Source organism: Leiobunum rupestre, chromosome 9 (assembly GCF_980474605.1).
Source record: "Leiobunum rupestre chromosome 9, qqLeiRupe1.1.hap1, whole genome shotgun sequence".
NCBI classification, from domain to species: Eukaryota; Metazoa; Arthropoda; class Arachnida; order Opiliones; family Sclerosomatidae; genus Leiobunum; species Leiobunum rupestre.
Window position 1 is genome coordinate 17,698,037 of NC_143392.1, and position 144,179 is coordinate 17,842,215.

The window sequence follows — 144,179 nt, forward strand, 5'->3', positions numbered from 1 at the left end:
ATTTAAAATTAAAGTCGAACTGAATGTCGGTTGAAATTACAAATAGCTAATAGAGTTTGGGTTAAATTTGACGATGATAAATCCGGGAAAGAAACTCGAAATAGGAGCAGTATCATTATGGTCCGTTCAAAAGTAGATTCATCTTGGACTCCCATTGAAAAGATTTCGAGATCGTTCACTCGTAAACATGGTCAAAAACATGTCTCTGTATCGAGAAGACAATTTCCATTAAAAATATCAGAAGCCATAACTGTTCATAAGAGTCAAGGTGACACTTATTCCGCGATCATAGTTCACACTGATCAGAGACGTGCTATGCCTAGGTGTCAATTGCACGTCGCGTACAGCAGAGCTAGAACTGCCAACGGCCTCTATATTTTTGGTGATTTTAAGGCTCCAGTTCCGCCAAAACATGATGACACAGTCGAGGTAGAAATGGTTAGATTAAGAGGGGAATCTACTTTAGAACTGCCATTTCTCAGACAACGTCCACTAATCTGCTTTCAGAATGTACAATCTTTGAATGCCCATTTAATAGATGTTCAATCTGACCATTTTTTAATGAGCTCGGCTATACTTTGTTTCGCCGAGACTTGGACTAAATCTAGTGACGAGCCGAAATTGGTTGGGTTTCGACAATTAAGTTAAATTTGTTTACCCAATACATCTCCTAGAATCGCTTATGGGTCGACAATTTTTGGAACCGATGAAGTGATTAATTGTAACTCCCACGAATTGGTTAGATATGGTCTGCATCCTAATGGAAGTGTTAATCGTAGAGCGCGATTTGAAAGAATATGGCTTGAATGTACCTTGGGAAGTGCGAAATTAAATTTAATTTCTATTTACAAGTCACCCGTGGCTAGCCTGACTGTTGTTTTTACAGATTTTAACCCGCTTTTCGACGAGAAATATGACAATTCATTGCCAACGGTTGTGGTCGGCGATTTCAATCTAGATTTCCTTAAAAGCAAAACGGCTTTAACTAAATTCTTTTCCTCGTATGGCATGGAACTTATGCCAAATTTAAAAGGGAGGTTTTCGAGCGACCATGGTACACAAATAGACTTGGCATTTGGGAATGCAGCGTTTCGTGCCAAATATACTGCTGACTACAAAGAGTCGTACTTTTCGTATCATAAGTCAATTTGCATATTTCGTAATATGTTAGCTCTGGCGGAATATCATAGGCATGATCTGGTATGAAGAGATTCTGAATAAGCCTTTTCAGTTTAAATAGAGACAGATAGAGTGGCCAAATCAAGAAGCTTATAAACTACTGCATTTTCGTCTGCTAAGCAGAAACTTTGTATTTTATAATGGAAAATCGTCTGCTTATCAGATCAATTCCAGCGGTTTTTTAGTTTCTCGCGTTTACCGCTACGTGGCACTATGAAAACTGAAAAGGCTAACTGGAGGGGCTACTCGACAATGTTTCCTTTTAAGCCTGGAGAGTCACCACACTTTCAGGTGTATGGCTTTGGCCGTTATTAAGCCTGGAGAGTTACCCCACTTTCAGTGGTGTATGGCTTTGGCCATTATTAAGCCTGGAGAGTCACTCCACTATCAGTGGCGTATGGATTTGGCCATTATTAAGCCTGGAGAGTCACCCCACTATCAGTGGCGTATGGCTTTGCCCATTATTAAGCCTGGAGAGTCACCCCACTATCAGTGGCGTATGACTTTGGTTATTATTAAGCCTGGAAAATCTACTTGCATTTGACATAACTGTTTTGTTTTACACATAAAAACCCTTTTAGGCGTCTAAAAGGGGTTTTACACATCAAAAACGGCGAAGATTATATATAAACTATTACTTTCGAGAGAAAAATATTTAAGAAAATTCTTCGATTGATGGTGCCACTAAGAAGTTCTAGTGTCACTTTTGGTTGCCTTAGCCACTAATTTTACTATTGCTAAAAATAATTTAACCCCCTAATAGAGCTTACTATCAATCTAACAAGGAGACTACCCGAGTTGGTTATCACCGATTTTGTTGAAACTCGGGGGTTAGGTAGGCCTTATGGTAGTATGAAAATTGCCAAAGGGAAAAGTTGCAATGGGCTTTAGTTTTCCCATGGCAACCGAAAATGTTTTTGATCTCTCAAAACCAAAAAACTCCATTTAAAAAAGCATGGGATTTTCTCGGTTTCACAGGGTACTTAATTACTTGAAAAATTTGAATAAATTAAATTTTCAAAACTTACCCAAAAAGATGAATTTGACCTATTTTGGGTAAAATTGATCAATTATTTTGGCTAAAATTGATCAATTTTGCTTAAATTTTAACAAAATTTGGGTAACCGAGAAAATCCCATGCTTTTTTAAATGGAGAGATCAAAAACATTTTCGGTTGCCATAGGAAAACTAAAGCCCATTGCAACTTTCCCCTTTGGCAATTTTCATTCTACCATAAGGTCTAAATAACCCCCGAGTTTCAACAAAATCGGTGATAACCACCTCGGGTAGTCTCCTTGTAAGTATAATCTTAAATCTGTTTTCTATTCAGTGATTAAAGACGGATGCACACGTAGACTTCACGTTCGAAATTTCCGCGAGCAAATCGCGTCGCTTCACGTGATGTTAATGATAATGTGCCCAACATCACGCGTAGCGACGCGATTTGCTCGCGAAACACATAAGGTTTGCGAACGATTTCGTCCGCCACTTTTCGCCCACGCGACCAAGCGCCATGGCTTCCATTCCATTGAAATCACGTGAAGCCACGCCTTAGCATTGCCAAAGGCAGGGACTTCAAAGATTGCGCGTAATCCCATTAGTACAGTCAAAGGTACGGCTCTGTACACCGATTACGCGGAGTGATCAGCCCCTCGTTATGTCCAGACGCGATAACGATTAAAAGTAATTGAAATGATACTTATCCAAATCTTTATAGGTTTCTATTGATATTTTTCAGGCAAGGGCAAATAATAATTGAAATGAATTGAAACTCCCATATCTTAAATAAATTTGAAAGGGACAAAAATAAATGAAAGATTGTGAATGATTTTGTCGCTTCTATATTTAAAAATAGAATGATATTTTATAGAAATTTCGGAGGGGAAAAATTGATAATATAGTATAGCTGCTGCCATCTATGTAAAAAGATACGAAAAAGATAGATAGAATGGTTTTTGTGCATCTCTGCTCTCTCTCTCAGTTTCTCTAAAAACTTTATTTGTAAAATAAAAACGGACTGTTGTTGAAAAACGAACGGATCTGGGGCCACTCAAATAAAACACCAGTTCGTGGCTAGAAGCCGCTGGATGACATTTTCAGATGAGTCACTGAAGCTATAATATTGCGTTGACTTCTAACACAAGGGTCATTCCATGACAAAACGACCTAGTTTTTTTTAATTTTAACACCCGACCCCTTTCGATTTCGCCAAAATTTTGTATACAAGGTTTTTTGGGCCTAGGAAAACGATTTTGACAGTTTCATAACGATCGGTTCAGCCGTTTACGAGATACAGCATACGCGTTTTTTCAAAAGTTCGCCTTGACCCCCTAAATGTTTTCTAGTATATCTTATGACATAATTATCGCAAAATCACATGTAATACCTCATTTTAAAGACAATGCGCACCCTAATATGAATATTTAATCAGAGTTGTCATTTGACGTAAATGTCATTAAAATCTGGGCCTTTAAATAATTTGACCTTTGACCTTGCCCAGACACCTCAGTCGTAGGTCAACGATTTTAGCATTTTTAAAATTCCCACTATCGAATACATAATAATCACTCAAAATCTCAAAGTAATATTTGTAGTTTTCGAGATATTAATTTTTGAAATTTACCCCACCACACACAAAATGAAATACCAAAACCATTTATTTTTATAGTTTACACACCAATTAATTTTTTATTTACACAAAACAGCTTAAACTTCTTTATACATGGAAAAGGCTTTGGTAATTTTATTTTTATCGTGTTCTTTGATTTGATAGCCTTTCGAATTTGGTAAACCTACAAGAATTTCAATTGCACATAGAACATTTTCACTTGACACCCAACTGCTATCGATCCTTCTGGGCCATGTGTATTTGTCCGAAATACCAGGGGGACGCAAAAAGTTTACAAAGAAGTCTCCAAACTCTTCTGATACTTCCTCAATTAATCCAACGTAAAGTTGGCCTTTGTAGACGCTGGCTACCAAATTTCCCACTTTAAAGTTTTCAGCCTCTTGATTTCGAGTATCTGACAATTCTAAAGTCGAAACCTTAACTGTGGTTAGCGAATCGTCATTAGATAACGGAGAAACCATGATTTCATTTAACGATTTCGGAACGAATTTATGAAACCCTCGAGTTCCTTTTACTGTTATGGCTTTAGAAAACCTTTCTTTTAAAAGTTCCTTTTGTCGCTCAATTTCTTCGTTTTTAACATAGATGAACTTGATATTTTCGAAGTTTGATAGGCAGAAATTAAACATATCTGTTGGAGTCAAAATCTGTCCAGTCACTGGTCGCTGAAGACTGACTCTTGCTGTTTTACGCTTCACTGTTCCGCCAATTCCGTCACAAGGTCCCTTGCCATGAGATGTGGCAAAAAAATGCCATTCAGCGTCCAAACCAAAATCTTGTTTGTGGCAACAGAGATTAGAAAAGTTGTATTTGTTTTTATACTGTCCAGCACATCCATCCGTAAAATAAATTAGCTTTCTAACATTAGGAACATGTGTTTTTATATTTGGAATTAGATAAGTTAAAAAACTGTGAACAGTATTGGTTGTATGTGTTCTGGTATCACTGATAATACAAAAATTTAAGTGGTTAAGTTCTCCGTTTTCGACTACCCTGAAGTAGATTACGAAGGGATGCACTGTCGCTTGAGAATTGTCCCAATGGAACCCTTGTGCTTCGTCTTGAATTACGAAGGAATAGTTCTCCGCAAAATCACCGAGAACAATTACGTCACCAGGTTTTAGAGTTTTTTTGAGGTTTTTACGATAATTAGATTGCGACTTAGATGTGTAATGATGACGCGTTAGTTCAAGTAGTTTAATGGCCAAAGAGTCGAAAAAGTTTTCAACACTCTCGCTCAAGGTCATGAGCTTTGTGCTGTCAGTTGTCACCCATTGCATGAACTTTATATTTTCAAAATCTTCTAAAAGGTTCGTTAAATATTCAATTTCAAGTAGACCATTTTTCCCAGGACAGTCCTTGCACACCCTCATCATACAATTCCTGTTTTGAGTGTCACACACGGTGAGCGCCATGAAATCGATATCACATTTTAAAGGACAAGGAGACGGTAGAGCTGATATCATTAGCTTGACATTTTGGTGATAGGTGCAGACACACACTGAATGTGTACCTGACGAACCTGCTAATACACACCAAGGTGGTCGTAGATAACAAAATGACGAAAATCCTAACGTCAAATCATGCTCTTCCTTGAATTTGTTATAGAGCTCTCTCAGGTTCAGCAGTACAAGCCTCTTTTGATGATGTTCTTTTTGACCTGTCTCGTGGTTTCTAACTGACACAAACTCCTTTTGTCCAGGTGTCATACGACTGTTATCGTCATTTTCGTAAAATTCAACGACCTTTGATTTAACGTCTTCGGTCAATATTAATCCCTTCGATTGTTTCTCTGGTAGCGAAAGAATTCCTTGACTAGATTTAAGATTCCTGCTTCGTTTGACCATGTATTCTGGTGCTCCAAATTCCTCCATTGTGCGTTGTATTCCAAATGGTGACAAGGTCAGGATCTGAAGCTTTTCGCCGTATGATGTCTTGGAGTTATTGAATTTCTCTCTCAGTTCGTTCAAAATATTCTCATATAATCGATGTTCTTCGAGCTTTCTAAAAACATCGTCCGTAACCATATTATCGTCTGTTTCATCAAGAGAAATTTCCATTGACTCTTCTAATTTGCGTTTCAATGAATTGTTCACAGCGTTTAACTTAGTCCTGCTTAGAATTGTTTTTTGGCGAGATGACAAACCTTCTGTACAAAAGTTAAAAAATATATGTATTTATATATGTATACATATATAAATTCTTTCAAATTGAATATATTTCTTACTTCTTTTAACAGGAGATTCTCCCAAGTTTATTAGAGTTTCGTTAACTGCCACTAAAGCTATAGCTTTGTCGTCTTGCGTCGCATCTCCCGATGAACAAGGTTGACTAAATGAAAAAGAATCGCTTTCTTGTGATTCTTGTGCAGTGTGAACTTCTGAAACGTCCAACTGTATTTGGAGTTCATCCTTTACTTTTTTTCCAGCAGACATAAAACACTGGATGCACAACTTATTTCCAGCGATAACTTCAATTCCTCGTAACTTTAATTTTTTGAACAAATCCAATGAAATAGTTTTTAGTCCACTCTTTCTTTCAGCGTCGTGAGTCCCAAAAGGATTCATACACTTCTTTTGACTCGTTGAATACCTTTTCATAAAAAGTTCTTCATGGTGACGACATATGTTTCTTATTTTGGACATAGGTATAGCTGTTCGGCTGCTAAGAACTAATTTGTCATCCTCGGACAGATGGTTGTTGATACCAACTGTTTTCGAAAGTGTTTGCAAATGACATTTACTACTGTCTCTCCAAAACGAACAATTTCGATCCATTTCAGGGCTTTGTTCGAGAATATACAGTTAAATAAATTCTATTTCGCTACTCAATTATCGCTGTTAATATATTTAACTACTCAATTATAACTATTATATATTAAAAAGATATTAAAACATTTTTACGTTATTAAAAACGTAATCGATATGACTAAGAGCAATATTGGGTTTTCTTGAGATATCTAGCACATTTCCATTTTAGGGTGCAGTAAGATACGCTACAATAATATTGAACGCCAGACTATACTAAGGACAAGCAATTTAGTGATGTCTTCTGTCTACAGATAACATGCAAAACTAAAAATAATATGTAAATAACTCAACTTAATTTAAGAATTAGTGTATTTGATATTCTAAACTCAAAATTACCAAAATAATAATATTTTTAATTTATTTAGTAGGTCAACTAGTTTCGTGTATAAAATAGCATTTTCATTAATTTGAGGGGTAAATTTCAAAAATTAATATCTCGAAAACTACAAATATTACTTTGAGATTTTGAGTGATTATTATGTATTCGATAGTGGGAATTTTAAAAATGCTAAAATCGTTGACCTACGACTGAGGTGTCTGGGCAAGGTCAAAGGTCAAATTATTTAAAGGCCCAGATTTTAATGACATTTACGTCAAATGACAACTCTGATTAAATATTCATATTAGGGTGCGCATTGTCTTTAAAATGAGGTATTACATGTGATTTTGCGATAATTATGTCTTAAGATATAGTAGAAAACATTTAGGGGGTCAAGGCGTACTTTTGAAAAAACGCGTATGCTGTATCTCGTAAACGGCTGAACCGATCGTTATGAAACTGTCAAAATCGTTTTCCTAGGCCCAAAAAACCCTGTATACAAAATTTGGGCAAAATCGAAAGGGGTCGGGTGTTCTGTGGCAGGCGTTTTGTCATGGAATGACCCACAAGCAAAGAAATAATAGTTAACGAATAATAGTAAATTTGTAATTAATCCTTGAATTGTTTATTTGAAAATCAGTCTCCAGGAGAGCATAGGTCAACAGCGTGAGATCAGTGTTGCCAATGTTTGAAAGTTGAAATTCCCATTGCTGTGTAGTAAACTTCCCACAAATTCCATCACCCCTATTTAGCCCTGCCCCCAACGAAAACTGTAAAATTGTAATAGAACTCTATTATCACATGGGAAAAAGGGGGAAGTGGGTACCACGGTAATTATAACATGAGAAAAAAGAGGAGGAATGGTAATTATCACATGGGAAAATGGGGAGTACCACGGTAATTATAACATGGGGAAAAAGGGGAGGTAGGGCCTTACTGGGGTGGTTCTACTTTGGGGAAAAGGGTACCATGGAAATTATCGCATGGGAAAAGGGGGAGGGGGCATTACGGGGGGAGGTCGACTATGGGGTTAAGGGTACCATGGAAATTATCGCATGGGAAAAAAGGGAGTGGGTCTTACTGCGGTGGTTCGACTATGGGGAAAAGGGTGCCACGGAAATTATCGCATGGGTAAAAGGGGTAGGGTGCCTTACTGCGGTGGTTTGACTACGGGGTAAAGGGTGGCACGGTAATTATCCCATGGGAAAAAGGGGTTAAGGGGCGTACTGGGGTGGAGTGCCTCGAAACACACAACTAGCTGAGGGCCCGCCTGTAAGGCGGGCTTCTCGGCTAGTCTACATAATAAAACTCTAAGACCCTTTCGTCCAATTTTTTTTCCGCGACTCTAACGTGGCATCGCCGAAGGTACACGGAGGTACACACCGAAGGTATACCTAGCGCTTCGCCTTAATACTAGGTCATTGAGTATATTTTTGTCATTGAATTTTTTTTTTTGAATTTCGGATCGGATTTCGCACTGGCTCGAATTTCGCACTGTAAATCGGGACTTCAGGACGAGCGTATTTTTATTTGTTCGTCATGAGAGTAAATCAGCCATTGGATACAGGGGGTTTCAAGGAGTACAGAGGGGTTTGGGACGCCTGCGAATTTGAGTTATTTTTTCGGGGTAAAGGGTACCACGGAAATTCTCGCATGGTAAAAGGGGAGGGGAGTACCACGGTAACTATCACATGGGAAAGGGGGGGGGGGTGCCACGGTAATTATAACATGGGGAAAAGGGTGGAGGGGATATATATATATATATCAGATTTTATTTTTATAGATATAAATATATTGAATAAGATTATAATAATAAAAACAGGTATTAATTGAACAGCTTGTTTTCCAAAACCATATGAACCTTTTTTAACTAATTCACATTGATATATTTATGGGCCTTTACCCAAAATTGCCCGAATTTCACCAAAAATAAAAATAATATCTTCATTTGAGTTAGATATTGTCATAACAAAATGTTTAATTTTTTCAAATATTCCCCAGTAAGGCGTATCGGTTTTGGACAAGTGACCCCGGGAAGTTTGGAAGAGCCAGGTAAGGTTGAGTTTTTGAGCCAGGCGCCACCCTCGAAGGAGGAAGGGGTGCCGGCCTTCTAGGATCTCCAAGGGCGGTAATTCATCGCGAAGCAGCAATGGGTAGAACGCCGGAGTGTCAGCCGCTCCACAAGAGGCGAGATGGGGAAGATCGATGTGACCCCGGCGAATGCACAATGGGAAAAAGGCCGCCTCCGCTTCCATTAGTATGACCACCATCGACCGTGGGACCCCTAGAATAACTCGTAGCGCGGCATTCTTACCGAGTAAAGTGCCAGTCGCCGAAGCATACAGAGGGTTCGTATAGTCCAGCCTGGACCAGATGAGTTGATTCAATGTGGGGCTTCCATGAGAGTTTCACATCAAAGATAGCCCCCTTGGTTAACGATAAGTGGACACCCGAGTCAGAGGAGTATGTCCGAGGGTTAGCGAGAAATCGGCCGGAATGCGCTGATCACGAGCGAAAACCATGTATTAACACTTCAGCGATTGGAAGTTGAAGGCCCATGTGACGCCATAATTCGAAATTTGGTGGAGAGCTAACTGCATGGAACCGTAGAGGCACCCCAAGGCAGGGCCACAAATGTCGTCCACATTTTCATCCCCTCCCTCCATGACAGAGAGATTTAACCTCGTCGAGGGCATGAGTCCTGACCCTAGGGCATTGTAGAGCGCCAGCAACGCCGTACGGGGTCGAGTTTTTAATTATGAAATTAGAAACATGTACAAACCCGGGGCCAGTGAGAACATCGTAAGAGTTCCCCCTCGGATAAAAGGGCGTTGTACCTAGCGGGAAGACGCTTCAAAATCTTGGGAGGTGTCGATTTTAATTGTGTTACGCCCTTTGTTCGACGTAATATATATTTTCTCATTGGAGTTTAAACTTTACTATGTTAACAAAACCGACTGAAAAATCTTGCTAACAAAAGTTTTAATAATTTTAATGAATTACAGAAACTCAACTGGAGTAGAAATACAAATTATTGTTTAATTAATTAATTAATTACCCATTTTCACGGTGTCCGATTCGCTTCTGGTCTTTGTTCTCTCAAACGAGACGGTCTCGAACTTTCGTTCCGGGCAATATAATGTTTACTTGTGGGGTAGAGTTCATTTTATATAAAAATAGGGGTGTTCCTTATTCTAATTAAAACAGCTGATTCTCTAGTTTTATAGAGTTAAGTTTACAATGTTATTTAGATTTTTGCATATAAATGATTTTAGTTTATTGTGTATTATTCAAGGGCGTGCCAATCGCGGGCGACTTGCCCCGCTTCTATTTAACAGGGCAGACTTTGGGCAGAGGTGTAGTTCACTCAGGATTCTTATTTTCCAACCTGACAGGCCAACTAAATATGCGACACTATTTTGGTTAGTTTTCTTTCGGACGCAGCCTATTTAACAAGGTATGTGCTTATAATATTGATTTTCCCCCGCTCTCGTAAAAACTGTGGCAAGCCCCTGGACTATTATTCTAAGTTACACTTTAAATGGAACCCTCAAATATTCAACAAATTGAAAGGTTTTGTTTTAAATTGTTAGGTTTAAGTCTTCGTAACCGCATTCAAAATTGAGTTCTGAAAGCAATCTAACACTAAAGACATAGATAAGGACAGGCTATATTATAAGAGTCGGTGATATGAGCAATCGTTCAAATGAGCAGTCAGTCAAATGAGTAGTCAGCCAAACAAGCAGTCGGCCAAACAAGCAGTCGGCCAAACGAGCAGTTGGTCAAATGAGCAGTCGGCCAAATGAGCAGTCGGCCAAATGAGTAGTTGGACAAATACCATAGGCTGAAATCCTACATTCCCGGCCATTCACGCGGGAATCCCGCGGTAAATGGTAAAAAACCGATTTCATGCAGCTCTCTATTTCATAAGCCACTTTTAGGGCGCCACGCCACGGCAATCGCCGTAGGATTCATTGCCTCCCGTATATTTTAACGCATTGTATATAATGTCACTGGAACTTTACGATTTAAATATGAAAAAGCGGCAAGAATTTGCGTGCATGTCTCTATAGACTTTCTAAAAAAATACTAGAGCCTTTTGGCCACGACTTGATATTACCCCGACGTACTTTAAATATTGTGCCCAATAGTTCGGTTTTCTGGGAAACGCCATGCTTTTTAGTGACTTTAGTGACCTGTATCTTATGAACAAATAAAATAAACGGTCGAGAAAAACCAAAGACTATATCTACGCTTCGCTTACTAGACAGGCGTGTTCCTAGGAAAAACCTGTTAACACCTCTGTAGCACTGTAAAAGCTAGGGTAATAATTTGACCGGGGCCGCGGTTAAAGGCGCCACTAGTAACACAAATCAAGCTAGGGGAAAATTTTAACCAACGTCGAGATGGAGCTACAATCGGTACGCAAGTTGAGTCATAGAACACGCCTGTCTAGTAAGCGAAGAGTATATAAAGTCTTTGAGAAAAACCGCTCGAATTATTTTTGTGGGAAATATGGGGGTGACAATTTAAAAATTTACCCAGAGTGGTTGGGCTAAAGGGATACAAAACAAACAGAAGCGATTTCACCACGTTTAGATATGCAGTTACGAAAACCCATGCCAACACGTCTTGGGATACGTCTTAATTCGTGGGGAACAAATAAAAAGATGAAATGAATATAACAGAAAAACCACGTGTTTCGTAAGTTTGTTTCTACAATTTGTTGTCTTCTTAGGAACCACATTCGACCTTGACAAGAGTGTCCGCGTTCATTGAGACACTCTGGTTGTTATCCCCAATTGGCCGATGTCCCAACTCTTCTAATTTGACGACTGACGGAACACCCACGAGCTCCAGGAAGTCATAAAGGGGCTCTTCTTTGATGGCGCTGATATCAACTGAGATACTTTCAGGGCAAGGGACCACTTCCCTCTTAACCGGTAGGGTCACGGTTGGGTCCGCCTCAGGGTCGGGAATTTCAGGTTGTACGACGTGGACGGAGTCGGCTTTTTCGGTGCAAGATTGAATTTGTTCATTTGTCGGGCGTCGTAACTGCACCGAGCAAGGAATAATTCCGCATTGGCGACAAAGGCTCTCAATCAGCCGTGGTCGTGACGAAGTTGGGGGTCGTGGATCTGGTTCGCTGGTCGAAGCGCCACTTCGGTTTGCAGGAAGACCATGAATTCGAAGGTGAGCATGGAGGGTTCCTTTCGTGGCGAGGTTTTGGTCGCAAATTGGGCACTTGTGTAGCCTTGCCGTCTGAGCGTGACGCGCTTTTTCATGGTGAATTAAATGTATAGAAAATCTGGCCTGGTATCCGCGCTTTGGACATCCAGATGGTTTCTCTCTCGAGTGAATTCTTTTGTGAACATTCATAGAGGTTTTATGTGCAGATGTGTAATTACACTGGTCACATTGAAAAGGTTTCTCGCCAGTATGAGTTCTTTTGTGTATAGCCAATCTGGTTTTGTATGCAGACGTGAAATTACATTGGTCACATTGAAAGGGTTTTGGGCCCGTGTGTGTTCTTTTGTGGGCATTCAAATTTATTTTTTGTGCAAATGCGTAACTACACTGGTCACATCGAAAAGGTTTTTCGCCCGTGTGTGTTCTTTTGTGGGCATTCAAATTTATTTTTTGTGCAAATGCGTAACTACACTGGTCACATCGAAAAGGTTTCTCGCCCGTGTGAGTTCTTTTGTGGATAGCTAAACGTATTTTTTGTGCTGATGCGTAATTCCACTGGTCACATTGAAAGGGCTTTTCACCCGTGTGTGTTCTTTTGTGGTCAACCAAATGTATTTTTCGTGCAGACGAGTAAATACACTGGTCACATTGAAAAGGTTTCTCGCCCGTGTGTGTTCTTTTGTGGATAGTCAAACTGGTTTTACGTGCAGACGCGAAATTACATTGGTCACATTGAAAGGGTTTTTCGCCCGTGTGTGTTCTTTTGTGGACATTCAAAGTGGGTTTTTGTGCCGATGCGTAATTACACTGGTCACATCGAAAAGGTTTCTCGCCCGTGTGAGTTCTTTTGTGGATAGCTAAATGTATTTTTTGTGCTGATGCGTAATTACACTGGTCACATTGAAAGGGCTTTTCACCCGTGTGTGTTCTTTTGTGGGCATTCAATAGGTATATTCGGGCAGACGCGTAATTACACTGGTCACATTGAAAAGGTTTCTCGCCGGTGTGAGTGCTTTTGTGGATAGCCAAATTTTTTTTGTGCAGACGCGTAATTACATTGGTCACATTGAAAGGGCTTTTCACCCGTGTGTGTTCTTTTGTGGACATTCAAATCGGTTTTTCGTGCAGACGCGTAATTACACTGGTCACATTGAAAAGATTTTTCGCCCGTGTGAGTTCTTTTGTGGTTAGCTAAATCGTTTTTTTTTGCAGCCGCGTAATTACACTGATCACATTGAAAAGGTTTTTCGCCCGTGGGTCATTCCATGACAAAACGCCTGCCACAGAACACCCGACCCCTTTCGATTTTGCCCAAATTTTGTATAGAGGGTTTTTTGGGCCTAGGAAAACGATTTTGACAGTTTCATAACGATCGGTTCAGCCGTTTACGAGATACAGCATACGCGTTTTTTCAAAAGTACGCCTTGACCTTCTAAATGTTTTCTACTATATCTTAAGACATAATTATCGCAAAATCACATGTAATACCTCATTTTAAAGACAATGCGCACCCTAATATGAATATTTAATCAGAGTTGTCATTTGACGTAAATGGCATTAAAATCTGGGCCTTTAAATAATTTGACCTTTGACCTTGCCCAGACACCTCAGTCGTAGGTCAACGATTTTAGCATTTTTAAAATTCCCACTATCGAATACATAATAATCACTCAAAATCTCAAAGTAATATTTGTAGTTTTCGAGATATTAATTTTTAAATTTACCCCTCAAATTAATGAAAATGCTATTTTATACACGAAACTAGTTGACCTACTAAATAAATTAAAAATATTATTATTTTGGTAATTTTGAGTTTAGAATATCAAATACACTAATTCTTAAATTAAGTTGAGTTATTTACATATTATTTTTAGTTTTGCATGTTATCTGTAGACAGAAGACATCACTAAATTGCTTGTCCTTAGTATAGTCTGGCGTTCAATATTATTGTAGCGTATCTTACTGCACCCTAAAATGGAAATGTGCTAGATATCTCAAGAAAACCCAATATTGCTCTTAGTCATATCGATTACGTTTTTAATAACGTAAAAATGTTTTAATATCTTTTTAATATATAATAGTTATAATTGAGTAGTTAAATATATTAACAGCGATAATTGAGTAGCGAAATGGAATTTATTTAACTGTATATTCTCGAACAAAGCCCTGAAATGGATCGAAATTGTTCGTTTTGGAGAGACAGTAGTAAATGTCATTTGCAAACACTTTCGAAAACAGTTGGTATCAACAACCATCTGTCCGAGGATGACAAATTAGTTCTTAGCAGCCGAACAGCTATACCTATGTCCAAAATAAGAAACATATGTCGTCACCATGAAGAACTTTTTATGAAAAGGTATTCAACGAGTCAAAAGAAGTGTATGAATCCTTTTGGGACTCACGACGCTGAAAGAAAGAGTGGACTAAAAACTATTTCATTGGATTTGTTCAAAAAATTAAAGTTACGAGGAATTGAAGTTATCGCTGGAAATAAGTTGTGCATCCAGTGTTTTATGTCTGCTGGAAAAAAAGTAAAGGATGAACTCCAAATACAGTTGGACGTTTCAGAAGTTCACACTGCACAAGAATCACAAGAAAGCGATTCTTTTTCATTTAGTCAACCTTGTTCATCGGGAGATGCGACGCAAGACGACAAAGCTATAGCTTTAGTGGCAGTTAACGAAACTCTAATAAACTTGGGAGAATCTCCTGTTAAAAGAAGTAAGAAATATATTCAATTTGAAAGAATTTATATATGTATACATATATAAATACATATATTTTTTAACTTTTGTACAGAAGGTTTGTCATCTCGCCAAAAAACAATTCTAAGCAGGACTAAGTTAAACGCTGTGAACAATTCATTGAAACGCAAATTAGAAGAGTCAATGGAAATTTCTCTTGATGAAACAGACGATAATATGGTTACGGACGATGTTTTTAGAAAGCTCGAAGAACATCGATTATATGAGAATATTTTGAACGAACTGAGAGAGAAATTCAATAACTCCAAGACATCATACGGCGAAAAGCTTCAGATCCTGACCTTGTCACCATTTGGAATACAACGCACAATGGAGGAATTTGGAGCACCAGAATACATGGTCAAACGAAGCAGGAATCTTAAATCTAGTCAAGGAATTCTTTCGCTACCAGAGAAACAATCGAAGGGATTAATATTGACCGAAGACGTTAAATCAAAGGTCGTTGAATTTTACGAAAATGACGATAACAGTCGTATGACACCTGGACAAAAGGAGTTTGTGTCAGTTAGAAACCACGAGACAGGTCAAAAAGAACATCATCAAAAGAGGCTTGTACTGCTGAACCTGAGAGAGCTCTATAACAAATTCAAGAAAGAGCATGATTTGACGTTAGGATTTTCGTCATTTTGTTATCTGCGACCACCTTGGTGTGTATTAGCAGGTTCGTCAGGTACACATTCAGTGTGTGTCTGCACCTATCACCAAAATGTCAAGCTAATGATATCAGCTCTACCGTCTCCTTGTCCTTTAAAATGTGATATCGATTTCATGGCGCTCACCGTGTGTGACACTCAAAACAGGAATTGTATGATGAGGGTGTGCAAGGACTGTCCTGGGAAAAATGTTCTACTTGAAAATGAATATTTAACGAACCTTTTAGAAGATTTTGAAAATATAAAGTTCATGCAATGGGTGACAACTGACAGCACAAAGCTCATGACCTTGAGCGAGAGTGTTGAAAACTTTTTCGACTCTTTGGCCATTAAACTACTTGAACTAACGCGTCATCATTACACATCTAAGTCGCAATCTAATTATCTTAAAAACCTCAAAAAAACTCTAAAACCTGGTGACGTAATTGTTCTCGGTGATTTTGCGGAGAACTATTCCTTCGTAATTCAAGACGAAGCACAAGGGTTCCATTGGGACAATTCTCAAGCGACAGTGCATCCCTTCGTAATCTACTTCAGGGTAGTCGAAAACGGAGAACTTAACCACTTAAATTTTTGTATTATCAGTGATACCAGAACACATACAACCAATACTGTTCACAGTTTTTTAACTTATCTAATTCCAAATATAAAAACACATGTTCCTAATGTTAGAAAGCTAATTTATTTTACGGATGGATGTGCTGGACAGTATAAAAACAAATACAACTTTTCTAATCTCTGTTGCCACAAACAAGATTTTGGTTTGGACGCTGAATGGCATTTTTTTGCCACATCTCATGGCAAGGGACCTTGTGACGGAATTGGCGGAACAGTGAAGCGTAAAACAGCAAGAGTCAGTCTTCAGCGACCAGTGACTGGACAGATTTTGACTCCAACAGATATGTTTAATTTCTGCCTATCAAACTTCGAAAATATCAAGTTCATCTATGTTAAAAACGAAGAAATTGAGCGACAAAAGGAACTTTTAAAAGAAAGGTTTTCTAAAGCCATAACAGTAAAAGGAACTCGAGGGTTTCATAAATTCGTTCCGAAATCGTTAAATGAAATCATGGTTTCTCCGTTATCTAATGACGATTCGCTAACCACAGTTAAGGTTTCGACTTTAGAATTGTCAGATACTCGAAATCAAGAGGCTGAAAACTTTAAAGTGGGAAATTTGGTAGCCAGCGTCTACAAAGGCCAACTTTACGTTGGATTAATTGAGGAAGTATCAGAAGAGTTTGGAGACTTCTTTGTAAACTTTTTGCGTCCCCCTGGTATTTCGGACAAATGCACATGGCCCAGAAGGATCGATAGCAGTTGGGTGTCAAGTGAAAATGTTCTATGTGCAATTGAAATTCTTGTAGGTTTACCAAATTCGAAAGGCTATCAAATCAAAGAACACGATAAAAATAAAATTACCAAAGCCTTTTCCATGTATAAAGAAGTTTAAGCTGTTTTGTGTAAATAAAAAATTAATTGGTGTGTAAACTATAAAAATAAATGGTTTTGGTATTTCATTTTGTGTGTGGTGGGGTAAATTTCAAAAATTAATATCTCGAAAACTACAAATATTACTTTGAGATTTTGAGTGATTATTATGTATTCGATAGTGGGAATTTTAAAAATGCTAAAATCGTTGACCTACGACTGAGGTGTCTGGGCAAGGTCAAAGGTCAAATTATTTAAAGGCCCAGATTTTAATGACATTTACGTCAAATGACAACTCTGATTAAATATTCATATTAGGGTGCGCATTGTCTTTAAAATGAGGTATTACATGTGATTTTGCGATAATGATGTCATAAGATATACTAGAAAACATTTAGGGGGTCAAGGCGAACTTTTGAAAAAACGCGTATGCTGTATCTCGTAAACGGCTGAACCGATCGTTATGAAACTGTCAAAATCGTTTTCCTAGGCCCCCAAAAACCTTGTATACAAAATTTTGGCGAAATCGAAAGGGGTCGGGTGTTAAAATTAAAAAAAACTTGGTCGTTTTGTCATGGAATGACCCCCGTGTGAGTTCTTTTGTGGATAGCCAAACTGGTTTTTTGTGCAGACGCGAAATTACACTGGTCACATTGAAAGGGTTTCTCGCCCGTGTGAGTTCTTTTATGGTAAATCAACCTTTTGGTTCGTGGCATAGTCGCACTCAGTGCACTTGTGTTTCTTCCCTTCTCGGCTTCTCATTTTGCCAGTTTGACACTTAGAGTTCTGCGCGATGTCTCTTTTAGAGTGAGGAATCTGTCTCGCTGCTACCACTGGCAGGATTTGTGGGAAAACAAGATTCCAAGATTACCAACAACGAAATGGATTCGGCGGTCACCCCTTCTGAAAGAGATGAATGAAATTGAATATTGTTGACTGACACCAGAGGAACCAGGGACATTTGAGGGCAAATAATGGAAACAAAATAGGCAAAATGAAGGAAACATATTTAAATAATTCACCTTTCTCGTTCAATTTCAAATTGAGAAAGGCACCAGTTGTTACATTTTGATAACTTTGAAAGCATTTTAGAATGGTTAAATGTGTGCCTGGGCATCGTGCTTTGTGTATTTTTTGGTTGAATTATCACTGTACGAAGAATTGTGTGAATAATAGGAAAGATATTTAAACTGGGCCTTGGTTAGGAAATTTTTTAAATAAGATTTTATAACGAAACGTTTGGATATATCATTTAATTTTTACGTTAATAAAATTATTATCCTACAAATTTATACTTAACGTTAATAAACCCGTTATTTAATTATCTATGTTATTTTAAGCATATCATATTATATTTTATGGCATAGTTGTAATTATTTTGGTAATAAATGCGTTAATATTATCTGTATCTTGCTATTTGACGCTACTACTATTGATAGTATGGTAGCGCTAGCGCTATCTATTTTTATATACGTCATTTACTGAGTAAATTTAAGAAAACAACGATAGTCGAAACTAGTCGGGCTTAAACTTTTAATAATAAAAATATTTTTGTGCACTTTTAACTATCGTTGTTTTCTTAAATTTACTCAGTATTTTTGCACAAGTAACTAAATTTTATTTACGTCGTTTAGTTTAGTCTTTATTTTTTTTAGTTTGTTGTGTAGTCCTACTTCATTCTTAAAGTTTCGTTACTCTAATAAACGTTCAAAATTTGCTAGAATTTAGTTTTTAAAAACGTTTTATCAACCGCATTTTAACACGTTCCTTAGCTGGACATGATCAACGAGTCGATAACGTTTAATCATTAACTATTTATCAACCGTTTTTGTCAAGGAGAACTAAAATGGTTTCAAAAGTTACGTTCAAATGACGTTATTGAGATACACATTTATAATTGGTTAGAATTTAGTTTAGAGGAACTTTTATCAACCGTTTTTAGCACGTTCCTTAGCCGGACAACGAGTCCAAAACGTTTAATTATCAACTATTCATCAACCGTTTTTCAACAGTTTGTCAACGAAATTTTGCTATCTGGGTAGCATGGGTCATAGTTTTTTTTATTTTTTCATCGTTCTGTGGAGATGCTAACGCCATCTACCTACGATATAATACCAAAGACTAAAAAAAGATCAAGAAAGGCGACAATAAATAGTTATTTTATGTGGTCGATCTCGAGTCGAGCATTCATTAAACCCAAGGTTGGTAAAATACTGCGTGAAACCTTCAGCATATGAAAGTACAAGGATAGTCACACTTTTGTTAATTATGTCACTTTTGTAAAAACCAATTTCGGCGAAATGACGGCGGTAAAATATTTGATCTTGGCCCTCGGGTACCAAGTATAATAGCAGCATCTTAAGCAACCTTGGGTGCTCGGGTACTCTGTTCCACGCAAAATTGCGAATCAGAAATAATATGTCGAAACACAAGCATTTTCGTCGTTGGGTAATAGGTGCGTTGGGTAATGGGTACCCGGTTGTAGATAGGGCTGAAGTGCAGAAAAGACGTTTTTAAGGAATATAAATTTAAGGGTAATCGTGTCGAACTGCGCGCAAATATTAAAATAAGTAATACCGTTGTGTCGCCGAAGGGTATCAAAATAGGTTACTTGTAATCATTATTTGGCCCATGGCTTATGTAAATTGTAAATAAAGAAAATGGTTCCTCACTCCTCACAGTCCTCAACGGGTTAGGCCGCTGCCTGGCCAAGGCTTAGTTTTAAATATTCAAACATAATAATAGTCATACGCATCCTCATAATAGAACCAAACTTTGGAGGATCAACTGTCATTTGATGTAAACAAAGAAAGGATAGATGGCGCTGCAAATTCTGCCCATCTCCGCTTTCATACATGTGGGGGGGGGGGGGGGGGTGTATTTTCCCGGGCAAAAACAGGACTTGCCTGAACGCGGTAATCTTCCCTCTATTTCTTTTCTATCTCTATGCTCGAGACTAATAGAACAGGGTTTCCACTCGACGGTCGAAATTTTCCCCTATTTTAGATGGGAAAATTCTATTACGACAGTCCACGCATGATTTTCACCGAAATATCTTTCCATAGGGGGTATTATCATGACGTTATTAGAGAGGTTAAGAAAACGCTGAAAAAGGTTAAGGTTAATTATTATTACCATAAGTGGTATTACTCAAAGTACCCAACTTCGAACGGGTTCTATGGGGGGTCTAGATTATCTTTGATGGGGGCCATACCTGTCCGTGTGCCAAACTCTCTCTCTCTAAAATAGTACTATCTATACCTGCTACCATATGTAACATAATTACTCATAAGTATGCCACTAGCTCTATTTCTCCACTAACGGTTTGTTTCACAGATATTGCGCCATCCGTACCCTACGTAATATTTTAAGTTAGAAGAGACCACCTATGGACTGTGAGAAGGATGATAAAATACGCCAGATTTCGCGCACGGTACTGATTAGTTCCAAATAGAACGAAACCGGTCTACCGTTGGAATTTCTGGCTATTTTATTTAGTTTTTATGTAGTTTATTACTCGAAGATCTATTTGATCCGAGATTCGCTCGAAGACCTATCGGTACGAGTTATTAGTAAGTTTTTTAATTTCTTCATTTTGTTTAGGATTTAGATATATTATCCCTTTTTCGCGTATTTTATCATCCTACGTAATATTTGACGTCATATTTGATGTAATATTTGACGTCATCGAATCTCAAATGCCGATTATGCCGTCGTATAATTAGCTCTACGTCTGATAAACCGACGGCCATTATTTTAGTAAACAAACCGGTTTGAACAGCCAAGTCTTAGGAGCTAAAATGTACGTGTCAAAATCTCTTAATGTAATTAATTTGCAAATTAATGAAGTTCTCGGAGACTCACGTTCTAAAATAAATTTGCATTGTCAAATAAAAGAAGCAGGTTTATTGGAAAAAAATAGTTGAAATTCAGGTTTAGCTTTTCTGACGCATCTACAAGGTTGGAATCTTTGCAGATTATTTTGAGCCTAGGCCTAACTCTTCTAGACTTGATTTGGGTTTTAATAACGCTGGTGGAATATGCTTCGACGACTTGTTCCATTTTCGGAAAGCGATCACTTGTTGGTCATTTTCCCCAACCTTTTATTTTTCTAAATTACTCATAATTTAACTTCATCCGCACAAACCGAGCGAGTTTATAAATTCATGATAAATTTCAATAAAGCTACATTGGGCAGACTAAAATTCCGACGCAAAAAATTCCTTCTCAATTTAGAGGTTTTCCATTGGCTTAAATAAATATGTTACTAGCCAATAGCGTGACTCCCAAAATTGCTAGGATTAATAAAAAGGTTAAAATCTAACGTAGTCCACCTTTTTACTGGTTCGTGGTGAAACAAACCGTTAGTGAAGATTTTTGAATGGAATAAAGGTACAGTGGCATACTTATGAGAAATTATGTTACATATGCTGCTACTAAAATTAATTCTAACCATTGCCGTGGTAGGCTTACGCTTTAGTGCTTGGTTACTAGAAAACCGAAGGGGAAGAAAACAAGTCGGCCCAGGCCGTAATATTAGTTCCACATCAGTGTATTCGAATGGGCAAAGCCATACACCCTTAGTAGACACAGGTAGGCAAACTAATACAAAGCTTTTGAGGCTTTGTGATTTCTTATCGTTGGATATATATAAATTGCCACCCTAAGTGAAAGGGTGGATGCCGCCCACCATCAGGAGACCCGGGTGGGCAAACTAATATAAAAACTGTTGAGCCCATGTGATTTCCTATAGTTAGATATACTATTTACCATCCTATGTTAAAGAGAGGCCACCGCCCACCCTCAGGATACATGGGTGGGCAAACCAATTCATAAGCTGTTGAGGTCATTTATTGACTTAACTTGCAAGGTAATTTGACAAAAAGCTATATTTTAAATTTCGATCTATTTGTGGTAGAGCTATAAACGGGTAGTGTTTACGTGAACTTGTAAGTTAATATACCTAAGTTTTGCGAATGGTATACGGCAAAGATTATCGTAATAAAAATTTACCTTCATAGATATAAAACTACATATGCCCGAATGCCCCTAGTTTTTGGATGAGTATGGGAGTCCAATAATTAATAATGGCGGTACGTAAGTGTGTGAAGGGAAATAGAGTCTTCAATGCTTTAACTATTTAAGCGTACGCGTGTTCTTAATAATATAATACCTTCTCCCGATACTGACTTCAATTTATAATTGTTTCTCTATGGTTCTATTGCTTTTATTACCCAAAAGGAAGTTCGTCAGTGTGGATTGAACTCGTAGTTTGTCTTGAACCTTTTGTTTGGTGTAACGAGTGATGAAGTTTTTTAATGTCTCTTGTTGATTTATTTAAATAAGAAAATAAGTATCTCATTGTGGGGCTTTTAGAGCATTTATAAGTACATATGGCGAAGAGGGCATTTAAAATTTTCGAGCTCGTTTATTCGAGTACTCACTTTCGAGCGAGGCATCTTAAGCGATTGTGCCCACCTACCACTGCTCACCACCCGAACATTTAAAATTTTCGAGCTCGTTTATTCGAGTACTCACTTTCGAGCGAGGCATCTTAAGCCAGTGTGCCCACCACCCACCACCTACCACCCGACGCGAAGTTTGAGGTTCACTTGACCTTAAATTCCGAAAATATACGTTAAATAAGGCGCAAAAACGGACGAGAATTTCGACAACTTAACTAGCCAACTCCCCCCGCGCCGCTAAAACTGACGAGAATACAGTAGAAGTTCCAAACGTAATTTGAGAAGATGCCAGTGGTCGAGAGCGTAATGGCATCATTATTCTGAGTTTTTGACTGTGAGTTCGAATCCCGGTTTCGCCAAAACTGCAAATTATTTTCGCAGCGCCATCTGCCGTGTCGTTGCTTTCCACACCAAACAAACAAACAAACAAACACACAACACTTAACGACAATCCGTCCATAGCAATAGTCCCACTTCGATATATATATATATATCTCGATGTGGAACTAACAAGTTGGCAAGCCAAAATATACCTCTCCTCGGAAGAATTGTCCCTAGTGGTATTAATTTAAAGATATATCTCCGCAATTTAGAGTTATTTGTTAAAAATATTAACCCATTTCTATCCCGCCCGGTATAAAATTTTAATTATAATTAAAATAATTGAGACGAAACGACCAATTTTAATTTATTCAGAATATCATAAGTTAAGTAGTTACAACAGTAAGTTAGACGTACTATAACAATGCACAATTGAATTAAACCCTTTTACAGAACAAGTTTATCAGTTAAATATAATACGAAGCAAATTTTAATGAAAGAAATATCTACAGAGGCTTTTTGGAATTACTCTCTTACGAAATACTTGCCGCATCTTTAACGCTCATTTTATTTCAACACTCGCCCTTGATGAAGATACCGTAGATATCTGGTAGTGGACGACTCGTTCACTTCCTGTTGACGTTGTGACGCATACCACATGAAAAAGACCAATGCCGTCCAATTTCCAATATCATATAATGACTCGCACACCCAAGAAATCATTGACTGCGTTAGAAATCGTAGATATCCAAATATCCACACCAAATGTATTTACAAGAAGCAAAAACCTTACCATCAACAAAGCACAGAGAGCCACTTGACGAACCGCCAGCTCTTAAAGCAATTTACGTTAAATTATCTCCTTTGAATTAACAGAACTATATATAGGTCGTTAAAAAAGTGGACCACCCACAGGGTCTACCCTTTAACCCTCTAATCTCGGCTGACTGCGCTAAAACAAGATTTAACCTTTAAAAAATACCAGATTAGACCTTCATAAATTCATTAATAAAAAAGACTTTATTACCTATTATGCTTACGATGCCTGTCTTAATTTCAGTGAATCTAAGCAGCTATCGGTGGTTCTGTGGTAGAGCGCTCGACTGCCAAGCCGAATGGTCTGGGTTCGAAACCTGGGTGGCGCATTTATTTTTAATCAATAGAGAAACGCTAAAGTAGAATTTCTTCGATGCAATAATTTCAATTTCAATTCTATTTCAATTAAACCAAAATTTCGTACTCTATTAAATACGCTTCCGATAAAGCTGAAGGTCTAATTTTCAATAAGGCGTAACAAGTGTCGGTGGTTCTGTGGTAGAACGTCCGCCTGTCAATCAGGAGGTCTCAGGTTCAAATCCCGCCCGATGCGATCGCAAATTGATACTAAGACGAATACCGTGTACAACTGGTGGAAACCCTGCCATTGGACGTTGAGAGGTAGCATTACACTCAGCACTCGGTCCGTCCCAAAGTCATTAAGAAGAAGTTGGAGAGAAAACGCCCACATAAACACAACAGACTCAACATGCACATCCATCAGAACACAAACACAACAAATTCAACACTCACAACCTACGCATAAACATTACAAAAACCGTAATACACCAAACCGTCACGACGGTGAGCGAAAAAACACCATCCAAACCAAACCGCAAATGCATCCGTTAACGCTCACCGTCACACGGTGGTTTTGCCAACCCTTTGAGAAACTGCGTACGCAGTGATTACACTTTGCACCGAAAATGCGAACGCGTTCGCAGTCCTGACAGACAGACACACCCACAGACCCACCCACAGACAGACACGGTCGTTGTATAACCCCTCCTAGGGGACTTTGTCCCCTCGGAGAGGTAAAAACCAAAAACAACGAAACTGAAACGTTGTCATTGCTACCTGGGTACTTAGTTCCTCCGTTCCTCACTAAGAGGCGTTATTTGTTGGTCTTAACTTCTTTCCCTACCCAAGGCATACTTTCCATTCTCCCAACTTGTATTCGCTTGTGTGAAATAGGTCCAATTGACACACTTGGAATGAAGTAGGACGACACGACAAACTAAAGAAAATAAAGACTAAACTAAACAACTTGTATAAACATAGATGGCGCTAGCGCTAGCATACTATCCATAGTAGTAGCGTTAAATAGCAATAACAGATAAAATTAACGGATCTATTTCTAAAATAATTACAATTATACAATAAAATTTAATATGATATGCTTAAAATAACATAGATAATTAATTAAAGAGTTTGCTATCGTTAAGTATAAATTTGTAGGATAATAATTTTATTAACGTAAAAATTAAATGATACATTCAAATTTCGGTGAAATGACATTGGTAAATATTTTAATGGGTACTATTTCTTTGCTCAAATTGAGATAATGATTAAATTTACGTTGAAAGGTAAATTATAAATACCCCCATTTAAAACTATTATTGTTTGATATTAATAGAAAATCCGTATAAACAGTTAAAAGGTTTATAAAATCTTACTTAAATAATTTCCTAACCAAAGCCCAGTTTAAATATCCTTCCTATTACTCACCCAATCCTTCGTACAGTGATAATTCAACCAAAAATTACACAAAGCACGATACCCAGGCACCCATTAAGCCTTTCTAAAATGCTTTTAAAGTTATCAAAATGTAACAACTGGTGCCTTTTCCAATTTGAAATTGAACGTGAAAGCTTAATTATTTCATATCATAGTTTTTCCTTTATTTCGCGTATTTCCATTACTTGCCCTCAAATTTCCCTGGTTCATCTGGTGTCAGTCAACAATATTTAATTGCATTCATATCTTTCAGCCGAATCCATTTCGTTGTTGGTAATCTTGGAATCTTGTTTTGCTACAAATCATGCCAGTCGTAGCAGCGAGACAGACTCTTCACTCTAAAAGAGACATCGCGCAGAACTCTAAGCGTCAAACTGGCAAAATGAGCAGCCGAGAAGGGAAGAAACACAAGTGCACTGAGTGCGACTATGCCACGAACCAAAAGGAACATTTAATTGTTCACAAAAGAAAACATACCGGCGAGAAACCTTTTCAATGTGATCAGTGTAGTGAAGGATTTTCACGAAAGTTCAAATTGATTTCCCATAAAAGAACACACACGGGCGAAAAACCATTTCAATGTGATCAGTGTAGTAAAGGATTTTCACGAAAGTTCAAATTAATTTCCCATAAAGGAAAACACACGGGCGAAAACCCTTTCAATGTGACCAGTGTAATTACGCGTCTGCCTGAAAAGACCTATTGAATGCCCACAAAAGAACACACACGGGCGAAAAGCCCTTTCAATTTGACCAATGTAATTTCGCGTCTGCACGTAAAACCAATTTGGCTATCCACAAAAGAACACACACGGGCGAAAAACCCTTTCAATGTGACCAGTGTAATTACGCATCTGCACTAAAAATACATTTGAGTGTCCACAAAAGAACTCACACGGGCGAAAAACCCTTTCAATGTGACCAATGTAATTTCGCGTCTGCACAAAAAACCAATTTGGCTATCCACAAAAGAACTCACACGGGCGAGAAACCTTTTCAATGTGACCAGTGTAATTTCGCAACTGCACAAAAAACCTATTTGAATGTCCACAAAAGAATTCACTCGAGAGAGAAATCATCTGGATGTCCAAAGCGTGGATACAAGGCCAGATACGGTAAAGCACGTCACGTTCAGAAGACAAGGCCACACAAGTGCCCAATTTGCGACCAAAACCTCGCCACGAAAGGAACCCTCCGAGCTCACCTTCGAATTCAGGGTCTTCCTGCAAACCGAAGTGGTGCTTCGACCAGTCAGGAACCAGATCCACGACCCCGAACATCACGACTACGGCTGATTGAGAGCCTTTGTCGTCAATGGGGAATTATTCCTTGGTCGGTGCAGCTACGACGACTGACCAATGAAGAAATTCAACCTTTCACCGAAAAAGCCGACTCCACCCACTTCTTACAACCTGAATTTCCCGACCCTGAGGCGGACCAAACCGTGACCCTAACGGTTAAGAGGGAAGTGGTCCCTGGCCCTGAAAGCCTCTCAGTCGATATCAGCGCCATCAAAGCAGAGCCCTTTTATGACTTCCTGGAGTATGAAGGTGTTCCGCCAGTCGTCAAATTACAAGAGTTGGGAGATCGGCCAATTGGGGATAACAACCAGAGTGGCTCAATAAACGTGGACACTCTTGTCAAGGTCGAATTCCGAAGAAGAGAACTTCTGAATTGTACAATCAAACTTACGAAACACGTGGTTTTTCTTTAATTAACTAATTAAGACGTCTTGATTTTCCTGATCTTTTCCGACAACGTTCAAAAATCCAACGAGATTCCTTGCTTTTTCTTACCAAATTATTCAATTTCATTTTGAACCAAATTGAAGTGATTTTCTCTAGATCAGTGCTTGTAGAACTCAATTCTTGTTCGAGAAGACGACATTTTGAATGCGATTACGATAATTTAAGCCTAACAATTTTGAATGAAACCTTTCAATTTAAAACGACACCTCCCAAGATTTCGGAAGGACCTCCCGCGAAGTACAACGCCCTTTTTCCGAGGGGGAACTCTACTATGTTCTCACTGGCCCGCGCAATTCTTCCCTGGGTTTGTACATGTTTCTAATTTAATAATTAAAAACTCGACCTCGGCGTTCCGTACGGCGTTGCTGGCGCAATACAATGCTCTTTGGGTATCAGGACTCATGCCCTCGCGGTAAAAGCATGCAGTTCTTCTTCCAATCTTGAAGCCCGGAAAGGCTCCAACTGACCCTTCCTCTTGGAGACGAACAAGGTACTTCCCCCTGAGCAAATCGGTTTTCGCATGGGTCGCAGGGCTACGGATAATTCTCTAAGGCTTGCTCAAGCGGCCCAATGTGCCTTAGCGACGAACCAACTCGGCCTCAGCGTCCACCATCAGGCTTTACTCTACAAGCTACAACGCAGCGATCTGGATGGTAATCTTCGGTGGGTGGGGGATTTTCTGCGCGGTCGCACAGCGCAAGTCAGGGATAATTGGTACCCTTTTCGTGCCTTTCCCGGTCCCTCTAGGTATCTCTCGCGGCAGCTCGGTGAGCCCCATCCGGACATAGATCCCTCAAAGTTATCTATAGGGACTGTATTGAGCGCATTATCGCCTACGGCGCTGGCGCTTGGTATAAAGAGAAAGATAACTCTCTTATGATTAAAAAGCTGAGATCCATTCAGCGCGTGGCAGCGCTTCGTATCTGCTTCGCCTATCGCACAGTGTCGACTGATGCTCTTTTGGTAATACGAAATATAACTCCTATTGAGTATGTGGTCAGTGAAGAAGCGGCGATCTTTAGGAGTTTCTCCCAGTGGAGCTAACCACTGTGGTTTTAACGCAGTTGGAGGGGACTACCTCTATCCGGATGATCCTTGGGGTTGGTCATCCGGCCCCTCATTCTGATTTTCCCTGTGGGGATGGCTTGCCCACAAACCAGGGTATTGAGATCTTTATCGATGGTTCCCTTCGCAACAATGTTGCTGGGTCTGCTTTTGCAGTGTATTCTGAGGGAGTGGAAGTTTTTTATAGCTCCTTCCGCTTGGGCTCAAAGTTCCCCCTAAGTAGCTATTATACCGAGCTTTACGCTATTTTTGAAGGTATACGCTGGTTTGCAATGACCTATCCCCACGGTGAAAAGGCAACAATATTCAGCGACAGTCTGAATGCTATCAGAGGATTTCAGAACAAGAATAATTTGAATGGCCTATGTGCTGCTATTAGAAGAGCAATATACTCAGATCTTAGGGGAAGGATCACTGTCTACAGGGTTAAAGCCCATAGTGGCACAAAGGGAAACAAGAGGGCATCCTTAAACATCAATTTAGATCAGGTAACGCTTAAACCCTATAAGGGAAGTGTTAAGCTATATCTTCGCCATATTACCATGGAGCGTTGGCAAGAAGATTGGTGCAATAGCACTAAGGGTGAAGTTACCAGGAACTATGTTCCTAAGGTGGGCGACGATGCGCTCAACCCAAATTATTATACAACTCAGATGCTCAGTGGACATGGTGAATTCCCTGAGTATCTGCATGTGTCTAGTGCTGCCTGTGTCTGTGGGTCAGATGCAGGCACGCCTAGTCACTATATTTTTGAATGTCCGCAAACTAGTCACCTTATCCCTAGGACAGAGTTTGACAGTAAGTCAACGATTGACAAACTAGGTTACCTCGATGTCCTTATGAGACACATCATCAATAACTTTGAGGACCTATGTGCTGAATTCAGCTTAACCCAGGCTTTGGCCAAAGCTGTGTTTTAGTTACCAATTTAATTAATCACTAATATTAACCGTATTCTCTTTAGGACATGCCTTCTTGGCTGTGGCTTGCTTTTAGCAGGGTATCATGATGATTTTTTTAGAGTGTACATGTATGAATTACTATAAAATATTTCTACACCCCAGTAATGCCTAGCGGAACTGGGGTATACGAATAAATAATCTGATGTGCAGTGTCATCCTCGACGAGATTCCATCTCTCTGTCATGGGGGGTTTACCAAGGTGAACACGCGGACGACATTGCCGCTTGGATTTGTAGCGGTGCTTAGATGTTGTTAACCCTCGGCCAAATTTCGGATTATGGCGTCACATGGGCCCTCAACTTCCAACCGCTAAAGTGTCAATACCTGGTCGTCTCTCGCACTCCGGCCGATCTCTCGCTAACCCTCGGACATACTACTCTGACTCGGGTGTCCAATTACCTAGGGCTATCTTTGATGTGAATCTCTCATGGAATCCCCACATTGAATCAACTCATCTGGTTAAACTTATTCGCACATACCCAATTTTGTTTCTATTGTCCAATATTATGCGCATTTCCAAATTTTATTCGCATTTACCCAATATTATGCGATTTTTCAGTTGAGGGGGCCTGAAAATTTCCTTAGGGGGCAACGCTCAGTGGCGTACCGAGGATTTGTGGCGCCCGGTTCAAAATGTGAATATGGCGCCCCCAAATAAAGTAAATTAGGAACAAGTATTCTTTACGCACTACTTTAATTATATTGAAATAGAAATGATTTAAACACGATGAATTTACTGGATTTAGAAGCCTCGGAATCTGTATGATGTTACTGCAGTTAAGTTCTTCGACATCAAGTGGGAGGGCCGAAAGGCTCCCACAATCCGTAAAAAGTGGTGCAACGGGGTAGTTAGGCGGGTTTTCTTCACTCAACGGGTTGTTAAATTTTTAAATGTTATCCCGGTTGCCGTTAAGACCAAATCCTACGCATTGGAATTCAAGTGTCGATTAGATAAATATAAAACTGGGGCTGACCTGTTGTTCATTTCACCATTACTTACTATTAACCTTTTTTTTTAATTTTTATTACTTTCGCTTCATATGTATTTTTTTTTGTGAAATTCTGTTTTTTATTTTCGTTTTTCGGGCACAATCATTGAATCAATTAAGATTAATGTAAATAGTTTCTTTTGTTTCGAGCGTTACAGTATCTTTTGTATCGCGTATCAGGGCCCAATAAGTGTACAGCTTTTTTTTTATCCTGAATTAAAACATTATTAATCTCTTTTCCTTTTCCGATAATAATCGCCATTCGCTTTACGTTAAGACATTTTCTACTAAAACACTTTTATTTAAAGTTAGGAGCTGTGTCAATAATAGTCCTGTTTTTAAAAATTGTAACTTTTTTTTTATAAATAGGACTATTACTGACACTGTTAATAGCTTTTATCGTTGGTTATATTTTACCGAAACTAACGTGAAAGGCTTAGTTTTTTTTTCATTACTAATATGTGTGGCACATTGAATAGTTCTGCTATCATAACCAGTGCAGTGTTTCAAAATCGACTTTTTAGTGACAAAATTAAATATCAACACAATATAATAAATGTATATATATTTTTAATTGTTGTTTAAAGTTGTATCCGAAAAAATAAATTATATTTCGCTACCTGCCACCAGAGGGCCAAACGTTCCCTACATGGAATTCCAATGAATTTCTTTTTGCAAAGCGTGTATAGAATTATGTTTTACATACATTTTAAGTTTGGTGAAATTCGGTTTGACAGATCTTCTGTAACATGCAATCAAAGAGCCAATTTTGACCAAAATACAGCTTTTTCTAAAGGCTTTTTATCCAAAGGTTGCAAGTTTTTGCAAAATATTTCATCACAGTCTAGTAGAACCGTTCCCGTAGGATAACTTACAAAAAACCCAAACACCAATCACCTGCAAGTTTTTAAGATATATCAAGTTTTATCACGTTTAAAAATATTTCTTGAAATAGCTAATTTATGGTGTCTCTGTACGTCTTGTTTACCTTTTCGTTACTATAAAACCTACTACGAAGGAGAAACTCCTAGCCTATTCTAATATTAGTAGGAGTTTTCGTGCCGGGCTTCAAATAGGTTCGGCGCATGCGCAACTGTTTGAATGTAATTTCGGAAACTTGTACCTGTGAGGTGCAACGGGTACACTACGAAATAATTAAATATAAACTACTGTATACGAATAACGAATATTTTCCCTTGTTTTATATTTTTGAAACAGTATGTCTAGAGTGTTTTACTTTGACATTCTCCGTTATCAGGCGCGTGCCAACCACGGGGGCAGCGGGGGCGACTTGCCCCGTTTCTATTTCTCCGTGGGGGCGCGGCCCCCGCTACTTTTTTCAGGGCAGACTTCCCGCAAAGTCGTATTACACTCATTATACTTATTGGCCACTGACGGACTCTTGAGGCGTCGCAATGTTAGTCAACCGGACAAGTTGGCTAATCATGCGACACGTTTGTGTTTTGTTTTTTATGTCTCGGCATTTTTCGGAAGCATCCTATTTAACAAGGTTGTGCTGATATTAGGGTTTTTGCCCCCGCTCTCGTTTAAACGTTGGAACGCCCCTGTCCGTTATTATTAACGAATGCTCACGTCGTTATCTTTCTGGGTTGGAGGAAACTAGCTTTATTAAGCAAGTGGCGTCTCGAGCCAGCGTAATTATAAGTGGAATAAATGATATTTGTCTATAATATTGTTTTAATTTAGAATATAATTTCCTTACTGTCATCAAGTACCCATTACACCTCAAAATTTCAAGTTTATAGTATTATATACAAACTAAAAAGTACACGGCGAGCTGCTTTATACGTTCTATAATTTCGCTTTAGGTAAATAACTTTCCAAAGATACTTTTCCCGACCTAATCATGAAATGTCAGAACGAACAACTAATAATGTTTATTCATCTACTTTCGAACAAGTTGTTAAGAAAAGAGATTTGGTCGAGGTTTTTATGAAGAGACGTGACCCTAAAGAGGAATTACGTCTTTGTTTAGAGCTCACCGAAGATACCGAAACTTCGAAGCTGGATGAATCTGGAAATACGACGCTAATTAAAAAAAAAGAACTTAAAATCAGAGTTCATGAAGTACTCAAGTAGTCATCGCATTAAAAATCATTTCCTGGCGAAGTACTCCAAGTAGTTAAATACGACTTTCACAAAAATCACGCGAAATCAAATGTCGGTTTGCAAAGATTCAGGTTCCGCGTATAGCGCTAGTTCCGTCGGAAGACCAAGTAAGGACTGGCCACTGGTGTGTCTTCGGTCACGGAAAAGGAAAATTGCAGTTCTATCAAATACCTTGTCTGAGCAGCCTATGAATAAGGTTTTGAAGGCGGTCCAGTTGTCCGCAAAGCGCGATGGGGAAAGAGACCTTTCGAATCTGCTTAAAGAGGCGCTGAAAAGTCCTTCAAGGCCACCGAAATTTCTTAGTAAATATAAAAATACTAATATTATTCGGAAATATTCCCCGCAAGAAGCCTTCGCTCTAATAATTGACGAAGGCTTAACAGTTAAAACTTATAACCGCTTGAGAGAGGGCGCAATATCCCATGGCGTCGATTTATATCCATCGTACCATGAAGTGCTCGAAATTAAGAAAGAGTCCAGACCCCTAGAACCAGTAGAAGTTTCCGATTCATCGGCGGTTATTTAATTGCAAACCCTTCTAAACCATACAGCTACGCGCATTGTAAATCTACAAACCGAAGTCCTCAATCAGTATTTTGACGTCTTAAATACGAAAGAGCTGCGATTCACTCTGCTACTATGATGGGGATTTGATGGGAGTTCAGGACAATCTCTGTACAAACAGAAGTTTTCATTCCCCTGCAGCTAAGGTCTGAAAATGAGCACGTTTTATGGAATAATTCAACTCCTCAATCTGCGCGATATTGTCGACCTTTGAAACTTATATTCTGCAAGGAGATTGCGCGAGTAATTAAAAGAGAAAAAAGTAGGGTCGATGAAGAAATAAAGACTCTTTTACCAGTTTATATTTCCATCGGTACGAATAAAAAAATATCCGTTGAATATGATCTATCGTTTACTGTTATTGATGGAAAGGTTTTAAATATCGTAACTGGAACTAAATCGCAACAATCTTGTCCTCTTTGCGGAGCTACGCCATCTCAATTTAACAAGATTACTGAGAACAAGTTCACCCCGAAGCGTGATAATCTAAAATACGGAATAAGCCCCCTTCACGCGTGGATACGGTGTTTAGAATTCTGTCTTCAACTTGGTTATGGGAACTGCGACGGATTAAGATGTTGGAGGGTAGAGGGGTCGAAAAAAAAGGAAATTTGGAGATTATGGTCGCGGTTTACTTCACAGATATCTTGCTAAATATGGATGGTACTACATGCCGGTGACTGTCCACAAGCTTCTAGTTCACGGGAAAGATATAGTTGAGGCTGCTTATCTACCATTGGGAATGGTAAGTGAACAGGCTGCGGAATCGAGGAACAAATTATATCGCCAGTATAGGGAGTTTCGCGGTCGTAAAACTAGCCGAAGAGACAACTTGCTAGACGTATTTAACCGATCTTTGGATTCGTCCGACCCGATAATTTCCAATTTGTCTCTAATTGAAAGGAACAGGAAAATTCGAAAGCAGCCTTTACCTTTTGCTGTTATTCATTTGTTGAAAGAAGTCGAACCATTACCACTTGACTCGTCATCGACCGGTTGCGCTAATGACCCGGAATTGCACGATCATATTTCGGAAGATCCAATTGATTTTATTTCTGATTTGCCAATAGTTACTTTTGGAAAATGAATTACAATAGCTTATTATTTTTAAAATTATTTACAGTTATGGAAGTATTTATTTTGTAAAATGCAATGCAGTTACAGTATTATTTATTATTTTTTTCTTAATTACTTGCTTTTATTGCGAGGGCTCATTTGTTTTATTAAATAAATACTATTTAATACCTTAATTTATTGGTTTTTTTCAAAATCCATAAATAAATCACGGTAGCAAGAATAGGCATTTCTTCCTATAAAATGTTTCATTTTCGTAAAATGATTATCTATATTTAAAATAAAGAAGTATAATAAAACGTTTTTAATTTGACGACTATTTGCTTTAAAGTGGCTCAGACTTCATAGTCAAGGCACGAGGACATTTGTTAAAATTGTTTATATTTATTTATTACTTAGCGTACCCGTTGCACATCACAGGTACAAGTTTCCGAAATTACATTCAAACAGTTGCGCATGCGCCGAACCTATTTGAAGCCCGGCACGAAACCTCCTACTAATATTAGAATGAGCTAGGAGTTTCTCCTTCGTAGTAGGCTTTATAGTAACGAAAAGGTAAACAAGATGTACAGAGACACCATAAATTAGCTATTTCAAGAAATATTTTTAAACGTGATAAAACTTGATATATCTTAAAAACTTGCAGGTGATTGGTGCTCGGGTTTTTTGTAAGTTATCCTACGGGAACGGTTCTACTAGACTGTGATGAAATATTTTGCAAAAAACTTGCAACCTTTGGATAAAAAGCCTTTAGAAAAAGCTGTATTTTGGTCAAAATTGGCTCTTTGATTGCATGTTACAGAAGATCTGTCCAACCGAATTTCACCAAACTTAAAATTTATGTAAAACATAATTCTATACACGCTTTGCAAAAAGAAATTCATTGGAATTCCATGTAGGGAACGTTTGGCCATCTGGTGGCAGGTAGCGAAATATAATTTAAATTTTCGGATACAACTTCAAACAACAATTATAAATATATATACATTTATTATATTGATAATAAAAGAAATAATCGACTTTTACACAATTAAAAATACTTTATTATAATAAAGCACTACATGTTTCGACGTGTTCTCACGTCGAAACATGTAGTGCTTTATTATAATAAAGTATTTTTAATTGTGTAAAAGTCGATTATTTCTTTTATTATCTATATACACAAGGAAAAACGCCAATTTCAATTTATTTTATTATATTGTGTTGATATTTAATTTTGTCACTAAAAAGTCGATTTCGAAACACTGTGGGTCTGTATCTCCATAACGAAAATGGCCGACAATTACGCCGCCGAAAATATTTTACTAAACTGATCGGCGGCGTTTTTGAGCGTTATTTTGAATTATCGACTAAGGCTATTCGCCTAAACTTCTCTTACGTTTAGTTTTGGTTTTACATTCGATTTCCCGGCGTTAAATTGCGAATTTTCAAGTCGCGTGTCTCGACGTACTTTGAAAAAATATAGCTAGAAGAATTCTAGGTATTCCCGCGTCACAAACGAGTGACGAACGTATTTTCCAGCACGGGACTGACACTTGGTCCTCGAAGAACAAATTTAAAAGGTTCAACTCTTTCGCAACTAACTTTTTTTCACAAAAATTGTTTAAATAAATAAATGCCTCTTGTTATCTACACTATATAATAAAATGAAAAAAAGCTTCATGCTATGGTTTGTGGCGGTTCTTCGGGTCTTTTCGGGTTTCCGGGTAGGGTCGGGTTTTCGGGAATTATCTGGTTTTCGGGTCTTGTCGGGTTTCCGGGCCGGGTAAAATCGATTTTTTAATTTATCGGGTCGGGTCGGGTCGGGCCCAACTCGTCTCTAATTTTGGATGCGATTACGAAGATTTAAGCCTAACAATTTAGAATGAAACCTTTCAATTTAAAACGGTACCTCCCAAATTAAAACGACACCTCCCAAGATTTCAGAGGGACCTCCCACGAAGTACAACGCCCTTACTTCCGAGGGGGAACTCTACGATGTTCTCACTGGCCTGCGCAATTCTTCCCTGGGTTTGCACATGTTTCTAATTTAATTATTAAAAACCCGACCCCAGCGTTCCGTACGGCGTTGCTGGCGCTCTACAATGCTCTTTGGGTATGCAGTTCTTCATCCAATCTTGAAGCCCGGAAAGGCTCCAACTGACCCTTCCTCATACAGGGAAATCCCTCTGCTCCCAAAACCTGTCGAAAAGTTTGTCCTTTACCGCTCAGCTTGGTTCTTGGAGATGAACAAGGTCCTTCCCCCTGAGCAATCCGGTTTTCGCATGGGTCGCAGGGCTACGGATAATTATCTAAGGCTTGCTCAAGCGGCCCAATGTGGCTTAGCGACGAACCAACTTGGCCTCAGCGTCCACCATCAGGCTTTACTCTACAAGCTGCAACGCAGCGATCTGGAAGGTAATTTTCGGTGGGTGGGAGATTTTCTTCGCGGTCGCAACGCGCAAGTCAGGATTAATGGTACCCTTTTCGCTCCTTTCCCGGTCACTCGAGGTATCCCTCAGGGCAGCTCGGTGAGCCCCATCCTTTTCAGTATCATCCTCGACGGGATTCCATCTCTCTGTCATGGGGGGCTGACCAAGGTGAACACGCGGACGACATTGCCACTTGGATTTGTAGCGGTGTCTTTATGTAGATAACCCTCGGCCAAATTTCGGATTATGGCGTCACATGGGCCCTCAACCTCTAACCGCTGAAGTGTCAATACATGGTCGTTTCTCGTGATCAACGCCCTCCGGCCGATTTCTCACTAACCCTCGGACATACTCATCTGACTCGGAAGTCAGAAGGCCAAATCTAAACGAAACTACGACCAGCGTCACAGTGTGAAAGAACTCCGACCATTGTCCGCAGGAGAGGTAGTCTGGATAGTCGACCTACGACGCTAAGGAACAATCCTTCGAGCAGCGAACGAGCCCAGTTCATATCATGTGTCAACGTCAAAAGGGTCCTCCAAATGTTTGCTTTAAAAACTGGCATAATCCGGAAATCCGCGATAGTTTTAAATTAATTTTCTTCAGTCGGAAAACTCTACACAATTTCACAAATGTAGCAAAGGCCACAAAAATATTTGTCGTCTACTGCTACTAGTGTTCCTTCCGAGCAATTATTTAGTGGGGCAATGGGCAAGCATAATTTTTGATCCCCTTCGCAACCGACTTAGAGGAGAAACAGCAGAAAAGCCAGTGGCGTAATTAACGCCATGGCAGACTCCGCAATGTGGGGGGGCTTCCAACGAGGGGCCTCCAAATTGCCTTTGGGACTGTGTACAGTCCAACCGCGCGAGGCCTCGTCTAGTTTTTTTCTCTTGTCAGCTCAAGTCAATGTTTTACTTGCTTCAAATATTGTTTTATGTTCCAACAGGTGCGCCTAAAACTTTCTAAATACAACCACAATAACCGTCGCATAAATATCCAAACAACGTACGTAATGAAAGTAACATACTGAAGTTTGTAAAGTATCGAGACACGTGTTTTATAGCAGATCGTTAAACTTTGTAAATTAATAACTAAGTTGTGTTTCTGAATTTAAAGTTTTAAGGTAAGGCTAATTCGTTTGCATAATATAATCGCTGGCCTGGGTACTGTTTGTCTAGAAAATCTAAAATTTCAACTTATGCATTTGCTTGCATTTCACAAATGACAATGCTTATTGAACGAAATAATATGGACTCCATTTAGAACGATATACTCAACTGAAATCAAAACGAGTCATAGAAATCCTGTCTTTATATTTTTCAATGAAATGAGGCCGGGGCGTAGGAACCAGGATGACAATGCCCCTCCCTAGAATTTTGCTATGAGGGGCAACTAATGTTATTGCCCCTTCAACTTTTTGGTTAGTTGAAATCTTCAAAAGGTCAAATTCTCAATTTAAAAGTATAAAAAGCTTATAGAAGCTCATTTGTGTCATTTCCCGCCAATTTACATAGTAGTCAAACAGTAACACATGATTTCGATGAAGCTACACTCTTTTAAAAATTCAAAACCATTCTCATTTTATTATTGTGGATTTGTGTATCTTAAATTCATAAACGACTCTAAACACTAAAATACACTTCGTATAATAACTGTTGTAACTGTTAATGCTTTAATGACATTCGTGACCGATTACTCACTCTACATCGGGGGCTAAGCTCCTAGACCCCCGATTCGATTCTCTTTGCGCCCTCCAACTTCTAAATGGTTTCTACGCCCCTGAAATGAGGACCTCTCCCCAAAACTTGAAAGTACATCATTTCCCCCCCCCCCTCCTACTTGAAACGATGAAACCGTGGGAATTTTCAAACAGCAGATTTAATTTTTACCCTACTTTATTATGAAAATAGTAGCAATCCTTTTTTAAATTATTTTACATTAAGTCATCTAGATCGTGATTCTGGTCGGACTTAGGAGTCTGAACTCCAGACTTCCAAGTTCTACCAGAACCTTTGTTTTTATTGCTCGAGACGCTGATTTCCGTGATTTATCTTAATCGTTTCACTTAGGGCCCAAAACCATTTTTAAGCGTTTTATATATTTAACATGCAAGTACGTGTTAAATCTAATTGTAGAAGGCGATACATGTTAGCCCTAACTCTAGATGGCGATAATTGCGACTCGCCCTAATGATTATAAAGGACCCCAAAAACAGTTTCGCGGGAAGACCCCGAACCCATAGCTACGTCACTGAGAAAGCTACTATTTTTAAAATATAATTAATCAAAAACAAATTTTATATTCTAAATAAATAAATGTGGTTGATTTTATTTATCTTTAACTTCATTTGAATTGCTTGTGTATTTAACTTTAATTAATACTAAACACACTGGAACCGTTTAGGAACCGGAACTGATAAATTAAAATTTTAAGAACCGGAACCGTAACCGGAGCCGATAAAGCCAAAATTTAGGAACCGGATCCGGAACCGAGATAGTCCAAAAACGTGGAACCGTTGCATCCCTATTTTTTATTAAGAAATAATTTCCCAATTTCAAGTTTATTGGTCAAGGGTGCAAAAACTCTTACAATTTCTTGTTATGTTCCGAGGGGTTAACCACTCTTAGAAAGTCTGTACATCGATTACGCCGGATTACGCTGAGATTAGCACTGCCAAAGGCAGGGACTTCAAAGAATACGCGTAATCCCATTAGTACAGTCAAAGGTACGGCTTTGTACACCGATTACGCGGAGTGATCAAACCCTCGTTATGTCCAGACGCGATAACGATTAAAAGTAATTCCAAATGTTATAGATTTCTATTGATATTTTTCAAGCAAGGGCAAAAAATAATTGAAATGAATTGAAACTCCCATATCTTAAATAAATTTGAAAGGGCCCAAACTAAAAATAAATGAAAGATTGTGAATGATTTTGTCGCCATCTATGTTCAAAAATGGAATGATATTTTATAGAAATTTCAGAGGGAAAATATTTATAATATAGTATAGCTGCTGCAATCAATGTATAAAGATAAGAAAAAGATAGAATGTTTTTTGTGCATCTCTGCTCTCTGTTTTTCTCTGAAAACTTTATTTGTAAAATAACAAGTCAGCCCAGCCTTAATATTAGTTTCACATCGACGCATTAAAGTATCAAAGGTTAAATAGTTAAGCTACCTTCGATGTCTTAGGACGTGCAATAATAATCCAACATAATTAATTTAGAACGTTGAAAAATATTCTTATTATAACATATCGAAAGAAACTATATAATTCAAACATCCCGCCATTTATAATCCTATTATAGCATATCGAAAGAAATTGTCTAAATCAAACTTCCCGCCACTCGCCAATTATAATCCTATTCTAGAATATCGAAAGATATTGTCTAATTCATACTTTCCGCCACCAGCCATTTATAATCCTTTTCTAGCATAAAAAAGGAATTGTCTAATTCAAACTTCCCGCCACCCGCCAATTATAATCTTATATTATTTAATTCAAACATCCCGCCACCCGCCAATTATAATCATATTCTAGCAGACTTGGAATTAGCGGGAGTCTTGGGGCCAATGGCTCTTAATAAAAATCAGTGGGCTCTTAAAATAAATCATTCGAACGGGGGTTGCGGGCCACCAGGGCTCTCAATTTAATTAAAAAATATTTATTAAACATTCTACAGAAATTTCTGGAACATGATTTGTACGCCGTTTTTGAAACTCTGTTTTCCTACCCTATACGAGAGCGAGATCTAGCGTTACAAATGATTATGTGTGATATTATAATAGACTTGCTTGTTTTTAAGTTAATAAATGTTATGTAAATAACGTAACCAATTTTTATTTTCCTATTTTCCCTACCTTATTTTAATTTTTCCCCCAATTCCCCCCCCCCGCTTGGGCCAGTGGCTCTCAATAAAAATATATAATATATAATATATATAATATATAATATATAATATATATAAAAATATCACTATTTCCAAGTCTGTATTCTAGCATATCGAAAGAAATTGTCTAATTCAAACTTCCCGCCAAACTAATCCTAATAGATTTTTAATTCTTTTTCTTTTAATTATTTTTATTAATTTCAAACTTCCCACGAGAAAGACTATATAACGATTCGTTAAGCGTTATTTCAAACTTCCCACCAAAGCTCGGCGTGAATAATAGTATATTTGTTATTAATCCTTGAATTGGTTATTTGAAATTAAGCAGCGACCTGATTTTGGGCAGCTCTTTGAAAATCAGCCTCCTCAGGAGAGCATAGATCAACAGCGTGAGATCAGTGTTGCCAATGTTTAAAAGTTGAAATTTCCATTGCTGGGTAGTAAATTTCCCAGAAATTCCCACACCCCTATTTAGCTCCGCCCCCAACGAAAACTCAGCGGGAAAAATTAACTTTTTAAAATAAAATTTTATTGAAATTACAATGTTTAAACACTTTGGTTTTTAGGCCTATGCATTAATTGATTGTAGTATTAGGAGGCACCCCCTTTATATTATTTATAAAAACCAAGAACGTGGATTTGGATCTCTATTAATTCTACCTCATTGGTTACACTACGGGTAGTCTCCGTGTGAGTGCAACCGGGAGACCCTCCTTCAACTTTTGCAAACGACGGGGGAGACAAGCGAGCCGAGCCATAGCTGAACGGGCTCGTCTCACACTAAGAGCCCGAGCTTATTTTGAGACTGAGCCCAGGCTTTATTATGAGAATGATACCAACCCGAGAAGAGACCAAAACTTTGGTGTCATTTAATTTGAGCCCAAGATGAGACCATTTTAATATAGTAAATTGCTGTGAGCCTGAGCGGCGTCCAATATAATATAGTGTGCTACTACGAGTCCGAGCTGAGACCATTTTTTTGTAACGAGCCCGATATGAGACCTTTTCATTTTTAAGAGATAGTTATGTGTCCATTTTTGCACGATCATGTTCCCCTTGGCCACTGGGAAGCGCTGCCGCGCAGAGAAACATGGCCCGTAGCCGTAACGCTTTCTTTCTCACCGACACGACCAACTTTGATTACGTGCTGTTTGCGTGGTAGGTAAAGAGCGAATAGCGCGTGATCACAGTTGGCCGTGTCGCCCTTGAAGAGAGCTCTGGTGTACAAGGTTATTCACTCAATAGTTTTCTGATTGGTCCAAAGTAAACTACATTCTAGAATTTTCGAAGATTGTTGTAGTGAATTGAATACCCGACCTGGTCGCCCAGCTGTTTCGTTTGACTTAGGATTTATATATCAATATAAAAAATATATTAAAACTTCAAAAAGATATTAACAGACTGAAATGAGCCCCGCGAGTTACGCAAATTCTTATCAGACTGACACGAACCCTTTGTTAGTAACAGAAATAAGTATGAGCCCGAGACAAGCTCAAATGTTTAGGGAGAGGAATTGTGAGTTCGAGACCAGCACTTGTGTTTAGGAGATAAAAACATGAGCCCGAGACGAGCTCTCGTGTTTCAAAAAAATATTGATGAGCCCGAGACTAAGGACAAACAAAAATTTTGGTGAGACTGAGACCGAGACCAAGTCTTTGTGTGAGGCTATGAGCCTAGCGAGGCAGCGACTGCGAGCATGGTGCTACATAGCGTCCAAGCTGGGAGGCGAGCGCTCGAAACACACAAACGGGTTAGAGAAAGGACAAAATTTTCGTTGAAAACCGCAAAAAGCGCGTGGCAGCATTTTAGACAGATTTGATCGGCGTCGCGCTGGAAAATAATCGGCGGCGGCAGCGCGCCGGCTAAATTTTAAAATCGGCGACGGCATTGAAAAAAAATCGGCGCGTACTTCGACGGCGACCGGGTCTATAGCGGCCCCGGCAATCGACTGAAAATTGCGACCATAGAAATCTCATAGGTAACTAGAATGCTGCCGCCTACGGGCCGAGCTTGACGCCGGTTCGCCTTGAACCTTCAGCCAATGAGAGGCCGTAGAGTGGTTCCGCCAAGGAGGATAATAATCCTCCTTGGTTCCGTTACTATAGCGGGAGATAGGTAACGTCATTCTCTCCGGTGACATTAAATTCTTGGCAGAACCGCTCTTTGAGCTCTGATTGGCTGAGATCTGGCTTCGTCTGCCACGGCGTTTGGGCCATTTGCCAGTTACACGGCAGCATTCTAGTTACCTGTGAGATTTCTATTATTGCGACAGTGAACTATCGTCGCGAGTAGCGTGAGCGCGTGCAGGGGGCCGTGTCCCGGCTAAGGAAGAAAATTCGAAAATAGTGATGTCAAACACGATGAGAAGCGGCTCCTCTCGAGACGAACGCCCGCAACTTAAAATACCAGGTTTAAAAATAAAAAATTGTACGCGCACCGGCCTCTAAAAATATCGGAGGCACCGATCGGACCGTCGTAAAATAGAATTTTCGCAACTAAATTAGGGGAAAATTTCCACTGTCGAGAACTGGAAACCCTGTTCCTGCGAATTGCCGGCGGGTAAATTATCCGCGAAAATATGTAAGTTACTCCACAAAGAAAATGACTCGTAATTTCTATAAGAAATACCTCTACCACTACAAAATATGACATAATTCATTAATAAAGGTAGGCGCAAGATCAATACTTCCTTTTAGTTTTGTTCTATTATGAGGATGCGTAGCAGCATATGAGTATTATTATGTTTGTATATTTAAAGCTAACCCTTGGTCAGGCAGCGGCCTAAAACACTGAGAAAGTGAGAAGTGAGGAACCATTTTCATTATTTACAATTTACATTATAAGCTATGAAATACAAGTAACCTATTTTGATACCCTTCGGCGACACCTCGGAATAACTTCTCAATTATTTTAATATTTGTGCGCAGTTTTACACAATTACCCTTAAATTATATTCCGTAAAAAACGTCTTTTCTGCACTTCGGCCCAATCTACAACCGGGTACCCAAAGACGAAAAGCTTGTGTTTCGACATATTATTTCCGATTCGAAATTTGAGATGCTGCTAATATCCTTAGTAGCCGATAACAAATATTTTACCCCCGTAATTTCGCCGGAATTGGTTTTTCAAACGAAACTTTTGGAATGAAGTAGGATTACACGACAAACTAAAAAAATAAATAAATACGAAACTAAACGACGTACATAAAAATAGATGGCGCTAGCGCTACCATATTATCAATAGTAGTAGCGTCAAATAGCAAGATCTAGATAATATTAACGGATTTATTAATAATAATTACAACTATACAATAAAATTTAATATAAAAATAACATAGATAATAACGGGTTTATTATCGTTAAGTATAAATTTGTAGGATAATAATTTAATTAACTTTAAAATAAATGATATATCCAAATGTTTCGTTTTGGAAAGATTAAATATTTTAATGAGTACTATTTTATTGCTTAAATTGAGATAATGAATAAATTTACTTTAGAAATACCCCCCATTTAAAACTATTATTGTTTGATATTAATTTTTCAGATAACAAAATAATTCAAAGTTGTTCTAGCTAAAAACGTGCACATGGTTTTTGGAAAAAAAAACCTGTTAAATTAATACCTGTTTTTATTATTATAATCTTATTCAATATTTTTATATCTACTATATAACGATGAAAATAAACATTTTCGAATCAGTGTTCACCAAAACCTCGTTATAGTCATTTACTCAGTCATTCATCCTGAATAGGATTCTCCCACTTCGTCTCCCCATGGGCCAATAAAAGATATTTATCTAGGACATGACTTTCGTATTACGTCGCGCACGACGCTCCGTTTCTCTCGAGAAACGAGGACTTCTGTGATAGCATGGTGATAGGGGGTTGAAACGGGGGCTGAAACGGAACCCGTAACAATTTCAATTCAATTTCAATTTATTATTAGTTTCTATTTTACAAAGACTTGGGGTTAGATAGGGCTAAGTCAATGATGACTTGTAAGCCCTTATACCTTGTACAATTGATATTGTAAACAATAAGAATAAGCAAGATTTTGCTCACACAACAAACAAACAGAAAAAAAAAAATTACATAAAAAATTTACACTAAAAATATACTTATAACACCAAATAGAATATAACTCCAAAAACTGTGATTATAACAAAAAAAAAAATACAAAAAGTAAAATACAAAAAAGTAAAATCCAGAAAAGTATGACCAAAAAAAAAAATAAAAGACAAGCAAAGAACAAGACCACAGCAATATAAGTTTTATACTAGCAGCCTACCTTACACCTAACTTTCTAATATAATGTTTTTAAGTTTCTTTTTAAAGGAGTTGAAGCTTTCTTTTATGTCGATTTTTGTTTTTAGCTACGGCTGCGCCATCTGAGAGTAGCTGAAAAATATAAATGGCGGCAGTCTCTGGTTTTTGGCTTTTTGATTTAGGTGGAGTATTTTCACTAATAATTCGAATACAATGTTATTAACAATAACCACACTGAAAACTAAATTTTATCAATTCAATCTTAAACTCAATGCTTTAGGTTCAGGTACATCAATAGAGTAAGAATCATCATTGAAAATATTATCACAGACTGCTGCTAGGTGCTCATCAGAATGATCAGATGAGTTCATATCATTCAAAATATCACAGCCAGCGTTAATCCCCATACAATCATCTAATTTAAACATTCTATACACATAGGGATAATATTAGAATAAATAAAATAGTTCAACCAAACTATAAAATTAAAATAATATTTTATTAAACTCCTAAAAAATTATTTTCCTTCACTCTTTGTCGCCATTGCACTTTTAAAAACTGCCTCCTTAACCCTTCCCCCTCCCCAAAAAAGGTGTCACGTGGGTTGTTACTTGTTCGCGTCTGTAATTTTTGCCGATAGGGTCCTCTAGTAGCTCGGCTGTTTCACTTATTTTATTTTATTTTATTTTATTTATTTTTAATTGAGTTTATTACTCGAAGATCTATTTGATCCGAGTTTCGCGTTGCTCGAAGACCTATCGGTACGAGTTATTAGTAAGTTTTTAAATTTCTTCATTTTGTTTAGGATTTAGCTATATTATCCCTTTTAATTATGGACTTATCTACTTTTTCGCGTATTTTATCATCTGTTTCACTTACGAGGAGACGACCCGAGGTGGTTCTCACCGATTTGGTTCAAAGTTGGAGGATTGTTAGACCTAGATGTAACATGAAACCCGTTAAAGGGAAAAGTTACGCTAGGCTTCCGTTTTGCCATGGCAACCAAAAATGTTTTTGACAACAGAAAATGTAAAATAACATGCGAAAATTAGAAATTCTAAGGGTCCCCCCTTTGCAAAACTCCAATAATTCCAAAAAAAATATTTACAAAAAAATTGTAAATTTTACATTTTTGGATTACTTTGGACAAATAGGGGGGAATAAAACCATTTTGGGTGAGCTCGAGCTAATTTGAATAAATAGGTCGAAATTTTAGATATAATACAAAATATTTGTAAAACTTATGCCGTGATAACTGCCATATATTTTCGCCGATAAATCTTAAAATTGCTACATTACATTATCTGAACGATGTATACAGATTTTTAGATTTCGATAGAAAAACGACGCCATTTTATAATTTATATCCGATTAACTTAAGATTTTACGTTACATTATCTGCCCGAATGAATTTGTACTATAGATTTTTATAGAAATCCGACACCATTTTGGAAAATGGCGGATATCAATAAAACTCATCGTGCGATAAGTTCCGTAAATATTCGTCGATTAATCAGAAATTTTCTACGTTTCATTATCTGCCCGAGTTAATTAGACCTATGGGTTTTCCAATAATAAACCGACGCCATTTTGAAATATGGTGGATATAAATATACCTTATGATGCGATAGCTGCCGAAATTATTTGTCGATTTACGTGAAATTTTCTACATTACATTATCTGACCGAATAAATAAGCCCCTTACATTGTGATAGAAATCTGACGCCATTTTACAAAATGGTAGAGACATCGCGCAGAACTCTAAGCGTCAAACTGGCAAAATGAGCAGCCGAGAAGAGAAGAAACACAAGTGCACTGAGTGCGACTATGCCACGAACCGAAAGGAACATTTAATTGTTCACAAAAGAAAACATACCGGCGAGAAACCTTTTCAATGTGACCAGTGTAACTACGCATCTGCACATATAACACATTTTAGTGTCCACAAAAGAACTCACACGGGGGAAAAACCCTTTCAATGTAACCAATGTAATTTCGCGTCTGCACAAAAAAACAGTTTGCATGTCCACAAAAGAACACACACGGGCGAAAAACCCTTTCAATGTGACCAATGTAATTTCGCATTTGCAGAAAAAAACTATTTGAATGTCCACAAGAGAACACACACGGGCGAAAAACCCTTTCGATGTGACCAATGTTATTTCGCATCTGCATATAAAAACTGTTTGACTATCCATAAAAGAAATCACACGGGCGAGAAACCTTTTCAATGTGACCAGTGTAATTACGCATCTGCACATAAAACCTCTTTGAATTTCCACAAAAGAAAACACACGGGCGAAAAACCTTTTCAATGTGACCAGTGTAATTTCGCATCTGCACATAAAACCTCTTTGAATTTCCACAAAAGAAAACACACGGGCGAGAAACCTTTTCAATGTGACCAGTGTAATTTCGCATCTGCACATAAAGCATCTTTGAATTCCCACAAAAGAACACACACGGGCGAAAAACCCTTTCAATGTGACCAGTGTAATTACGCATCTGCACAAAAACCCCTTTTGAATTACCACAAAAGAACTCACACGGGCGTGAAACCTTTTCAATGTGACCAGTGTAATTACGCATCTGCACATAAAATACATTTGAGTGCCCACAAAATAACTCACACGGGCGAGAAACCTTTTCAATGTAACCAGTGTAATTACGCATCTGCACAAAGAGCCAATTTGAATGTCCACAAGAGAAAACACACGGGCGAAAAACCCTTTCAAATCAAAGTTGTTTTTTAGCTAAAAAGGTTCATATGGTTTTGAAAAACAAGCTGTTAAATTAATACCTGTTTTTATATAAAAATAAAATCTGATGTTTGTATATATCCCCTCCACCTTTTTCCCCATGTTATAATTACCGTGGCACCCCCTCCCCCCTTTTCCCATGTGATAGTTACCGTGGTACTCCCCTCCCCTTTTACTATGCGAGAATTTCCGTGGTACCCAGCGCTGTTAGACGTACCATAATTATGGTACAAATCAATAATTTTAGGTAGAAATTTGGGTTGTACCATAAATTTAGCTATGTACCATATGGTACGCTTATTTACAATAATTTTGATAGACTGTACTATAATTTCAATATTTTTTTTATATAGTATCATATTCTCAAAAAATTTCGATTTTAATAACAAAGTCATTGCACGCTTTTACTTTCTGGTGTTCTGAACACCGTGTTCAGCCCCGCTTTCTCGTAACGGCTGCGGTAGCACTGCGCCAGGCAGGTTTGCAACTTAGTCCTCTCTTGAGTCTTCTCTTTCAACCTACGGCAGTCTCAGACTTGGTCGTAGAAAAAAACATTTATCTGGCAGCCAGCACAGAGGAGAGCTAGTTCAAGCCAATTATATGAACCTTGCGTTCAAGCTTCCGTAGTTTCGCGTGGTCTGTCACTGTTGCCGGCAGTTATTTATAAAAGTTATTTACTTTGGTCGAATGACAGGTCAAGTATTTCAAGAACATGTAAATCTTTGAGGAAAACACTTAAAACGACTACAGCATTACTTATAGATTTTAAATTACCGCCAAACTAGCTAAAAACGTCATAAATAGGAGGTGCAATAATTTTGCGAAGAATTCAATAATTTTTTATCGTCGATACCATAATTTTCGTTTAAAAATCTGACAGCGCGGGTGTCCCAAACCCCTCTGTACTCCTTGAAACCCCCTGTGTCCAATGGCTGATTTACTCTCATGACGAACAAATAAAAATACGCTCGTCCTGGAGTCCCGATTTACAGTGCGAAATTCGAGCCAGTGCGAAATCCGATCCGAAATTCAAAAAACAAATTCAATGACAAAAATATACTCAATGACCTAGTATTAAGGCGAAGCGCTAGGTATACCTTCGGTGTGTACCTCCGTGTACCTTCGGCGATGCCACGTTAGAGTCGCGGAAAAAAAATTGGACGAAAGAGTTTTATTATGTAGACTAGCCGAGAAGCCCGCCTTACAGGCGGGCCCTCAGCTAGTTGTGTGTTTCGAGGCACTCCACCCCAGTACGCCCCTTAACCCCTTTTCCCCATGGGATAATTACCGTGCCACCCTTTACCCCGTAGTCAAACCACCGCAGTAAGGCACCCTACCCTTTTTACCCATGCGATAATTTCCGTGGCACCCTTTTCCCTATAGTCGAACCACCGCAGTAAGACCCACTCCCTTTTTTCCCATGCGATAATTTCCATGGTACCCTTAACCCCATAGTCGACCTCCCCCCGTAATGCCCCCTCCCCCTTTTCTCATGCGATAATTTCCATGGTACCCTTTTCCCCAAAGTAGAACCACCCCAGTAAGGCCCTACCTCCCCTTTTTCCCCATGTTATAATTACCGTGGTACTCCCCATTTTCCCATGTGATAATTACCGGGGTACTCCCCATTTTCCCCATGTGATAATTACCGTTCCTCCCCTTTTTTCTCATGTTATAATTACCGTGGTACTTCCCATTTTCCCATGTGATAATTACCGGGGTACTCCCCATTTTCCCCATGTGATAATTACCGTTCCTCCCCTTTTTTATCATGTTATAATTACCGGGGTACTCCCCATTTTTCCCATGTGATAATTACCGTTCCTCCCCTTTTTTCTCATGTTATAATTACCGTGGTACTTCCCAATTTTCCCATGTGATAATTGCCGGGGTACTCCCCATTTTCCCCATGTGATAATTACCGTTCCTCCCCTTTTTTATCATGTTATAATTACCGTGGTACTCCCCATTTTCCCATGTGATAATTACCGTTCCTCCCCTTTTTTCTCATGTTATAATTACCGTGGTACTCCCCATTTTCCCATGTGATAATTACCGTTCCTCCCCTTTTTTCTCATGTGATAATTACCGGGGTACTCCCCATTTTCCCCATGTGATAATTACCGTTCCTCCCCTTTTTTCTCATGTTATAATTACCGTGGTACTCCCCATTTTCCCATGTGATAATTACCGGGGTACTCCCCATTTTCCCCATGTGATAATTACCGTTCCTCCCTTTTTTTCTCATGTTATAATTACCGTGGTACTCCCCATTTTCCCATGTGATAATTACCGTTCCTCCCCTTTTTTCTCATGTTATAATTACCGTGGTACTCCCCATTTCCCCATGTGATAATTACCGGGGTACTCCCCATTTTCCCCATGTGATAATTACCGTTCCTCCCCTTTTTTCTCATGTTATAATTACCGTGGTACTCCCCATTTTCCCATGTGATAATTACCGTTCCTCCCCTTTTTTCTCATGTTATAATTACCGTGGTACTCCCCATTTTCCCATGTGATAATTACCGGGGTACTCCCCATTTTCCCCATGTGATAATTACCGTTCCTCCCCTTTTTTCTCATGTTATAATTACCGTGGTACTCCCCATTTTCCCATGTGATAATTACCGGGGTACTCCCCATTTTCCCCATGTGATAATTACCGTTCCTCCCCTTTTTTCTCATGTTATAATTACCGTGGTACTCCCCATTTTCCCATGTGATAATTACCGGGGTACTCCCCATTTTCCCATGTGATAATTACCGGGTTACTCCCCATTTTCCCCATGTGATAATTACCGTTCCTCCCCTTTTTTCTCATGTTATAATTACCGTGGTACCCACTTCCCCCTTTTTCCCATTTGATAATTACCGCGGTACCCTTTTCCCCATAGTAGAACCACACCAGTAAGGCCCTTCCTCCCCCTTTTTCCCATGTGGTAATTACCGTGGTACTCTCCTCCCAATTTCCAATGCGAGAATATCCGTGGTACCCTTTTCCTCGCAAAAATTACTAAAACTGGCAGTCGTACCAAACCCCCCAGTACCCCTATAAACCCCCTGTATCTAATGGCTGATGCATAAAAGCCACGGGAGTAACATATGCCGAAAGAGCCACGGGACTTTCAAATCGGAAGGACCTCGAAACCCCCCACCGTTACCGAAACCAAAAGTAAATAGGGGGAGAAAGTCTATCACTGCCTTCAGATTTTACCTTCCACCATGCTTGATACCCTTTTTAAAGAGCTAGTGATCACGCGATATTTCTAAACAATAAGGATAGCACATTACGCGCGAAGTAGTGCATTTGTGGTATTCCGGTCCGCGTTCAAGATGAAAATTTTGAATTTTATTCCCTGGCAACCATGTCACCGCCTCGCTATTTCAAATAGTCTCTCTGTCAAATGCTGACCATTATTTCCTTCGATAACGGTTGATTTTAATTAATAATTACTATATCAATTGTAAAATAAACAATAAAAGCTCGTAGCTATATCTATTATTTCAGTTAAACTTGCAAATTGTTAGGCCTTAACATCGTAGATATACCAATTAGTCCCAATCTCTGCTCTTAGATGGCGCGACGCTCTCCACGATTTAAGTGAGCGTTTTTCTAGTTACGGTTTATTTCTTTTCAAAAGTCGTGTTATTATTTTTAAAATGTCGCATTTTAGTTTCTATCATATATCAACTTTATTTAGGAACTAAATTAACCAAATTATCGAAAGCAAAAGCTTAATATTCACGTATGTTATAGATAACTATTTTTCGTCGTGGCGGAGTACAACCGGTACCTTTGTGACCCTGTAAAGAGGGAGGCGAGGGGGAAGTAATTTCCGAAGTACAAATATTTTACCCCTCAAATAAGACGTCGTGCGGTTTGACCCAAGCACGGACTGTAAATTTTAGAGGACCGGTATTCCCGAGGTATTTTACGCCCCGTTCACCGATCAGGCTGACGGTAGTCGCTCAAGGTCATAAAAAAAACTAAAGCGCGTCTCTTTCGGTCGGCCAGATTTCCAGATAACATGCGGGGGGGGGGGGGGGTCTATCTCTATGCGTGGTACAAATGACCTTGACGGACTCTCTCTCTCTAGTTCGAAGTGATTGATGCTCGGGGAAACCAAAATTCTACAGGGGAAGGCTACGCTTTACTCGTCCTCTAAAATTTACAGTCCATGACCCAAGTGCCAGACTTTCTCCCCCTATTTACTTTTACTGAAACTCACAGACCTTCTGAAACTACCCCATACGATCCCCGCCCCTTCCCCCCTCCGAAATTCGCGGCGGAAACAGAGATAAAATTTCGGGTGTATTGCGGGTTGGGACAAACACGGCCCAACTCTCAGGGGCGACAGATTTTGAGAAAATAGATAGTCGAACCACGGACTGTAAAATTTAAAGTCCGTAGTCGAACCACCTCAGTGAAAGGCTTTTTCCTCGCCGACCCGCCTTCGCCTTCCTTACTGACTAACCAAAAGCTCGAACGACGATGACGAAGTGGTTTTTATAATATAGATACTCAATGACCTAGTATTAAGGCGAAGCGCAACGACCACGGGTTATACACAGAGAAATTACCTTCGGCGATGTCACGTTAGACCCGATTTCTGAAATATACCCAATGACCTAGTATTAAGGCTAAGCGCTAGGCACACCTTCGGTGTGTATCTCCGGGTACCTACGGCGATGCCACGTTAGAGTCGCGAATGAAAGTCAGAAATAAATGCGACGAAAGGGGCTTAGAGTTTTATTATGCAGATATATTGGTTTGTTACCTTCTATGCACGCCCAAGATAATTGTTCGATTCACACGAAATTTGGCCTGTGGCATTGTGGCCCCGGCCGTCAGGTTACAGGGGCGTCTTGAGATTGCTTACCTTTGTAGTTTTTGAACACGGGACCAATAACCGGTGACCGCAAGACCGAAACCCCTGACCTCACGCTGTCAAGAGACGCGGGTTTTAAGATACACGGGAGTTTATCTCTCTGGCTCTAATTGCCTCACTTAGCTGCTGCGTGGCACGACCTTCGACCCTTTTCGCTCGCGTTCGTTCTCTTTTCTCAGCCCCCCCCCCCCTCCCCTCTCTATCTGTGTCACGCAGACACCTTTGCCCGGGCCGGATTCGTTCCACGCACACCGATAATACCAACCGATATGCCATTTGATTTTAAACGCCTGCAATTTCCAATCAATCTTAGCTTCGCAATGACGATTAAAAAAGCGCAAGGAAAGTCACTTAAAACTGCGGGAAACCCATGATTTATGTGGCGTGCTCAAGAGTTGGAGCTGCAAATAACCTGTACATACTTACTCCAAACGGAGAAACTAAAAATATTGTGTACAAAAACGCTTTATCATAATTACATCTTAAACTAATCAAAGAAATCAAATATAAGTTAATATTACAAGATATGATATTCTGCACTATTAAACGTTTGCAATTTAATAAAATGCCTATTTACTATTTAAAAATAATTTAATTGGCATATTTAAAGTAAAGTGCATTTGGTTCCCGTTTTCTATCCCGAATTTACTCAACTAGAGGCCGGGCTTCTCAGCTAGTCTACTATTTAACGATGAAAATAAACATTTTCGAATCAGTCATTCATCCTGCTTAAGATTCTCCCACTCCGTCTCCCCTAGCTTGGTCGTTAGACTCACCCCAATTCAGGTTCTGGGATTCTGCGAATTGACACGAACATTAATAGAAAATCCGTATAATCAGTTAAAAGGCTTATAAAATCTTATTTAAATAATTTCCTAACCAAGGCTCAGTTTAAATATCCTTCCTATTATTTACCCAAATATTCATACAGTGATACCCAGGCACCGATTAAGCCATTCTAAAATGTATTTAAAGTTATCAAAATGTAACAACTCGTGCCTTTTTCAATTTGAAAACTAGAAAGGTTAATTATTTCTCATATTTTTTCCTTTATTTCGATTATTTCTATTATTGGACCTCAAATTTCCTTCGTTCCTCTGGTGTCAGTTAACAATATTCAGTTTCATTTATCACTTTCAGAAGGGGTGACCGCCGAATCCATTTCGTTGTTGGTAATCTTGGAATCTTGTTTTGCTACAAATCCTGCCAGTCGTAGCAGCGATACATATTCCGCAATCTATAAGAGACATCGCGCAGAACTCTAAACGTCAAACTGGCAAAATGAGCAGCCGAGAAGGGAAGAAACACAAGTGCACTGAGTGCGACTATGCCACGAACCAAAAGGGACATTTTATTGTTCACAAAAGAAAACATACCGGCGAGAAACCTTTTCAATGTGATCAGTGTAGTAAAGGATTTTCACGAAAGTGCAAAATGATTTCCCATAAAAGAACACACACGGGCGAAAAACCCTTTCAATATGACCAGTGTAATTACGCGTCTGCCCGAATAGACCTATTGAATGCCCACAAAAGAACTCACAAGGGCGAGAAACCTTTTCAATGTGACCAGTGTAATTTCGCGTCTGCACGTAAAACCAATTTGACTACCCACAAAAGAACTCACACGGGTGAGAAACCTTTTCAATGTGACCAGTGTAATTATGCGTCTGCCCGAATAGAGCTATTGAATGCCCACAAAAGAACACACACGGGCGAAAAACCTTTTCGATGTGACCAGTGTAATTACGCATCTGCACAAAAAAACAATTTGAATGTCCACAAAAGAACACACACGGGCGAAAAACCCTTTCAATGTGACCAGTGTAATTACGCATCTGCACTTAAAATACATTTGAGTGTCCACAAAAGAACTCACACGGGCGAAAAACCCTTTCAATGTGACCAATGTAATTTCGCGTCTGCACAAAAAAACAGTTTGGCTATCCACAAAAGAACTCACACGGGCGAGAAACCTTTTCAATGTGGCCAGTGTAATTTCGCGTCTGCACAAAAAACCAATTTGGCTATCCACAAAAGAACTCACACGGGCGAGAAACCTTTTCAATGTGACCAGTGTAATTTCGCGACTGCACAAAAAAACAGTTTGGCTATACACAAAAGAACTCACACGGGCGAGAAACCTTTTCAATGTGACCAGTGTAATTTCGTGTCTGCACATAAAACCAGTTTGGCTATCCACAAAAGAACTCACACGGGCGAGAAACCTTTTCAATGTGACCAGTGTAATTTCGTGACTGCACGAAAAAACAGTTTGGCTATCCACAAAAGAACTCACACGGGCGAGAAACATTTTCAATGTGACCAGTGTAATTTCGCGTCTGCACAAAAAACCAATTTGGCTATCCACAAAAGAACTCACACGGGCCAGAAACCTTTTCAATGTGACCAGTGTAATTTTGCGTCTGCACAAAAAAACAATTTGGCTATCCACAAAAGAACTCACACGGGCGAGAAACCTTTTCAATGTGATCAGTGTAATTTCGTGACTGCACGAAAAAACAGTTTGGCTATCCACAAAAGAACTCACACGGGCGAGAAACATTTTCAATGTGACCAGTGTAATTTCGCGTCTGCACAAAAAACCAATTTGGCTATCCACAAAAGAACTCACACGGACCAGAAACCCTTTCAATGTGAACAGTGTAATTACGCATCTGCACAAAAAATACATTTGAGTGCCCACAAAAGAAAACATACCGGCGAGAAACCCTTTCAATGTGACCAGTGTAATTACGTGTCTGCACATAAAAACACTTTGAATGTCTACAAAAGAATTCACTCGAGAGAGAAATCATCTGGATGTCCAAAGCGCGGATACCACGCCAGATTTGCTATACATTTAATTCACCACGAAAAAGCGCGTCACGCTCAGACGGCAAGGTTACACAAGTGCTCAATTTGTGACCAAAATCTCGCCACAGAAGGAACCCTCCGAGCTCACCTTCGAAGTGGCGCTTCGACCAGTCACGAACCAGATCCACGACCCCGAACTTCGTCACGACTACGGCTGATTGAGAGCCTTTGTTGTCAATGGGGAATTATTCCTTGCTCGGTGCAGCTACGACGCCTGACCTATGAACAAATTCAATCTTGCACCGAAAAAGTCGACTTCGCCCACGTCGTACAACCTGAAATTCCCAACCCTGAGGCGGACCAAACCGCGACCCTACCGGTTAAGAGGGAAGTGGTCCCTGGCACTGAAAGCCTCTCAGTCGATATCAGCACCATCAAAGAAGAGCCCTTTTATGACTTCCTGGAGATTGTGGGTGTTCCGTCAGTCGTCAAATTAGAAGAGTTGGGACATCGGCCAATTGAGGATAACAACCAGAGTGTCTCAATGAACGCGGACACTCTTGTCAAGGTCGAATGCGGTTCCGAAGAAGATAACTTTTGAATTGTAGAACCAAACTTACGAAACACGTGGTTTTTCTGTCATTTTAATTTCATCTTTTTATATCTTCCCCACGAATTAAGACATAGCCCAAGACGTGTTGGTTTTTCTGTTCTTTTCCGACATCGTTCATAAATTCAACGAGATTGCTTGCTTTTTAGTTTTACACGAGCCTAGTATAGGCTAGAGTAAAACTCCCGTAGCCTCTACAGGCCCCGCAGCCGCTAACATGCCGTTTTCTAACGCCACGGGAGAATCCTGCTATAACGCTCGCAATTAAACCAGGAAGGGAAAGGCCGTAGAAAGCTAGCCATATAGGCGAAAACTATTCGCTAGTTTTCGAGTAATTTTTAGAAAATAGCGAGCAACTTCAAAATTCAGTTTGGCTGTTATTGTATGGAAGAAGTTGGTAGTTTGAGGTAAAAAGTGTACTCTTTTCGTCACAAAGCAAGCGAATAGTTTCGGCCTATTATTCTATAGTTCTACCATAATTTCGCCCTTAAAATTCACGCGCCTTCGACAACCAGCAACCTAGCAAGCCGGGAATCGGCGATTCTTTGGCGTTTTCGTCCGCACACGGTTTCCGCAACAGCGCTTGCTTCTCGCTTCCATTCGGGTGGGGGAAGGCAAGATATGACGGCTCTCCCACCCCGGAGCCCCCAGGTGCATGTGTTTTCGTAAATGCATCTTTAAACGTGGTGAAATCACTTATGTTGGTTTTGTATCCCCTGTATCTACAAGTCGCCCCCGCTGCCCCCGTGATTGGCACGCCCCGGAATAATACACAATAAACTAAAATTATTTGTATGCAGAAATCTAAATAACATTGTAAACGTAACTCTATAAAACTAGAGAATCAGCTGTTTTAATTAGGATAAGGAACACCCCTATTTTTATATCAAATGAACTCTACCCCACAAGTAAACATTATATTGCCCGGGCGTGAGAAAGTCCGTTGGGAACGAAAGTTCGAGAACGTATCGTTTGAGAGAACAAAGACCAGAAGTGAATCGGTCGCCGTCAAAAACGGTAATTAATTAATGAAACAATAATTTGTATTTCCACTCTAGTTGAGTTTCTGTAATTCAGTAAATTTATTAAAACCTTTGTTAGCAAGATTTTTCAGTCGGTTTTGTTAACATAGTAAAGTTTAAGCTATCCCATGATAAAATATATATTACGTCGAACCATGGACTAACAAAATCTTTTGTTAGTCCATGGTCGAACAAAGGGCGTAACACAAGATTTTGGAGCGTCTTCCCGCGAGGTACAACGCCCTTTTATCCGAGGGGGAACTCTACGATGCTCTCACTGACCCCGGGTTTGTACATGGTTCTAATTTCATAATTAAAAACTCGACCCCTTTTAAGGGTCCGGACTCATGCCCTCGACGAGGTTATATGTCTCTGTCATGAGGGGTTGACCAAGGTGAACACGCGGACGACATTGCCGCTTGGATTTGTGGCCCTGCTTTGCGGTGCCTCTACGGTTCCAGGCAGTTAGCCCTCGACCAAATTTCGGATTATGGCGTCACGTGGGGCCTCAACTTCCAACTGCTGAGGTGTCAATAGGTGGTCTTCTCTCGTGATCAACGCACTCCGGCCGATCTCTCGCTCACCCTCGGACATACTTCTCTACGACTCGGGTGTCCACTTATCGTTACCTAGGGGCTATCTTTGACGTGAAACTCTCATGGAATCCCCACATTGAATCAACTCATCTGATCCAGGCTGGACTATACGAGCCCTCTGTAGCTTCGGCGACTGGCACTTTGCTCGGTGAGAATGCCGCGCTACGAGTTATCCTCCGGGTCCCACGGTCGACGGCGGTCATACTGATGGAAGCGGAGGCGGCCATTCCTTCATTGTGCATTCGCCGGGGTCACTTCGATCTTCTCCACCTCGCCCCTTGTAGTGCGGCTGACGCTCCGGTGTTCTACCCTTTGCTGCTTCGCGATGAATTCCCGCCCTTGGAGATCCTATAATCTTATAATTACAGGGAATATTTTAAAAAATTAAACATTTTGTTATGACAATATCTTTCTCAAATGAAGATTTTATTTTTTATTTTTTGTGAAATTCGGGTCATTTTGGGTAAGAATGATAAAATACGCGAAAAAGTAGATAAGTCCATAATTAAAAGGGATAATATAGCTAAATCCTAAACAAATTTGAAGAAATTTAAAAACTTACTAATAACTCGTACTTAACTTATCATTTTGGGTAAATTAACGTAAATTCGGTTAGAAAAATTAAATTTTTGTTAAATGCGAATAAATTTGGGTAAATTAAAACCAACTTGGGTAGATGGAAATGAAATTGGATAAATGGAAACGAAATTGGATAAATGCGAATAAGTATGGATAAATGCGAAACTGTTTCGGTTTATTCAGATAAAATTGGGTAAATATGAATAAAATTGGGTAAATGCGAATAAGTTTAGGTAAATGCCTATAAAATTTGGAAATGCAAATAATTTTGGGTAAATGGAAACAAAATGGGATAAATGTAAATTTGTTTGAGTAAATGCGAAAACCTTTCGGTATTTTCCAATAAAATTGGATAAATACGAATAGAATTGGGTATATGTTAATGAAATTCGCATATACCCAATTTTGTTTCCATTTACAAATGCGCATTTTCAAATTTTATTCGCATTTACCTAAAACAATTCGCATTTAAAATTTTTTTTCGTATTTGTCCAATTTTGTTTTCCGTCAAGGCAACTGATCGTTGAAATCAATCAAATTCTATCTTATACTATTGTCAAAGTATCTAACATCTTTTTTTTGGGGATTGTGGTTCGTTTCGAAGAATGAGATGATCTTGTGGAAATCATCTAGTTCAGATGTATCTTTAAAAGGGTTGCATTTCTTAGTTTTGACATTGCGGACAATGTTTTTTATTAAGAAATAATTTCCAATTTCAAGTTTATTGGTCAAGGGGGCGAAAATTCTTTCAATTTCTTAGTAGACTCGAAATCTTTTCTTGTTATGTCCCGAGGGGTTAACCACTCTTAAAAAGTCTGTACATCGATTACGCCGGATGACGCTTAGATTAGCACTGCCAACGGCAGGGACTTCAAAGATTACGCGTAATCCCATTATTACGCGGAGTGATCAGCCCCTCGTTATGTCCAGAAGCGATAACGATTAAAAGTAATTGAAATTATACTTATCCAAATCTTTATAGATTTCTATTGATATTTTTCAGGCAAGGGTAAAAATTTTTTGAAATGAATTGAAACTCCCATATCTTAAATAAATTTGAAAGGGACAAAAATAAATGAAAGATTGTGAATGATTTTGTCGCCATCTATATTTAAAAATTGAATGATATTTTATAGAAATTTCGGAGGGGAAAAATTGATAATATAGTATAGTAAAAAGATACGAAAAAGATAGATATAATGGTTTTTGTGCATCTCTGCTCTCTCTCAGTTTCTCTAAAAATTTTATTTGTAAAATAAAAACGGGCAGTCGTTGAAAAACGAACGCATCTGGGACAACTCAAATAAAACACAAGGTTCGTGGCTAGAAGCCGCTGGATGACATTTTCAGATGAGTCACTGAAGCTATAATATTGCGTTGACTTCTAACACAAGAAAATAAATAATAGTTAACGTATAATAGTAAATTTGTCATTAATCCTTGAATTGGTTATTTCAAATTAAGCACCGACCTGATTTTGGCCCGCTTTTTGAAAATCAGCCTCCAGGAGAGCATAGGTCAACAGCGTGAGATCAGTGTTGCCAATGTTTGAAAGTTGAAATAACCATTGATGTGTAGTAAAATTCCCACAACCCTATTTAGTACCGCCCCCAACGAAAACTCAGCGGAAAACATGCCATTAATTTTCAAATTGTTTGATAAATTAACTTTTTAAAATTAAATTTGATTGAAATTACAATGTTTAAACATTTTGGTTGTTAGGCATATGCATTAATTGATTGTAGTATTAGTAGGCACCCCCTTTATATTATGTATTAAAACCAAGATTCACGAAAATCATAAGTGGATCATTCTCTCTAAGTAGGCAAATTCCGGGTCTCGGTCGGGTAGATCTTAGTCTGGGTTTCGTGACGTCAGAGCTTGTATAAAGAGCCAATTCCAGAGAGAAAAAAGACGGCAACTAAAGGGGCATTTAATTATTGAACAAAACTCTACCCTTGGATCTGGAACTGACCTTGAACAAATATGGTATAGGTTTTTTGGGGGGAAAATTCGAGGAGCCAATCCCCAAAATTTATCTCTCTCGGGCGCTCGAGACACGTTTCAGACGTGAAACGTACCATAAGATATGTAAAAAACGTTAGATTCGGCAGTATAAGTTCAGAGTGAAGTTGAGGTGATACACAGGGAGGTTGTAAAGGGCTGCCAGACCGACCCCGACAAAGACTTTAGTCATAGGTAGCATAGCGTTTTGTCTTGTTAGAAAGAGTGATCCACTTATGACGAAAATTCACGGCTCTAGATAATTTAGGGCTTTCTATTGATAGTTAAATTAAAGAAACCCACAGACATGACAATTCCCACAAAATCAACGTTTTTAAAAACAAATACCTTTTCCCACAGAGCCAAAATGAAAACTAAAATTCTTACAATATGTGAAATTTCCCACCAACTGGAAACACTGCGTAAGACCGAGTTCAGGTTTTTTTGAAATAAATATTGTGAACCTAAGACGGGACTGATAAGTTTTCACGTTAAAACCGAGCCTGAGCTGAGGTATTGTGGAACGCAAACTGTAACGAGTGAGCCCGAGCTTGAGCCCCTGTTAAAATACAAATTACTTCGAACCCGAGCTTGAACCCTTTTCATGAATCACATTACTCGGAGCTAGAGCCCGAGCCCGTATTAACGTACGAAGAGCTCAACTTTGAGCCCAACATAATACATGAGCCCAACATAATACTTGAGCCCGAGCTCGAGACTGATTTTGGTAGTTTTGATATCTGAGGTAAGCCCGAACTCAACTCACGATTACGATTGTGCTTGAGCTCGAGACCGATTTGTATACTGTTTTCGTATCAGAGGATGAGTTCGATCTCCTTTCAATTCGAGATATTATTTAGCCCTAAGCCCATGTTCGAAATTTATTTTGGCAAAAAAGCGTTAGAAGCTCACGTGGCCTAGCGCCGTCTGGATTCCTGGGCTCAGAGCTTCCTGACCGCGTCCGACAGGTGTGCCCGTGATGCCGAAAAGGAGCTCGAAAACACTAATTGGGTTATTTGATTAATAATTTTAGCGACGAAAAATCGGGTTGAGAAACTTAAGCAACTCTAGGAAACCAGAACTTTCGAAAGGGTTTAATTATATCATGTTGAGCAGAGCTACAATAAAGTGATCCCGAGCTTGAGCTTGTCCGAGTATTTTGAAACATCAAGCTTGAGCTTGAGCCTTTAGTAGTTTTAAAACAAAGTGAGACCAAGCCGAGGCCACCATTTTATTTGTAAGTTACTATAGTGAGCCTGAACCCGAGATTACACTTCGAGCCCGAGCCCAAGAACACCCGTCGATTTGTAAATATAGTGAGCGCGTGCCCGAGCCTGCCCGTATATTTATACCTATAGTGAGTCAGAGCCCGAGACGGTTTGTAGGTTTAAAATCTACTGAGCTCCAGACCTCACACCAGTGGATGAATTTAGATTGTGAGCCCGAGCCCAAGACCCGGCCAATTGGTCAGACTAAGGTGAGCCCGAGACCATCCGTAAGCTCATATACGAATTCAGTGAGGTGAGCTCGAGTCCAGCTCTTGGCGTTTATCTATGCAGGAGAGTCAATATGACCTTTTTGTTCTTAAATTTGGTCAATGTGAAGAAAAATAACCCCTCCTAGGGGACTTTGTCCCCTCGGAGAGGTAATTATGTTTTCCTAAAAAAATACTTCCACAAATTAATACACAACGTGTGTCGACGTTTGCATATTCTTCGGCTGCTCTCACTAACTCTCCAATTTTGCCCTGAACTAATTTTAATTCCAAAATTAATTTTTAAACACACGTATTCGAGCGAAGAACAAACACCGAGCAATCTAAAACGCAAACTTCAACCAGACAAATTGCTAAATGGTAATAGGCGCGTAAATAAAACATCCTTTAAGGAAATCGCCAAGAAGTAATATTTCCGAGAGCCAGGACCTGTAGGGTACTGTTTACATAGTGCTTGTTGAAATAATGGAAGGGGAGGGGTAAATAGTCATATAAATGTAATTTTGCTTTAGAAACAAAGTCATGTATTATAAAAAACAGCATAAGTTATATCAGAAGTAAATGAACGAAGTTATCAGACCGCTATATCTCTCATACTAAGCGCATTTTGAGATCTCCCTTTAATCGACGTTTTGAAATTTCGCGCCTTTATAGCTCCGCTATCGCCATCTATCGACTAGTATGTGATGACGTGTAAATCGAATGTGGATACCCGCAATTCCCTAGTGCAAATTTTGGCGGGAACTAAAGGGGGCGGAACTTGTCACTCTTTTTTACTACTAATATAGGCCTATAGGTGCCTAGCGTTGACATATACTACTACTATGCTACTAGATTAAAATGGTAAGTAAGGACGCTAATGAATTATTAAATAATGACAAGTTTTTGCCATACCCAGATTCTGATTTAATGATCAACTACTAAATTTACTATTAGACAAACATATCGAATCGAACTACTCAATAAAAATCAAACAATACCGCTAACAAATAAAATACTACTAGATTAATTTACATGACCCCCAAAATAACTACACGCAGCATGCACTCGACCAATTCCAGACTACTAAAAATACGCGGTCTACTATATACACTAATTGCGCCATATAAAAAGTACTCATCACTATTCTTGATTATCGTTGGTCTCGAGACTTGAAAATAAATGAATAAGGTAGATGCGAGGAGAGAGTTCGTAGAGTTGAAGAGACGAGTTGAAGGCTTGAGACGTTGGAGATACGATGAGGCTACTACTATCGTCTACGATGTCGTGGTGGTGATCGGCAGAGGAAAACCATGGTCCGGCGATAACTGCTCAATGGGCTGGATACATTCATAGATTGCGACCAGTGTGAAAACTATGTTCCTTTTATTAAGGTCATCCGGAGCGGTGTTTTAAGATCGTCCTTTACTTTCGGTTCGGAGATACGGTTCCTCTTCTCTTCTTGTCTCCAAGTTTTGTTGTAAAAACCACGTGACTTTTTGGATTCATCCTGGTTTTTTCGTTACCCAATCGAATTACTATGACGGGCTGTCACGTGGAGGGACACTATGATTTGACCAATCACCAAATTTCAACGTAGGGCTTTATTTCCAGCGCCCATGTGTTTCACTTTCTTGAGATCACAAGACGCGCACACATTCGGTGACAATTACACCAAACAATAATATCGAGGCGCACTACAATAATTGTAAGCATTGGTCGAGAAAATCTGTCAAAGGTTCGAGTTCAATAATAAATACACGTGGCACGCACACTATATGCTATTCACCATCGATTCTAAAGACCTTTCGCTAACTACTTCCCATTCCTAACTTCTTAGTAGACTCGAAACCTTTTCTTGCTATGTCCTGACGCGATAACTAACGCTAGATTAATCCAAAAAGGTTGACATTTTAGCAGTAAATCAATTAGTAAATCATTCTTTACTCTTCTTCTGTAACATTTTATATGAAATATTTTCATTTATTCAAGAAAAGGGACTTTTAAAAAAAAAAATAAAATCTAAATACAATAACCTTCTTCGTCGTTTTTAATATCAAAGTTAAGTATATTTTTCATTATATTTTGAAATTAACCATTGTATGCCGTGAAATATTTTTTTATTGTGAACGTGTTCCATTTATAATTCTGCTATATATTGCAATATACACACTTCACAAATGATACCCTTAACTATAGATATATTACCCAATTATGAGCTACGTCTACTATCTACACGTAATACCATGGAAGAAAGATTAGGAAGGCTAACTCGCCCATTTTTATGAAAGGTGCTTGGCAGCACTGTAAGCGATAGTGCTCAGTACAAATTCGAGATGGCGCTTTTTAGTTTCAAGTATGATTTTAAAAAATTTGGGTAGATTTATAGCGTTTTCCATTTGATTGCTCTCGAGCACTCTAGATCGCTCTGATCAACATTTTATGTTCCATTAGCGTGCTCGGATCGGCCCCGATCAAGTTTCGCGTGTTCCATTTCACGCTCTCGGGTGCTCCGAGATCCCCCAAAACCGATCTGCCGATTTCGACAGATCAACGGATCGAGATCGGAGCAAATTTTAGCGTGTTCCTTTTAGATTTTTTTTTAAAATGGCAGACCAAGACGTGAAAATTCAAATTACAAGCAGACGAAAAACAACAAAGCACGGGAATATGTTCATGGAATGTTCCATTTGCTTTTTTACTCTATCGATTGGGGCGAGATCTATGACGTCCGAGACAGATTCCAAGCGAATCTTGAGCAATCAAATGGAAAACGCTATTAGTCTGCTAGACTGCTACTCTTCTTTCAAAGGTTGGATGACAAATTAAATATGAAATTAATTAATTATTTAATTAGGTAAATATAGTTTGTATAGAAAAATAATTGAAAAGAGAAAAACTAGCAAATAATATTAAAAAAGAAAATTTTGTTTCTAGCACCATAACTTTATGAATGTACAAGCATAGCCGTTTAGTCGGCTATGGTACAAGAACGGTACAGTTTGTTTTAATATTCGCAGTAAAGTACCATAGTATAAAGTAAAGTAAAATAAACAATTGCAAAATCTTTTCATTTAAGGCCCTTTTGTTTTCATTGCAGTCTCTGAGTAGTTGTAAACGTCGAGAATTAGCAAATAATTTTTTCTTGGGTATTTTACAGCCCACTATCTAACAATTTTGCTCATTGTTGGTGTACTAGGCTAGTAAGGCACTTTAAATCAATGGAGATGTATTATATCTTCCCCTTGAAATTTCATCCATGACTAATCGTATAATACTCCAAGATTCTTGAAGCTTATCAACACCAACTATTCGTGAGCAAGTTTCGCAAGTTTGCGAGCACCTGAGTCCCTTTTAGATTTTGAAGACGTTTTACACTCCGACTGTTGTTTCTCTCTCTTTTTTTCTCATTTTCTTCCCTTTTCCTCTCTTTCTCCTCAAATAACCATCTGTTTTTCAATCGTACATCATGATGTATTCTAATTCTAAGGTAGAGCTTTATGAGTTTTTCTTGGTTTCTATACACATTTCTGGAACAGTGATTTCATTTAGGCCTGTCAGAAGTTTTACAGCTATTCCTTCCTGGCAAATAATTTGACTGAAATTATCTTTGTAAAACTTCTCCATTTTTTCCACTGTTTCATAGAATTCTTGTGTTACTAACGTCAGTCTTCCAACGTCGCTATTTTCTTCTGCACGATAAGACTTTAAAACTGTAAGAGTAATGTAATGTTACAATCATGAAGTGGTATTATTCATCTTCAAGCAGGTTTTCTGTCAATTGAATTATAAAGGATAAAGATGTTTTCCAACCTTGAATGACTGGAGGTTGTTTGTCGCAGTCAAATTTCAGGTCTTTGAACCAATCAAGTTTCTCTTTAAGATATTCAAGATGTTTTGAATTTTTGCTTATTGCTGAGCGATATTCCTTCTCATCGTACTTTCGACTAGAGTTAAGACAGTCAAACATTTTATCAAATTCTGCAACTACATTTGAGGTGTCCTGTGCTCCGAGTGGTAATTTGTCAGTAATTACATAGAAATTTAACACCTTAGCAACTGAGTAGCTAAGCAGTTGGGTAGCTAACTTCACCTTCATTTTGGTAAAAGGCGTAAGACTTAAATGTTTTAGAGTCAACTTTGGAGCAATTCGTAGAGGTTCTCTAGAATCAAGAAAAAAAACCTCTCTAAATGAGCCCAAGAAGCTTTGACTTTTTTAATTAAGATATCATGATTTCTCAAGTTATTTCTTATGCCCTTGATTAGATGTGACGGAGCGTGCATACAATAGATTTTATGCTCATCTATAAATATAAATGGTGTATCTTCATTGACATTAAGTCGCTTATACACGCTTCTGTTATTTGATCCTTGGTCACACACAATTACCTTGACTTTTATCCCAATGGATAGCAAACGGCTTACAAGGAGACTACCCGAGGTGGTTATCACCGATTTTGTTGAAACTCGGGGGTTAGGTAGGCCTTATGGTAGTATGAAAATTGCCAAAGGGAAAAGTTGCAATAGGCTTTAGTTTTCCCATGGCAACCGAAAATATTTTTGATCTCTCAAAACCAAAAAACTCCATTTAAAAAAGCATGGGATTTTCTCGGTTTCACAGGGTACTTAATTACTTGAAAAATTTGAATAAATTAAATTTTCAAAACTTACCCAAAACGATGAATTTGACCTATTTTGGGTAAAATTGATCAATTTTGGTTAAATTTTAACAAAATTTGGGTAACCGAGAAAATCCCATGCTTTTTTTAAATGGAGAGATCAAAAACAATTTCGGTTGCCATAGGAAAACTAAAGCCCATTGCAAGTTTTCCCTTTGGCAATTTTCATTCTACCATAAGGTCTAAATAACCCCCGAGTTTCAACAAAATCGGTGATAACCACCTCGGGTAGTCTCCTTGTTAGTATATAAATTAATATATCATGAAGAATGTCTTTATTCATTGGCCCTTTAGTTGAAAAATAGGAAACTGGCTGCTTCCAATTCGAGTCAATTCCAGAAAGAAGGAAAACAGTAGCATGGTTTGCTAAGTCCAATTTCCGTTTGGAATTTCCCAAGTCGCAAAATCCCTCAATCAAGTCTTCACCTTCGTTGTACGTTAGGCCTTCTTTGAGAGACATTTCATCAAAAGTTAACATTGCAAGTTTATCTCTTTCAGTCATACACTTTACTTTCTTTTCCAAGATATCCCAAAATTCCTTCACAATGCCTGGCTTGCAAGGAATTTGTTTTAACCATGACTTTATTGACGCCTGGCTTGGCAAAAGAAAAATCTTTTTTAAAAGACAGTAAGCTTTTGGTTCGTGATAGTGCAAAGTAAGGCACAGCTGCTTCTCTTTGGCTGACCATCGTCGTCCTTTTGGGTTTGTTGATGCAGATTTTAATTGCATTTCAAAGAAGTCAGCTGACGACTTTGGAAGAGGTTTCCTCATTTCAAAGACTACTTGTGACTTAGATACTTTAGAACTGGAATTTTTTTTTAAAAGTCTCCAATTCCTAAGGTATTGCTTTTGTAACAATGATTTTAGCTTCATCTTTTTAGGTGAATCTTTGCCCTTTTTGATAATTTGTAACACAGTTTGAGATCCCTTCTTCACCTTTGGTGTTGCAAGTGAAGTTGTCTTTTTGTGGGATATGGATCTTCTGGATCATAATCATGAGGCCTTTTCCTTGACACTTCTTTTTGGTTTTTACTATGAGGTGTACCTTTTTCTAATGGTGTCAGACTAACAACTGAATCTACCAAAATGATAATTAAGTTTTTGTTTTATGTACCATGTTAATTATAAATAATATATATAATATATACCAAAAGTCATAGCTTTTCTTGTATTTTTATTAGATAGTGATGGAGACATAAAACCTGTTCGTTCTTGACTCGCAATCGGGGTTAGACTTCGCAAGGGACCAGATACAATCGGGGTTAGGTTGCGTACAGAACCAGATACAATCGGGGTTTAGTTGCGTACAGAACCAGATACAATCGGGGTTAAGTTGCGTACAGAACCAGATACAATCGGGGTTAGGTTGCGTACAGAACCAGATACAATCGGGGTTAGGTTGCGTACAGGACCAGATACAATCGGGGTTAGGTTGCGTACAGGACCAGATACAATCGGAGTTAGTTTGCATTCGGGAGGTACATGTGTATGCGTGACATCTTTATTATGACTAGATGTGGATGGAGATCCTTCTTGGCTAACCAGAATGGGGTTTCGACTAAGTGAGGGACCTATAAAAGATTATTCAGCCTTTTTTACTTCAGTCACAAATTCAGACTCATGCTGCACCTTTGACATTACCTATATGTTGAGTAGAAATTACTTGAATATTAATTGAGACCACCGGGTGGTATTTTTCTGGAACAGCATTCCAAACTTGAAATGTGAAACATAAATTTTACTAAGCTTATTACGACACTATAACTTTCAGGGGGGTTGAGGGGAGTCGTGGAGATCAGTAAGGAGGGAAGATTCAAAAAGGTTCCAAATGTAACCTTGAGAATATGACCCGCGCACTAAACTCGAGGGAAATTTAAATACTTATTTCCCCGTGCCGTATGTATCGAATTTAATTGTTCGGGATCCTTTGAGTCATTATTGTCACAGAGTAGGTAAATGATATCAATCGAAGTTATGCAAAACAGTAACTCTGGTTTATTATTGGACTTAGTAACTATAGATTCAAATATGGTTAAAACAGTGGTAATTATTTTGAGATGATTAATACTTAAAGGCTATGGTGGGCTCTTTGGGGTGTACAATGAATATAGCAGGGGGTTGGATAATTAAGTAGATTGGCTATGGTTGGCCGAATCTTTAAGTTAAATTTATACAAAATACACTTTAGAATTAATAACAAAGAATGGGAAAAATAATAGTTTGAAAGTACTTATCGTTCTTCAAGTAACCGTCCTTAAACCAAGGAACGAACCGCACATAATTATCTTCACCAAGAATTATCACGTACAACCACGAATCCGACGCGAAATACCCGCACAATTACCGTGCACTTTAACCTTCACGTCGAACCGCGTCACCGGATGCTGTTTACCACATCCTGATCACTAAAACCTCGAAGACACGATTGAAACAAAACTGAAGAAAAAACTCAGTCTGATTAAAGCTGACTTGGCTTTTTATACTAGATGATTAGATGGTCCCTTATCTTTCGGGGTGTGTAAATAACTAAACAAGCTACGGGGCTGCCAGAATACGCCAGAGAAATGAAGTGAAACAAAAAATATACATGGTTGGTCCCTAGATGGCTATACTGAGGGGACAAATTGTAAAAAAGTAGAAAAATAACAAGATGCTCACTCCCGAAAGTTAACGGGTCGTGATAAGCTGCAATATTTATGTTATTACCCATGTTTACTTTATTACCTTCCGTTATTTTTGAAATTACATTGGGTGAAGTGGTCACAACAAAGTTTCCACCTTTTTTCGCAAATATATTTCTCTTTTCCCAATAAATCCTCCCTTCCAGAGTTTTTTAACCACTGTTCACATCTGTAAACAAAAACACGTGATTCACCAAGGGTTAACGAAAAACCCATTTTTAATTTATAATCACCTTTGAACATCAGTTGGAAAGTCAAAAAAAGAAACCCCTGTCTTTTTTCTACCTTGGGAATTGCTGCATTTTGTGTAACAGCAAGTTTTCCCTCCGTGATATTCAAGTTTTTTGAAGTCCTTGTCAAAATCAGCTGTGACAACCGCCATCGCGTAAAACAAATAAAAGGCGATAGTGCTCAGTACAAATTCTAGGGGGCGATAGCGTCGCGACTCGAAAAAAAAGTTTCGTAGCCCAATGGGCGAGTTAGCCTTCCTTATCTTTTTTCCATGGTAATACCAATAAACCTTAACCTTTTTTAGCGTTTTCTTAACCTCTCTAATAACGTCATGATAATACCCCTTATCATGCCTTATGAAAAGATTTTGCGGTGAAAATCAGTCATTGGACCGGCGTCGTAAAATAGAAATTTCCCATCTAAAATAGGGGAAAATTTCAACCGTCGAGTGGAAACACTGTTCCAGCGAATTGCTGGCGGATAAATTATCCGCGAAAATATGTAATTTACTCCACAAAGAAAATGACTCGTAATTTCTATAAGAAATAGCTCTACCACTACAAAATATGCCAAAATACATTAATAAAGGTAGGCGCAAGATTAATACTTCCTTTCAGTTTTGTTCTAATATGAGGATGCGTATGACTATTATTATGTTTGAATATTTAAATTTAAGCCTTGGTTAGGCAGCGGCTAGGAGTGAGGAACCATTTTCTTTATTTACAATTTACATAAGCTATGAAATACAAGTAACTTATTTTGATACCCTTCGCCGACACAACGGAATAACTTATTTTAATATTTTCGCGCAGTTCGAAACGATTACCCTTAGAGGTCGGCAGTCAATTAATTTTTATCCATGAATAAAATAAGATCGGCTATATTTAAATAATATTTATTTAAATAACCAATATATTGGTTATAGTTGAATAAAACTTGTAAAATGTTTAAATAATCGAAAGTGAATAAGCCTATTATTTAAATAAAACAAACAATTATTTAAATAAATACCACTTTTATTCAAATAAATGCTTGATTGCGTAAAAAACATAATTAAATAAGTTAAAATGATATTCTTTTTACCAACGTTTTTTAAATAAATCGGAAAATTTGTGGATAATGAATAAACAATTCCGAACACTAATTACCCTTAAATTATATTCCTTAATAACGCAGGGTTAGTACACGACCTGGAATACATGGAAAACCGGGAAAAGTCAGGGAATTTGAAAATGTTTCCCAATGGTCAGGGAATAGTCAGTGAAATTAAAAATGGTCCGAAATAGTAAGGGAATTTTAAAATGACCCCAAAAACCAATCCGGAAAATAAATTTTTGAAAAATGTATTAAAAATACATAATTAACATTTTTCAAGATTTTACCTCAAAACATAAATTTATTTTACAAAAACGGTCAGGGAAATTTGGCAATTTAGTCAGGGAAAACCTGGAAATGTCAGGGAATTTTATTCCAGAAATTTTGTACGAACCCTGTAACGTCTTCTCTGCACTTCAGCCCAATCTACAACCGGGCTTGGATTAACCGCCGTCATTTCGCCGAAATTGGTTTTTCCAAAAGTGGCATAATTACCAAAAGTGTGACAATCCCTGTACTTTCGTATGCTAAAGGTTTAATGAATGCTCGGCTCGAGACCGACTACATAAAAGATTATTTATTGTCGACTTTCTGGATCTTTTTTTAGTCTTTTGTATTATATCGTAGGTAGATTGCGATAGCATCTCCACAGAACGACGAAAAATCAAAAAATACACTAACTTTGACCAATGCTACCCAGGTAGCAAAATTTCGTTGGAAAACGGTTGATGATTAGTTGATAATTAAACGTTATTGACTCGTTGATAACACGTTTCAAAAAACTAAACTCTAACCAATTTTGAACGTTTATTAGAGCACGGCCAACTTTGATCACGCGCTGTTCGCGCTACTACGGCCAACACATTCGTCGAAATTCCGCGAGCAAGGATTTTCCCCCTATAAACTGTACTATAATGTGTAGGAGTTCAGCGCCACGCTCGGTGGTTATATTGTCCCCAATGTAAAAACTATACTAAAAATAATAATTCGCTAGGGGCGCTGACGTCATACACATCTTTTGCTCATAGGTTAACACAGGAACGTCAACGAATGAGATGGCCGCTGTAGCGCGAGAGATGCGCGAGAAATCAAAGTTGGCCGTGATTAGAGTAACGTAAAATATACGTAACTTTCGGAACGTTTTTAAAATGTTTATTTAACTATTTTAAAACCATTAGATTAGCCTTTAAATTGTTTTAATATCAGGTACATAGATACAAAATACAAATGAGCTTTAAATTCAGGTACTCTTGCAAATTATATAGGATTTAGGGCTCGCATCTTCAAATTGATGTAAAAAAACTCTCGCTGAAACTGCAGGCCTTCTTTTTAAACGAGTGGAGACATGAAAATTCTCCATTTTGCAATCTTTGATACCATTAAAGAAGAAAATAATATAAAACCAATTAATTTTAAATAAAGTTCCATGTAAATTGCAATTATGTTTGGATCAGAATCCGGTTCATTTTGAGATTCAACTAACTCTCTCATATTAAAGCTCATTCCTCAAGCTGCAGGTCTACTTTGGGATATATTAAGATATCAATTTTCTACAATTTACAATCTACATTAAAGTTTAGAAATTGACCAGTTAAATTAAAATGAAATACCCTATATATTTTTCAAGAGCTGATAACAGACTAAAACCAAATGGTTTTATGGTTCTAGTTTAAAAAAAAATCATTTTTCAATCTCTTAGCTAGGTATACATTTCGAAGAAATAAAAATTACAGTTGAAATCCTGATAAAAGGTCATATCTAATTTTCTTGAATTTTTACTACCTAGCTAATAAGATGGAGACATGGCTATTTTTGACCATAAGCCAATATACTTACAAGGAGACTACCCGAGGTGTAACACACCGATTTTAAATTAAAGCCTCTAACCTACCAAAAAATAAACCGCGGTTTAATGGACCACCCTGGTTGGGAAAAACAAAAGACCACTGGCCAAAACAATGCCAGAACCCAATTTAAAATTAGTAGCAGAGGAGAGGCGAAAACTAGTCATGTCGGTGAACGTAGTCAAAACTGTAGGGGTGAAAAAATAGTCGATTTAGATCGAAGTAATTCCCTAGATAAAATGTTGCGCGTAACAGCTTAAGATTTGTAAAGGCGGTTAGAAAATTAGGCAAAACCACAGGCCCTATAAGTTCAAGTTCAAGTTCAAGTTTGTTTATTGTTAATCATTTAACCCCGGAAGAAATGAAAAGACATTCAGGCCGAAGAATATCGCCCGGAATTAAAATCACTCGTAAAGGGTGGAAAATGGCACCCTTCGTCCAACATCGCTTCTTTAAGCCCCATCCTAAACGAGGGGGTACAGTGGCGGACTGGGTCTTATATTTTGGGCTGCCAGAAGACAAAGGGCCCAAGCTTTAACAACTATAACGCTAACATGTTTGAGGGGCCCACTTCATGAACGGTCCATGGGGCCCACGCCGCCCACCTGCCATCGGGCAGGTTCACTCTATGGCCAGTCCGCCACTGAGGGGGTATTATTTGTTTGGGGGGCGCCTATGGGAATCCGAAGACCTGACTTACAACGAGAAGCGCTCCATCATTTCAAACAAACTTTTTCGATTTTCAAAATTATTAACGATAAGAATAATAATAATAAAATTCGTGCCTGCATTGTAAAAAATTCTAAAGGATATGACATTAAGCGTTCTGCGCAGCATTTAGCAAATTTAGAAATTACTGATTAAAACATTTCTTTCTAGTGATAATTAGCATTAACACCGGGGGGAGTGTTAAAAAACTGCCTCTTAATTTAATTAAAATGTTTAAATCAAATGTCGTAAATAAATAAAATAAAAAATGTAAGTGCAGAACTAAAATTGTATAATTTAGAATAAAATCCAAACATGTATGGATTCCAATTGCAAAAATAATATCTTAAAGACTTTCCAATGTAAAAATATTCCTCTAAAAATGTCCATTGTATTGTAACGCCTAGGCTCCGTTGTCGACGCGGGACTCTTGGAACCGGGGAAATGGACAGCGCCAATTTGGCGCTGTCCATTTCGCCACTTGGGCAAATTTCCTCCGTTTTCCCCGGGTGTCCAAGATTCCCGCGTCGAGTCCGTTGACGTCACAACCCAGCTTTCTTTCATTGTATTTGTAAAATGTGTTGGCACTCTCGACCTAGCCTCGAAGTCGACAAGGATGGAAAAAATTTAACCATTCCTAAAAATAAAACTTTAAAAAACAAAACTTGTCATTTACTTCAGAAAAAATTACGGTCCGGAACAAAATTATACAGGGTTTTTCAGAAGTCAGTGCAATAAATTTGAGGTGTTATAGGGGTTTAGTAAAGATGTCTGGCTGTCTTTGTCGCGATCCTCTGCGACGAATAGGAAAAGCGCTAGAGAGCGTTAAAGTTTGGCATATATAGAACGAGATTTTTACGCATATATAGAACGAGATTTTTACACATATATAGAACGAGATTTTTACAAATATATAGAACGAGATTTTTAGAAATATATAGAACGAGATTTTTAAGCATATATAGAACGAGATTTTTACGCATATATAGAACGATTTTTACACATATAGAACGATTTTTACACATATAGAACGAGATTTTTACAAATATATAGAACGAGATTTTTACAAATATATAGAACGAGATTTTTACGCATATATAGAACGAGATTTTTACACATATATAGAACGAGATTTTTACACATAGTCCAGGCATTAAAGGAAATTTCTCGGAAAAAATTTCGGAAGATTTGAAAATTGCCGGGTATGTAGATTTTACCTTCCTGATGAACGTAGGGTGGTGTGCCCTAGTGTCCAGAGTGAGCGTTTGCCGCCATCTTGGAAAATGGCCGCCAAAATAACTCAATTTCTTGCAATTATCATTATAGCTTCTAATCCGTACACCCCACAAGGGTATAATATTTTTTTCAGATACAGGGTTCAATTCCGTATAAGAAAATATATTTATATGAGTATGTACCTTTAAAGGACTGACCGCTATAATTTTTTAAAGTTTGAACACTTGTACGATAACATCGATTTTTGAGGGTTTTTCGAAAGTTTTCACGTATTCTAATTGGATTAAAAGCCACCTTTAACCAAAATTTCGCGGTTTTACTTGACTGCCATGTAAAGTGCCAGTTTCATGATACCTATTATCTAGTGTGCATAAAAATAAGTATGCCGCTTTCGTTATTTTTAGCTACAGTATAACCTACCTCTTTTTATCGAAGTTTGAATTCTGCCACATTAAACAATTAAGAAGAATGAAACTACTATAGTAAAAACTGATAAAATTTATAATTTAAATACATTACCTTAATATTAATATAACAATTATATAAATTTCAAATATAAATATAAGTTGCAATATAATTTGTTTTTGCCCATTGGAAATCGGTCTAGGTTAAAGTACAACAAAAGTGGCGTTTGGGGAAAGGGCATAACGTGACATGATTTAGTTAATAAGCTGCTCATTAGGGGTGCTGATCTACAATGCTAAAAGTAGGAGCTACTGTGCCACTTGTATCCTATAATATTATGACAAAAGAAATTTTAAATTAAGTGTCCACTCCAAGCAACGTAGTTAAAGGATGATAGTTAGAGTAGAAGGAAAGTGAGGGTATGACATCGATCCCGGGTTCGGGTTTGGGTTCGGGATCGAAATCCGGGGTTTAAGGGGTGAAATGGGGGTAAAATCGTCGAAAAGTCAATGTATTTATGATATTTCTCGCGACGATGTGTTTTTTCGTATATCAACATATTGTGTCCAGGCCAACTTGTTCATTTATCTACGCTTATCTCGAAAGACACTTGAACGTATATCTTATCGCGTTTTATCGTGCGGCGCGCGCGCGGATTACCCGGGGGACGCGGTTAATTTGAATTGAAGAGTTTTTTGACGTCATGGAATATGGGGCGCGGTTAATTTGAATTTAAAACATGGATTTGAGTGTTTTGACGTCATGGAATATTCGTTGTTAAAATGACGTAGAATGGAAATATTTTTAAACTTCATTTTAATATCATTGTAGTACTTAAATATGCTTGACACGTGAACCTTTCTCACGAGTATTTCAAACGAATATCTAAAGTTTAAGTATGAGAAACGTATCGTTCTCAAGTATTGTAATTGTACACGTGATTCCGTATGAGGACCGGGTAAATTCCTATATACGTAACGCGATACACTTCAAAATGCGTATACGTAGAATGGAATTAATTTTAAACTCCATTTTAATAAATAAGATATCGAAGATAAATAATTTCAGAGTATAAAAAGGGAAAACCGTATAATAGTAAGACCATATTTAGAAAGTTCACCATCTGAATTGTATTGGAAGTGACTCCGAGGAACCTTAAAATGTAAGTAGGAATACTCAGTGATAACTCTTAACTTTGTCTTAATGTATCTATTTTATAGGAATTGTTCATTTCCTGTGTCTGCTGACAAAGGGTTAATCGTTTATGCAGATGAAACCATCTACTGCGGTCTATTAGATTTAACAAAGGGTATCAAACTAACAGAAGCGGAACTGCAAGAGCTATGGACAAAGAAAGATGACATTGAAGCTTATTTCAATAACGAAGCTGAAACTTCGTGGGTTTTCACAGGTTCTGAAACCAAACGGTTTTCGGTTCATAGATTTGTCGAACAAAAGGTTTTAGATGTTAGACAAATGTACCATGGTTATGGAGTAAACTATGGAAAACTGTTACCGACTAAAGAGGGGGTAGCTTTCGCTCAATCTTCTTGGTTGAATTTCCTCGACCAGTACGAGTCTATTCAGAAGTGTTTAAAGAAAATCAAGGAAATAAAGGAGGCGATGACTAACGTTGTAATTAAACAATTACACGAAGCTCTTAAGAAAGCGTGCAATGGCTGTCAAATTGATCATCCATCTCAACTCCAGCATGATTGTATCATGACGGATTATTCTAAGCGCGTAGATTTGCATTTTTATGAAATAATTATGTCGGTAGATTGTGAAAATATTATTGAAATGTTTACTATTCGCTGTGAATTGTCGAAAGAAATTTTAAATAATATAATGTCACTAATAATATGCAATGCTAAAAACTTGTTAAAAAACTAATAAAATTGATTGCACTAATGTTCCGATTCTCATTTACCATTATGGATTTAAGCTTACAGCATCCAATGAATGGGCTTGTAGCCGGGTCCACCCAATGCGGAAAGTCATTCCTGGTGGGACGGTTGATTCAATATAAGAAGACCTGTATATCCCCTCCTCCGGAGAGGATAATATGGTGTTATACCGAGTATCAGCCGAAACTATTTCAATCAATATTAGAACACACACCTTCAGTCGAGTTTCACGAAGGGTTACTCGATGTTAATATATTAAACCCGCAAATTAGGAATTTAGTTATTTTAGACGATTTGTTATGCGAGATATCTAATAATAAAGATGTAACTAATTTATTTATTCGTGGATCTCATCACAGAAACACCTCCGTACTAATTTTAATGCAAAACCTTTATTACCCCGGAAAAGAAATAAGAACTTTAAATTTAAATGCTCATTATCTATTTATTTTTAAATCACCACGAGATAAATCAACAATTTATCATCTCGCGAGGCAGATATCTCCAACCAATAGCAAATACGTTATTGATGCGTTTCAACAAGCTACGTCACGGAAGTTTGGGTATTTATTAGTTGACTTGAAACCTCACACCCCAGATCAGTATTTACTACGAACAGGTTTAATACCGGGTGAAGAATCGGCTGTCTTTATTCCAAAATGAAGTGTATTATAGAAGGGAATTTTTTTAGGGTTAATCGAGAGTGGATTATTAAAGAATTAGCTTACGTAGTATTAGAAACTGAAGAATCGGAAGTGTTTACTTTCAAATCTCCATGCCCTTTCAAAGAGCTTTCAAACGAAGATAAAAGACAATGCAGATGGATATCTCATAACATTTGTCACCTTCGATGGGATGACGGCGAACGTCCTTACAGAACGAGACGTGACATTTGCAATCAGATAGCGGAAAAAGCGACTTCGTTTTTCACCAAAGGTTTAGAAAAAGCTGCAGTATTATCGACACTCCTCGGTGTTCCAGTAACTAACATCGAAGATACCGGTTGTCCTAAATTATCAGAACTAGAAGACGTTGAATTAGACTGTCCTTTTCATTCCGAAACTGTTCATTGCGCTTTAAGAAAGGCTAAGAAAATCTATAAATGGATGTCTCAAAACGAGTAAATGAAAACCTAGACTTTCTACGTTTCCTGACATCCTGTAATCTAAATCAAAGAAAGACAGCTATTAAATACGCTAGCAAGGAAGCTATACTGGCTCTCGTTGAATGTTGTATAAATGTATTACACGGAACAATTGAACTGTCAGAACGTCATCGTAAGCGGTTAAAGAAACATAGCGCGGTTATACGAAACGTGTCAAAGAAGAACCCTTTATCAAAACGACGAAAGATACTGGTACAAAAGGGTGGTTTTCTTCCATTTTTATTAGCGCCACTGCTATCTATCGTTAGCTCAGTCGCCGGAAGTGCAATAAGCCGAGCTATAAACCGATGATGGCTCGAAAAATGCTTCTAGTACCTGAAGATGTAATGGAGAGATTAAAAAACAATACACCTTCCAAAACAGAAGAAACACCTGAACTTCAAAAAGAGAAGACACTCGATGATGAAATGAAATCTATTCTAGATAATCCAGATTTAAACGAATCAGAGAAATTAGCATTATACAATCAAACTCTCCAACGACGGTTAACTTACGTACGTAAAGAGCAAATCTCTCCCGTTATTGAAAACTCTGAACGACCTAAAACTTGGTTCGCGCAAATATCTTATTCTCTACCTGCAACTTATGTTAGTGATGCAATTTCATTATACCGAGCGACTACGGAAGATCCTAGATATATTAGATGGACTAACTCAGGAGAGCTTTCTATTCGAGGACAAGTGATTGGAGGATCTAATATAATCGATCTTTTGTATGACGCTGTGAGAAAAACGCCTGGAACAGTGATTGATCCTATAGGAGTTACTGAGTTTTACGAGGGCATTCATAAGTCAAATATTTCAAAACGTTTAATTAAAAATCCTGTAAGATTGACACTGTTAAAAACATTCGCTGTATTTCATACACCACCAAGTAGTTCAATGTTATCATCATCTTCACCTAGTCCTCTAAGACCTTGGATACATACTAAATAAAATATATTAACCTGATAATTTTGTTCTCATTTCATAGTATAAGCCTACAATGGAAGGTTGTACAGAAACGGTCTCTTTAGGACTTTTAGCCTATTTATCACAATCATTTTCAAAATCACCGAAAATTATCACAGCTGTATTAATTATCATAGTTATTATAATATTAGAATTATTTAATTTCCTTTTTTGGCGTTACATGCCATTACATCAAAATATTACCCAATATGGAGAAAGAACTTGAGCAGATCTATACTAACCCCGTAGACCCAGGGTCATTCGCTGGAGTTCGAGCGCTCTATAATTCAGCTCGACATAAAGGTTTAAAGGTTTCATTGGAAAAAGTAAAACAATTTCTAATAAAGCAGGATACATATACGCTGCATAAACCTGCTAGAAGACGATTCAAACGAAATCGAACTATTGTTTATGGAATTGACGAACAGTGGCAAGCGGACTTGGCAGATTTTCAGAAGCTGTCTAAATGTAATTCAGGATCTCGCTATGTATTATGTATTATCGACATATTTAGCAAATACGCTATGGCTGTAGCGGTTAAAAATAAGAAAGGTGTAACAATTTTAGAAGCGTTACGTAACGTTTTTGAAAAAGGCCGTCAACCGAAAAGAATTCAAAGTGATCATGGAAACGAATTTGTCTGTCAAGAAGTGCAGAGTGAATTACAACGAAGGAACATTAAATTTTTCGCTACCCGATCAGAAATGAAAGCGTCCATTATTGAAAGATTCATTAGAAGTTTTAAATCTCGTTTATATCGCTATTTCACGCAGAATAACACCCTTAAATATATCGACGTTTTAGATGATATTATAAACGCTTATAACAATAGTTATCACAGATCAATTAAATGTAAACCCGCGGAAGTTACTCTAGATAACTCTGCTAAAATATGGAAAAATCTTTACGGTTCGGTAAATTTTTCTCCTCCGTTAACATACGCGTTTGAAATTGGAGATATTTGTAGAATAAGTAGAAATTTATCAATTTTCGATAAGAAATATAACCCGAATTTTACTACAGAATTGTTTAAAATAGCTGAGAGACTACCACGTGACCCACCTGTATATAAGCTGATGGATTTAAATTCTAACCCCATTTTAGGAGTATTCTATCGAGAGGAGGTTCAGATTGTTGGTCGAGATTTAAAAGACTGTTACTTCATAATCGAAAAAGTAATAAAAAAGAGGAAAAAATCGGACGGCCGCGTAGAACTGTATGTCAAGTGGCAAGATTACGACCCTACATTTAATTCTTGGATACAAGAAGTGGATTTAAAATGAGTTTTTACGTAACGCTACCTTCAGATTCCTCGTCATTATATTACCAAGATAATAGCGTTGGTAAATTTCGAACGTATTTAGCTGAACCGTTAAGATTTGAGGAACAGTACGAAGTTGGGTTAGCGGAAATAAGCTATCCTCGGACATGGCATAACGTTCGAAAACCTAATCTATTGGTTATTAAAGACCCTCTCGAATATGATAAAATGACTGATAACCCTCTAGTTAAAGACCCTCTCGAATATGATAAAATAATTGAAGTTCCCGCGGGTTTTTATAAAACTCCGGAAGAACTATTACATGTTATGAACGTCCACAACCAAGAAGAAGAACAAGTTACATTCGCTTATTTAAATTATTCTAATCGAATTAAAGTTAAATTGCAACCGAAAATCAGAGCTGTAATTGGCTCCGATCTATCGATTTTACTAGGTTTTAAGGATAGAAGAGATAATGATTTCACCATTTTAAATTCAATGATAACCCCCTACCCAGTTGATATGAACGCTGGGTTACATTCCTTATTCGTTTATTCTGATCTGGTTGAAAATAGCGTTGTTGGGGATAGTTTAGCACCTCTATTAAGAATCATAAGCGTCGAAGAGAAAGCCGAGTCTAATGGGAAAACAACTACAAAAATATTTTCACAACCTCATTACCTACCAGTCGTGTGTAATAATATTAAGACTATAGAGATTAATATAACAGATGATTTAGGTGAGCCAATACAGTTTCATAGTGGAAAAGCTCACGTTGTATTACATTTTAAACCCCGTAAAATGTGGACTTCACTATAAACCTTTAATCATTCAGGACACACCTTCATTCTAGCTTAAGAGAGCGAACAGTTAACATCATGAGGTCTGAATATTCACCTTCAAGAACTGATTATGAAAGTTACTATTTAAACCAGGTTGGTTTCGGTGGAATACCTGTATATAGAGGTTTAGCCGTGCAAAGAGGACATGGACTAGGAAATATATTATCTTCAGCGTTTAGATTCGCGGTACCTTTACTGAAGAAAGGCGCTACTTACTTGGGAAAAAAACTTTTAAGTACCGGAGCGAAAGTAGCGACCGATGTTGTTAGCGGAGTCCCAATTAAAACAGCGCTTAAATCGCATTCTATTAACGCTGGAAGGGAAACTTTAGCTTCAGCAGCTGATGAAGCCATGAGACTAACATCTTCAGCTACGGATCATATTAAAAGAATGACGGGTTCCGGAAATAAAAGGAAACGAACTCAGTCGAAAAGCGCCATTTCAACAGCAGGCAGGATAGCGAAAGGACGGTTCCCTAAACGTTCCGATATATTCTCATAATGTCCCTTTTACACCCGCACTCAGTTGAGTGTATAAATTCCGAGCTAGATTTGTTTCAAGTACCTATGACACAATCTTCGATTATTGGTGGAGAATGGGTTGAGTATAATCCAATATCAAATATAGTTGATAACGCATCAATTACATTTTCTATCAACGGTAACTCTGAAACGTATATAGACCTTTCACAAACTTTGCTGCACGTTCGAGTTAAGGTAACTAAAGATAATGGTCAACTACCGCAACCCGCGGTTCCAGGTGTTGCGGGTGGGGCCGCCGGAACTCCAGCCGACAATATCGCCCCCGAGAATTTGTTTCTTCATTCGCTTTTTAGCGACGTCCACGTATTTCTTAATGAAAGATCAGTAACACCTTCCAGTCAAAATTACGCTTATAAAAGTATGATACAAACTTTATTAACGTTCGGAGATTCTGCGAAAAAAAGTTATTTAACGAGTTCACTTTTCTATCGGGATACGCCTGGAAAGTTCGATTCATTTTTCGATAACAATGGTTTCTCTAAACGAGCGAGTTTAGCGCAAAAAGGGGCGATTGACTTGTTAGGCGTAGTCCATACTGATTTATGTCAACAACCACGCTTTTTATTAAATATGGTTGATTTGAAATTTAAATTCGATAAAAATAGAGCAGCTTTTTGCGTTCATTCCGACGTAAAATGTAAAGTGGAGATTTTATCAGCTTCCCTTTATCTGAGGAAAGTTAAAGTGATACCGGAACTATCGCTCGCTCAAGCCAAGGCGTTACAATATGGAACCGCTAAATATCCTGTAACTCGTTCGGAGTGCACCTCATTTTCTATACCCGCTGGTCTTATGGCTAGTGTGCAAGATCATTTATTTACCGGACAAGCACCTAAGAAAGTTGTTATCGGGTTTGTGGAACAAAAAGCGTTTCTAGGAGATTTGAAAAAATCTCCGTACAACTTTCAACATTTCGATTTATCAAGCATTGGATTGTACATTGACGGTAGCAGCGTCCCTCATAAGGCGTTATCTCTAAACTTTGAGGAAAATCTATATATTCAAGCGTATTGCAATCTTTTCATTCAAACTAATCAGTGGAACGTAGATGAAGGGAATCAGATAAGTCGGGAAGATTACCCTAACGGAAATTGTTTATTCGCGTACAATTTAACCTCGGATCTTAATAACAACGCTAATCACTTGCATCTTGTAAAAAAACAGTAACCTGAGATTAGAATTAAAATGTGCAAAACCGTTACCGGAGACGATTTCCATTCTAATTTACGCTGAGTTTCAAAATTTGATTGAAATTGATAAAAATCGAACCGTGATTTTCGATTACAGTAATTAATGGATTCGCTACAGATAACTAAAATTCTTGAAAAAGATTTAAGTACTAAAAGTATATTTCAAGGCGTGTTCGCGGCTGACAAGCTACCTAAATACGTAAAAATATTCCCTTCTCTATTTATTGTAAATACCGATACGAGTGCTGAACCTGGAGAACACTGGGTTCTAATATATTTTTCTAAACATAAAAATTGTGAATTCATGGATTCCTTTGGAAACCCGCCAGATTATTTTAAATTTAATGACTTTATTGAACGAAACAGTAAAACTGTAACTTTTAATTCTAATCAATTACAGAGTAATTCTAGTAATACGTGTGGAGCATTCTGTATCTATTTTGCTATAAACAGGTGTAAAGGAATAGAAATGTATAACATTGTGTCTAGGTTTAAGAAAGATAAATATGTAAACGATAAAATGATTAAAGAGTTTATGTGTAAAATGTATCCAATAAAATAATTTTTTTTTACAATTTATAGCAATAGCAGTTTTTTTTTATATATACATAAATACAAGCATTCATTATAATTTTTCAATATCTTCATGACCGTGCGCTAATGTACGAACCCCGCAGGGTAGAATGTATCTCTTATCATCATTTGGTGATAAACAAAGTTTTCTAGTATTTAAAGTAAATAGTTCATGCTTGAAACTAGCTATACGCATCATCTCGGCTGACATGGTTTCTTGATTAAAAAGACAACGTTCATAGTCTTCGTGGCGGATGACGTTTCTAATAACGTTCATGGCAACGCCCTTACAAACCTTTTTATGGTTTAAAATTGACTCTAAAGATTTCCCCAATCGCAACTCCTTTTCTATCTCTTCAGCGGTCTTAGACTCCCCGTACAATTTAATAGAATAAAGCTTTGGACGAAGTCCTACAAAGCTTTGAATTAACTGCGAATTTGTCTCGTCTTTAAAATAACCGAGAGCTTTTTTATTCTGATTAGAATGAAGGAAATGCGAAGGTGGATAATCAGAGAAGTCAAAGCGGTTTTTATGAACTTCAAAGTCTTTATAAACATCATCCGTCTTAATGTTGTACGTTAGACTGTCTGTAAAAATTTTATATATTAGTACTATTTAAATAAAAAATGCATATTAAATTAAATTACCAGTGTCTGTAAATAATAGTGATGCTTTGTCCCCGTACGTATTTTTTATGAATCCATAATGGAAGCGATACATGAGCTCCTTGGATAAATCTAGAATGGTGAATCCGGTAAATATAGGCCGGTTAAGAACAATTTTAGCTCTCTTCTTATGAGCGCCGGCTAACTCTTCATTAAAGATGGTAAAGTGTTCAAACTGCGGAGAACTTGTAACTTTTAACATTCTTTCTGGTTTATGAATCAACTCGAAATTTATATGCTTCCGTAAATTTTCCATTGTTTTTCTAAAGAATTAAATGAAGTAAGGGAAAAAACAGCAATAAATTATTTAAATTGATTTACCCGAAAACAGAGTTAACCATTAGTTTCCAGAAATTCTTTTCAAATGAACTCTTGGATAATTTCCTCTGTTCAGTGTTGAATCTAACATATTTTTCTAACCATTTTCCTTGAGTGAAGGTTAGAGCTCGATGAACCTTGGTTATTTTCAAACCTAATTCTACATAATATTTTAAATTGCGGTAATGTACTATGTATTTCTCTTTATTATTTAAATTATGAAGAAGTTTGGTAGACTTTGATTCTCCTTAATATTTAATTTTCCTAAGAGATCTTTGGAGTATGGAGATAGCATATCATGTGTAATAACTTTAGATTCCGCCGCTACTGGGAGATCGTTATGTAAGTCATGCAACTCTGGAGGATATTCAAGATCCACCTGCAAAGGAAACAATTCTTTAAAAATATAATTCAATAATTATAACACTTGTTATTTACCTCTAAAATGTATCCGTTTTCAACGTTATTGGGAATACTCAGAATATTTTCACAGAGTGTTTGCAAATCATCCTCCTGAACCCACTGGAAGTCGCCTAGCGGTAGTGGTTCACACATAACAGCACCGTACAAATTATTAGCATCTTCAATTAAGTTAAATTAAGTTAATTAATATAATTAAAATTAAAATAATTAAAATAAAAAATATATATATTTTTTTTTAAATGTAAATTACCTAAATAGCATATATAACTGCTCTCTTTAGACGAATCATATGTGTCGGGCATATATTTGTTATTCGCTTCAGAATAACGAGTTGAGATCATTGAAACACCGCCTCGAATACCTAAAAATTCAATGTAAATACAATAATATTTAAAATATCAAAAAGCGTTACCCTTTTCAATAAATAAGTGTTGATCTATATCAAGTATGAGATCGAGGCGAACATCGGTCATCTTCAAAGCTGCTTGCCAGGCTAAACCTGGTGCGGTGTAAGCGTGAGCGGGATCTAATTTATAATGAGTTATAGATAATGTTCTAAAATTTTCAAAAACGTCGGCTAAGAGCAACGCATCGCTTTTCACATAGAGGTCGGTGTATTCCCCTACGAAAACCGAGGTTAAGAGATTTGAAATATTTATACTATAGTAATTTTACCTAATGTTTGAATATTAAACGCTGTCCAAACATTTTGGGCGTGTAAATAATCAGATTCTAAAATATTTTGATTTTTCAATGAACTGAAAAACGCTTCTCTAGGTGGCAGCATCGTCTCGTCAAATTTCTTTTCATCGTCCATATACTCGTACGGGTAGACTCCCTTCCGCAAAAGCAGTTGAACTTTATCACTTTCAAAATATTTCTTAACAATCTGAAATTTACTGGCTCCTTCCAAAACGAGATTAGATACTAGAGCATCGAGGCTATCGCTTAGAAATCGATAAGAGTCTAAAAACCGAAATCTCCCTAAAAATAATAATAAAATTACTGTTAAGGTTAAATCCATAATTAAATATATTTTACCTAGTTTGAGTGAAATATAATTTTCGCTAGTGGAAGGAATACAGTCAAGTGTCTGTTGCTTAAAATGACCAATCTCCTGACATATAAGATGTAAATCGTATCTATGAAGATTTATTATTATTAGGTTTATTTCCTGGATAATTAACTTAATAAATTCACCTGCTAAGGTTATGAAGGAAAATAGGGATAAATTCTGGAACTTTCTTTTGAAGATTACAGAGGTTATGCGCTGGCCCCCTATATTTACCGCTGAAATGACAATGATCTCGAACAGCGGGCATATTTCCCTGATTTAGCTGTTTCTGACAAATGTAGCAATGCGTAGCAGCTTGAAACTGTTCCTCCTCCTCCGGGGTAATAATCATTGGTACATTGGTCTCAATGAGTTCCATCAACTCCTTCTCTAATTCCAGAATAGACTCCAGAAATCTTCGAGTTGCATCTTGACCTCGATAGCAATCGGTTCGAACAGGTACACCTATAAGTCTTCTCTTATAATATATCTAAAAGGGAATTTTGCCAAATAACTTACCGTTAGGTCCAACAAGCACCCACGAATACGCGCAGCTGATGTGCATGTTTACTTTGCTGGTATTTAAATCAGGATCTAGATCACATCCTTGAACTCTCGGTAGGATTGCTTCAAAATCGGCGTAAAATACATACTGCACCTAATAATTTCATTTCATTAAGAGTTAAATTAAATAATTTTTATTTTTACTTTTTCCGTCCACTCATATTTATCAAAATAAAGCGTCTTCTTCTTGGTAGGGAAAACTGTTTTTTGGACGCCGTGGGTGGCGCATTCTTCGATATGCGCATTACGTCGCTGTTCAGCGTTGTTTCCGCTGAATCGGTGAAGACACATTCTAATAAAGAAAATAATTAGTAGATTGCACACTAATATATTGGAAACTAAATTACCTGCAATAATAACTTGTACTTCTGTGTTTTGTTAGATGCTGTAGCAGTTTTCCTAGGTCTCGTATAAGACAGTAATGTCTATTCCCATCGTCAATATCTTTCGTTTCGTCGGTGATGTATAGCAAATCAACTTCCCTTTCCTTACAACACTTGTTGGCGCTTACGTAAAGGGGGAATATGTCTCCCGAAAAGCCGAACACAGATATTGATAAATTATTCATTAATTCAAATTTTTTAAGTTCCGTAGCGTTTAATTTGAAAGGAAAAGATATATCACTGGTATCAAGTTCATTTTCATAAGGTGTATATTTGGAAACACGATTAGCGTTTTGAGTCCAAGGAACTGGGTGAAGTTTAGCGAGAATTGACCAGAGAAAACATTTCTCGTCATTTTCGTTTCTAATATTAAGAATCGCGTAACGTCGAGATAGTTTTTCAGGTAGTTCCATATACGAAGACCCTCGCAACGGTTGGTAAGATGCTACATTTAATTCTACATACAGAACACGGTCAATTACCCAACCCGATCCTGTTAAAAATATAATGTTTTAGTTCAAAATATAACTTATAAATTTTAGTACATACCTGTCGCTTCAAAGTTTTCCGCCGCTGACTGTATTGTTTCAATGCAGTCATTCAGCTGGTCTTCAATTACATCGACCGTTAATGTTGTTTGCATAGTGCTCCGGAAATAGGGTCGTACTTCCGCTCTTTGTTCCGCACCTCCTAATGGTCTCATATAAACAGATCTTACGAGTAGGAACCATTTAATTCCACGTTTACTGGCGAGTCTTTCCATTAGAAATTTACTGAAAGCGGCTCGGTAACGTTCAATAAACATCCCCGCATCAATATCATAGTCTTCGGCATTATAACGAATAGATGCTAACGTATCATTCAAGGCCTGGACCATACTTGGAGATGCTGGTGGTGTTTCATCAAGTATTGGTGAGGCGGGAACAGGTGATGGTGTTAGGTTGTTGGGTAAAGCTGATGTAGATGGCTGTGTACGGGTAGATTCCAGTTGAATGTCTTGTAGCAAACTAGGTGATGGTGTACGGGAAGATGCTGGCGAACGTTGCATTGGTGATGGTGTGCGAGACAGGTCCATGGGTTCGGAAGGGCCGGGTGCGTTCAAGTCATGAGTTCGTTGATGGCTCTTAAAATGCTCTAATCTAGCAACATTCTTACCACATACTTCACAGATAAACTTATGTCTATCACTGTGTACTTCTCTAACATGCCGATTTAAGGAGGACTTGGTAGCGAAACTTTTCGCGCACGTAGGACATGTATACTGAGCTTTAGGCATATTGAATATAGCTACCGCAGTTAACTGTGGAATGACCTCCTACAACGCTATACAACCTCTTTTATAGTATATTCAAGTATCATTTGAGAACGATACGTTTCTCATACTTAAAATATTCGTTTGAAATACTCGTGATATAGATTCAAGTGCCAAGCATATTTAAGTACCACTTACGTGATAATGTTATTAAAATGAAGTTTTAAAATATTTCCATTCTACATTAACAACGAATATTCCATGACGTCAAAACACTCTTAAATTCAAATTAACCGCGTCCCCCGGGGTAATCCGCGCACGCGCCGTCTAGGTTATCACTTTTTACATCATTTCAACTTATTCCGTACGATAAAACTTGATAAGATATACGTTCAAGTGTCTTTCGAGATAAGCGTAGATAAATGAACAAGTTGGCCTGGACATAATATGTTGATATACGAAAAAACAAATCGTCGCGAGAAATATCATAAATACATTGACTTTTCGACGATTTTACCCCCATTTCACCCCTTAAACCCCGGATTTCGATCCCGAACCCAAACCCGAACCCGGGATCGATGTCATACCCTCACTTTCCTTCTACTAGTTAGTATTGTTTCAACTACTCGTTTTTCCACGTGGCCATTTTACCCAAAAATTTCAAAGTTTGGTAAGTTCTATTCTAGGGCGATATTGTTCAAACCATGACGATAGAGGTCTACGTATAGCATTTTCGTCTGGCGTGATCCGCTGGGTCCGTCACGTGTTGTCTGGTTCGAGAAGTTTCCGTCTGCGTCGTCATAATATTATGACGAAATAAATTTTAAATTAAGTGTCCACTCCAAGCAACGTAGTTAAAGGATGATAGTTGGTATTGTTTCAACTACTCGTTTTTCCATGTGGCCATTATACTCAAAAATTTACAAAGTTTGGTAAGTTACATTCTAGGGCGATATTGTTCAAACCATGACGATAGAGGTCTACGTATAGCATTTTCGTCTGGCGTGATCCGCTTTGTCCGTCACGTGTTGTCTGGTTTGAGAAGTTTCCGTCTGCGTCGTTCGCTGATGTTCATACAAGAATTTGGCGTCTTTGTAACATACTTTGTGAAATGGATGATGACTGCAACTGCATTATATGCGAAAAACCGCTTAAAGACGGACCAACTGTTTTGGTGAGCAAAGGACTTGAAACATTGGTGAGTTTTAGTTTAAAACATGAAGATGGGCTTCATGAAAAATTTCAAAATACGGAATCGATGAAACTACATACGTCATGCCGAAGAAACTATACTAAACAAAGGCGACGATTTCTAACCCAATATTGAAAGTAGTGAGATCGCGAAGCATTTCTTTCGATTTCAAAAAACATTGTTTTTTCTGTTCTGGTGAATGTGATGTAGTAGCTGATAAGAAAAAGCCAATTAAGCGACGCGATATTTTCGAAGTTAGAACCCACTGCATAAAAAAGAGCGTTATATCTACGGCGGCTGCACGAAATGACGATTGGGGTTTTGAAGTCACAAAGCGGATTAATTCAGTAATTGACTTGGTAGCTGCAGAGGCCAGATATCATCGTAAATGTTATTTGAAGTTTGACCAAAAGGTGACGAAGGCCAAAACAGGGAGGCCAAGTGATGCCATTTTATCAGACGCGTTGGACAAGCTTTTCAAATATTTAAAAGATAATGACGAATGTCAATACCTAATAGAAGATTTATTCAAACAAGTAGAGACTGATATATCATCATCGTCCGCGGCAGCCTCTGTTTGTACCGAGAAGACGTTAAAAAAGAAGTTACTCGAACACTTCAAAGATGAAATGTTAATTACAAATCTTGCCGGTAATAAAGCCGTGGCCTGTTTCCGTAACACTGGATACCAAATTTTGAATTCATTTTGGTGTACTAAAAGAGCTGCTGACCCCAAAGAAGAAAGACTTCGAATTGTAAAAACCGCTGCAACTATTATCCGAGAAGACATAAGATCTACACCATACGAAACAAATCAGTACCCTCCTGCAGATAAAGCATTTGAAGAATGTAATTTGGTAGTGCCTGAAACCCTTAAGCTGTTTATGGACGAAATCATCGCCAAAGGCAAGAAAGGAGATTTAGAAAACGTACGACGAAAATACCTTTTTATCAATCACTCCGTATTATCAGCTTGTAGACCCAAGTCGTTCATTACCATGGTTCACGTGGGATTGTCAGTTTATCTTCACAGACATTTTGGATCACGACATCTCGTAGATCTTCTCAACTCTCTTGGAGCTTGCGCGAGCTATTATGAAGCCAAACGGTACGAATATTCCGCAATACTTCAAGGCGAAAGACAAATTGACGACAACGCATTTAAGCAGTTCGTATTCGATAATGCTGATTTTAACGTACATACATTGGATGGTTATGGGACCTTTCACGTTATGGCAGGTATCATGTGCGTCACACCCAAAAATGCTATTGCCAAAGGACATGTTATCGTTAGACAAGTAGATCAACCTTCCGCTCAACAGATAGGAGACATTAACACAATAAAAGTTAGGACGTGGTGCGACAGAAATGAATACGGCGAGACAATAAAACAAATTCCACCACCATTTTTATTTTAACCAAGAGGATCAATATTCCCCAGCAATGGCACAGTGAAAGCAGACCCGCCGTTGGCGGAAGAGGGGGGGGGGGCGGCTAATGTATTTTTAAAGGGAATATAACATACAATGTGTTATTTATGCAAGACTCCCACATTTTTGGGATTGCCTCTACTACGCAGCGCGAAAAGTTCTAAAGCCATAGGAGGGAGTGACTCAGTGACCAACAGCGAAACTCTTGGAAGGCGACAGAAATAATTGAGCTTATAATCCCTTTTAAGGGGCCCTTGTAAATTTGGTTTTCGGTGAGGGGGAAGGTAGAGCCCTGGAAATATTCCACAAAAAATCGTCCTTGGGATCACGGAAAACATCCTTGCAGAAAACCCTAAGGAGTGTAGCTTCTAGGGCCCGCCGCTATTGAGTGCGGGAAACCAAGCCTCTTCTCGCAACACAATTCGTTTTGCGAAGGAAAAAATAGAAGGAACCCCAAAGGTTCGGGGGCTCAATAAGTGCCGCTAGGTGCTGGGCCCTCAATACATGTATGTTCTTCTAGGTGCGGGCGCTGGCCCTGTAGCTATGTCACCGACTCATTACTCAGACGACCACGTCTACCTTTCTTTTTAAGTCGAAAAATGTAAGACACCAAAGCACGCAAAAGGACGGTAAAAGAAAAAAAAGACTTAAATGTCTGTGAAGAATTTCGGCAAAACGCCATTTAATTCATACATTTGGTGAGGTCCGTGGTTGCGCAGAGACTGAGTGTATGGGCGCAGCACTTCAAATGGTAAATCATTTTTGTCATTATTGGTAGATGTGGTCAGGTGTTCTATAGAGTCGTTTTCGCTTTCATCACTGCTCGATTCGGAATCCTCGTTCACGTCCGTTCGGAAAAGCTGAACGCCAAACAATTTGAACGCTTTCACGAAGTTACTGCCGTTATCGGTAACGGTGGCGATAATCTATAGGAAAAATACTGCCATATATATTCGTGGTAAAACATTTAACTTGTTTTAATTTCTTAATTTCTTTTCAAAGTAGCAAACGTGTTACAATTTGGTGAAACTTCCCCCCTCCCATCTGTAACACATACGAGCCCCCTCTAACAATCATATCACAACAAAAGAGAGATCGGTAATCAAGGTACTGTGCCGTAGCAATATAGGTCTACAGTGGTCCCTAAGACCACAAGCCGGACTCAAGTCAATCGACGTTGGTTTTTAAGTTTAACATATTCTTGATTCGATGATTGAGCCCCCCCCCCCTCCCCTGGGAGCACGTCAGTCCTAAAGTGCCAGGGAATTACTTACGTAGTAAACTGTAGAATCATTTTAAAATTAGTTTAAAAATGTTTATTAAGAGGCTGATGGACAAAGCTATTGTTGCATATTTAATCTATTTAATCAATTTTACATAATTCGTGTATTAATCTCGGACTCTTTCTGGTTGGGCGCTAAGCTTGCTCCCCCCCCCCCCTCCTGGAAAAATAGCGATCGGCGCCGCTGCATGTCGAACCCGCAGACGCTCGGTCCTACGACTATTTTGGGAACACCCTGTAGTAAAATGAAAATCCACTTACTTTGTTAGCGCTCAACCCGTACTCCATTTGAATATCTTGAAGTAAAGTAGAAATTCTGTCGTAGCTGTGGGTCCCTTTAAATCGACGGCACGCGAGCTTCGCTGATTTTCGTTCCAAGGATTCGATATCTATCCAGTGAGCTGTTACCCCAACCAGATGTCGGCCGTTGTGCAAACGTAGGACACGTTATTAAAGGTATTTTTCAGGCTTTCAACATTATCGTCAAAAATGATATCTATTCGTCTACCGAGGGTGCGTCGTTTCATAACTTGCAGGTGTTTCTGCATCCCGAGGTTTTCGAATAGTTTAATTAAATAGGGATCCTCTACTATGCTGAGTGGCGACAAAGAATGGAGGACGAAATTAGTTAAATCCCTATCAAAACCTTCTTGAGAAACTACAGATCTACCGCGACCAGAGGAAAATAACGTTGGAGTTGATGGAAACTCGTTTTTCCTACGTTTCTCGTCGATATACTGATCATACTCTTCCACCACGGTAGAATCGTGCTTTCTCCGCAAGTGAGATTTAAAGTTCGATGTAGCTTTCCAGGTTCCCTTTATTTCCAGTCCAATACTGCCGACCCTATAATTTTCGTAATATCGTCTAAACCTTGTTCCTGGAGGTGCGTGTCGTTGGCATTAGCGCTAGACGTTGCCATAGCAAGGAATCAAATATCCGGCAACCGTTCACTCGATTAACCAAAGCAAAAACAACACGGTCTACTTATTCGTTATTTAAATTAAAGAAAATATTTCCATTATTTGCATTTTTTATGACTGAAAATATTTTGTAAAAAAGAATTTACCAAATAAATGTTCGTGAAATATTCGTAAAAAATTATTTACAAGATAATAGTCGAAATAATTATATTTTTAAATCATTTACCAAATAAGACCATCACCAAATATTTGTTTAATTAACAAATAACTAAATCTAAAATATTTTGTCCTGTCAATCGACAAATAAATCTGCTCGGATATTTTGTTATTTAGTAATTTATTCGTTATTCGCTAAATGATTTTTTGATCATCTCTGAGTATAATATATATAATTAAATATAATAAATATTAAATAATAATCGGTTAATAATCAAAAAATCATTAAGATAAAGTAAGTATCACTTGGCCTTGAAACAAGACGAGTTTGGTCAATTTTTAGTTTCACATCGAATATATAATCGAAGTGACACTATTGCTATGGACGGAATGTCGTTAAGTGTTGTATGTTTGTTTGTTTGTCGTCGGCGTCGTGGAAAGCGATGACATGGTAGATGGAGCTACAAGCTACACGCCGAGCTTTGGTGGGAAGTTTGAAATTTTGGTGGGCATTCGGGCATATGCAGTTTTATATCTATGAAGATAAATTTTAATTACAATAATTTTTCCCGTATACCATTCACAAAACTTAGTTACATTAACTTACAAGTTCACGTAAAGACTACCTGTTTATAGCTCTACCCGCAAATAGATCAAAATTTAAAATAATGTAACTTTTTGTCAGAGTACCCTTCAAATTGAGCCAAAACCGATGTGCATTAATATTAATTATTTAGTTGTTAATAATCCACATTAAATACCTGATCTAAGAAAATACCAATTCAATCACCAAGAGATAACATAAAAATGGCGAATTCCATTAATTTATGTTGTGCAAAATTACATTCATGGGTATTTGTTTTATGAATTTGGGAAATTATATGAATTTTGGTGCTTGAACCATACCCAAATGTTTGATATAAATTTCCACAGTTTAAATATTGATTTAAATCTTATTTCCACTCATTTCAATTATTTAAAAGAATTATGCTCATCATGTTTTGCTTAACCATATTTTGTGTCGACTTGGATTAATTAAACACAGGGATATCCCAAAGAAGCAAAAACGCGGAAACGATTGCTATGAAACCTCTATTGGTGAAATCGGCGACTAACAGGAAATGACTCTAGAGCATGCGCGATAAGTGGATCAAGAGAAGTAAATGTAAACTAAAAATGTTTAGCGATCATACATTTGAGTTGCTAGGTATTACATCATCAGAACAAAGAAATATAAGCAACCGAGAATTTGTAGTCTGAGAGTAATTACCAAATTATTTAGGTGAAAAGAAAGGGGTGTCACTAAGCCTTGGCTCAAAATGTGAAGATGATAACGTTTGACTATTTGGCCCATGGTTTGACACACATTTCGTGCATGCGCAATGGGGACTTCCGTTTATTCGCCGATTTCCTCTGATAGAGGGTTTATAACAATCTTTTCTGCTACATAATACAGTTTTAAGCTGGAGCGGTATATCCCTGTGTTTAATTAATCCAAGGTGTCGATGTGAAACTAATATGCCGGCTGGGCCGACTTGTTTCCTAATTGATTCCCTCTTCATTTTATCATTTAGGGTTTTGGCAACTTTTCTTAACCTAAGGTTTTGACAAGGTAGTTTAATTAAGTGGGCCGAATTCTGGCGGCAAGTAACGCTAACAATCGTTACTTTCACCAAGAATGTATTTATTTATACTCTGTGAGAATGAATATGTCGACACGTTGAGGCCCTAACCCCGTCACGCTAAGGATGTTGAACGTAACTCTTTGAAAGAACGCTAATATTTCAGAAGTGGGATGTTGAATCTGCCGATGGAGAAGGATTTTTGAAGACAAGCGGCGTAAAACACGAGGCATACCGTCTCCGCCATTAATGAACCAAAACAATTCAGATTGATCCGTTTGGAACGAGTTCGATTGAACAGTTGAAATAACTTGATGAACGATAACGTTGAATTAAGACGAAGTGAACGTATCAAAAATAGACAGAAAGCGGAACCGTCGAGGAACGAAAACAACCAAGAACCGAATGCTGATGGATAACTAATCATTTCCATGTTGCTGACGGAAATGGTAGAGAAATGGAACAGTCTTTGTCCACCATTCAGAGAACTCGTAAACGGGAACAACCAAAGACGCCACCGGAATGAGCAGAACGAAGCGGCCGCTGGATTTCTTCCGATGACGGCGATGGAAGACGTAATCGCCGCGGCCCTAATCAAACAACCAGCTCCGTCGTATGCTTGGGACGATAAAGCTAAAATCCGTTACGCGCTACCTAAGCTCCAGGGTGCAGCCCAAACCTGGTGCGACAGTTTCGACACTGTTGATCGCACGTGGACAGAGTGGAAGGATCTTCTCGGAAAATGGTTTCCAGCTCCACAGCGGACAATGCACTTAATGGATGAAATGGAACGTCGAGAAAGAGGTCCCGGCGAACGAGTGGAGGAGTAGTTCCACGATCAAGTCGGATTTCACGAAGAGACGATGGTTGATTACGTCATTGCCGATCTGAACGATGACAGTATGAACACAGCGTTAAGCGCGCTAATTTTAAATCCGCTCTAAAACTCCTCCAAAGCGTTAACCAAATAAAAAAATGTCGAGAAATAAAACTAGGAACATCGGTCAGCAGGAGAGAGCGAAAAATCCAATGAAGCTGGAACGAAATGACCAACGAAAATCTACGGGAGCAAACGGATATCGCCAGAAACCGACCTACAAACCGAAACGGAACTCAAAAGATGAAGCTTTGTGTTTTAATTGTCTTGAATTCGGACACATGTAAGGTGATTGTCAAAAACCACAGAGAAAGCCGAGATGCGGAAAATGCCAGAGAACAGTGCACATAGTTGACAATTGTCAAAAGAAGGAAGGACCAACCAAATGTGCTTGAAGTTTGAATATTTCTCTGCTTAGCGAGCTATTTTTGCCGCTTCATAAAAGGATAATAGTCATCATCTAGGGTAATACCCAAGACACCACCTTAGGCTTAATCATCGAGCGACTTTTAAAGGCATTAATTCAGGTGGCCGGGGTCGCCACTCTGGCCAGTCCCCTAAATGCTCTATTACGGAACGACGCTTCTGGAAATGGGAAGAGGAAGAAAAGAAAGCTTTCGAAATGTTGAAAGCCAGCCTAGTCAAGTGACCCGTTCTCGGATTATACGATCCCACCGCAGAAACCGACGTACATGTAAGGTGCACATAGTTGACAATTGTTAAAAGAAGGAAGGACTAACTAGCGGTCACATCGAGAACCTTCATGTCAACACTGCTAATGCGTCAGGGGAATCGAACGTGTAATATTTCAAAGACGCTTGACTGAATGGTAAGGTGATCCACTCACCAGAGGGTAAGATTATAAGCAGATTTGGATCAGGAAAAGTTGTCCCTGTTGGCTACCTAATTGGTCAAATAAAAGAAGACCAAGCCGTATCATTACTCGTGGGACAACCACTCACGGAAACACCGCACATCACAGTGGTTAAAAGACAGAACACGTTGAGACTATTTAACGAAAACCACAAAGGCCAAGAAGAAGACAATTGTTTGACACAAATTAAAATTCCCGCGTTACCTAAGGATAGGATAAAATTGTGGGCGAAAGAAGCTGTTTGCATTCCACCAAATATGTCGGTTATATAAATCTGGGAACTCAGGATTCAGAAGCGATGGGTCGATAAATATTAATTGATGATCGAGTGAGATTCCATCCTGGAATAAAGGAAACTCCGTAATGTCTGAAGCAAACGTATCAGACAGGGAGTTGACAATCGAAAGGGGGCATACGCTGGTTACGGCTGACGTCTGCCAACAAGTCTTGAACGACGAAATACGTCATTTGGTTATGCACTAGAACGTAGCTAAACGGAAACCCTTCAAGCTTGAAGAGATTAATGTAAGACCAGATGTAACGGACAGACAAAAAGGCAACTTGTCGCCCTACTCAACGATTATCGAGACTGTTTCGCAGAAAACCTCCAGGAACTTGGCCGGGCAACTAAGACCGAAATAAAAACCGAACTTAAGTCGAACGAACCGCTTGTCCTATAGCAAACGAGAGAAGGTGCAAAAGAAAGTCACCGAGTTGAAAGAAGCTGGAATTGTAGTGGACTCCTGTTCATCTTATGCGTCTCCAACACTACTTGTGAACAAGAACGATGGGGGCGATTATAATAATAATAATAATAATAATAATAATAATATTTGTTTTATTCCATCTGTCTATCATTTACAGAGATGTTACGACTGGCAAAGTCAGTATCTGACTTTTATGCGAGCTGTTGCCTAGCTCTGACGTCGAGGAAGGATAAGACCACATTCGGCAAATTTTAAACGCATTAAGAAACGCCGGACTTACGTTAAATCGAAAGAAATGTTTGTCCAAAGCCGAACGGAATTCTCAGGATTCGAAGTCAGCAAAGATGGAATACAACTGCGAAAGGCAAAACGAAATGCGCCAGAGATTTAAAACAGCCTACAAATGTGTCCGAAAATTTCTCTGCTTAGCGAGCTATTTCCGCCGCTTCATAATAGGATAATAGTCATCATCTAGGGTAACACCCAAGGCACCACCTTAGGCTTAATCATCGAGCGACTTTTAAAGCCATTAATTCAGGTGGCCGGGGTCGCCACTCTGGCAAGTCCCCTTAATGCTCTATTACGGAAGGACGCTTCTGGAAATGGGAAGAAGAAGAAGAAAAAGCATTCGAAATGTTGTCAAATAGACCCGTTTTCGGATTATACGATCCCGCCGCAGAAACTGAAGTACAAACAGACGCATCCAGCGAGGCCTTGCCGCCATGCTCGACTTGCTCGTTCAGAAAGGATCGGACCAGAGAAAGTAACCGATATGTTACGCGAGTTGAGCAACGACGGTTGACGAACAAAATTTCCCATAGCCGTAGTGTGGGCGTTGGAAACACTTCGAACTTTTCTAATTGGAAACAAATTAGACTGAAATTCGATGAGGGATACAAAGGCAAAGAAACATTTAGTACCGAGAGTTGGAAGGTGGTTGCTAAAGTTACAGTACTTTATACGTGTGAAGTTTAACATAGGCCCGAACCCGAAGGAAGGTGGTTAAGTCAGGCTACGACGACATTTCTCCGTGGATAAAACCGAGACGAAAATGAAATCCGAATATTGGTTTCCGCGCATGAAGCGTTTTGTACGCCGTTACGTTGCTTCTTGTTTACCTTGTTTGTATAACAAGAAACACACCGGAAAGCAACCCGGTATGCTCCCTCCTATCGAGAAGGTTGGTGAACCCTTTCATACCGTACACACGGATCACTTGGGACCTTTCGTGCGAAGTTTGAAAGAAAACACGTACTTGATAGTCGCGGTCGATGGGTTCACGAAATTTACGGAACACCAACATGAGTCCAGCGGTACAGTTCCAAGAAGAGATTACCGCGATTTTTGGCGCACCCAGAAGACTGGGGCCCTAAATAGGCTAGAGTGTGCAATAACTGGTGGCTTTACCGGGGAGTAGGGGTCCGGCTCTTGTAACCCATAAGGGTGTTGGCGCACTGGGAGATGTTAGCTCTGTTCAAATGGTCCTATCTCCACCTCCGAGTTCGGTCAGGTTTGGGCTGGAAACTGAGCTTCGGCTCAGACTAACGGAGAGGGTCCGTGCAAACTGGCCGCCTCGGCGGATTGTGTAGCCTGCTGTAGGGCGACGGGCCTCCGTATGAGAGCACACGGTGTTCCTGTTTCCCGGCCTTTTGGAGCACACCGGGATCTCCGGTGTCAGCTGTGCCGGGTTATGTGGACTGCTCTGTTCCCGTCGTTCGCCTTTAGGAGCTCTCTCCAAAGGGTATGACTCTTTACCTACGTAGGTAGGTGTCAGCTGGAGTTTCTACAGCATTCACTCTTAATCCCACTGCTGTGTGCGAAGTGGGTGTTGGTCGTCCAATTGCTGCACCTTCTTCTAGGTTGAGTGGCTTGCGTCAAAGGTGCGACCATCAGTAGTAGGGTACTACTACCCATGCTGGATTTGTCACCTGTCCGGGCTTGTCGACGCTGGCGTAGGGCACTATGATGATGGACCTCCGGTGGTATGGTCTCTGTTACTAGGTAGTGCGGGCTTTAAATTCTGACACCCAGAAAACTGGTTACCGACCAGGGAACGACGTATACGGAATGTAATTTTGTAAGATTGTGCCAAAAATCGAACATTACGCATGTTCTCAACTCAACTCCCACTCCAAGGGGAAATGGACAAGTGGAACGTTTCAACCGTACCATTACGCCAACTATCGCCAGCCTATGCGAACTTTATGACGACAAGGATTGATTTATTGACCGTAGAAGTCATCAGAGCGTCCTTCTTAAGCAGTGCCCCCTAGTGACTGCCCCTGTCTGGCTGGCTGCTGATGTTGCGGAAGCGCCACCTCTGCAATATGACGATCAATTTACAGACACCGTAGAAGACGCGCTCCAGAATCCCGGATTGAAGAATACTACCATTACATTTCGGGAACAGGCAACTTTAAGGTAATCTACATATTGCGAAATAATATTTTCTATTGTTTTCGATAGTAACGCGTAAACTCTGAGCAAATCCAAAACAAAGACTTAACCCCAGTGAGCGAGCAAATCCAACACTGCGAGTTCATTTACCAGGACAAGGAGTAGTTTCATCGTGGAAACTCTAAAAAATTCACGTCAACGATATAAATATTCACTCTTTGAAGAATTTGTAAAAATGGACGGTGTTATGGACGGTGTTTTGTTCCATAAATGAAATTAAAACGTTCACTGTCAGCTGTTATAATGTGCGGAATTTATATTGTTTTGTTTGGAAAGCTGTTTAAATTTTTAATATTTATCATAAATGATTAGGATTCCGAGAGCCAGGACCTGCAAGTTTCACTAAGTAGCTTTATTTTACACACTAAGGCTTAGCGAAAAAACACGACGTTCTGTTTACAGCCTTTATACAGATAAAAAGGTTCCATTATTTCAACAAGCACCAAACAGTCACTTGCAGGTCTTGTCCCTCAGATATATAACTTCTTGACGGAATCCTTGAAGATGTTTTATTGAAGCGCTTGTTGCGTGCCTAAATTGTAGCTTATCAGCATAACAAATTTCAATAGTTTCGTATGAAATCAAAGCTTCGATAATTAAAATCCCGTTTGCCGCTATAACGTGTATTAGTTTGGGAAAACATTTATGGTCTAATTAGAACGCAATTTAACATAACATTATTTTATCAAATTGCGACTCGACGTGTGCGGGATAGTCTGCTCGGGGACAGGATTATTGGCCCTTTTATTCCACCACATCGTCTAAACGAGCAGAACTAAATGGACCTCTTGCGGAACGAACTAGTGGACGTGTTGGACGACATTCCTTTGGCCAGCTACAGACATCTATAGTTCCAACATGAAGGTGCGCGCCTTTTCGCGAACGGCCGAAAGCGCGGCATGAGTATTTCATGTAAGAGGTTTTCTCTACTTTTGAAATGAGTGTCAAACAGAATATTGGTGGTCATTACTTTAAAATCGCGAAACTCGATTAAAATGATTATCACAAAAACACAAAAGTAAATCTTTAAAATGATCACGGGCAATCAGGGGCGTTGGAGCCGAAGACAGGTCAGATGGGGCAATGCTCCCCTCAAACCCTTAAATAGAAGGGACAACCAATGTCATTACTTCCTCTACATTTCACCCATTCAAAACTTGAAATTGGCTTTTCAGTTTCGTCCGTTAAGCTAGCGATAAAACGCAATCCATCAGTTAATGAACTTCTCACGTTACCCGCCACTGAAAATGTTAATTGACGATATAGATAGGATAGAAGTTAACTATTTGATAATCAGTCTTAAGTTTAGAACATGGGTAAACAAGTTTTCTTTTCTCAAGTTCGCCATTTTGCAGGTCAATATCTCTACTCCAACGATCAAGATCGCCATGTTTGTAGTAGTTAATGTTTATTACAAAAGATCGATTAGTATAAATATATTTCGAATCAAAATTAACTTGAAACTTACCCCACTGAAATTTTCTAAAAGGCTTAGGGCATTTTCAGAGCTCTGCGGACCCTCCAACAGTCAAACCTCCCCGAGTCGACCCTGCAACTATTGATGTCACTATGGGTGAACCAATTTTTAAAATTTTGGAAACTGTTAAATATGTGTAAGAAACTGAGATATCAAGTAAAATATTCAGAGCTTTATTATCCCATTTTACACTATGTGCAGCATTGGTCTCTTTCAGTGGCCTTCACTGAACGTTTAATTTTGTATTTGTAAATTTACGCGTAAACAAACTCTTATCCATTTCCCCAAGGCAACCGATCGGTGAAATCAATAAGGTTCTATCTGATTCTATTGTCAAATTATTAACATCTTTTATTTGGGTTGTTCCTTTCGAGGAATGAGATGGTCATGTGGAAATCATCTTATTCAGAGGTATCTTTAAAATCGTTGTATTTCTTAGTTTTGACATAGCAGACCATGTTTTTCAATAATTAAGAAGTAATTTCCTAATTTCAAGATAATTAGTCAAGATGGCGAATACATTTACAACTTCTTAATAGACTCGAAATCGTTTCTTACTATGTCCAGACGCGATACCTAACGCTCTATTTTTCCAAAAAGGTTGACATTTTAGCAGTACATCAATTAATAAAACTTTCTTTTCTATTATTCTGTAAAATTCGTAAAAAAAAAATAAAATACTTATGCGTAGATAGGCACCTCTGAAATGTTTTCATTTATAATTTTTCTATATATGGCAATATACACACTTCACAAATGATACCTTAGCTATACATGGTTTAATAGATACATTCTCGTTGTCATTAAAAATAGCAAATGAAAGAAAGATGAAGACCCTATTCGAAATAGATAAATCTACAAATTGTTGTAAGGCAGATCACAAGGTTATTCCTGTATTGGAAAAAAAAGTTGTAAATATTTGAAACACAATGTTGTTTAGTTATGTGTAGAATTTGATTAAATTTTTTTATTTTTTTTTGATGAAGCTCCCGAACGGGAACGAAACTAGTCGTCTAGTTTTTTAATAAAACTTAAATTTTATTGTACATACAATGGTTTTTAATCTTGAAATAATTCTTCAATACATTTCTTTTGTTCGTCGCGAGTTCCCTTGTACCGATAATATTTCCCGGGTAAAAAAACAGATCCAGAACAGTGATTCCAATACCAGCGTCCATTTGCCAGAATTAATCATTCGAAAAAATATATGTTGGGGTGAGGTAGGGAACGCGAAGACGGGCAATATTTTAGACGAGACTAATTTAAAACGAACTGAACATTTAAAACCAATTTCTACAAAATAAAATGACACAATTAAACAAAAACTCAATAAAACACATAATTTAAATCAAATAACCAATAAAAGCTCGATCTTAAAAATAAAATTAAAAATTACACTGACAAGTTCCGTGCTCGAGTTTGACCACCTCAGTGCTCAGGTTCATGTTTTTCGAAATTAAAGCGGTACAGGTTAGTCAAAATAACGTTGATTATACATACTTAAGTGCTTTATCGATCAAAATTAAAATTATCCTGGGCGCGACATTAATAGTCGAAATATCAAGGGCGTAAACTCACTAAAAAACGGGTCAAATCTTAATTTCCGCAATCATGCCCGCCATGTTCTATTTGAATTTCCCAACAAATGACGCGGGACAGGTCAATCAAATTAACGTTAATTTTACACCCTTAAATGCTTTATCGATCTTAATTAAAATTATTCTGGGAGCGACATTATTAGTCGAAATATCAAGGGCGTAAACTCACTAAAAAAGCGCGCCAAATCTTAAATTCCGCAATCATGCCCGCCATGTTCTATTTGAATTTCCCAAAAAATGACGCGGGACAGGTCAATCAAACTAACGTTAATTTTACACCCTTAAATGCTTTATCGATCTAAATTAAAATTATTCTGGGAGCGAAATTATTAGTCGAAATATCAAGGGCGTAAACTTACTAAAAAACGTGTCAAATCTTAAATTCCGAAAACATGCCCGCCATGTTCTATTTGAATTTCCCAACAAATGACGCGGGACAGGTCAATCAAACTAACGTTAATTTTACACCCTTAAATGCTTTATCGATCTTAATTAAAATTATTCTGGGAGCGACATTATTAGGTGAAATATCAAGGGCGTAAACTCACTAAAAAAGCGCCGCCAAATCTTAAATTCCGCAATCATGCCCGCCATGTTCTATTTGAATTTCCCAAAAAATGACGCGGGACAGGTCAGTCAAACTGACGTTAATTATACATAATTTTTTTGTGAAACAGCAACTTTTAAAATTTCTTTATATTTTTTACGCTACTTTGTTAGTGAATTATCACTAAAAATGTTCCATAAAAAAAACATTGAAGTTAAATTCCATTTAAGAAAATGTTTGTTAAAGAGCATCGAATCTGAATTTTACCAGTTTCTTGCGTAAGACGAGTAAACTGAAATTGTATTGAATTTTTCAAATGGTTCTGAAGCCCTTCAAATGATCGATTTATTTTTTTTTAAATACTAATGGGCTAGCGCCTCGTAGGAAAGGCCCTTTTCTAAACTAGCGCTTACTCGGAATATTCTTTTGGCGTCGCCACTGATTTGGCTTGGGAGAGGTTGTAGGAAACGAATGGGAAAAGATTAAAGAACAAGTTTTTTCGTGAAAGCAGTTATTCTATTTATTTTAATTTTCTAAAAATTTTCTCTTAACTAAAATTTAAATAAATGAGTTTTGTAAACCAATTTATTATACAATTTATTTTTTTTGGGATAAATTATTTCTTAGGGTTTATGTTACATAATTTTTTGTCACAGATGTAATTTATTTATTTTTTATTTGTTTATGATATGTCTGAATGTCATGTTAATTCTTGGGCTTACAGCAGCTGGGCAACGTGGCACCGAATGGAACCAAAAATCATATGTTCCAGTGTTTTCGTGTTGTGGATGGATGCCTTCGTTTGGTTTAATCTTTGTCGTACCAAATCTTTATGCCGTAGTATAAAATCTCTTTTCTGCCCCAATGATATGGACGCAATGGGAACGTTTTTGTCAATGTCAGGCTCGTTATCCTGATGTTCCCCTATGTAATCCTTCCCATCTTTGTAACGGTTTACTAAAACAAAGTTGAAGTCAGCTCCGGCTATTTTGGACACTAGTTTGCATAGTTCTTTCAGCACTGGTGGCCACGGTTTGGCAGGAAACGTGTTACCAGAATAACTTTACTTCAACCCATCGTTTCCGAACGCCACCTGTTAACGTGGAATCTCGCGCCATTGTCCATTTATTTTAACCTGAGACACTCGACCACTGAAATAAATAATTTGTTTTTCTAAAAAAACAAATAGTTTTTTTGAAAATTCTTTGTCCCAGAGATTGTAGTATGATAATCTAACACTTTCGCCAACAATTGAATTGAATTGAGTTTTCAAAATTTGATTTGTACGCATATGCAACGATGATAAAATTTTTCTTTCTTCCGAAAAATTGCTGGAATATTTCCTATGAATTATGTTAATATTAATATTGGTACAAGTTCAATGACGAAGAAATTGAACTTAAAGGCCGAGATCCTAAATTTGATTTTAAAGTACACTAAATTTAACCACTCAGATTTATTTTGACGAGTGCCAGTTTGAATTGTATGACTGTCAGCTCTGACTTCTGTGACCATTGTAGATCTCAACATAACATATAAATTAACCACCAAAATTGCGATTAATCGCAAATATTGCGGTTAACCGTTTATTTACGGATATTATAAGTTAATTAATTGATCATTACCTTATAATATAAAAATCATATTAATTTCAATCACTTTTCTTATTGATTTGATTAAACACATATTGTAGTATCATTGACGTTAATTTCAATAAAATAATATTTATTTCAATCACATTTCCCACGTCAAATTTTAGTAAGTTAAAGGAAAATTTAAAAAACGCGGTCGAAAAATATGAGACATCGAATTTTTCGACAGCGTTTTTTAAATTTACTTTGTAATTTATGTTTTTCCTCAAATTTTTGATAACTCCGGCTTTTTGATTATTATTAATAGTAAACAGTTTTTAGTAGGTTAGATAAATTGTTCCGTAATGTTATTAAAGTTTAAAAGCAGTTTCTAATGGTTTACGCCGTAGCTACGACCATAGATTAATTCTGTTTCGTCGGGTAATCCACAGCACCCTAAATATTTTCATTTCCAAGATTCAGAATTCTGGCAGATTGACGTCGGTATTGACGGCCGATAATTATCCGCGAAAATGACAAAGAAAGTGATTCTTAATCCCTAAAAAAAAACCACTACCACTAAAAAATATTCCATATTACATAAATAAAGGTAGGCACAAGATTAATAATTTCATTTAGTTTTGTTCTATTATGAGCTAGGAAGATGAAGACTACGCAACACTTTTATCCTCCTAGTTATGAGGATGCGTATGAGGGTAAGATTTTAATTAATGGTATCCGCTAAACTACTGGTGCTATTCTAATTATTTAGGCATTAAAAGATGGAAAACTTAATTACCTTTTAAATAAGCCGGCAAAATTTTATCATAGCTGCCCCCACCCATATTTTTCCATTCATTTTATTTTAAAATGTTGGTTTTCCAGTGCATTTTCCCTAGGGCGATTCTTTAAATTAGCAGGTAAAATCATCGAATTCACGAATATAAAATGTAATACTTTTTATTTAATTAAAAATGAAAGACTATTAACAATAATATAATCAGGTACAATATTGCAATTTTCAACAGGTGTATCAGGTACATTTTTAGATAAATCTTGTATCTAATCCTAAATTAAGACTAGTGTTATTAGTTGAGAGTGAGTTTACATAATCACTATGCTAAACATTTCACGCTCTAGTTGACTACTTAAAAAAACCATTTTTCTCTCTGTTTTCTACATCTTCAAATATTTTCTTGATATTGGCTTTTTGTTAAACTTCTTAACAAACTCTTTTCTATCAGTTACGTCTTTTGCTAAGTTGTCTAACAGGGGTCTCACGTATTTTGTTAATAATATATTAGCTTATTTGCCATAGTTATTGCAAGTACATTTTAAGACACTGCAAAAAAAAGGATAAATTGCTTGTTTTAAAATGCTAAGCGTGTCTTTTCGGGGTAGATATGGTATCGCTGATTTTACAAAATCTGCTACTGCTGACAATACATTGATTAAAAAGCGAGTAGGATAGCGAAGACCACCATTATCCTGGAATCTAATTAAACTTAAAACAGGTGTGTTGGAGCGTGCTTGGTTCAGTTTGTCCAAACAATTACTGCATTCTGTGTGTTCCTCTGCGACACGGACAATATATCCCGCTACGAAAGCGACGGCACAATTGTTAAGGGAGTTGAAACAGGAAGCTAAAACAGAATGTACCTCAAATTATTTGAAAATTATTAAATAAATAGGAAATTTTTAATACTAACTGTTCGGATCTAGAGCTTCCATGTAACGAAGTATGTCAAACAATTTGTGTGGAATTTTTTCCAATGCTCTATTTATCACAAATGATTTGGGAATCACATTTGATACATTTGGTAGTAAATTGTCTAGAGATTTTTTGGTACTGATACTGGTATTGATAGCACTGTCTGTAAACGTTTCTGTTCCAGCGTTTCCAAATTTTGAAGGTTTAATTACTCCGATTTTAATAGTGTTCTCAATAGCCATTATGCAAGCTCGTGCGTCCATTGAATCGTTATATCCACCCATTTGTCTGAGATGACTGAAAAACATTTCAATTCCGTCGCTTGTGGTTTTGCTTGTTAATACATAACAGAAACCAGACTTCAGCAAATATTTGATTAAAAGAACGGTGGAATGTGTGGTTAAGTTCAACGCTTCATGAGTTTCTTCGCTGAATTTTTCCATCTTGATTGTAGCGTTTTCCTGAATGGAGTTTACTATTGGTAAAAAATCTTCGATCAACCACTCCAATCTTTCATCATTAACATCTACAAAAGGCAATTTGTTGGGGTTTCGAAAAAAATATCCATGTTTCAAATTGCAAACATCATGGATTTCGTACCACTTTCGGTAATGTTCCATGATAAAAATTGTAGCCTCTAGGTTTGGTATTTCCTCTACATCACAATGTTTCAGCACGAGGAGAGTTTTCAGAGCAGCAGTAATTGATGGGTGGAAAAGAGCTGAAGCACGCCCAACGTTCATTTTCTCCAAGTTAGTTGGGTATACTAGTTTGCGAGACAGAAATCTTACAAGTTTAATGATGTTGTTTTTCTGCATATGGTAAAGTTTTCGCACAAATTCTGAAGATATTTTAAGTCCAATGAATATCATATCACGTTCAAGAAACTGGCTTCTTATATTTTTAAAGATATGACTGGGGTCAAACGAAAGAAACATTTCACGATGACTGTCATTAGGATGAGTAACAACTGGCTTTAGCGTGCCATTTCCAAATTTTTTAAAGGCAGAGACATTGGTCTTTGCGTTATCAGTTACCATTCTTACTACTACAAATCCTGCAGCTTCAACTTCTTTTATTACTTCGAGGCTCAGTCTATGAAGACTTTCTCCATCAAGCTTAGCGACAAAAAAATAAGCAACTGGTAACCTATAATTAGTTGATAACCCTTGAAATAGGAAACAGAGTAAGTGCGTGGCTAGATGCTCAGTAACTCCTACTTCTTCAGGAGTTATTTCATTTTGGCCAAAAAATTGGTCCGATTTCCGATCATATGTATATTTTGCCTTAATTGCCATTTCATCGCAAATGATTGATCCTATTTTTTCATGTTCATTTTTCACTTTTTTGAAATCAGCTCTTAGCCTGGCTTTTACTAAAGTACTTATTCCAGTATCACCAATAGTGGTGCCCAAGAACCTCTTTGGAGTTTTAGGGTGCGGCAAATGTAAAATTCCAAGATCTCTTACGTAACGATATGCTCTAGGTGATTTTTGATTCCAAACTGAGCAAATCTTTAGGGTTGACTCGAGGAATGGAATTTTTTTCTTGCCGAAAGCCAAAACTTGTTCACTCAAGAATTGAGCCTTTAAATTCCCACTTTCAGTTGCATCAGCTATAGCAGTTATTTTAGCTCTTATGTCTTTATCTTTATTTTTTAATTCTTTAATATTTGAAGTTAAAAACTTTATTTTATCATGAGCCTTAGCTAGCTTCTTCTTAAGTTTCGAGATCAAACGACCTTGTTTTCTGGTTGATATGACTGCTTTGGTTTTGTTTATTTTGACACTTTTCTTATTAGGTTTAATTTTTTCATTTTTGATATTTTCTAAAATTTGGCTTTCTAATGGTAAACTCTGACTAGGAATTTCTGGACTAGATATGTCAATAGACTTAGGTGATGGAATGTATTGAACATTAATCGAGTCTTCATTATGAATGTTCTTGATGGTTTTGACAGCTTCAGTTAAAGGAACTTTTGCAGGAAATGGAGATTCAAAATCTATATCACATTTAATCTTCTTTTGTGTAGGTGGACTTAGGTTGATGTCTTTATTGTTAATACTTCTTTCAAGAAAAAGTCTTTTCCGAGATAAAATTCTTTTGGAATCAGATGTAGTAGTAGTTGAAGTAACAGTTGCAATGTTTAGATGTAATGAACTGGAAGTTGGTGAATTTGGAATTTGGTTCTTGCTGAGTTTAAGAGACTGTGCGTTTATATTATTAAACTTAGTCTTGTTTTCATTTCGTAGTGTGTTAATAATTGGGCTTAACGGTGTTCTATCACAGATTTCACTTTGAGAATGACAATCGCTAATTAATTTTGGACTCGTTATTCGTGAAATTTTGGGAGGTATTTCGGGTATTGCATCTGGTAACAAGGTTCTTCTTTTAGTTGTTATACTGAAGCTAGCTTCCTTGAAATGTAAACTACATATACAGGCACAAACGAGTAGTGTACAAGATAAAGCACTTTCCCATTGCTTTTTTATCTGTTCGTTTTTTGGAACTTCATGAAACGATATTCTTTGGTTTAAATGTTTGTCCGGTTTGCTTTTTCCTCGGAACCCTGATTTCTTCTGTTTGTTTGTTGGACAATTGGTTATAGCACATGTCAGCCCCATTATTTATCGTTAATATTTCCATTAATGATCTTAGAAACCTCTGAAAATAATTATTAACCACTGTAAAAACTTGTTTCAAAATTCTTGGGCAAAATACACAATAAGCCTTGGTATTAACACTTCCGATCCAGATATAATTAAAGTTAAACATACTGAAGATTCGATACCCAAATAATGTACCAAGAATAGCGAAATAAGTTGTAATTTAAAATACAAACATATTATTATGACACAAAAATATTAACTTACAAAAATAAGTTGGCTTTTACTAACGAGTGACACGCAAAAGCCGATCTTTCGCTGTCTGCCTGACGTGTGACGTCAAAATGGAAAGATCTAGTGCCATCTTTCGGCCAACAAAGGCATAACACTAAAAATCTGATTTTGCCAGTTTCAAAAATTCGACACCTGCCCATTTCTAGGCCTTCTCTTAATCCAGGGGGCAATGGTTCTGGGGTACTCGGTTCCACGCAAAATTTCGAATCAAAAATAATATGTCTAAACACAAGCTTTTCATCGTTGGCCCGTTGGGTAATGGGTACCCGGTTGTAGATAGGGCTGAAGTGCAGAAAAGACGTTTTTATGGAATATAATTTAAGGGTAATCGTGTCGAACTGCGCGCAAATATTAAAATAAGTTATTCCGCGGTGTCGCCGAAGGGTATCAAAATAAGTTACTTATATGTAGTGGTAGAGGTATTTCTTATAGAAATTACGAGTTATTTTCTCTGTCACTCTGTGGAGTATCTAACATATTTTCGCGGATAATTTACCCGCCGGCAATTCGCTGGAACAGTGTTTCCACTCGACGGTTGAAATTTTCCCCTAATTTAGATGGGAAAATTCTATTTTACGACTCCGGTCCAATGAATGATTTTCACCGCAAAACATTTCCATGGTGGGTATTATTATCATGACGTTATTAGAGAAACGCTGAAAAAGGTTAAGATTAATTGGTATTAAGTGTAGATAGTAGACGTAGCTCACGGTTGGGTAATATATGTATAGCTAAGGTATCTTTTGTGAAGTGTGTATATTGCAATATATAGCAGAATTATAAATGAAATACGTTCACAATAAAAAAATATTTCACGGAATACAATTAATGGTTAATTTAAAAATATAATGAAAAATATACTTAACTTTGATAATAACCAAACGACAAAGAAGGTTATTGTATTTCGATATTATTGTTTTTTAGGAAGTCCCTTTTCTTGAATAAATGAAAATATTTCAGAGGTGCCTATCTACGCAAAAGAATTTTTTTTTAAGTATCTTACAGAAAAAGAGCGAAGAAAGTTTTACGAATTGATTTTCTGCTAAAATGTAAACCTTTTTGGATAAATTAGCGTTAGTTATCGCGTCTGGACATAGAAAGAAAAGGTTTCGAGTCTACTAAGAAGCTGGGAAATTTTATTCTTAATAAAAACATTAACTCCGATGCCAAAACCAAGAAATACAATCCGTTTAAAGATACCTCTCAATTAGATGATTTCCACATGACCATCTCATTCTTCTGTAAGCCTCAAAATTTAAAAAAAAGCTACCTCGTTAAAAGGAAACAATTGTTGCATACCGTACAGGTGAAAATTTTCCATTATTTCAACATTGAAAACATGCTGAACTTAACTCTATAATATCTTAGACAAATAAATAAAAATTCCACAAAATGTAAATATGTTCAACTTTTCAAGAACAAATTTTGTAAATGGCCTCTCGACTTTGGATTTGACCAACTTTATAAATTCCTAAATTTTAAATAACACAAAAATGTATATAACTTATGCTGTTTTTTATAATACATGACTTTGTTCCTAAAGCAAAATTACATTTACATAACTATTTACCCCTCCCCTTCCATTATTTCAACAAGCACTATGTAAACAGTATCTTACAGGTCCTGACTCTTGGAAATATTACTCCTTGGCTATTTCCTTGAAGTCTGTTTTATTTAAGCGCCTATTAGCATTTAGCAATTTGTCTGGTTGAAGTTTGCGTTTTAGATTAAACGGTGTTTGTTTTTCGCTCGAATACGTGTGTTTAAAAATTAATTTCGGAATTAAAATTAGTGCAGGGCAAAATTGGAGAGTTAGTGAGAGTAGCCGAAGAATATGCAAACGTCGAAAACGTGATTTTACTTCACATTGACCAAATTTAAGAACACAAAGGTCATATTGACTCTCCTGAATAGGTCAACGCCGAGAGCTGGACTCGAGCTCACCTCACTGAATTCGTATATGAGCTTACGGATGGTCTCGGGCTCACCTTAGTCTCATCAATTGGCCGGGTCTTGGGCTCGAGCTCACTATCTAAATTTCCCCACTGGTGTGAGGTCTGGAGCTCAGTAGATTTAAAACCTACAAACCACCTCGGGCTCGGACTCACTATAGGTATAAATATACGGGCAGGCTCGGGCACGCGCTTACTATATTTACAAATCGACGGGTGTTCTCGGGCTCAGGCTCGCAATGTGATCTCGGTCTCAGGATCACTATAGTTACTCGAGCTTGGTCTCACTTTGTTGTACAACTACTAAAGGCTCAAGCTCAAGATCCATGTTCCAAATACTCAGACAAGCTCAAGCTCGGGATCACTATATTGTAGCTCTGCTCAACATGATATAATTAAACCCTTTCGAAAGCTCTGGTTTCCTAGAGTTGCTCAAGTTGCTCAACCCGATTTTTCGTCGCACAATTTATTAATCAAATAGCCCAATTAGTGTTTTCGAGCTCCTTTTCGGCATCACGGGCACACCTGGAAGACAGTCGGACGCGGTCAGGCAGCCCTGAGCCCGGGAAACCAGACGACGCTAGGCCACGTGAGCTTCTAACGCTTTTTGCCAAAATAAATTCGAACATGGGCTTAGGGCTAAATAATATCGCGAATTGAAAGGAGATCGAACTCATCCTCAGATACGAAAACAGTATACAAATCGGTCTCGGGCTCGGACTCAATCGTAATTTCCTGCTAATAGACGATTCAATAAAATCTATCCAGCAATGGCTGATTTTCAAAAGGGAAAAAACGCCGCGAAAGCGAGCGGAGAGGCAAAAAATATCATCTTAATAGATGACCCTTTGCTTCCCATAACTTACCTGTTGAGTTCCTAGCACCCGTCTCGACCTTTAAACTTATTAACGGGTTAGTGAGAGGGACTTCGTTGAAGGGGAGGATTAGTTGGGATTTTTAAGTAGTTCAGTACTTTTTGCTACGCGTGCTGCGTGTGTTACGTTTTTGGCAACGCGTGTTGCGTTTTTGCTACGGCGTTTACCTTTCTTATTAAAGCTAGAACAAATTCAAAGTTAACTCTCCCAAACGTTATTACGAATAATCGTCAGAAGGAAATAAAAATACGCAGTTTTCTGAAGACGGTTTTGTTATGGTGACGTACTTTTATTTCAGCGTTTACCTTTCTTAAGTACAAATCAGAAACACCCCGGGCGAAGCCGGGTATTAAAGCTAGTAAAAATATGAAATTAAAATGACAGAAAAATCACGTGTTTCGTAAGTTTGATTCTACAATTAAGAAGTTTTCTTCGGAACCGCATTCGACCTTGACAAGAGTGTCCGCGTTCATTGAGACACTCTAGTTGTTATCCCCAATTGGCCGATGTCCCAACTCTTCTAATTTGACGACTGACGGAACACCCACAATCTCCAGGAAATTATAAAAGGGCTCTTCTTTGATGGCGCTGATATCGACTGAGAGGCTTTCAGTGCCAAGGACCACTTCTCTCTTAACCGGAAGGGTCGCGGTTGGGTCCGCCTCAGGGTCGGGAAATTCAAGTTGTACGACGTGGACGGAGTCGGCATTTTTCGGTGCAGGAATGAATTGTTTCATTGGTCAAGCGTCGTAGCTGCACCGAGCAAGGAATAATTCCCCGTTGACGACAAAGGCTCTCAATCAGCCGTAGTCGTGACGAAGTTCGGGGTCGTGGATCTGGTTCGGGGCTGGTCGAAGCGCCACTTCGGTTTGCAGGAAAACCATGAATTCGAAGGTGAGCTCGGAGGTTTTGGTCTCAAATTGGGCACTTGTGTGGCCTTGCCTTCTGAACGTGACGCGCTTTACCGTATCTGGCCTGGTATCCACGCTTGGGACATCCAGATGGTTTTTCTCTCGTGTGAGTTCTTTTGTGCACATTCAAAAGAGTTTTTTGTGCAGATGCGTATTTACACTGGCCAAATTGAAAAGGTTTTTCGCCTTTTGTGGTCATCTACGTTATTTACGTCGAGTAAAGATAGCCTTTATTATAACCAAATATTTAGTAAAAATGTGAATTTATTTTTTAAATTGTAAAATAAATAAATTTTATTAAATTATTTGATTATTTAAATTTAATAAAATTATTATTTTTCTCAAGCTTCTATTTATCAGCAATAGAGGGAGCTGTTAGCAAATCATACACTGAATGAATCATTTCTACCAGTATTTAGAAAGTCTGTTTTCAGAATGGGGCTTCGTTATAACATAGCGGTAGTGTCATTACTAATTCCGTCTGTCGGGAATTGAGTATTTGAGTTACTAGAGTACAAATCTGAAGAAAAACAATTTTATTTTTGTTATTTATTGATTACAAACTTTGCAAAGAAAATTAAACAATTTATAAAAAAGATATCAAATACAAATTACATCTTGGAACAAATTATTAAGATTATGAAAATAAGAGGAAATAAAAAAAGTCTTTTGTAAGTTTCTTTCTAATTTGGGAGAATTCCTTCTAAACTGCGAGGTTTCCTTTTAAATTGGGAGATGTAGTTTTAAATTGAACGGTGTCATTCTAATTGGGAGGTTTCGTTCTAAATTGGGAGGTTTCGTTGCAAATTGGGAGGATTCCTTCTAAATTTTGTTATGATTCCTTCTTAATTGGGAGGATTCCTTCTATATTGGGAGGTTAACTTCTATATTTGTAGGTTTCAATTATGAAAATAAGAGGAAATAAAAAAAACGTCTATCGTAAGTTTCGTTCTAAATTGAGAGAATTCCTTTTAAATTGGGAGGTTTCCTTTTGAATTGGCAGTTGAACTTCTAAATTAGGAGGTATCGTTTAAATTGAGAGGTATCGTTCTAAATTAGGAGAAGTCCTTCTAAATTGGGAGGTTTACTTTTAAATAGGGAAGCTTCCTTTTAAATTGGCAGTTTAACTTCTAAATTAGGAGGTGCAGTTTTAAATTGAGAGGTGTCGTTCTAAATTGGGAGGTTTCGTTCTTAATTTGGAGATTTTGTGCTAAATTGGGAAATTAATTTATAAATTAGGTGTCGTTTTAAATTGAGAGGATTCCTTATAATTGGGAGGTTAATTTCTAAATTAGGGGGTTGGTTCTAAATTGGGAGGTTAATTTCTAAATTAGGGGGTGGTTCTAAATTGGGAGGTTAATTTCTAAATTAGGGGGTGGTTCTAAATTGGGAGGTTTTCTTCGTAATTGGGAGGTTTATTTCTTAATTTTGAGATTTCCTTATAATTGGCATGTTAACTTCTAAATTGGGAGGTGTGGTTCTAAATTGGGAAGTTTCGTTCTAAACTAGGAGGTATCGTTTAAAATTGGGAGGTGTCATATTAAATTGGGAGGTTTCCTTTTAAATCGGCCGTTTAACTTCTAAATTAGGAGGTATCGTTTAAATTGAGAGGTGTCGTTCTAAATTAGGAGAAGTCCTTCTAAATTGGGAGGTTTACTTTTAAATTGGGAGGTTTCCTTTTAAATTGGGAAGCTTCCTTTTAAATTGGCAGTTTAACTTCTAAATTAGGAGGTGCAGTTTTAAATTGAGAGGTGTCGTTCTAAATTGGGAGGTTTCGTTCTTAATTTGGAGATTTTGTGCTAAATTGGGAAATTAATTTATAAATTAGGAGGTGTCGTTTTAAATTGAGAGGATTCCTTCTTAATTGGGAGGTTTCCTTATAATTGGGAGGTTAATTTCTAAATTAGGGGGTGGTTCTAAATTGGGAGGTTTTCTTCGTAATTGGGAGGTTTATTTCTTAATTTTGAGATTTCCTTATAATTGGCATGTTAACTTCTAAATTGGGAGGTGTGGTTCTAAATTGGGAAGTTTCGTTCTAAACTGGGAGGTCTCGTTTAAAATTGGGAGGTGTCATATTAAATTGGGAGGTTTCCTTTTAAATCGGCCGTTTAACTTCTATATTAGGTGGTGCCGTTTTAAATTGAGAGGTGTCGTTCTAAATTGGGAGGTTTCCTTCTTAATTTGCAGGTTCCCTCCTTAATTGGGAGGTGTGGTTCTAAATTGAGATGATTTCTTCTAAATTGGGAGGATTCCTTTTATATTGGGTGGTTAACTTCTAAATTGGGAGGTGTGGTTCTAAATTGGGAAGTTTCATTCTAAACTAGGAGGTCTCGTTTAAAATTGGGAGGTGTCATATTAAATTGGGAGGTTTCCTTTTAAATCGGCCGTTTAACTTCTAAATTAGGAGGTATCGTTTAAATTGAGAGGTGTCGTTCTAAATTAGGAGAAGTCCTTCTAAATTGGGAGGTTTACTTTTAAATTGGGAGGTTTCCTTTTAAATTGGGAAGCTTCCTTTTAAATTGGCAGTTTAACTTCTAAATTAGGAGGTGCAGTTTTAAATTGAGAGGTGTCGTTCTAAATTGGGAGGTTTCGTTCTTAATTTGGAGATTTTGTGCTAAATTGGGAAATTAATTTATAAATTAGGAGGTGTCGTTTTAAATTGAGAGGATTCCTTCTTAATTGGGAGGTTTCCTTATAATTGGGAGGTTAATTTCTAAATTAGGGGGTGGTTCTAAATTGGGAGGTTTTCTTCGTAATTGGGAGGTTTATTTCTTAATTTTGAGATTTCCTTATAATTGGCATGTTAACTTCTAAATTGGGAGGTGTGGTTCTAAATTGGGAAGTTTCGTTCTAAACTGGGAGGTCTCGTTTAAAATTGGGAGGTGTCATATTAAATTGGGAGGTTTCCTTTTAAATCGGCCGTTTAACTTCTATATTAGGTGGTGCCGTTTTAAATTGAGAGGTGTCGTTCTAAATTGGGAGGTTTCCTTCTTAATTTGCAGGTTCCCTCCTTAATTGGGAGGTGTGGTTCTAAATTGAGATGATTTCTTCTAAATTGGGAGGATTCCTTTTATATTGGGTGGTTAACTTCTAAATTGGGAGGTGTGGTTCTAAATTGGGAAGTTTCATTCTAAACTAGGAGGTCTCGTTTAAAATTGGGAGGTGTCATATTAAATTGGGAGGTTTCCTTTTAAATCGGCCGTTTAACTTCTAAATTAGGAGGTATCGTTTAAATTGAGAGGTGTCGTTCTAAATTAGGAGAAGTCCTTCTAAATTGGGAGGTTTACTTTTAAATTGGGAGGTTTCCTTTTAAATTGGGAAGCTTCCTTTTAAATTGGCAGTTTAACTTCTAAATTAGGAGGTGCAGTTTTAAATTGAGAGGTGTCGTTCTAAATTGGGAGGTTTCGTTCTTAATTTGGAGATTTTGTGCTAAATTGGGAAATTAATTTATAAATTAGGAGGTGTCGTTTTAAATTGAGAGGATTCCTTCTTAATTGGGAGGTTTCCTTATAATTGGGAGGTTAATTTCTAAATTAGGGGGTGGTTCTAAATTGGGAGGTTTTCTTCGTAATTGGGAGGTTTATTTCTTAATTTTGAGATTTCCTTATAATTGGCATGTTAACTTCTAAATTGGGAGGTGTGGTTCTAAATTGGGAAGTTTCGTTCTAAACTAGGAGGTCTCGTTTAAAATTGGGAGGTGTCATATTAAATTGGGAGGTTTCCTTTTAAATCGGCCGTTTAACTTCTAAATTAGGAGGTATCGTTTAAATTGAGAGGTGTCGTTCTAAATTAGGAGAAGTCCTTCTAAATTGGGAGGTTTACTTTTAAATTGGGAGGTTTCCTTTTAAATTGGGAAGCTTCCTTTTAAATTGGCAGTTTAACTTCTAAATTAGGAGGTGCAGTTTTAAATTGAGAGGTGTCGTTCTAAATTGGGAGGTGTCGTTCTAAATTGGGAGGTTTCGTTCATAATTTGGAGATTTTGTGCTAAATTGGGAAATTAATTTATAAATTAGGAGGTGTCGTTTTAAATTGAGAGGATTCCTTCTTAATTGGGAGGTTTCCTTATAATTGGGAGGTTAATTTCTAAATTAGGGGGTGGTTCTAAATTGGGAGGTTTTCTTCGTAATTGGGAGGTTTATTTCTTAATTTTGAGATTTCCTTATAATTGGCATGTTAACTTCTAAATTGGGAGGTGTGGTTCTAAATTGGGAAGTTTCGTTCTAAACTGGGAGGTCTCGTTTAAAATTGGGAGGTGTCTTATTAAATTGGGAGGTTTCCTTTTAAATCGGCCGTTTAACTTCTATATTAGGTGGTGCCGTTTTAAATTGAGAGGTGTCGTTCTAAATTGGGAGGTTTCCTTCTTAATTTGCAGGTTCCCTCCTTAATTGGGAGGTGTGGTTCTAAATTGAGATGATTTCTTCTAAATTGGGAGGATTCCTTTATATTGGGTGGTTAACTTCTAAATTGGGAGGTTTTGATTATGAAAATAAGAGGAAATAGGAAAAAAAAACGTCTTTTATAAGTTTCGTTCTAAATTGGGAGTTTCCTTTTAAATTGGGAGGTTTATTTTTAAAATGGAAGGTTTCCTTCTTAATTAGAAGGTTTTCTTCTTAATTAGTAGATATCCCTATAATTGGGAGGTATCCTTATAATTGGGAGGTTGACTTCTAAATTAAGAGGTGTGGTTCTAAATTGGGAGGTTTCATTCTAAATTGGGAGGTTTCGTTCTAAATTGGGAGGTTTCGTTCTAAATTAGGAGGTAACCTTATAATTGGGAAGTTTCGTTCTAATATGGGAGGATTTCTTCTAAACTGGGACGGTTCCTTATAACTGGGAAGTTTCGTTCTAAATTGGGAGATTTCCTTATAATTGGAAGGTTTCGTACTAAATTGGGAGTATTCCATCTAAATTGGGAACTTTCGTTCTAAATTGGGAGTATTCCTTCTAAATTGGGGGGTTTACTTTTAAATTAGGAGGTGTGGTTCTAAATTCGTAGGTGTCCGAACTGCTTTTAAAATGTCGTATTTTAGAACCGGAATTGAATTCTACAAGCACTGATCTGGAAAAAAACCATTTATTTGTTTCAAAATAAAACTGAATATTTTGGTAATAAAAATCCATTAACCAAAAAAGAAAAAGATCAGAAAAGCCAACACGTCTTGGAATACGTCTCAATTCGTGGGGAACAAATAAAAAGATGAGATTAAAATGACCGAAAAACCACGTGTTTAGTAAGTTTGGGTCTAAAATTCAAAGGTTATCTTCTTCGGAACTGCATTTGACCTTGATAAAAGTGTCCGCATTCATTGAGACACTCTGGTTGTTATCCCCAATTGACCGATGTCCCAACTCTTCTAATTTGACGACTGACGGAACACCCACTATCTCCAGGAAATCATAAAAGGGCTCTTCTTTGATGGCGCTGATATCGACTGAGAGGCTTTCAGTGCCAAGGACCACTTCCCTCTTAACCGGTAGGGTCGCGGTTGGGTCCGCCTCAGGGTCGGGAAATTCAAGTTGTACGACGTGGACGGAGTCGGCATTTTTCGGTGCAGGAATGAATTGTTTCATTGGTCAAGCGTCGTAGCTGCACCGAGCAAGGAATAATTCCCCGTTGACGACAAAGGCTCTCAATCAGCCGTAGTCGTGACGAAGTTCGGGGTCGTGGATCTGGTTCGGGGCTGGTCGAAGCGCCACTTCGGTTTGCAGGAAAACCATGAATTCGAAGGTGAGCTCGGAGGTTTTGGTCTCAAATTGGGCACTTGTGTGGCCTTGCCTTCTGAACGTGACGCGCTTTACCGTATCTGGCCTGGTATCCACGCTTGGGACATCCAGATGGTTTTTCTCTCGTGTGAGTTCTTTTGTGCACATTCAAAAGAGTTTTTTGTGCAGATGCGTATTTACACTGGCCTTTCCGAATTATTTCATAAACTGGATCTGGTAATTTTTAGGTGGTCATTTGTCCACAGTCACCGCCTTTTTTCTAAGATCTGATCTTCCTTGGTCAAACGAGCTTTACCCAAATTCCCCTTTCTTATCGTTATTGAACGAGAGCGCCATCTACGTTATTTACATCGAGGAAAGATAGCCTTAATTATAAACAAATATTAACTAAAAATATTTATTTATTTTTAAGTTATAAAAAAAATAAATTTTATTAAATTATTTTATTATTTAAATTTAATAAAATTATTATTTTTTCCCAAGCTTCTTTTTATCAGCAATAGAGCGAGCTGTTAACATATCCACACAAGATTCCTCTCCTTCGCCCAGGTGGGACATTTGTTTCTATTACTGGTATAACGTTGTAATCCAGCCGGCTAAAGTTGAAGAAACCTGGTTATGAAACATTTCTACCAGTATTTAGATAGTCTGCATTCAGAGTGGGGCTTCGTCATTACATAGCGGTAGTGTCATTAAGAATTCCGTCTGCCGGGAATTGAGTTATTAGAGGACAAGTCTGAAGGAAAACAATTTTATTTGTTATTTATTGACTACAAACTTTGCAAAGAAAATCACAAAAAAGATTAAAAATTCAAAAAGTAACAAAATACATTTTGGAATAGATAATTAAGGGAAATAGAAAAAAAAAGTCTTTCGTAAGTTCTAAATTGGGAGAATTCCTTCTAAATTGGGAGGTTTTCTTTAAAATGGGGAGGATTTCTTCTTAATTAGGAGGTATCCTTCTTAATTAGGAGGTATCCTTCTTATTTAGGAGGTATCCTTCTTAATTAGGAGGTATCCTTCTTAGTTAGGAGGTATCCTTCTTAATTAGGAGGTATCCTTAATTAGGAGGTTGACTTCCAAATTAGGAGGTGTGGTTCTAAATTGGGAGGTTTCGTTATAAATTCTCGAGGTTTCGTTATAAATTGGGAGGTTTCGTTCTAAATTGGGAAGGTTCATAATAATTGGGAAGTGTCGTTCTAAATTGGGAGATTTCCTTATAATTGGGAAGTTTCGTACTAAATTTTGAGTATTCCATCTAAATTGGGAGGTCTTCTTATAATTGGGAAGTTTCGTTCTAAATTGGAAGGTTTACTTTTAAATTAGGAGGTGCGGTTCTAAATTGGGAGGTGTGGTTCTAAATTTTGAGGTGTCGTTTTAAATTGGAATGATTCGTATTTTAGAACCGGAATTGAATTCTACAAGCACTGATCTGGAAAAAAAAACATTTATTTGGTTCAAAATAAAAATGAATATTTTGGTAAGAAAAAACCAGCAATCAAAAAAGAAAAAGATCAGAAAAGCCAACACGTCTTGGAATACGTCTTAATTCGTGGGGAACAAATAAAAAGATGAGATTAAAATGACCGAAAAACCACGTGTTTCGTAAGTTTGGTTCTAAGATTCAAAAGTTTTCTTCTTCAGAACCGCATTCGACCTTGATAAAAGTGTCCGCATTCATTGAGAGTCTGGTTGTTATCCCCAATTGGCCGATGTCCCAACTCTTGTAATTTGAGGACTGACGGAACACCCACGAGCTCCAGGAAGTCATAAAGGGGTTCTTCTTTGATGACGCTGATATCGACTGAGAGGCTTTCAGTGCCATGGACCACTTCCCTCTTAACGAGTAGGGTCGCGGTTGGGTCAAGCCCAGGGTCGGGAATTTCAGGTTGTACGACGTGGGTGGGGTCGGCATTTTCGGTGAAAGGTTGAATTTGTTCATTTGTCAGGCGTCGTAGCTGCACCGAGCAAGGAATAATTCCCCATTGGCGACAAAGGCTCTCAATCAGCCGTAGTCGGGACGATGTTCGGGGTCGTGGATCTGGTTCGTGGCTGGTCGAAGCGCCACTTTGGTTTGCAGGAAGACCATGAATTCAAAGGTGAGCTCGGAGGGTTCCTTTCGTGGCGAGGTTTTGGTCGCAAATTGGGCACTTGTGACGCGCTTTTTCGTGGTGAATTAAAAATGTATCGTATCTGGCCTGGTATCCACGCTTTGGACATCCAAATGGTTTATCTCTCGTGTGAGTTCTTTTGTGAATATTTAAGTTGTATTTTTTCGTAGCTGCGTAATTACACTGGTCACATTGAAAAGGTTTCTCGTCCGTGTGAGTTCTTTTGTGGATAGCCAAAGTGGTTTTGTGTGCTGACGTGAAATAACATTGGTCACATTGAAAGGGTTTTTCGCCCGTGTGTGTTCGTTTGTGGACATTCATATGGGGTTTTTGTGCAGATGCGTAATTACACTGGTCACATTGAAAGGGTTTCTCGCCCGTGTGAGTTCTTTTGTGGATAGCCAAACTGGTTTTGTGTGCAGACGTGAAATAACATTTGTCACATTGAAAGGGTTTTTCGCCCGTATGTGTTCGTTTGTGGACATTCAAAGAGGTTTTATGTGCAAATGCGTAATTACACTGGTCACATTGAAAAGGTTTCTCACCCGTATGAGATCTTTTGTGGAGAGCCAAACTGCTTTTGTGTGCAGACGCAAAATTACATTCGTCACTTTGAAAGGGTTTTTCGCCCGTGTGAATTCTTTTGTGGATTTTTTTTCCAATATGAAACTTCGGTAATCAAGTAGGACTCGCGACGCACAAGAAACAATAAATACTAGGCTAAATAACGTATATAGAAATAGATGGCGCTAGTACTACTATAATATCAATAGTAGTAACGTTAAATAGCACGATACATATGCTAACCGCATATCACACAACTCTACTAGTTAATAAATGTTTCGCCATTAATTGGTGATCGTAGAGTTATTTTGCATGCGGTTAACGTGCTATATTATTGACAGGGTTCGTACAAATTTCCGGAATTCGATTCCCTGACATTTCCAGCTTTTCCCTGAACCTTTTTGTAGAATAAATGAATGGTTGGGATAAAATTCTTGAAAAAGATTTTCTTTCAAAAAATTTATTTTATGATATTTTTGGGGTTCATTTTAAAATCTCTTACTTTTTGAGACCATTTTCAAATTCCTGGACTTTTCCATGACATTTTGGAATCATTTTCTAATTCCCTGACATTTTGAAATCATTTTAAAATTTCCTGACATCTTGGAATCATTTTCAAATTTCCTAACTTCTTCCTGACATTTTCCAAATTCCCTGACCTTTTGCAATCATATTCAAATTACCTGACTTTTCCAGGTTTTCCAGGTCGTGTACGAACCCTAATTTAGTTATTACGTTAATAAAATTATTATCCTACAAATTAATACTTACCCGATAACGTTATTTTAAGCATCTCGTATTAAATTTTATTGTGTTGTTGTAATTATTTTGGTAATAGATCCGTTAATTTTATCTGTTATTGCTTTTTAACGCCACTACTATAGATAGTATGGTAGCGCTAGCGCCATCTATGTTTATACCAGTTGTTTAGTTTAGTATTGATATTTTTTAGTTTGTCGCGGAGTCTTACTTCATTCTAAAAGTTTCAATGGAAAAACCAATTTCGGCGAAAGGACGGCGGTAAAATATTTGTTCAATGTTCTCGGTTACCAAGGTGTTGGGCATATTAGCAGCTTGCATCTCTGGTAACCTTGGGTACTTGGGTACTCGGTTCCACGCAAAATTGCGAATCGGATATAATATGTCGAAATACAAGAATTTCGTCGTGGGGTACCCGGTTGTAGTGTCTTCTGAAGTGCTGAAAATTATTTTTTTAACGAATATTATTTATAGATAATCGTGTCAAACTTCGCGCAAATAATAAAATAATTGAGAAGTTATTCCGCGTTGTCGAGAAGGTATCCAAGTTAGTTACTTGTATTTCGCAGCTCATGTAAATTGTAAATAAACAAAAATGGTGGGTTAGGCCGCTGCCTGACCAAGTCTTAGCTTTAAATATTAAAACGTAATAATGCCCATACGGCACAATTTTAGTTAATGGTATCCGATAAACTACTGATGTTATTCTATTTATTTGACTAGTTAGTTGACGATACATGATGCGTAATGCTTGGTGGTGTCCTCTAGGTTGCGTTATAGATGTCCCATAGCTTTATTTAGTTTACTCCATGATGTGTTATTTCCTTGGATTCCGTTATGAGTGCGGATATATCTGCTAAGAATTTGCTTCAATCTTTTTTATCTAAAGTCCTACTCCTACGTTATCCAAAAAGTATTAAAATCTAGGAATTTAAAGAATCGTCCTATTGAAATGCACTAGAAAACCAACATTTTTAAATAAAATGAATGGAAAAATATGGGTGGGGGCAGCTATAGTAAAATTTTGCCGGCTTATTTAAAAGGTAATTAAGTTTTCCATCTTTTGAAGCCTGAACAAATTAGAATAGCACCAGTAGTTTAGCGGATACCATTAAGTAAAATCCTACCCTCATGCGCATCCTTATAACTAGGAGGATAAAAGTGTTGCGTAGTCTTCATCTTCCTAGCTCATAATAGAACAAAACTAAATGAAATTATTAATCTTATGCCTACCTTTATTTATGTAATACGGCATATTTTTTAGAGGTAGTGGTATTTTTTTAGGGATTAAGAATCATTTTCTTTGTCATTTTCGCGTATAAATTACTCACCGTCTTCAATACCGACGTTAATCTGTCAGATTTCTGAATCTTGGAAATTAAAATATTTACGTTGAGGTGGAGTACCCGACGAAACAGAATTAATCTATGGTCGTAGCTACGGCGTAAATCATTAGAAACTGCTTTTAAACTTTAATAACATTACGGAACAATTTATCTAACCTACTAAAAACTTTTTACTATTAATAATAACCAAAAAAGCCAGAGTTATCAAAAATTCGAGGGAAAAAAAGTAAATTTAAAAAACGGTCGAAAAATATGAGACACCGCTAGCGCCTAGCGGTGTCTCATATTTTTCGACCGCGTTTTTTAAATTTTCCTTTAATTTACTAAAATTTGACATCGGAAATGTGATTGAAATAAATATTATTTTATTGAAATTAACTTCAATGTTACTACAATATGTGTTTAATCAAATGAATAGGAAAAGTGATTGAAATTAATATGATTTTTATATTATAAGTTTATGATCAATTAATTTGGATGGACGGACCTCCTATACAAGATGAAATATTAAGAATAAAACCCGATTTAATTAATTATGACACGGTGGATTATATTCAGACTACCAGCAGTTTTAATGCGGAAGGCCGGCTATCTATTGATATAAAAATTACGTTTTTGATGCAGATGCCTAATTACATTGGTCACAATGAAAGGGTTTCTCGCCCGTGTGTGTTTTTTTATGGAAAATCAATTGCATCTTTGATACACACGCGAAATTACATTGGTCACATTGAAATGGTTTCTCACCCGTGTGTTCTTTTATGGAAAATCAAATGCATCTTTGATACACCCCCGAAATTACATTGGTCACATTGAAATGGTTTCTCACCCGTGTGTTCTTTTATGGAAAATCAAATGCATCTTTGATACACACCCGAAATTACATTGGTCACATTGAAATGGTTTCTCACCCGTGTGTTCTTTTATGGAAAATCAATTGCACCTTTGATACACAAGCGAAATAACATTGGTTACATTGAAAAGGTTTTTCACCGGTGTGTGTTCTTTTATGGAAAATCAATTGCACCTTTGATACACACGCGAAATTACATTGGTCACGTTGAAATGGTTTATCACCCGTGTGTTCTTTTATGGAAAATCAAATGCATCTTTGATACACACCCGAAATTACATTGGTCACATTGAAATGGTTTCTCACCCGTGTGTTCTTTTATGGAAAATCAATTGCACCTTTGATACACAAGCGAAATAACATTGGTTACATTGAAAAGGTTTTTCACCGGTGTGTGTTCTTTTATGGAAAATCAATTGCACCTTTGATACACACGCGAAATTACATTGGTCACATTGAAATGGTTTATCACCCGTGTGTTCTTTTATGGAAAATCAAATGCATCTTTGATACACACCCGAAATTACATTGGTCACATTCAAATGGTTTCTCACCCGTGTGTGTTCTTTTATGGAAAATCAATTGCATTTTTGATACACACGCGAAATTACATTGGTTACATTGAAAAGGTTTTTCACCGGTGTGTGTTCTTTTATGGAAAATCAATTGCATCTTTGATACACACGCGAAATTACATTGGTTACATTGAAAGGGTTTTTCACTGGTGTGTGTTCTTTTATGGAAAATCAATTGCACCTTTGATACACAAGCGAAATAACATTGGTTACATTGAAAAGGTTTTTCACCGGTGTGTGTTCTTTTATGGAAAATCAATTGCACCTTTGATACACACGCGAAATTACATTGGTCACATTGAAATGGTTTCTCACCCGTGTGTTCTTTTATGGAAAATCAAATGCATCTTTGATACACACCCGAAATTACATTGGTCACATTGAAATGGTTTCTCACCTGTGTGTGTTCTTTTATGGATAATCAAATGCATCTTTGATACACACCCGAAATTACATTGGTCACAATGAAATGGTTTCTCACCCGTGTGTGTTCTTTTATGGAAAATCAATTGCATCTTTGATACACACGCGAAATTACATTGGTTACATTGAAAGGGTTTTTCACCCGTGTGTGTTCTTTTATGGAAAATCAATTGCACCTTTGATACACACGCGATATAACATTGGTTACATTGAAAAGGTTTTTCACCGGTGTGTGTTCTTTTATGGAAAATCAATTGCACCTTTGATACACACGCGAAATTACATTGGTCACATTGAAATGGTTTCTCACCCGTGTGTTCTTTTATGGAAAATCAAATGCATCTTTGATACACACCCGAAATTACATTGGTCAGATTGAAATGGTTTCTCACCCGTGTGTGTTCTTTTATGGAAAATCAAATGCATCTTTGATACACACCCGAAATTACATTGGTCACATTGAAATGGTTTCTCACCCGTGTGTGTTCTTTTATGGAAAATCAATTGCACCTTTGATACACACGCGAAATTACATTGGTCACATTGAAATGGTTTCTCACCCGTGTGTTCTTTTATGGAAAATCAAATGCATCTTTGATACACCCCCGAAATTACATTGGTCACATTGAAATGGTTTCTCACCCGTGTGTTCTTTTATGGAAAATCAAATGCATCTTTGATACACACCCGAAATTACATTGGTCACATTGAAATGGTTTCTCACCCGTGTGTTCTTTTATGGAAAATCAATTGCACCTTTGATACACAAGCGAAATAACATTGGTTACATTGAAAAGGTTTTTCACCGGTGTGTGTTCTTTTATGGAAAATCAATTGCACCTTTGATACACACGCGAAATTACATTGGTCACATTGAAATGGTTTCTCACCCGTGTGTTCTTTTATGGAAAATCAAATGCATCTTTGATACACACCCGAAATTACATTGGTCACATTGAAATGGTTTCTCACCTGTGTGTGTTCTTTTATGGATAATCAAATGCATCTTTGATACACACCCGAAATTACATTGGTCACAATGAAATGGTTTCTCACCCGTGTGTGTTCTTTTATGGAAAATCAATTGCATCTTTGATACACACGCGAAATTACATTGGTTACATTGAAAGGGTTTTTCACCCGTGTGTGTTCTTTTATGGAAAATCAATTGCACCTTTGATACACACGCGATATAACATTGGTTACATTGAAAAGGTTTTTCACCGGTGTGTGTTCTTTTATGGAAAATCAATTGCACCTTTGATACACACGCGAAATTACATTGGTCACATTGAAATGGTTTCTCACCCGTGTGTTCTTTTATGGAAAATCAAATGCATCTTTGATACACACCCGAAATTACATTGGTCAGATTGAAATGGTTTCTCACCCGTGTGTGTTCTTTTATGGAAAATCAAATGCATCTTTGATACACACCCGAAATTACATTGGTCACATTGAAATGGTTTCTCACCCGTGTGTGTTCTTTTATGGAAAATCAATTGCATCTTTGATACACACGCGAAATTACATTGGTTACATTGAAAGGGTTTTTCACCCGTGTGTGTTCTTTTATGGAAAATCAATTGCACCTTTGATACACACGCGTAATTACATTGGTCACATTGAAATGATTTCTCACCCGTGTGTTCTTTTATGGAAAATCAAATGCATCTTTGATACACATCCGAAATTACATTGGTCACATTGAAATGGTTTCTCACCCGTGTGTGTTCTTTTATGGAAAATCAATTGCATCTTTGATACACACGCGAAATTACATTGGTTACATTGAAAGGGTTTTTCACCCGTGTGTGTTCTTTTATGGAAAATCAATTGCACCTTTGATACACACGCGATATAACATTGGTTACATTGAAAAGGTTTTTCACCGGTGTGTGTTCTTTTATGGAAAATCAATTGCACCTTTGATACACACGCGAAATTACATTGGTCACATTGAAATGGTTTCTCACCCGTGTGTTCTTTTATGGAAAATCAAATGCATCTTTGATACACACCCGAAATTACATTGGTCAGATTGAAATGGTTTCTCACCCGTGTGTGTTCTTTTATGGAAAATCAATTGCATCTTTGATACACACCCGAAATTACATTGGTCACATTGAAATGGTTTCTCACCCGTGTGTGTTCTTTTATGGAAAATCAATTGCATCTTTGATACACACGCGAAATTACATTGGTCACATTGAAATGGTTTCTCACCCGTGTGTGTTCTTTTATGCAGGGCCGTGCTTAGACGTCTCGCGGCCCCGGGCGAAAGTGACTTGTGAGTGTAGCGGCCCTCCGGTATATAAATCCCTTTGGTAAAATTTTAGTGGCCCTGGGCGACCGCCCTGCTCACCACCCCCTAAGCACGGCCCTGCTTTTATGGAAAATCAATTGCATCTTTGATGCAGATGCGTAATTACATTGGTCACATTGAATTGGTTTCTCGCCCGTGTGTGTTCTTTTATGGGTATTCAAATAGGTTTTTCGTGCACACGCGAAATTACATTGGTCACATTGAAATTGTTTATCGCCTGTATGTTTTCTTTTGTGAACAATTAAATGTTCCTTTTGGTTCGTGGCATAGTCGCTCTCAGTGCACTTGTGTTTCTTCCCTTCTCGGCTTCTCATTTTGCCAGTTTGACGCTTAGAGTTCAGTGCGATGTCTCTTTTTGAGTGACGAATCTGTCTCGCTGCTACGACTGGCAGGATTTGTAGCAAAACAAGATTACCAACAACGATATGGATTCGGCGATCACACCTTTTGAAAGTGATGAGTTAAATCAAATATTGTTATATTGAGGACAAATAATGGAAACAAAATGGGCGAAATGAAGGAGACATATGAGAATTAATTCAGCTTTTTCGTTCAATTTAAAATTGAGAAAGGCACCAGTTGTTACATTTTGATAACTTTAAAAGCATTTGAGAATGGCTTTATGATTGCCTGGGAGTCAAACTTTTAGTTGAATTATAACTGTACGAAGGATTGGGTGAATAATAGTTTTAAAAGGAGGGTATTTCGAATTTATCGTTTAACGTTAATTTAATCATTATCTCAAATTGAGCAATGAAATAGTGCCAAGAAGGATCATTCTTGATAGTACTAAAAGTGACATCATTACCAAAATCGTGTCAATCGGACCTATTTCAGAATGAATGTTAAGAGCGAAATACAAGTTGGGAGGGGAGAAGGGAAAGTATGCCTTGGGGAGGGAAGGAAGTTAAAACGAACAAATAACGCCTCGTAGTGAGGAACGGAGGAACTTAGTAGCGCTGGACATAGTAATTGTAATTTTTGTATTTCGTCGTTCTGTGGAGATGCTATCGCCATCTACCTACGATATAATACCATAGACTAAAAAAGATCCAGAAAGGCGACAATAAATAGTCTTTTTTGTGGTCGATCTCGAATCGAGCATTCATTAAACCTTTAGCATACGAAAGTACAGGGATTGTCACACTTTCGGAAATTATGTCACTTTTGATAGTACCCATTGAAGTTGCTTAGCATTTTCGGCCCAAATTGGAAACACTGTTCTGGAGCTGTTTTTTTTCCCCGGGAAATATCATCGATACAAGGGAACTCGCGACGAACAAAAGAAATGTAATCAAATTCTAAACATGACTAAACAACATTGTGTTTCAAATATTTACAACTATTTTTTCCAATACAGGAATAACCTTGTGATCTGCCTTACGACCATTTGTAGATTTATCTATTTCGAATAGGGCCTTCATCTTTCTTTCATTTGCTATTTTTAATGACACCGAGAATGTATTTATTAAAACATAGCTAAGGTATCATTTGTGAAGTGTGTATATTGTCATATTTAGAAAAATTGTAAATGAAAACATTTCAGAGGTGCCTATCTACGCATAAGTATTTTATTTTTTTAAAAGAATGTTACAGAATAGCAGCGAAATAAGTTTTATTAATTGATGTACTGCTAAAATGTCAACCTTTTTGGAAAAATCGAGCGTTAGTAATTGCGTCTGGACATAGCAAGAAAATATTTCGAGTCTACTAAAAAGCTGTAAATGTATTCGCCATCTTGACTAATAATCTTGAAATTAGGAAATTATTTCTTAATAATGGAAAAACATGGTCTGCGATGTCAAAACTAAGAAATACAACGATTTTAAAGATACCTCTGAATAAGATGATTTCCACATGACCATCTCATTCCTCGAAAGGAACAACCCTAATAAAAGATGTTAGATAATTTGACAATAGAATCCGATAGAACCTGATTGATTTCACCGATCGAATGCCCTTGGGGAAATGGATAAGAGTTTGTTTACGCGTAAATTTACAAATACATAATTAAACGTTCAGTGAAGGCCACTGAAAGAGACCAATGCTGTACATAGTGTGAAATGGGATAATAAAGCTCGGAATATTTTACTTGATATCTCAGTTTCTTACACATATTTAAAAGTTTCCAAAATTTTAAAAATTGGTCCACCCATAGTGACATCAATGGCTGAAGGGTCGACTCGGGGAGGTTTGACTGTTGGAGGGTCCGCAGAGCTCTGAAAATGCACTAAGCCTTTTAGAAAATTTCAGTGGGGTAAGTTTCAAGTTAATTTTGATTCGAAATATATTTATACTAATCGATCTTTTGTAATAAACATTAACTACTACAAACATGGCGATCTTGATCGTCGGAGTAGAGATCTTGACCTGCAAAATGGCGAACTTGAGAAAAGAAAACTTGTTTACCCATGTTCTAAACTTAAGACTGATTATCAAATTACCAAAAGTGTTAACTTCTATTTTTATATCGTCAGTTAACCTTTTCAGTAGCGGGTAACGTGAGAAGTTCATTAACTGATGGATTGCGTTTTATCGCTTACTTAACGGACGAAACTGAAAAGCCAATTTCAAGCTTTGAATGGGTGAAATGTAGAGGAAGTAATGACATTGGTTGTCCCTTCTATTTAAGGGTTTGAGAGGAGCATTGCCCCACCTGACCTGTCTCCGGCTCCAACGCCCCTGATTGCTCGTGATCATTTTAAAGATTTAATTTTGTGTTTTTGTGATAATCATTTTAATCGAGTTTCGCGATTTTAAAGTAATGACCACCAATATTCTGTTTGACACTCATTTCAAAAGTAGAGAAAACCTCTTACATGAAATACTCATGCCGCGCTTTCGGCCGCTCGCGAAAAAGCGGGCACCGTCATGTTGGAACTATAGATGTCTGTAGCGGGCCAAAGGAATGTCGTCCAACGCGTCCACTTCTTCGTTCGGCAAGAGGTCCACGTAGTTCTGCGCGTTCAGACGATGTGGTGGAATAAAAGGGCCAATATTCCTGTCCCCGAGCAGACTATCCCGCAGACGTCGAGTCGCAATTTGATAAAATAATGTTATGTTAAATTGCGTTCTAATTAGACCATAAATGTTTTCCCAAACTAAAACACGTTATAGCGGAAAACGGGATTTTAATTATTGAAGCTTTGATTTCATACGAAACTAATGAAATTTGTTATGCTGATAAGCTACAATTTAGGCACGCAACAGGCGCTTCAATAAAACATCTTCAAGGATGCCGCCAAGAAGTAATATATCTGAGAGCCAAGACCTGAAAGGGACTGTTTGGTGCTTGTTGAAATAATGGAACCTTTTCATCTGTATAAAGGCTAAAAACAGAACGTGCTGTTTTCGCTAAGTCTTAGTATTTAAAAAAAAGCTACTTGGTGAAACTTGCAGGTCCTGGCTCTCGGAATCCTAATCTGTTAGGATAAATATTAAAAATTTAAACAGCTTTCCAAACAAAACAATATAAATTCCGCACATTATAACAGCTGATAGTGAACGTTTTAATTTCATTTATGGAACAAAACACCGTCCATAACACCGTCCATTTTTACAAATTCTTCAAAGAGTGAATATTTATCTCGTTGACGTGAATTTTTGAGAGTTGAAAGTGATCAATTTCACCGATATCGGGTTTTTTCCACGACGAAACTACTCCTTGTCCTGTTAAATGAGCTCGCAGTGTTGGATTTGCTCGCTCACTGGGGTTAAGTCTTTGTTTTGGATTTGCTCAGAGTTTACGCGTTACTATCGAAAACAATAGAAAATAATATTTCGCAATATGAAGATTACCTTAAAGTTGCCTGTTCCCGAAATGTAATGGTAGTATTCTTCAATCCGGGATTCTGGAGCGCGTCTTCTACGGTGTCTGTAAATTGATCGTCATATTGCAGAGGTGGCGCTTCCGCGACATCAACAGCCAGCCAGACAGGGGCAGTCACTAGGGGGCACTGCTTAAGAAGGACGCTCTGATGACTTCTACGGTCAATAAATCAATCCTTGTCGTCATACAGTTCGCATAGGCTGGCGATAGTTGGCGTAATGGTACGGTTGAAACGTTCTACTTGTCCATTTCCCCTTGGAGTGGCAGTTGAGTTGAGATCTTTGGTAACCAGTTTTCTGGGTGTCAGAATTTAAAGCCCGCAGTACCTAGTAACAGAGACCATACCACCGGAGGTCCATCATCATAGTGCCCTACGCCAGCGTCGACAAGCCCGGACAGGTGACAAATCCAGCATGGTTAGTAGTACCCTACTACGGATGGTCGCACCTTTGACGCAAGCCACTCAACCCAGAAGAAGGTGGAGCAATTGGACGACCAACACCCACTTCGCACACAGCATTGGGATTAAGAGTGAATGCTGTAGAAACTCCAGCTGACACCTACCTACGTAGGTAAAGAGTCATACCCTTTGGAGAGAGCTCCTAAAGGCGAACGACGGGAACAGAGCGGTCCACATAACCCGGTGTGCTCCAAAAGGCCGGGAAACAGGACCACCGTGTGCCCTTATACGGAGGCCCGCCGCCCTACAGCAGGCTACACAATCCGCCGAGGCGGCCAGTTTGCACGGACCCTCTCCGTTAGCCTTAGCCGAAGCTCAGTTTCCAGCCCAAACCTTGACCGAACTCGGAGGTTGAGATAGGACCATTTGATCAGAGCTAACATCTCCCAGTGCGCCACCACCCTTATGGGTTACAAGAGCCGGACCCCTACTCCCCGGTAAAGCCACCAGTTATTGCACACTCTAGCCTATTTAGGGCCCCAGTTTTCTGGGTGCGCCAAAAATCGCGGTAATCTCTTCTTGGAACTGTACCGCTGGACTCATGTTGGTGTTCCGTAAATTTCGTGAACCCATCGACCGCGACTATCAAGTACGTGTTTTCTTTCAAACTTCGCACGAAAGGTCCCAAGTGATCCGTGTGTACGGTATGAAAGGGTTCACCAACCTTCTCGATAGGAGGGAGCATACCGGGTTGCTTTCTGGGGTTATACAAAGAAGGTAAACAAGAAGCCACGTAACTGCGTACAAAATGCTTCATGCGCGTGAACCAATACTCGGATTTCATTTTCGTGTCGGTTTTATCCACGGAGAAATGTCGTCGTGGCCTGACTTAACCACCTTCCTTCGGGTTCCGGGCCTATGTTAAACTTCACGCGTATAAAGTCCCGTAACTTTAGCAACCACCTTCCAACTCTCGGTACTAAATGTTTCTTTGCCTTTGTATCCCTCATCGAATTTCAGTCTAATTTGTTTCCAATTAGAAAAGTTCGAAGTGTTTCCAACGTACACACTACGGCTATGGGAAATTTTGTTCGTCAACCGTCGTTGCTCGACTCGCGTAACATATCATCTGCTTTCTGAACGAGCAAGTCGAGCATGGCGGCAAGGCCTCGTTGGATGCGTCTGTTTGTACTTCAGTTTCTGCGGTGGGATCGTATAATCCGAAAACGGGTCTATTGACAACATTTCGAATGCTTTCTCTTCTTCTTCTTCCCATTTCCAGAAGCGTCCTTCCGTAATAGAGCATTAAGGGGACTGGCCAGAGTGGCGACCCCAGCCGTCTGAATTAATGGCTTTAAAAGTCGCTCGATGATTAAGCCTAAGGTGGTGTCTTGGGTATTACCCTAGATGATGACTATTATCCTTTTATGAAGCGGCAGAAATAGCTCGCTAAGCAGAGAAATATTCGGACTTCAAGCACATTTGGTTGGTCCTTCCTTCTTTTGACAATTGTCAACTATGTGCACTGTTCTCTGGCATTTTCCGCATCTCGGCTTTCTCTGTGGTTTTTGACAATCACCTTACATGTGTCCGAATTCAAGACAATTAAAACACAAAGCTTCGTCTTTTGAGTTCCGTTTCGGTTTGTAGGTCGGTTTCTGGCGATTTCCGTTTGCTCCCGTAGATTTTCGTTGGTCATTTCGTTCCAGCTTCATTGGATTCTTCGCTCTCTCCGTCTGACCGATGTTCCGAGTTTTATTTCTCGACATTTTTTTATTTGGTTAATGCTTTGGAGGAGTTTGGGAGCGGATTTAAAATTAGCGCGCTTAACGCTGTGGTCATACTGTCATCGTTCAGATCTGCGATGACGTAATCAACCATCGTCTCTTCGTGAAATCCGACTTGATCGTGGAACTACTCCTCCACTCGTTCGCCGGGACCTCTTTCTCGACGTTCCATTTCATCCATTAAGTGCATTGTCCGCTGTAGAGCTGGAAACCATTTTCCGAGAAGATCCTTCCACTCTGTCCACGTGCGATCAACAGTGTCGAAACTGTCGCACCAGGTTTGGGCTGCACCCTGGAGCTTAGGTAGCGCGTAACGGATTTTAGCTTTATCGTCCCAAGCATACGACGGAGCTGGTTGTTTGATTAGGGCCGCGGCGATTACGTCTTCTATCGCCGTCATCGGAAGAAATCCAGCGGCCGCTTCGTTCCGCTCATTCCGGTGGCGTCTTTGGTTGTTCCCGTTTACGAGTTCTCTGAATGGTGGACAAAGACTGTTCCAACCAACGGTGTCTCAATCATCTTCAATTTCTCTACCATTTCCGTCAGCAACATGGAAATGATTAGTTATCCATCAGCATTCGGTTCTTGGTTGTTTTCGTTCCTCGACGGTTCCGCTTTCTGTCTATTTTTGATACGTTCACTTCGTCTTAATTCAACGTTATCGTTCATCAAGTTATTTCAACTGTTCAATCGAAATCGTTCCAAACGGATCAATCTGAATTGTTTTGGTTCATTAAAGGGAATATAACCTCAGGTATTTGGTGTGGAACACCAACGCTTGCAGCTCTAGCCGCTCTTGCCTTTGGCTTTAAAAATATTTGGCGCCACTGTACAGGGAAATTTAAAAATTGAAGGGGTCTTCCATAAATATTGCTTTGCAGGTTATATTCCCTTTAATGGCGGAGACGGTAGGCCTCGTGTTTTACGCCGCTTGTCTTCAAAAATCCTTCTCCATCGGCAGATTCAACATCCCACTTCTGAAATATTAGCGTTCTTTCAAAGAGTTACGTTCAACATCCTTAGCGTGACGGGGTTAGGGCCTCAACGTGTCGACATATTCATTCTCACAGAGTATAAATAAATACATTCTTGGTGAAAGTAACGATTGTTAGCGTTACTTGCCGCCAGAATTCGGCCCACTTAATTAAACTACCTTGTCAAAACCTTAGGTTAAGAAAAGTTGCCAAAACCCTAAATGATAAAATGAAGAGGGAATCAATTAGGAAACAAGTCGGCCCAGCCGGCATATTAGTTTCACATCGACACCTTGGATTAATTAAACACAGGTATATACCGCTCCAGCTTAAAACTGTATTATATAGCAGAAAAGATTGTTATAAACCCTCTATCAGAGGAAATCGGCGAATAAACGGAAGTCCCCATTGCGCATGCACGAAATGTGTGTCAAACCATGGGCCAAATAGTCAAACGTTATCATCTTCACATTTTGAGCCAAGGCTTAGTGACACCCCTTTCTTTTCACCTAAATAATTTGGTAATTACTCTCAGACTACAAATTCTCGGTTGCTTATATTTCTTTGTTCTGATGATGTAATACCTAGCAACTCAAATGTATGATCGCTAAACATTTTTAGTTTACATTTACTTCTCTTGATCCACTTATCGCGCATGCGCTAGAGTCATTTCCTGTTAGTCGCCGATTTCAGCAATAGAGGTTTCATAGCAATCGTTTCCGCGTTTTTGCTTCTGTGGGATATCCCTGTGTTTAATTAATCCAAGTCGACACAAAGTATGGTTAAGCAAAACATGATGAGCATAATTCTTTTAAATAATTGAAATGAGTGGAAATAAGATTTAAATCAATATTTAAACTGTGGAAATTTATATCAAACATTTGGGTATGGTTCAAGCACCAAAATTCATATAATTTCCCAAATTCATAAAACAAATACCCATGAATGTAATTTTGCACAACATAAATTAATGGAATTCGCCATTTTTATGTTATCTCTTGGTGATTGAATTGGTATTTTCTTAGATCAGGTATTTAATGTGGATTATTAACAACTAAATAATTAATATTAATGCACATCGGTTTTGGCTCAATTTGAAGGGTACTCTGACAAAAAGTTACATTATTTTAAATTTTGATCTATTTGCGGGTAGAGCTATAAACAGGTAGTCTTTACGTGAACTTGTAAGTTAATGTAACTAAGTTTTGTGAATGGTATACGGGAAAAATTATTGTAATTAAAATTTATCTTCATAGATATAAAACTGCATATGCCCGAATGCCCACCAAAATTTCAAACTTCCCACCAAAGCTCGGCGTGTAGCTTGTAGCTCCATCTACCATGTCATCGCTTTCCACGACGCCGACGACAAACAAACAAACATACAACACTTAACGACATTCCGTCCATAGCAATAGTGTCACTTCGATTATATATTCGATGTGAAACTAAAAATTGACCAAACTCGTCTTGTTTCAAGGCCAAGTGATACTTACTTTATCTTAATGATTTTTTGATTATTAACCGATTATTATTTAATATTTATTATATTTAATTATATATATTATACTCAGAGATGATCAAAAAATCATTTAGCGAATAACGAATAAATTACTAAATAACAAAATATCCGAGCAGATTTATTTGTCGATTGACAGGACAAAATATTTTAGATTTAGTTATTTGTTAATTAAACAAATATTTGGTGATGGTCTTATTTGGTAAATGATTTAAAAATATAATTATTTCGACTATTATCTTGTAAATAATTTTTTACGAATATTTCACGAACATTTATTTGGTAAATTCTTTTTTACAAAATATTTTCAGTCATAAAAAATGCAAATAATGGAAATATTTTCTTTAATTTAAATAACGAATAAGTAGACCGTGTTGTTTTTGCTTTGGTTAATCGAGTGAACGGTTGCCGGATATTTGATTCCTTGCTATGGCAACGTCTAGCGCTAATGCCAACGACACGCACCTCCAGGAACAAGGTTTAGACGATATTACGAAAATTATAGGGTCGGCAGTATTGGACTGGAAATAAAGGGAACCTGGAAAGCTACATCGAACTTTAAATCTCACTTGCGGAGAAAGCACGATTCTACCGTGGTGGAAGAGTATGATCAGTATATCGACGAGAAACGTAGGAAAAACGAGTTTCCATCAACTCCAAAGTTATTTTCCTCTGGTCGCGGTAGATCTGTAGTTTCTCAAGAAGGTTTTGATAGGGATTTAACTAATTTCGTCCTCCATTCTTTGTCGCCACTCAGCATAGTAGAGGATCCCTATTTAATTAAACTATTCGAAAACCTCGGGATGCAGAAACACCTGCAAGTTATGAAACGACGCACCCTCGGTAGACGAATAGATATCATTTTTGACGATAATGTTGAAAGCCTGAAAAATACCTTTAATAACGTGTCCTACGTTTGCACAACGGCCGACATCTGGTCTGCGAAACAAAGAAGTTTTTTTGGGGTAACAGCTCACTGGATAGATATCGAATCCTTGGAACGAAAATCAGCGAGGCTCGCGTGCCGTCGATTTAAAGGGACCCACAGCTACGACAGAATTTCTACTTTACTTCAAGATATTCAAATGGAGTACGGGTTGAGCGCTAACAAAGTAAGCGGATTTTCATTTTACTACAGGGTGTTCCCAAAATAGTCGTAGGACCGAGCGTCTGCGGGTTCGACATGCAGCGGCGCCGATCGCTATTTTTCCAGGAGGGGGGGGGGAGCAAGCTTAGCGCCCAACCAGAAAGAGTCCGAGATTAATACACGAATTATGTAAAATTGATTAAATAGATTAAATATGCAACAATAGCTTTGTCCATCAGCCTCTTAATAAACATTTTTAAACTAATTTTAAAATGATTCTACAGTTTACTACGTAAGTAATTCCCTGGCACTTTAGGACTGACGTGCTCCCAGGGGAGGGGGGGGGGCTCAATCATCGAATCAAGAATATGTGAAACTTAAATACCAACGTCGATTGACTGAGTCCGGCTTGTTGTCTTAGGGACCACTGTAGACCTATATTGCTACGGCACAGTACCTTGATTACCGATCTCTCTTTTGTTGTGATATGATTGTTAGAGGGGGCTCGTATGTGTTACAGGGGGGAGGGGGGAAGTTTCACCAAATTGTAACACGTTTGCTACTTTGAAAAGAAATTAAGAAATTAAAACAAGTTAAATGAAATGTTTTACCACGAATATATATGGCAGTATTTTTCCTATAGATTATCGCCACCGTTACCGATAACGGCAGTAACTTCTTGAAAGCGTTCAAATTGTTTGGCGTTCAGCTTTCCCGAACGGACGTGAACGAGGATTCCGAATCGAGCAGTGAAGAAAGCGAAAACGACTCTATAGAACACCTGACCACATCTACCAATAATGACATTCAACAATCAAATGATTTACCATTTGAGGTGCTCCGCCCACACACTCAGTCTCTGCGCAACCACGGACCTCACCAAATGTATCAAAGCAACGGTACCCCTTCGCGATCTGCACAATCAAGTTATGCTGAAATGTACGTCATTGTGGAACGCAGCTGGGAGACCTAAGTCAGCAGAGGTAAAGTAGAGATTCTTTTATCAGAAGTAAATGACTTAGAGCGTTTTCATTTCGTCCCCTGTTTTATGACTTTTACACTAGATGTGGAAGCTCGCAGTCAAACCATTAGATGTATCTACTCACGTGACTTCAAAACCCCAATCGTCATTTCGTGCAGCCGCCGTAGATATAACGCTCTTTTTTATGCAGTGGGTTCTAACTTCGAAAATATCGCGTCGCTTAATTGGCTTTTTCTTATCAGCTACTAACATCACATTCACCAGAACAGAAAAAACAGTGTTTTTTGAAATCGAAAGAAATGCTTTGCGATCTCACTACTTTCAATATTGGGTTAGAAATCGTCGCCTTTGTTTAGTATAGCTTCTTCGGCATGACGTATGTAGTTTCATCGATTCCGTATTTTGAAATTTTTCATGAAGCCCATCTTCATGTTTTAAACTAAAACTCACCAATGTTTCAAGTCCTTTGCTCACCAAAACAGTTGGTCCGTCTTTAAGCGGTTTTTCGCATATAATGCAGTTGCAGTCATCATCCATTTCACAAAGTATGTTACAAAGACGCCAAATTCTTGTATGAACATCAGCGAACGACGCAGACGGAAACTTCTTGAACCAGACAACACGTGACGGACCAAGCGGATCACGCCAGACGAAAATGCTATACGTAGACCTCTATCGTCATGGTTTGAACAATATCGCCCTAGAATAGAACTTACCAAACTTTGAAATTTTTGGGTAAAATGGCCACGTGGAAAAACGAGTAGTTGAAACAATACTAACTATCATCCTTTAACTACGTTGCTTGGAGTGGACACTTAATTTAAAATTTCTTTTGTCATAATATTATAGGACACAAGTGGCACAGTAGCTCCTACTTTTAGCATTGTAGATCAGCACCCCTAATGAGCAGCTTATTAACTAAATCATGTCACGTTATGCCCTTTCCCCAAACGCCACTTTTGTTGTACTTTAACCTAGACCGATTTAAAATGGGCAAAAACAAATTATATTGCAACTTATATTTATATTTGAAATTTATATAATTGTTATATTAATATTAAGGTAATGTAATTAAGTTATAAATTTTATCAGTTTTTACTATAGTAGTTTCATTCTTCTTAATTGTTTAATGTGGCAGAATTCAAACTTCGATAAAAAGAGGTAGGTTATACTGTAGCTAAAAATAACGAAAGCGGCATACTTATTTTTATGCACACATGATAATAGGTATCATGAAACTGGCACTTTACATGGCAGTCAAGTAAAACCGCGAAATTTTGGTTAAAGGTGGCTTTTAATCCAATTAGAATACGTGAAAACTTTCGAAAAACCCTCAAAAATCGATGTTATCGTACAAGTGTTCAAACTTTAAAAAATTATAGCGGTCAGTCCTTTAAAGGTACATACTCATATAATTATATTTTCTTATACGGAATTGAACCCTGTATCTGAAAAAAATATTATACCCTTGTGGGGTGTACGGATTAGAAGCTATAATGATAATTGCAAGAAATTGAGTTATTTTGGCGGCCATTTTCCAAGATGGCGGCAAACGCTCACTCCGGACACTAGGACACACCACCCTACGTTCATCAGGAAGGTAAAATCTACATACCCGGCAATTTTCAAATCTTCCGAAATTTTTTCCGAGAAATTTCCTTTAATGCCTGGACTATGTGTAAAAATCTCGTTCTATATATGTGTAAAAATCTCGTTCTATATATGCGTAAAAATCTCGTTCTATATATGCGTAAAAATCTCGTTCTATATATTTGTAAAAATCTCGTTCTATATGTATAAAAATCGTTCTATATGTGTAAAAATCGTTCTATATATGCGTAAAAATCTCGTTCTATATATGCGTAAAAATCTCGTTCTATATATGCTTAAAAATCTCGTTCTATATATGTGTAAAAATCTCGTTCTATATATGCGTAAAAATCTCGTTCTATATATGTGTAAAAATCTCGTTCTATATATGTGTAAAAATCTCGTTCTATATATGCGTCAAAATCTCGTTCTATATATGTGTAAAAATCTCGTTCTATATATGCGTAAAAATCTCGTTCTATATATGCGTAAAAATCTCGTTCTATATATGCGTAAAAATCTCGTTCTATATATGCGTAAAAATCTCGTTCTATATATGCGTAAAAATCTCGTTCTATATATGCGTAAAAATCTCGTTCTATATATGCGTAAAAATCTCGTTCTATATATGCGTAAAAATCTCGTTCTATATATGTGTAAAAATCTCGTTCTATATATGCGTAAAAATCTCGTTCTATATATGCGTAAAAATCTCGTTCTATATATGTGTAAAAATCTCGTTCTATATGTGTAAAAATCTCGTTCTATATGTGTAAAAATCGTTCTATATATGCGTAAAAATCTCGTTCTATATATGCGTAAAAATCTCGTTCTATATATGCGTAAAAATCTCGTTCTATATATTTGTAAAAATCGTTCTATATGTGTAAAAATCATTCTATATATGCGTAAAAATCTCGTTCTATATATGCGTAAAAATCTCGTTCTATAAATGCTTAAAAATCTCGTTCTATATATTTGTAAAAATCTCGTTCTATATATTTGTAAAAATCTCGTTCTATATATGCGTAAAAATCTCGTTCTATATATGTGTAAAAATCTCGTTCTATATATTTGTAAAAATCTCGTTCTATATATGCGTAAAAATCTCGTTCTATATATGCGTAAAAATCTCGTTCTATATATGTGTAAAAATCTCGTTCTATATATGCGTAAAAATCTCGTTCTATATATGCGTAAAAATCTCGTTCTATATATGCGTAAAAATCTCGTTCTATATATGTGTAAAAATCTCGTTTTATATATGCGTAAAAATCTCGTTCTATATATGTGTAAAAATCTCGTTCTATATATGCGTAAAAATCTCGTTCTATATATGCGTAAAAATCTCGTTCTATATATGCGTAAAAATCTCGTTCTATATATGCGTAAAAATCTCGTTCTATATATGCGTAAAAATCTCGTTCTATATATTTGTAAAAATCGTTCTATATGTGTAAAAATCATTCTATATATGCGTAAAAATCTCGTTCTATATATGCGTAAAAATCTCGTTCTATATATGCGTAAAAATCTCGTTCTATATATGTGTAAAAATCTCGTTCTATATATGCGTAAAAATCATTCTATATATGCGTAAAAATCTCGTTCTATATATGCGTAAAAATCTCGTTCTATATATGCTTAAAAATCTCGTTCTATATATTTGTAAAAATCTCGTTCTATATATTTGTAAAAATCTCGTTCTATATATTTGTAAAAATCTCGTTCTATATATGTGTAAAAATCTCGTTCTATATATTTGTAAAAATCTCGTTCTATATATGCGTAAAAATCTCGTTCTATATATGCGTAAAAATCTCGTTCTATATATGTGTAAAAATCTCGTTTTATATATGCGTAAAAATCTCGTTCTATATATGTGTAAAAATCTCGTTCTATATATGCGTAAAAATCTCGTTCTATATATGCGTAAAAATCTCGTTCTATATATGCGTAAAAATCTCGTTCTATATATGCGTAAAAATCTCGTTCTATATATGCGTAAAAATCTCGTTCTATATATTTGTAAAAATCGTTCTATATGTGTAAAAATCATTCTATATATGCGTAAAAATCTCGTTCTATATATGCGTAAAAATCTCGTTCTATATATGCGTAAAAATCTCGTTCTATATATGCGTAAAAATCTCGTTCTATATATGCGTAAAAATCTCGTTCTATATATTTGTAAAAATCGTTCTATATGTGTAAAAATCATTCTATATATGCGTAAAAATCTCGTTCTATATATGCGTAAAAATCTCGTTCTATATATGCGTAAAAATCTCGTTCTATATATGTGTAAAAATCTCGTTCTATATATGCGTAAAAATCATTCTATATATGCGTAAAAATCTCGTTCTATATATGCGTAAAAATCTCGTTCTATATATGCTTAAAAATCTCGTTCTATATATTTGTAAAAATCTCGTTCTATATATTTGTAAAAATCTCGTTCTATATATGCGTAAAAATCTCGTTCTATATATGTGTAAAAATCTCGTTCTATATATTTGTAAAAATCTCGTTCTATATATGCGTAAAAATCTCGTTCTATATATGCGTAAAAATCTCGTTCTATATATGTGTAAAAATCTCGTTTTATATATGCGTAAAAATCTCGTTCTATATATGTGTAAAAATCTCGTTCTATATATGCGTAAAAATCTCGTTCTATATATGCGTAAAAATCTCGTTCTATATATGCGTAAAAATCTCGTTCTATATATGCGTAAAAATCTCGTTCTATATATGCGTAAAAATCTCGTTCTATATATGCGTAAAAATCTCGTTCTATATATTTGTAAAAATCGTTCTATATGTGTAAAAATCATTCTATATATGCGTAAAAATCTCGTTCTATATATGCGTAAAAATCTCGTTCTATATATGCGTAAAAATCTCGTTCTATATATTTGTAAAAATCTCGTTCTATATATTTGTAAAAATCTCGTTCTATATATGCGTAAAAATCTCGTTCTATATATGTGTAAAAATCTCGTTCTATATATTTGTAAAAATCTCGTTCTATATATGCGTAAAAATCTCGTTCTATATATGCGTAAAAATCTCGTTCTATATATGCGTAAAAATCTCGTTCTATATATGCGTAAAAATCTCGTTCTATATATTTGTAAAAATCGTTCTATATGTGTAAAAATCATTCTATATATGCGTAAAAATCTCGTTCTATATATGCGTAAAAATCTCGTTCTATATATGCTTAAAAATCTCGTTCTATATATTTGTAAAAATCTCGTTCTATATATTTGTAAAAATCTCGTTCTATATATGCGTAAAAATCTCGTTCTATATATGTGTAAAAATCTCGTTCTATATATTTGTAAAAATCTCGTTCTATATATGCGTAAAAATCTCGTTCTATATATGCGTAAAAATCTCGTTCTATATATGCGTAAAAATCTCGTTCTATATATGCGTAAAAATCTCGTTCTATATATGCGTAAAAATCTCGTTCTATATATGCGTAAAAATCTCGTTCTATATATGCCAAACTTTAACGCTCTCTAGCGCTTTTCCTATTCGTCGCAGAGGATCGCGACAAAGACAGTCAGACATCTTTACTAAACCCCTATAACACCTCAAATTTATTGCACTGACTTCTGAAAAACCTTGTATAATTTTGTTCCGGACCGTAATTTTTTCTGAAGTAAATGACAAGTTTTGTTTTTTAAAGTTTTATTTTTAGGAATGGTTAAATTTTTTCCATCCTTGTCGACTTCGAGGCTAGGTCGAGAGTGCCAACACATTTTACGAATACAATGAAAGAAAGCTGGGTTGTGACGTCAACGGACTCGACGCGGGAATCTTGGACACCCGGGGAAAACGGAGGAAATTTGCCCAAGTGGCGAAATGGACAGCGCCAATTTGGCGCTGTCCATTTCCCCGGTTCCAAGAGTCCCGCGTCGACAACGGAGCCTAGGCGTTACAATACAATGGACATTTTTAGAGGAATATTTTTACATTGGAAAGTCTTTAAGATATTATTTTTGCAATTGGAATCCATACATGTTTGGATTTTATTCTAAATTATACAATTTTAGTTCTGCACTTACATTTTTTATTTTATTTATTTACGACATTTGATTTAAACATTTTAATTAAATGAAGAGGCAGTTTTTTAACACTCCCCCCCGGTGTTAATGCTAATTATCACTAGAAAGAAATGTTTTAATCAGTAATTTCTAAATTTGCTAAATGCTGCGCAGAACGCTTAATGTCATATCCTTTAGAATTTTTTACAATGCAGGCACGAATTTTATTATTATTATTCTTATCGTTAATAATTTTGAAAATCGAAAAAGTTTGTTTGAAATGATGGAGCGCTTCTCGTTGTAAGTCAATTCTTCGGATTCCCATAGGCGCCCCCCAAACAAATAATACCCCCTCAGTGGCGGACTGGCCATAGAGTGTCCCTGCCCGATGGCAGGTGGGCGGCGTGGGCCCCATGGACCGTTCATGAAGTGGGCCCCTCAAACATGATAGCGTTATAGTTGTTAAAGCTTGGGCCCTCTGTCTTCTGGCAGCCCAAAATATAAGACCCAGTCCGCCACTGTACCCCCTCGTTTAGGATGGGGCTTAAAGAAGCGATGTTGGACGAAGGGTGCCATTTTCCACCCTTTACGAGTGATTTTAATTCCGGGCGATATTCTTCGGCCTGAATGTCTTTTACGAATTTGCATTCCGCGATTTTCATTTCTTCCGGGGTTAAATGATTAACAATAAACAAACTTGAACTTGAACTTGAACTTATAGGGCCTGTGGTTTTGCCTAATTTTCTAACCGCCTTTACAAATCTTAAGCTGTTACGCGCAACATTTTATCTAGGGAATTACTTCGATCTAAATCGACTATTTTTTCACCCCTACAGTTTTGACTACGTTCACCGACATGACTAGTTTTCGCCTCTCCTCTGCTACTAATTTTAAATTGGGTTCTGGCATTGTTTTGGCCAGTGGTCTTTTGTTTTTCCCAACCAGGGTGGTCCATTAAACCGCGGTTTATTTTTTGGTAGGTTAGAGGCTTTAATTTAAAATCGGTGTGTTACACCTCGGGTAGTCTCCTTGTAAGTATATTGGCTTATGGTCAAAAATAGCCATGTCTC

General features: G+C 37.8%; 5 protein-coding genes across 5 annotated transcripts; 2 read left to right on the plus strand and 3 right to left on the minus strand.

Annotated features, from left to right (window-relative positions):
* Window positions 1-11,671: 11,671 nt before the first annotated feature.
* LOC149926746 (uncharacterized) lies at window positions 11,672-121,156 on the minus strand. The gene is made up of 5 exons (XM_090157748.1): window positions 121,104-121,156; window positions 120,315-120,614; window positions 87,093-87,144; window positions 82,280-82,284; window positions 11,672-13,139 (listed from the first exon to the last, which is right to left on the minus strand). Exons 1-5 carry the CDS (start codon window positions 121,154-121,156, stop codon window positions 11,672-11,674), a joined length of 1,878 nt encoding a protein of 625 aa, XP_090013874.1.
* LOC149926747 (uncharacterized) lies at window positions 36,072-55,486 on the plus strand. Its single transcript, XM_090159264.1, has 5 exons — window positions 36,072-36,253; window positions 46,436-46,589; window positions 46,659-46,884; window positions 53,247-54,492; window positions 54,865-55,486. Exons 1-5 carry the CDS (start codon window positions 36,072-36,074, stop codon window positions 55,484-55,486), a joined length of 2,430 nt encoding a protein of 809 aa, XP_090015390.1.
* Window positions 75,100-75,890, plus strand: LOC149926748 (uncharacterized). Its single transcript, XM_090159265.1, has 3 exons — window positions 75,100-75,212; window positions 75,271-75,826; window positions 75,882-75,890. Coding segments are annotated over exons 1-3 (567 nt in total). The 5' UTR covers window positions 75,100-75,210.
* LOC149926749 (uncharacterized) lies at window positions 82,892-83,508 on the minus strand. Its single transcript, XM_090159266.1, has 4 exons — window positions 83,468-83,508; window positions 83,129-83,409; window positions 82,940-83,068; window positions 82,892-82,899 (listed from the first exon to the last, which is right to left on the minus strand). Exons 1-4 carry the CDS (start codon window positions 83,485-83,487, stop codon window positions 82,892-82,894), a joined length of 438 nt encoding a protein of 145 aa, XP_090015392.1. The 5' UTR covers window positions 83,488-83,508.
* Window positions 83,597-84,971, minus strand: LOC149926750 (uncharacterized). The gene is made up of 6 exons (XM_090157568.1): window positions 84,929-84,971; window positions 84,563-84,871; window positions 84,300-84,509; window positions 84,138-84,248; window positions 83,903-84,045; window positions 83,597-83,843 (listed from the first exon to the last, which is right to left on the minus strand). The coding sequence occupies exons 2-6, from the start codon at window positions 84,702-84,704 to the stop codon at window positions 83,676-83,678; spliced, it is 774 nt and encodes a 257-aa protein (XP_090013694.1). The 5' UTR covers window positions 84,705-84,871; window positions 84,929-84,971; the 3' UTR covers window positions 83,597-83,675.
* Window positions 121,157-144,179: the final 23,023 nt, after the last annotated feature.

What these genes read in the sequence shown, in the direction of transcription:
- LOC149926746 (XM_090157748.1), bottom strand. Translation starts at nt 121,156, where the DNA reads ATGATTCCAAAATGTCATGGAAAAGTCCAGGAATTTGAAAATGGTCTC. An exon ending in TTTGAAAATGGTCTCAAAAA is followed by an intron (nt 120,615 to 121,103) that starts GTAAGAGATTTT and finishes TGCACACAAAAG; the next exon opens with CAGTTTGGCTCTCCACAAAA. An exon ending in ACGGGCGAAAAACCCTTTCA is followed by an intron (nt 87,145 to 120,314) that starts ATGTGACCAATG and finishes AGCTCAGTATAC; the next exon opens with ATGTCCTACGTGCGCGAAAA.
- LOC149926750 (XM_090157568.1), bottom strand. Translation starts at nt 84,704, where the DNA reads ATGGACGATGAAAAGAAATTTGACGAGACGATGCTGCCACCTAGAGAA. An exon ending in GTTTAATATTCAAACATTAG is followed by an intron (nt 84,510 to 84,562) that starts GTAAAATTACTA and finishes CGGTTTTCGTAG; the next exon opens with GGGAATACACCGACCTCTAT. An exon ending in CAGTTATATATGCTATTTAG is followed by an intron (nt 84,046 to 84,137) that starts GTAATTTACATT and finishes ACTTAATTGAAG; the next exon opens with ATGCTAATAATTTGTACGGT.
- LOC149926747 (XM_090159264.1), top strand. Translation starts at nt 36,072, where the DNA reads ATGAACAAGGTCCTTCCCCCTGAGCAATCCGGTTTTCGCATGGGTCGC. An exon ending in GATCTGGAAGGTAATTTTCG is followed by an intron (nt 36,254 to 46,435) that starts GTGGGTGGGAGA and finishes ACAAAAAAACAG; the next exon opens with TTTGCATGTCCACAAAAGAA. An exon ending in CCACAAAAGAACACACACGG is followed by an intron (nt 46,885 to 53,246) that starts GCGAAAAACCCT and finishes GTTGTTGGTAAT; the next exon opens with CTTGGAATCTTGTTTTGCTA.
- LOC149926749 (XM_090159266.1), bottom strand. Translation starts at nt 83,487, where the DNA reads ATGGTTAACTCTGTTTTCGG. An exon ending in ATGGTTAACTCTGTTTTCGG is followed by an intron (nt 83,410 to 83,467) that starts GTAAATCAATTT and finishes TTAATTCTTTAG; the next exon opens with AAAAACAATGGAAAATTTAC. An exon ending in ACTATTATTTACAGACACTG is followed by an intron (nt 83,069 to 83,128) that starts GTAATTTAATTT and finishes AAATTTTTACAG; the next exon opens with ACAGTCTAACGTACAACATT.